This window comes from Tubulanus polymorphus, chromosome 7 (assembly GCF_964204645.1).
Source record: "Tubulanus polymorphus chromosome 7, tnTubPoly1.2, whole genome shotgun sequence".
NCBI classification, from domain to species: Eukaryota; Metazoa; Nemertea; class Palaeonemertea; order Tubulaniformes; family Tubulanidae; genus Tubulanus; species Tubulanus polymorphus.
In genome coordinates this window covers 2,424,655-2,535,388 of record NC_134031.1, presented here as the reverse complement: position 1 = coordinate 2,535,388, position 110,734 = coordinate 2,424,655, and the positions used below count along the sequence as shown (strand labels likewise).

At 38.2% G+C, this 110,734-nt stretch overlaps 6 protein-coding genes across 12 annotated transcripts; 3 read left to right on the top strand and 3 right to left on the bottom strand.

The window, feature by feature from the left end:
• Window positions 1–13,123: 13,123 nt before the first annotated feature.
• Window positions 13,124–18,416, bottom strand: LOC141908812 (uncharacterized). Of its 2 annotated transcripts, none has more exons than XM_074799025.1 (7): window positions 18,350–18,416; window positions 17,498–17,586; window positions 16,857–17,003; window positions 15,825–16,084; window positions 15,283–15,429; window positions 13,691–14,822; window positions 13,124–13,396 (listed from the first exon to the last, which is right to left on the bottom strand). In XM_074799025.1, the coding sequence occupies exons 2-7, from the start codon at window positions 17,514–17,516 to the stop codon at window positions 13,365–13,367; spliced, it is 1,737 nt and encodes a 578-aa protein (XP_074655126.1). In that variant the 5' UTR covers window positions 17,517–17,586; window positions 18,350–18,416; the 3' UTR covers window positions 13,124–13,364. The 2 variants fall into 2 exon arrangements, with proteins under 2 accessions (XP_074655126.1, XP_074655125.1); XM_074799024.1 differs by having other exon boundaries at window positions 17,498–17,591; window positions 18,350–18,409.
• Window positions 18,417–19,086: 670 nt separating this feature from the next.
• On the bottom strand, window positions 19,087–35,517 carry LOC141907981 (far upstream element-binding protein 1-like). 4 transcript variants are annotated; one of them, XM_074797727.1, is made up of 19 exons: window positions 35,385–35,517; window positions 34,745–34,832; window positions 34,394–34,435; window positions 32,616–32,664; window positions 32,283–32,309; window positions 30,828–31,033; window positions 30,209–30,338; window positions 29,480–29,654; window positions 29,017–29,115; window positions 27,834–27,878; window positions 27,699–27,749; window positions 27,471–27,573; window positions 26,969–27,081; window positions 26,625–26,838; window positions 26,130–26,287; window positions 25,553–25,644; window positions 25,213–25,445; window positions 24,229–24,491; window positions 19,087–23,976 (listed from the first exon to the last, which is right to left on the bottom strand). In XM_074797727.1, the coding sequence occupies exons 1-18, from the start codon at window positions 35,460–35,462 to the stop codon at window positions 24,238–24,240; spliced, it is 2,157 nt and encodes a 718-aa protein (XP_074653828.1). In that variant the 5' UTR covers window positions 35,463–35,517; the 3' UTR covers window positions 19,087–23,976; window positions 24,229–24,237. The 4 variants fall into 4 exon arrangements, with proteins under 4 accessions (XP_074653828.1, XP_074653827.1, XP_074653829.1 ...); XM_074797726.1 differs by having other exon boundaries at window positions 19,087–24,491; XM_074797728.1 differs by having other exon boundaries at window positions 19,087–24,479.
• Window positions 35,518–36,029: 512 nt separating this feature from the next.
• LOC141908258 (ecotropic viral integration site 5 ortholog-like) lies at window positions 36,030–52,782 on the top strand. Its single transcript, XM_074798215.1, has 18 exons — window positions 36,030–36,161; window positions 36,876–37,014; window positions 37,560–37,708; window positions 38,874–38,933; window positions 43,242–43,327; window positions 43,989–44,213; window positions 44,877–44,951; window positions 45,029–45,154; window positions 45,443–45,586; window positions 45,667–45,756; window positions 45,840–45,998; window positions 46,463–46,687; window positions 47,132–47,281; window positions 48,474–48,620; window positions 49,040–49,336; window positions 49,966–50,061; window positions 50,140–50,220; window positions 50,694–52,782. Exons 2-18 carry the CDS (start codon window positions 36,908–36,910, stop codon window positions 51,000–51,002), a joined length of 2,526 nt encoding a protein of 841 aa, XP_074654316.1. The 5' UTR covers window positions 36,030–36,161; window positions 36,876–36,907; the 3' UTR covers window positions 51,003–52,782.
• Window positions 52,783–53,113: 331 nt separating this feature from the next.
• Window positions 53,114–59,768, bottom strand: LOC141908207 (putative protein-lysine deacylase ABHD14B). Of its 3 annotated transcripts, none has more exons than XM_074798123.1 (5): window positions 59,653–59,768; window positions 57,482–57,751; window positions 56,992–57,154; window positions 56,322–56,557; window positions 53,114–53,941 (listed from the first exon to the last, which is right to left on the bottom strand). In XM_074798123.1, the coding sequence occupies exons 1-5, from the start codon at window positions 59,668–59,670 to the stop codon at window positions 53,741–53,743; spliced, it is 888 nt and encodes a 295-aa protein (XP_074654224.1). In that variant the 5' UTR covers window positions 59,671–59,768; the 3' UTR covers window positions 53,114–53,740. The 3 variants fall into 3 exon arrangements, with proteins under 3 accessions (XP_074654224.1, XP_074654222.1, XP_074654223.1); XM_074798121.1 differs by lacking the exon at window positions 59,653–59,768 and adding an exon at window positions 58,330–58,629; XM_074798122.1 differs by lacking the exon at window positions 59,653–59,768 and adding an exon at window positions 58,330–58,623 and having other exon boundaries at window positions 56,995–57,154.
• A 15,154-nt stretch (window positions 59,769–74,922) lies between these two features.
• On the top strand, window positions 74,923–84,374 carry LOC141908276 (uncharacterized). The gene is made up of 21 exons (XM_074798247.1): window positions 74,923–74,972; window positions 75,731–75,924; window positions 76,415–78,434; window positions 78,522–78,568; window positions 78,654–78,735; window positions 79,167–79,252; window positions 79,539–79,634; window positions 79,708–79,789; window positions 79,881–79,969; window positions 80,053–80,116; window positions 80,416–80,507; window positions 80,593–80,687; window positions 80,778–80,840; window positions 80,956–81,044; window positions 81,140–81,215; window positions 81,297–81,411; window positions 81,495–81,769; window positions 82,054–82,185; window positions 82,320–82,419; window positions 83,207–83,268; window positions 83,356–84,374. Exons 2-21 carry the CDS (start codon window positions 75,739–75,741, stop codon window positions 83,465–83,467), a joined length of 3,963 nt encoding a protein of 1,320 aa, XP_074654348.1. The 5' UTR covers window positions 74,923–74,972; window positions 75,731–75,738; the 3' UTR covers window positions 83,468–84,374.
• An 884-nt stretch (window positions 84,375–85,258) lies between these two features.
• Window positions 85,259–107,498, top strand: LOC141908671 (forkhead box protein J3-like). The gene is made up of 10 exons (XM_074798804.1): window positions 85,259–85,636; window positions 86,601–86,675; window positions 87,285–87,365; window positions 89,300–89,428; window positions 94,817–94,859; window positions 98,932–99,018; window positions 100,688–100,807; window positions 101,381–101,569; window positions 102,048–102,181; window positions 103,081–107,498. The coding sequence occupies exons 1-10, from the start codon at window positions 85,259–85,261 to the stop codon at window positions 103,207–103,209; spliced, it is 1,365 nt and encodes a 454-aa protein (XP_074654905.1). The 3' UTR covers window positions 103,210–107,498.
• Window positions 107,499–110,734: the final 3,236 nt, after the last annotated feature.

The following is a 110,734-nucleotide window of genomic DNA, read 5'->3' as shown; positions in this document are numbered from 1 at the left end:
AGACATTCTATATCGAAAAGTGCGGTACTATAGTACTGTCCGAGAGAAAATCCAGTATTGTGACGTTAAAACATCACCCGAATTCTAGTTTCTGCCCGGATACGAGGCGATGCTACTTCGAAATCGACTTCATACATAACGCCAACTATGTGACGGTCATATTCCGCTTATTACAATACGGGCGAAACGGAACAACCCTGTTTAACTACGAGCCGGGCAGTTACGGATTAGGAGTGGCATCAAATATTCCTCAATACGGATGGAAAACGTTTGACCTTTCACCATTGCTGATTGATCTGTATCCGATTATGGGCTCCGTAGTTACTAAACAAGCGCAGATAACGTTAAGATACGCGGTGAAATCATTTGATAAACCGAGAGGATTGATTCGACCTTCATCGCAATGTGGAGATGACGAATACTATAGATATAAAGACACGTGCTATAAATTATTCAAGGTTAGCCGGTGTTTAGACATATGTTTTTGCTGAATGTCCTTTACTTATCTCTATCAATGTTATTCATATTGTCTATGTTATTTCTGAAAATGTTTTCACTCAATGTCTCTATACTACAGTACGAAAAGGATACGTGGTTGAATGCGAGCAAACATTGCGAACAAGAGGGTGGTAGGTTACTAACGTTTAAAACTGAAGACGTCGAGAACGTTCTCAAATACTTGTTCTTGGTCGAATGGAGGGATGAACTCTACCCGAACTCCAAGACCGGAGACCAAGCAACTGCTATATTTGTAGGCATCGTTTATAACTTGAAGGTGAGGCTGGGTATCAATTCCATCGCATAAAGTATGAAATAACGGTTTTAGTATTCAAAAGTCCATGTTTGTCTGACGTTCGTTTCGTTTCTTATCGTGGACAGATTTTATCTAGTAGATAGAATCATTTCACACAAACTAATGAAATTAGATGATATTGCAAAGGAATGTCCTCCAGTACCATAAGAAACCGTTACAATTCTAGATGCTTCAAAATGAATATCGGGGTTTGTTGCTATATTACAAACTATCATTTTCAGCATAGAAGGCACGAATGGCTGGACGGAACTCCCGTGCTCGATCCGTCTTGGTTTAAAGACGAAAGAAACGCGTTCCTCACCACAGTCCAAATGAAGCATTTGATCAATCCCGGAATCATGCAACCATTCCAACAAGAATTATTTCATTGCACAGTGATGACACCAAACAATCCTCTTAGTGAATGGAACTCAATGGCTACAGCTTGCAGTGCGGAGTTCGATGCGCCAGGGCATGTGTGCGAGAAAAAAATCAGAACTGATATCGACGTCGAAGAACTGGCCAATCAGACGACATCAATCAATCAGACGACACTAAAACAGAGCAAAAATCAAACGGACAAAACTGAATTTGGTTTCGACGCCGACAGATTTGATATGACCGACTGTCCACAAAACTGGTTGCAGCTCAATGGAAAATGTATCCAGTTGTTGGCTTCTAGTCGGCTGCTTAAACGGGAATTGTCTTATGACCTTGCTACGAGGTACTGCAAAGGCGAGTATGAGAATTCAACCGCGGCAAACATTACCGAAAATGACATGGATTTCATCAATCAGTATCTGCAGATCTGGCGTCACAGGTCGGAATACGGAGCAATTTGGGTGAAAGCGGACGAGAACGAGACTGTGTGTAACTACATCGAGAAAAATGCCGAATCGTTGAGTTGGCAAGAATACCTCATGAAACCGTACAAATGGGTTCTACGTCAAACTTCTTGTAGTCAACAGCCGTATCTAGAATTACCCGGATTTCAGAATCCGGCCGTTAATTATCCTCGCGTGATAAACGTTCTCTGCGAAGTTCCACCGATATCGAATCGATACGTTTGTAACAACGTGACGCAATTCCGGTGTTTAGATGGCACGTGTATATCAATCGGACGAGTCTGCGACGGAAGCGTCGACTGTAACGGCGGTATAGATGAACTGAACTGCGGTATTTGCGATCAGTCGACGTTCACTTGCGATGACGGAAGAGGATGTATCCCTATATCTCTACACTGCGATCACGTACGTGATTGCGAAGATGGTTCGGATGAGGCGTACTGCACTTATCCGAAATGCAAAAGCGGAGAGTTCCATTGTCGATCTGGTGAATGTATTCAGATTGCGAAACGATGTGACTGGATCGAGCATTGTCGGGACGGCTCCGATGAGGATTGTACTGACAGCTGGACGGACGACATCTGTAAGGATCGGTTTCGGTGTTACAGTGGCAAATGCATCTTTCAGGAAAACGTTCAGGATCTGGTAGCTGACTGCGAGCACGGGGAAGACGATGACTCATTCTACGATATGGAAGACGAAGCAAAATTTGTTTATATGAAATCAAGGAGAATTGAAGTTCACGATAGCAGGAGGAAGCGCATAAGAACGAACTTCCGGCGCTATTGCGAGGCGAGAAATGACGTCAGGTGTGACCTTGAAACGAATCATAATTGTTTTGCCAGATACGACGCTTGCATTTACGAAAATCCCAACATGATCGGTCCCGTTTGTCGTCGAAACGAACACTTGAAGAACTGTCGCAATTTCACGTGTCCGCATATGTTCAAATGTCATTTGTCGTATTGTATTCACGAAAGAAGAGTTTGTGACGGTGTTTCCGATTGTCCGTCAGGTGAAGATGAACTAGAATGTCCCAGACGATCTTGTGCCGGCAGTTTTCGATGTAAGAACTCTTCGTTTTGTCTATCGCAGAAACACGTCTGCGATGGAAAAGTAGACTGCAAACAAAACGGCGACGACGAAAAGTATTGCTCAGTTGCCGATGGTCAAGTTGAAACGTGTCGTCAATTTGGACTGTTTGTCGATTGTTTGGGTAGAAATTTAACCGAACTACCGTCAAAAATGGTTAAAGATTTACGAAGTCTGGTATTCTCTTATAACAGATTATTGCTGACTAACGATACATTTTCAGAGTATTATTCATTGGCACGTCTCGATCTGTCTTACAACTATATTACTTCTCTTCCGACATCTGCGTTCTCTTCGATGGGGAGTCTTTACGAGCTCAACCTGGCGTTCAACTTTGTCTCGATTTTACCACGAAACGCTTTCAGGGGTCTGACGAATCTGCGCCGTCTTGAGCTTCGTGGAAACCGAATCACCACCATTGAACCCCTTGCTTTCATCGGTGCAGTTTCGCTAAAACGTCTCGACCTTTCTTATTTTGCCATTTCGGTTATCGAAGATTTTTCTTTTCGGGGACTTGTCGCCTTGCAAAAGTTAACTCTGAAGAAAAACCTGTTAAATAGAATCAATGGTTTGGCATTCTCTGATATGAATAGTTTGGTAGAATTAGACATTTCCCGGAACTTGCCGGTCGATGTCGATCCTAGAGCTTTTCAAATCGACTCGTTGTCCACACTGATTACGTCACATTTCAGTTATTGTTGTCTGCAGTCGTCGATACGCCGTTGTACGCCGAATATAGACGAATTCTCAACCTGCAGCGATCTGTTGACTGATGATTTCATTCAAAACGTAGTATGGCTAGTCGGGGTGATGTCACTAGTAGGCAATGTCGTCATACCGATTTGGAAGCTGTGTACCGAGCGAAATTTTGCCACGTCGATTCTTGTCTCGAATGTAGCTTTATCCGAATTACCGATGGCTATCTATATCGTATTGGTGGCTTTTACGAGCAAGACAACTTCGGGAGAGTATCACAAATGGGCTTTATGGTTGCTGAAGTCAGGTGTTTGTAAGACTGTTGGTATTCTTTGGTCGTTGAGTTGTCAAATTTCTCTCATTGCAATTCTATTCATGTCTGCTGAACGCGTCATTGAAATTCTATCATTTTTCAAATCATCCGTTTTTGAAAACAAGCACTTCTTTCGACTCTCTTTGATAGTTCCGTGGTTGTACGGGGCGATTATTTGCCTGATACCTGTATTGATTTTGCCCGATCTCGGGAAAGCTATGTACGAAACCAATGGCCTTTGCCTGTCGACTACTTTATTCGGGAATTTCGTGGCAGGTTGGGAGACGTTTCACGGAATCGAGATCGCCATCGATTTGATGTCGTTTATCGCTCTTTGTATCATGTCGCTAATCCTGGGTATGTACGCTAAACACGCCACTCTGACGAAAGAAACGATGACTACAGAACAGCTTATAGATATGAAGTATACACTGCGAATCAAGAGTATAATAGTGCTGAATGCCTTGAGTACGATGATCGTTATAATTATGAAATTAGGAAATGTGATGGAGCTCAATCTATCGCAATTCGTCGTTCATTGGATATGTCTTTTCGTCGTACCACTCAAGTCAGCCATGTGGCCGTATATATACGCGTATAGGTCATTCCGGCTTAAATACGCAGAGATTCGAGGAGTCACGAGAATTCAATCGGTCGACCCGACTGGGAAAGCCCCGAAACGTAGAACTACACTACAGGATAAACTCCCACCGTCTTAACTATTATAATATCTTACTATGGTTGGAGCAGAGTGAATGTTGTCATAGATTATGTTGTCTACTTCTATCAAATGGAAAGCATTCTCATTAACGGCCACGATTTATTGTATTTCTGTTGTTATCATTTCTGCAAAAGAATTAGAATTTCCAATTTCATCCTATAATCGTTACCGGCTTGTGTCGAATATAAACCGATTTTTGAAGATGTTTGATTGATATTCGATTCTTAAATCAAAGTAGGATTTCCTTCTGACAAGATGTATGATGTCTTCGCTAACGTTATAGTTTCGGTTTGGAAAATCTGCCAACAGCGACAATTGTTTGAGATCTGCAACACAATGAATGGAGCAATGTTTTAGCCAAACCTAACATACGCATGAGAACTTGTCAAACGGAAAACTGCGCGTTGATCGTATTGAATAACACTGTCATCTTTTAATCTATTGTTCTCTTGATTCGTCAGTTTTAACCTTTCTGAGAGCTTCATTAAAATCGTTTGTGTAAGTGTCGCGTACATCTGCTTGTTTGTCTAATCCGGTAGTAGATTTTTACCGCGCCCCACTCGGTACTCTGCGCATTGTATCCGGCGAATCCGGCGGATCCAGAGACACTCTCGACAACTTGTGATTCTGCAGATTGTGATTCTACGCGAAAACAAACTTTTTCAAAAACGACTTCCTCCTGGATTTTAAGGTAACGTAATTTACAAATAAATCAGAGTACAGAGCTGCTGAAATAGGAAATATTTATGAAGAAAGAAATGTTCTTTTTTCGCAGATGCTGCTGCTGTTTAGCATCTCACTGATTTCTCCACTGTTGTTCGGGGTATCAACGCACGAGCTATGCGACTATTCTAGACAGGTAAACCGATGAGCTGAGCTTGCTCCATTCTGAACATTGGTCAGACTTCGATAATGTGCCAAACGTATCGTAGCCGATTCGGGCCACTTGAAAAACTTCTCTACGGCCAAACACCAGCATATATACACTTTTTCACGTTTCATCGCGCGAGAAATCAAAACATTTTGTTCATGTCGAGAATTGTTTGTGTCGCGCGTTTGGCCGTACAAGAATTTTTTAGTATGGCCTAAATCGGCCACCATACAAACGCCGCGTGAAACAATTTTCTATTTATTTCTATTCGTTTAAGGTGATGAATTTTAGCGGTCTAATCCCTGTCAATGAGACGCGTTTCATAGAGGAGTGCGGTACTGTAGTGATATCGGAGAAGAAATCCAGCTCTTTGACGTTAATGCGCCACCCTAACTCTAGCTTCTGCCCCGATACGAGGCGATGCTACTTCGAAATCGACTTCATACATAACATCAACCAATTGATATTGAAGACATTCGCGCTATTGCAATACGGGACGAAAAACACCTCGTTATACATGCTTGAGTTGGGGGTTACAGGCACGCTCAGTAAAATGGCATCAAACATCCCTCAGTACGGAGTGAAAACATTCGATTTATCGCCTTTGCATATACAACTATCGCCGGAGAAGAATCCGCTCTTTCCTCTGTCAAAGACAACGTTGAGATACGCGGTTAAATCCTACGATAAACCGAAAGCATTAATTAGACCTTCATCGCTATGCGGAGACGATTACGATTATCATAGATACAAAAACACGTGCTACAAATTATTTAAGGTAAGTTCAATAACTGTGGAATAATTACATCTCTATCTTTAGAAAAGTATGAAAATGTACGGAACTTTCTTGAAAATCTAAGAGGCGACGCATCGACAAACTGTCGCCACCGCCGCATTCGAGCTCATGGAGGGGCTCTTAGATTATTTTGGTATTTTCTTAACAATATTTAACGAACGAATCGTTATTTGTAGCACGCAAATGACACGTGGTTGAATGCGAGCAAGCATTGCGAACAAGAGGGTGGTAGGTTACTAACGTTTAAAACTGAAGAAGTCGAGAACGTCCTCAAATACTTGTTCTTGGTCGAATGGAGGGATGAACTCTACCCGAACTCCAAGACCGGAGACCAAGCAACTGTTATATTTGTAGGCATCGTTTATAACCAGGAGGTAAGGTTTCGAAAATAAATGTTATAATTGAATGGTTGATATAAATAAGGTCTAACATTACGATATCTGCGAATTCCAGACCAAAAGACACGAATGGATAGACGGAACACCAGTGCTGGATCCGTCCTGGTCCGATTTTGACATCATCGGTTATATGATCTCAACACAACAAAAACTGAACGACCGAGTCGTTCAACCTTTCCAACAAGAATCATTTCATTGCGCAGTGATATCACCGTTAAATCCTCGGATGGCATGGAGGTCTTTCGCTACAGCGTGCAGTTCGCAGTTTGTTGCGCCAGCGCATGTGTGCGAGAAAAACATCAAACCGACCGCAACTAGAACTGACGCAGCTGAAGAACGGGTCAATCAGACGACATCAGCCAATCAGACGACATCAGCCAATCAGACGACATCAGCCAATCGGACGACGCAACGTGTAGAACGAATTAAAAATCAAGCGGACAAAACAGAATTTGGTTTCGATGCTGAAAGATTTGATATGATCGACTGTCCACAAAACTGGACGCAGTTCAATGGAAGATGTATCCAGTTATTGAGTTCGCGTAGATTGCTCACGCGGGAACTGTGGTATTCTCTTTCTACATGGTATTGTAGCACTGAGGCTGATAACGCGACAGTAGCGAACATTACCGAAAATGACATGGATTTCCTCAATCAGTATCTGCAGATCTGGCGTCACAGGTCGGAATACGGAGCAATTTGGGTGAAAGCGGACGAGAACGAGACTGTGTGTAACTACATCGAGAAAAATGCCGAATCGTTGAGTTGGCAAGAATACCTCATGAAACCGTACAAATGGGTTCTACGTCAAACTTCTTGCAGTCAACAGCCGTATCTAGAATTACCCGGATATTTAAAGCCGGCCGTTAATTATCCTCGCGTGATAAACGTTATCTGCGAAGTTCCACCGATATCGAATCGATACGTTTGTAACAACGTGACGCAATTCCGGTGTTTAGATGGCACGTGTATATCAATCGGACGAGTCTGCGACGGAAGCGTCGACTGTAACGGCGGTATAGATGAACTGAACTGCGGTATTTGCGATCAGTCGACGTTCACTTGCGATGACGGAAGAGGATGCATCCCTATATCTCTACACTGCGATCACGTACGTGATTGCGAAGATGGTTCGGATGAGGCGTACTGCACTTATCCGAAATGCGAAAGCGGAAAGTTCCATTGTCGATCTGGTGAATGTATTCAGATCGCGAAACGATGTGACTGGATCGAGCATTGTCGGGACGGCTCCGATGAGGATTGTACTGACAGTTGGACGGACGATATCTGTAAGGGCCGGTTTCAGTGTTTCACGGGAGAATGTATCTACAAGAGGAATTTCCTGGATCTGGTAGCCGACTGCGAGCACGGGGAAGACGAAGACATTATTCACAACGTTCTGGAACAGGAAAATGTCCGTTACAATCGTCTGAGAAGAATTGAATACAACGAGATAACTAAATTCCGTGTTAGAACGAACTTCCGGCGCTATTGCGAGGCGAGAAATGACGTCAGGTGTGACCTTGAAACGAATCATAATTGTTTTGCCAGATACGACGCTTGCATTTACGAAAATCCCAACATGATCGGTCCCGTTTGTCGTCGAAACGAACACTTGAAGAACTGTCGCAATTTCACGTGTCCGCACATGTTCAAATGTCATTTGTCGTATTGTATTCACGAAAGAAGAGTTTGTGACGGTGTTTCCGATTGTCCGTCAGGTGAAGATGAACTAGAATGTCCCAGACGATCTTGTGCCGGCAGTTTTCGATGTAAGAACTCTTCGTTTTGTCTATCGCAGAAACACGTCTGCGATGGAAAAGTAGACTGCAAACAAAACGGCGACGACGAAAAGTATTGCTCAGTTGCCGATGGTCAAGTTGAAACGTGTCGTCAATTTGGACTGTTTGTCGATTGTTTGGGTAGAAATTTAACCGAACTACCGTCAAAAATGGTTAAAGATTTACGAGGTCTGGTATTCTCTTATAACAGATTATTGCTGACTAACGATACATTTTCAGAGTATTATTCATTGGCACGTCTCGATCTGTCTTACAACCATATTAATTCTCTTCCGACATCTGCGTTCTCTACGATGGGGAGTCTTTACGAGCTCAACCTGGCGTTCAACTTTGTCTCGATTTTACCACGAAACGCTTTCAGGGGTCTGACGAATCTGCGCCGTCTTGAGCTTCGCGGAAACCGAATAACCACCATTGAACCCCTTGCTTTCATCGGTGCAGTTTCGCTAAAACGTCTCGACCTTTCTTATTTTGCCATTTCGGTTATCGAAGATTTTTCTTTTCGGGGACTTGTCGCCTTGCAAAAGTTAACCCTGAAGAAAAACCGGTTAAATAGAATCGATGGTTTGGCATTCTCTGATATGAATAGTTTGGTAGAATTAGATATTTCCCGGAACTTGCCGGTCGATGTCGATCCTAGAGCTTTTCAAATCGACTCGTTGTCCACACTGATTACGTCACATTTCAGTTATTGTTGTCTGCAGTCGTCGATACGTCGTTGTACGCCGAATATAGACGAATTCTCAACCTGCGGCGATCTGTTGACTGATGATTTTATTCAAAACGTAGTATGGCTAGTCGGGGTGATGTCACTAGTAGGCAATGTCGTCATACCGATTTGGAAGCTGTGTACCGAGCGAAATTTTGCCACGTCGATTCTTGTCTCGAATGTAGCTTTATCCGAATTACCGATGGCTATATATATCGTATTGGTGGCTTTTACGAGTAAGACAACTTCAGGAGAGTATCACAAATGGGCTTTATGGTTGCTGAAGTCAGGTGTTTGTAAGGCTGTTGGTATTCTTTGGTCGTTGAGTTATCAAATTTCTCTCGTTGCAATTCTATTCATGTCTGCTGAACGCGTCATTGAAATTCTATCATTTTTCAAATCATCCGTTTTTGAAAACAAGCACTTCTTTCGACTCTCTTTGATATTTCCCTGGTTGTACGGGATGATTATTTGCCTGATACCTGTATTGTTTTTGCCCGATCTCGGGAAAGCTATGTACGAAACCAATGGCCTTTGCCTGTCGACTACTTTATTCGGGAATTTCGTGGCAGGTTGGGAGACGTTTCACGGAATCGAGATCGCCATCGATTCGATGTCGTTTATCGCTCTTTGCATCATGTCGCTAATCCTGGGTATGTACGCTAAACACGCCACTCTGACGAAAGAAACGATGACTACAGAACAGCTTATAGATATGAAGTATACACTGCGAATCAAGAGTATAATAGTGCTGAATGCCTTGAGTACGATGATCGTTATAATTATGAAATTAGGAAATGTGATGGAGCTCAATTTATCGCAATTCGTCGTTCATTGGATATGTCTTTTCGTCGTACCACTCAAGTCAGCCATGTGGCCGTATATATACGCGTATAGGTCATTCCGGCTTAAATACGCAGAGATTCGAGGAGTCACGAGAATTCAATCTGTCGACCCGACTGGGAAAGCCCCGAAACGTAGACCTACACTACAGGATAAACTCCCACCGTCTTAACTTTTATAATCTTCTCCTGTTACTGGAGCTAAGTGAATGTTGTCATAGATTATGTTGTTAACTTCTTTAAAATGGATAGCATTTTAATTAACGGTCGATGTTTTCTTTTCTGCTGGCGTTTCTTTCTGAATTCGAGGAAAACTCCAAAACGTTGTCCTACACTATAAGATTAACTCCAACTCTCCCTCATCAGACGAATGGGGCATTTGACAATCAGTTACGACCAGTTTGACTGGTCACCGACGCAAAAGCTTAATGGTCGACACGAGACACCAAACATCCTACCTTTGTCACAAGGTAACATATTGGTATTAGTACGCTGAATTTGATTGCTGCATTTGACCCGACTCAAATCTTAGATATCTCTTGATGAGCTGTATTAGTAAATTCTTACATCGAAAATTATTGGGATAAAATCTGCCCTTGAAACTTCCTGGCTACGGGATTATTATCTATTTGATGTATCTCCACGTGGTGGATGAATGTTATTGGTTTACAAGCACAATAGTGATTTACAGGACCCAGGTCGTCGATGTTTGAAATATCTTTTTTGTTCTTATTATTTATATTTATCATTATTATTATCATCACGTATTTGTAATTATTCTTATCTGCTGTTGTAATGAATGAATAAAGAAGAATATCGATCGTTCGTTTCTATATTCTTATTTATCGAACTTGTGTCATATCTCAGATAGTTAGAAGGCCAAGGTCCAGAAGAAGGCATTTCTTGGATGAATCTCATCCTCGGGGTTGAGATTCTTTTGACGAAATACATCCCGGATTATTAGTAAAAGATACATATTCCGAGGGGATAAGAGTATCAAATTGCTGGTTTCAACTATGTTTTGACACAGGGAAGGCAGGGGTCAAAAATTCATCCGGCAAATACATCCTTCCTCGGTAGGGATTCGAACCTGATGGCATCGCTAGACTTCGTACCGTGGCAGTCTCGGTAACATCGATTCGAATCCCAGCCGAGGGAATGCGATAATCGGAGGTAATCGATCCCTGGCAAGCCATCTAAATATCGTCGTGTGATTAGAGGTCACTGGTTGTTTTTACTCATATGACGCAATTCACCGATCTTTCGATCGTCTGACGTTTTCGATTCCGAATTCTATCAAATGTTTCGCGTCTTCGGTGAAGAGGTCTCGTAATCGAGATTTAGAATTCTTCTTAGCCACAATATTCCTGCAAGATTGAATTCAATTTCCACTTCCAACACACTGAACAACACAGCATTGTGTACATTTTGATATTTTATTTCCATAGGAAAATTGACAACGGAAAGCGCTTCACACATCAACAACACAACAATAATATTGACATGAAAACTTTAAAGGGACCGAGAAAAAAACGAACGTCACAATTGGAGAGTACACTGAATGAACGGCTATTTAACCGTCGATTGTTCATTCAAACACTCGTTCATTCCATGTACTTTGCCAATTACTTCTACGAAAATAATCAAATCAACGATGAGGACTTTAACTTGAAAAAGAAGCATGAAATACTAAAAAAATTATACACTAATTTATATATATATCTATATATAATATTGATATGACGAAAGAGAATTTTCAACTGGTAAAATTGTCATTTATCAAACACTTTCTAATGCAGATATATCAACCTACAGCCAGGAGCCACCCGAAGAAACAATTCACATTCACCGCAAGTGTGATCACCCTACAGCCCGGAGCCACCCCAACAGACAATTCACATTCACCGCAAGTGTGATCAACCTACAGCCTGGAGCCACCCCTACAGACAATTCGCTGTTTCATTGAGTGGGGTCAACCTTCAGCCCGGAGCCACCCCTACAGACAATTCACCGTTTCATTGAGTGTGGTCAACCTTCAGCCCGGAGCCACCCGTACAGACAATTCACTGTTTCATTGAGTGTGGTCAACCTTCAGCCAGGAGCCATCCCTAAAGACAATTCACTGTGAAGTTTTGACAGTCATAACGAGGCATCAAATCACTCGAGGGGGCGCAGAGGGTCAGGGCTGCATCATATTTCATTTCAAAAATACCGAAATTGCAAAAAAATTGAAGATAATACAATAATAATAGTAATAATAATAACTAACATGGAATAATAGTAGCAAATAACTATGCTGAAAATATTGTGGTCTAAATACGAAATACAATACAATTGTCACAAAGCATTAGTCTACGTACATGTAAACATGATTTTTCTTGGTCGGTCGAATCAACTGGCTATTCAATTATTCATAGGTTTTTCAAGTACGGGATCATTCGTTTATTACGTACGCATAAAATTTGAATTTTTCAACCCCTCTTCCCCTCTGTACGCAGAATCGGCCATTTTTTCATATACATTTAGCATTACAGTATGCAATTGCACTGACCCCTCCCCCCTTCCCTAATGCGTATGTAATAAATGAATGATCCCTACCTGAAATCTGCAGTGACAGAGTTTCCACTCTATCAAAACGTTGCAGTGACAGAAGTTCCACTCCATTTAGAGGGCACTGATCTGTACAGAAGAACGTGCATAGTTAGGATCATTGGTACCAACGAAATTCATCCAGTTTATCAGAAATCACGACTCGACATCTATAATTACATATCATTATATATAGGTGGAGCTTAAAACCAATATCAGAATTACCTGGTAGATCAATTTGTAAATTTAGCTGATCCGAATGAAGCGACTTCTACTGTACAAATCCGCAGCGAAGGAGCTCACCTTCCAGTATGCAAATCAGCAGATATTGCATACATAAGGGGAAGGTATATGGAGGGAGCTTGCATAATGGCCCCTCAAAATGAAAACAGGAAAAACACTATACGCATCGGGACAGTGTAGCTATAACAGGTCGGTAAAACATTATTCGATGTTTCTTAATACAGAGTAATCAATAATAATAATAATAATAATCATAATAATAATAAGATAATTATAATAAGATGATAATCAGATAATAATGCTGATGATAATTATAATAATAATAACAATAATGATGATACATAAATTCAAATATAAAATACTGAGTATTGTAAAAGCCACGAGCTAACATCAGTTACAATGTATACATATCGATGCCGTGCTTTGAAACTCCCAGTTTTTTCATCAAATCGATCGTTCCCGGATTGTCGGGAATGACCGCGCCTCAACGGATCGCGACCAGGCGAGCAGAGTGCTTTCACTGTATTTTATGGCACATCAAGAACCAATGAATCGTTTATTAAAACTACAGCAGTTTGAACAGAATGAGAGAATTAGAATCATCACGAGTTTAGCGGGGTACGTATTCACCGATGTGAGTTCAATACAGACAGTTCAATGGAAATGCTGGAAACCATTGCCTCTCCCTGAAATGATAAAACGAGAATTTCACTAATGAATCGATGGCAAGCTTTGCTTCTTTTAGCGCCGTTCTAATAAGACAGGGTCGCTACAGATCAATCATTCCTAGGTATAATTAGTTTCCAAGTAGTTTTACAGGAGAAAATTTCAAATTTTGATGGAAGCGTCAGCATCACTTTCATATCCCAATTACTGTAGAATCGGTACTGTTTATCTGTCCTGAAGCATGAGGAATATGGAATAAAACCTGAGCGTGGAACTGAGCTCGTAAGTCACCTAGCCGCTGCTGTTTCACCTACCTCTTCCTCGTCCTCTAAAAGACAATCCACGTCCTCCCTGATAACTCTTCGCGACTCCGTTGCCTCCGGTAATGGCGCCGCGATGATTCTGAGGCTGTACGTTGTAATAACTGTCATTGTTGTAACTGTGGTAACCGAAATTAACAGCGCCCCCCGAGCCGTTTTCATTGTGACGCTGCAGCGGCGCTGTTTGTTGCTGATGATATTGATTGGTGACACGTGACGGAGCAGGCGCCCCGCTGCCGTACTCGTAACTATCCCAGAAATTTTTTGACGACGACGCGCCACCACCAGATGGCGGCATTTGTTTTTGATTACCGGGGTTGTAGTGGTAGCCGTTACTGCCACGACGCGGACTCACTGCGTTCATGCTGCCTCCTCGATGGTGTTGTAGATTGTTAGCGCCTCGCTGGGCGTTAACGCTACCGGTGGCGCCACCACCGATACGACCGACAGACGGTTCTTGCGTCTGCCACGGATTGTTCTGGTAAAACGCGGTCGATGACGACGAAGACGACGTAGAGGGCGCTGCCGAATCGCAGACGTACTCGTAATACTGGTCGTTGTAGTCGTAATACGCGTCGTTGTAACCGTAATTCGGACTGGACGCCGTAACCGCCGGCGTTTGATTGTAATACGTCGCTTTACCGTTAGAGCGCGGCACGCGTCCGTTACGCGGAGGTAACATCGGAGCGTTCTCCAACGCTGGACGCGAATTAATCTGATCGACGATCGCTTTCAGCTGCGGATTGTTGGCTAACCGCTCCGACACGGAGACGCAGTTATCGACACCGCCGGCGCCACCCGTCGGTATCGCGCCGACTCGTTTACGACGCGGTAGAATCGGCGCGCTGTTTATCGGGCGCGAGTTGATGGCGTCGACGATCGCCTTCAACTGCGGGTTATTCGCGAATCGATCGTTGCCTTTCAGACTCTCTGACGCGCTGTTGTTCGAACACTGCGACCCGGAGTCTTCAAGGTCGCTCGACGACATCTTCGCGCATTCTCGCGTGCGGTAAATTTCCGCTTCCAACATTTTGTCTTTCGTGTACGACAAAACAGCTACTGGTATACACTGACGTGGACGCATTACCGGAATACCACGGAGTGAGTCGAATTCATACAAATACACCTACGAAATATTGAACAAAATTATATATGTTAATAATAATAGTAACATTGAAATAATAATATTCTATTATCCCTCAAATTACATGGTTAAGCAAAGTTGAGATATTGAAAAAATGAACTCATTTCAACTGCTGGAACTGGGGCTTGTGATATAACTAACCAGTCAAAGAACTCACCCAGGAGTCAAAGACCTCACCCAGGAGCCAAAGACCTCGCCCAGGAGTCAGAGACCTCACTCAGGAACCAAAGACCTCGCCCAAGAGTCAGAGACCTCGCCCAGGAGTCAGAGACCTCGCCCAGAAGTCAGAGACCTCACCGAGGAGTCAGAGAACTCACCCAGGAATCAAAGTACTCACCCAGGAGTCAGAGTACTCACCCAGGAGTCAGAGTACTCACCCAGGAGTCAGAGTACTCACCCAGCCACATGAGATTGCTGAAGAGTATAACTGATATAAGCCTACCTGTGATTTTTCGAACTGCTGATGAATAGGTTCGATGGGAGTTGGTTCAATGACCGACTGGTGGGCGTCGAATCCTTGCGTCGGTTCGATTATTTCAGTAGCATATGACGCTTTCGGAACGCATTTCGTAACCTTCCCGAGAAAATACTGAAAAACAATTAATCAGCAGGTAAAAATTAATAAAGCATCTCTTGAATAAAATAGGAATAAAATCCAACATACTACACCGTTCCCACAGTTTTGTAATTCAAAGTATTTCATAGATGATTTTTAAACTTCCCCAACTAGTAACGGGGTATTCGCAAAACAGATAATACCATCATTCTACGGGCGATATCAACATTTTTGACTAGCGATATTCAAGAAATTTGCGTTCAGGTTTACAAACATATGACATCCATAAACTACACTGAACTACTTTCCCAAACATTTCCCGGATAATCAAGGAAAATCTATCGAATTCGCAAATATTTCCGTTTTTATCCGATTTCCCAGTGAGGAGGAACCACGACGATATTAACGCGCGAGTTTTGATAAATTACCTTGAATATAACGACGCGTACGTCATCTTCGCTCGGATTCTGGAAGTGATAATACTTCAAACAGACGTCGATGAATCTCGTCACGTAAGAGCCGCATTTACTGAACCCGAGCGTGTTGTATTTTACGTTGGAAATCATCAGTCCGTTCAGCAACATCTGTTTAATGATTTCGTCGTCCGACTCGGTGCAAAAACCGTATCTATTCGACAAATCACAATTTGAATTCGCCTGCGAAAATCCCAGCGTTTCGGCCTTCTTTTCTAGAATTAAAATGAGAAAACCTCATCCAGGGTCAATATCCACGATCAGTCGTTCCTAATGTCTATTTCAACTCGACTTGAGAGCACATCAGGTGCCTGCCTAGCTCAGTCTGTGTTGGTACTTACCTAATAAAAGTCGTATTAGGACCAGAAAGCACTGGAAGTTTGGTGTGTAGGCATGGTAACATATTGTTAAACTTTTCAATTTTCTCTTTTTATCCCCTTTCAATGAAGACTTTTTGGATATCCTTCAATAAGGTGAAGAATGGATTGAAAATCAATGTTTAAAGGTCCACTGCCAGTGCTTTCTGGTCCTAATAAGACTTCTATCAGGTATTTACCACCAAAACAGACTGAGCTAGGCAGGCACCTGATGTGCTCTTAAGTCAAGTTGAAATAGATATTAGGTATAGCAGACTACCTATATATATAAAGGCCACTGCAAACATTTTTGTTTCAGACAATGAACATCATCTGATTGGTTTCCATAGACAATTGGCTGTCCAATATCAATAGTAGACAAAAACCCACAATAAAAAGAAAAACTATCTGGTAGTTTAACGTTTCAACTCAATTCTATGAGCCATTTTCAAAAACTGTTTTGAAAATGGCTCATAGAATTGAGTTGAAACGTTAAACTACCAGATAGTTTTTCTTTTTATTTTGGGGTTTCGTCTAACATCATCTGAGTTTGCGTGGAAAATTCTGCCATTTTGCTTCCGACAGGCCGGGTAATTTAACATCACAACCGTTTCTGTATCTCAGTACAAACCTTCATATTCGCAGTCAAATTGAGCGTGTTGTACTATTTCAGCTTTAGTCAATATCCACGGACATTTATTCGCCTGTGAATCGAGTTGACTCGTGTTGATTATCTGCGATATCAAACCGTTCGAGATCGGAACTTCTTGAACCGAATCTGAAACGCAATACACAAACAATACAAGATTCATGGACACTGTTCTCCAAATGCTGGAATTTTAAACGGGCTGCATTCATTGTTAAGTGTGACATCGTGGCTGTGAAGTAGCAAGGCTTTCAATCCCCAAAAAATACAGAATTTTAAGCTTAATTTTGACTGGTATTGATTAATATCAGAATTTCAGAGTTAATGAGCAAAACCCACAGTTGATGATTAAACGGTTTATTCCGAGTGTTTTGACTAAACTTCATCATCGGAGAAACAAAAATAACATGATAAGATAACTTCTTCTTATCAGACAGAATTGAAACATTATTCTCCGAATGCCTCGGGTCTCGCGGTCAATTCGGTCGATGCAGTAACATGAATCCGTGGCAGTCAGAGCAGGATTCATGGTCTGTTATATGATGTTTGTGATTAACCATCATAAATCATAGTGAAAACTTAGAGGTTTTATGAGAATAGTTTCATTGTTATTATAAGATACTTACACATTGGTAGATCGGTCATTTTGTCTCTATGGTCAGCAGCAGGTATTAAAAAACAGTGCGAACAGCTGACGATATAATATAACCTCAACCTGTGCTGCAGTGAACAGAGGAGAAAAGAAAAAGATTAGAAATAAGATATCTGCCATTTAACATCTTACAGGGTAGATGATGTTAGAACCTATAACTGACTCGTTGCACAATTTTAATGGACTTAGAAAATTCTGAGAAATATCACAAATATCAGGATTCAAACACTTGACCTCCATACTAAGTGTAGCATTCTACAACTGGACCGGATTTTAGACCCACAACTTACTTACAGCTTACAGCTTTTAAAATATTAAATCTCTTTAACCCTCGCCCTTTTGCCCATCAGACCTAATTTGAAAATATTACAGTTGAAAAAGCTGCCCTTTTGTTTACGACTCGTTTACATAAGATTTAACATTTACCAACTTTGTCTCGTCTCAGTGGCTTGGTAAATAAGATGTTTGACTCACAACCGAGCGACGAGTTGTCGTGGGTTCGAATCCTACTAGTGAAATATACTCCTCATCCTAGATAATACTCGTGCAGGGGCTGCTTACATCAGAGGGCCAAACACAAAGCTAACATACACATTAGATGACATCCTAAGATACACAGGATAATGAGTAAGATCTTTTTTGATTTGAACACTCTGTGCCGATTGGCAAAAAGCGCCCCTGGGCCCTGGCAAGTGACTACTATCAGATATTTGCAATTTACTCATATCACCACTCTTTGCTACCGAATATCTCACTTGTGTATTATCAGTTGTAATAAGCTGATGCTGAAATATGCATAAATTGATATTAAGTCCCGTAAACTTACCGTCTAATGCCTGAAAATCGGCGAAATTTTTCGCAGTTTGTAGAAATACGGTTTGATTACAGCGGGTGCGTAACTCCTTAATCACGTAATGCTATTTACCGACGAAAACAGTTTTTAAGTAAAGTCAAACCCGCAAGCGTCGGGTACACGTCCTTTACGAATAACTATAGAGTCCAATATTCTAATGACCTCTAATCCTCAAAATTATCCTAGCATCAAATTTAAATTATTCTTTCTCGGTATCAATGCCGACCGGCTGCCACTATAACCAATTGGATTTCAGTCTAAGCAGTTTGTCCAGACAGGAATTCCATCACAAGCAAAACTCGCTCGCTTTATATCAGTTTGGCAAACGCGATGGTGACATATATGACAGCCTCTTGATATCTACGTTGTGTTATCCACCAATTATCAATCGCTGTGCGGAACACCTCCTGCACTGAGGCAAAGTAAATATCCTCAACGCGTACCAACATTACCTGCTGGTACATGTGCGCATCTTTTCACTGCTCAACGCATGGACAATTTCTTGTTCGGTTTGTAGGGACATTTATCATCGTATATTCATTTGGTATTGTAGACCCCTCTCATCTGGGGGTGTCATCTACTGGCTTCCTCTCGAGACTGATGCAATGTAAGATCGACATCAAAGGGAAAGAAGATTCTAACCACAGTCAGCAACACTCCCAGAATAACAAACAAACTCTTAACACGAAACATACACAATCAAGATGAAGTTTATTCTTTTTAATGACACCAAAAAATTAAGATACGTTTCAGATACAGTTGAACGAAAACAAACTATATACACACAGCAGTGTTAATACATATACCATACAATGCATTATTAATTATCAGTATTTAGTAGTTTCTTTTTCTATATTCAATTCCATCTTCAAAGCAATAAAAACACTTCTTCCGAGCAATATACGAAGACGCAATGAATAATTATCAACCGAAACGCGCAAATCATCAACTATTATTACCCGGTAAATAGAATCTGATCCGCGACAGCTGCCAGCTATTGTCTCCACTGTTCTGTTTAGTTAATTATTGCATTGTTTTTACATCTAACAAAACAACTATCCCTAGATTATGATTTCGATACTTAAAAAGAGAACCAACACGATTAAACAAGACGCCTATTTACAAAAGCCGGATTTTTTCCGCGCATGCGCGTTCGTATCTCCATCTATCCATCTAAGCGGCACCAGTTTTTTTTTCTTTTAGTTAACGACAAGGTATATTTTACTAATATTCAACCATTAAGCATTTCGCTGTACGGATAGATATAAGTTCTTAATGCATATATATATATATATTCACAAATGTTACGAAAAAGTCTGCTCTTTATTTCCTGCTTGGTACGTACACAAAAAAAAAAAAAATACTAGAAGAAAAATATTCCTCGCAATTCATGAAAGCCAGTCGAACACCTAACCCCCTGGTGGACAAATGCATTAAAACGTTTTTGTTGATCGTGTCAATCGATAAACATGTTCATAATAATAATAATAATCATAATAGAAATACAGTTGCAGAAATTGTGATATCATTTTTTAAAACGCGCGATTATCATCAGTTTACGAGTGAGCACAATAATCATTCATCATTATCATTAAAAAATATCGTTTTCATTTTCATCCGATTAATATTCAAGAGGCGACAAATTGAGAGAAAATTCGTCCGATTAAGACGAGTTAAACGTGTGTGATTAGGATCAATATACATGTACCATCAATATAGATGCCAAGTCAATAATATCATATATCATCATTCAATACAGGTAAGCAATATTTGCGGATCAATGATCAATTCATAGAATTGACTTACCACTCGGCCTTACCTCGACTTGTTTGTTCCCATATTTAAAGTATGCCTGTTTAGAAAACGACAAAACGTACATCATGGCAACACAAATAGAGGCAACGCAAGTATATATATATATATCATATCATATCATATCATATCATATTCAAATATATATCATCAATTATCGTATAGTGAACCTGGCAAGAATATGATCATCAACGTTATCATGCATATATGAAAAAACAATCCCTGTGGTTTTTATTTTTCATTTAATTTATGAACAACAAATACATCGTTATCGTTTACCGTTTGTGGTGGTGACATTTTACGAAAAAAATATTAGAAGCAAGCAACTGAGAAGCAAAGAGAAAGCTCGCCGGATTAAAAATTTCGTCGTCGACATTATTTCAATATTCGATAATCATTTTCAATTACCTTTTTTCGGTCGCCTATACGTTAAACAGTACAAAAACAGCGAGAACATTTTTCTCAATTTATCGTCATAGTTTTTGTCAAAGTGCGCGCAATATACCGATTTATAACAACAACTAACAAAAATACCATATCATATCATCATATTCAAGTTCGAATTCCGGTTACAAAAACAGTTTAAAAAAGACCCCAAGTTTGACTAGTTTTTTTTCCATTTCACATTTTGATCCGTTCATCAATAATTTGTCAGTTTGGCAGAAATGAAAAACGACAACAAATATCAAAATACTAAAATACACCGCCTGCCTAATGAGAAAATCTACATGGTAAAATATATACGTTGTTTATCCGAGGGATTGATGTCGAACGCCATCTTAAAAAACGCCTTCTTCAGATCAAGTCATCACCTCACGGATGAGCCAACGCTAGTAAGACCTGTTTTTCGAAAACGGCATAATCAAAACATATGGAAGAACAGAATCATACGCAGTCGAAACTTAGGAGAACAAACACCGTAAACCCCGACCGGTGCCAACGTTCTGCCGAAGTTACAAGATTTATACGGGACCATGGATCGATAGTAAATTTGCCAAATCTTCAAGTGGTTGTTGTTTAATGAAAAGAATATAGCGATAATGTGGATCGGGACTCAAACGCTAAACATCGCCACTTCATCGAGAGCTTTTGAAGCTCACCAATGATTGACACGGCCTGGGTTTATGGCTACACAAGTCAACGAGTACATTTGAAAAGTACAAGGCAGCATGATATCCTAGCTGCTGTAGGGAGGAGTAAGTAAACAATCGCATCATCATCATCAGTCAAAATGGGAGTTTTTGAAGAGAAGACAACGTCATTCATTTGATACAAACGAGAGCTGACAACCGCAGAGACGTCCTTCTCTGATACGCGAGATCAGAAATGAATTGATAATGTTTGGAAAAGGGATTGGATCTGAAGAGAGTGAGAGACCGAGGCTGTCAACCGGGTTGACAGCTCTGCTAGAGTCACACACACAAACGGACACAGATGCTAGAAGACAAATGAGGAATCTTCACCAGGTGAAACCGACAGGCTGTCCAGTAGCTGGGGAAGTTATAGGAATCCGACCATCCAAGCCACTACCGTAACCTAGCATTACAAGTCATAATCAAGAAGAGAAAAAACAAGTGGTGCGAATGGTAATAATAATAATGATGATAATAACAGAGCAAGAATAATATCGAGAGTTCAATGGGGGGTTCGGGAGGGTAAAATATATAATCATCTACACTTTGGAATGATATTAGAATCATCATGTATTTCAAGTCATGGAGCGAAGGACATATTATTCAAACAGAGCTTTTTCCAAGCTGAGAATGCGTGGACGAATATTAAACAGTTGGGCAAAAATGAATGAAATTCTTGATAGCATGTAATATATATACAGGTCAACAAACATACATCTATTATATATAGTATGAAGCGAAATGGTCATTCGTCAAAAGTTAGCGTTTTAAATATATCGATATATCATTAATATTAGCATGTGAGAGCGAGCATAATGTGAATAATAAATTCAACAGGTCACAGGTAATCATATCGCAAATACAGGTTTCAAATAGTAAGAAGGACATCATCAGCGTCAGATCGATTCGATATTCAAGTTCGTATTCAAAAGAGACAATGGTCGTACATACATGTATATATAATATATATCAGGTATACAAAAAAAAAAAATCATGGACAATTCAAATCAATTCAAGACAGTGTAAAAATATACATATATACGAGTGAAACAAATGGATTAGAAGAGGCAGTGTCATTTGTTTTGCTTTCAGAGAATGCCTCAAATGTGAAGTTGGAAGCAGAGTTCAACTAACCTATGACGTATAGGCCAGATACTTGCCCTCTTCATAAACACAAGACGACTGTTGTAGGTAGCTAGCAGCACAGGTCGCCATAGCACTGGTATGTCTGTGTAGGTCGACCCCTATCTACATACGGATAAGTGATAACCGCATTAGGACCAGCGGCCGCCGGGGATCTCATAACGGAGAGTGATGAAAATAGCATTTTATTCAACATCAATTATCAATGCAAGGGATATCATTTAAATAGGGAATATACTATCAAATTCTACCAGATATCACAGCAATATACATATATAAATAAAACATGGAGAATCATTATCATAATCATAGACATGTATGGATGTTATTTGAATAAACCTGGTCGATATGAGGGACACGGGGCGTGACGGGAAAAAATATATATATATATATTCATGAACGAAAACTACGATGAAAATGAACGAATACTGACTGAATGCAGGCATGGATTCACCACCAGGATGAAAATGATGACAACTGCTGGAAGGCAAGGCATTTTTTCAATCAATCATCATTGGGCGAAAAATAATTCGAACGAGAGCAAAAACTTCGCACGATATGCACAGGATCAATTCATAAATCATCAACGAAGAGAGAGTGAGAAAGAAAGAGAGAGAGAGAGACAATCATTAGACGTAAAACAGGCAGCTTTAAAAAAACAGGCGATGACGAATGATTTTATTTTTTTCATTTCCCCGAAAAAGTACAAAAAATACCTTTAAATTTTTAAATATCTTTGCGTCGAAAAAAAAAAACAAAAAAAAAACAGGAGAAAAACCCGCTATGAGACGCAGTTTTTTGTTTTCTTTTGGTCAACGAATATTGTCTACGAACGTACCAAGCAACCAATGATCATATTTTCATACGAACATATTTGATCTATTTCGAAACGAAAAATGGAAAATTGCGACTAACAACAAATGATACAGATCTGATATTCAAATATAGCAGTTACTTATAATAAAACCTTCTTTTTCCTTCGCCGAACAGCGACAATCTCCGCCGTAGTATTTCGATGATACACATTTTCAATGAGGTACCGGCGGTGCTCACCAGATGACGTGACATTTTCATTTTCATTTTCGATGAATTGAGAACGATTAATCAGTTCCCATTACCAGTATAGATTTCACAGATAATTGATATCAATCTAAACGAAATGTGAAGGAAATCGAAACGCGGGTATCCGAGTAACCACTAGCGACACCTGGTGAATCGGTATCTCATCGAAGCGCACTGAAATTGTCGTTGTTCAAGCCGCGCCCGGTGAACGAAATTTCACGGTTACTTTTTTTGCTAATATTCCCGTCGATAGTTCAAATAGTTCGATCGATTTTAACTGTGAATGAATGAATGGTTCTAGATGGCGGTCACCTCGACACGAGATAACACACGCATTGTATATATATATTTATATTCATATATATATATATATATAATAGAGAGAGAGATAGAGTACACACTACTACATATCGGCAACATGAATACAAGTGTCTTCATCAAATGCACAACCTGCGAAAAACAATAGAAAAGAAACATGTGTTTGGAGCGCGTCAGAGACTGAGGTGGTGTCGACCGTCATCAAGTGATGAGTGACGATACGCGAGCCTGAAAATCAAAACGCCCGTTTATATTAGACATTCATATCCCGAATACTCACCTTCCGCGGCGACCCTCTAGCCCTTAACCGCCCTGTCTAATAAACATCGTTTAAGATCACGTTACACGTATATATATATATATATACGTATTATAAATAAATACCTGTTTAACTCACGATCCCTGTTGCCATCCTTGGTTGTACTGTCCGTACTGTCCCGGCTGATTACCACCCCATTGATTCTGTCCGTAGAATTGGCCCTGGTTGCCCTGTCCGAACTGCCCTTGAGGATTCATCGGCGCTTGTCCGGTTTGTCGACTCGCAGCCTGGCGTAGGATCTCTTCCGCGTATTCGGGCATGTTATGCGATCTGTAATATTCGGCCCACTGTTGACTGTAATCTAGTTGTCCGGTCACTGCATTTACAGCTGTAAAAAGAACAGCATTCACATTCAAAGACGTTGACAGTTCGTTCGTTAGGGTGGCAACTTATACTTGACCTGCTTAGAATCCAAACAATTAGCACAGCAAGACATAGATGGAAACAGTTTGATGTTACATGCAATCTAGCAATCTCGACAAATTTCACTGACTTCTAACTTTTTTTTTTTTTACAAAACTCCTCGAATAATCCCTGACTTTTTTTAAAGAAAAGAAAATTCCTTGATTTCCAGGGAGCTGGCCATCCTCAAACTTTGCTTCCGTTTAATGCCAAAACACGTAAATCAGTCAATCATTATTAAAATGCTATCAAAATGATGCTATGGCAAGTAAGGACGTTTCCAGAAATATCTAGCATTCATATGAAATAATTGATACATGCTAAGATCTGCCATGGGCCTGGTCTGACATCATTGGTGGGACCTTATTTGGCAAGTGTCAAACAGGCAGACCCACTAATCATAAGTTTGCAGGGTTGGCCCAGGTCAAAATTGTATAATTGGGGGTTTAGAAGTTATAACTTGTAGAGAGGTCTACTATCAAACTCCAAACATCAGGGGTTTATTACTCCCCTTATTGGCGTTAGCGAATCCTCCCTTTAACTTGTTGTAGCACACGTAGAATGACTGACGAGTCGCGATGATTGAACACTGACTCGTCTTACGTCACTAATGCGCGAGGCCTAAACGAGTGCAGAATCTGACTGACCTGGAGCTGCTGGTGATGGCGACTGTCCCGGTTGAGAAGGCGCTTGTCCTGCCTGTCCTGGTTGCGGTTGTTGTCCGTAGTACTGATAGAAAGCGTTCCATCGTGCCGTGTTGTCGTCCTGGGCCTGTTTACTCGGGTCGCCGTTACTGCCCTGTTGCTGCCATTGTTGATAGACGTTATTCCAGCCCTGGGGCGTGTACTGCTGAGGGGTTCCGCCTGAATTCTGCGGTTGTCTGCAAAAAAAAATTCATGTTATCAATTTATGGCAGAACTAAATACTAAACCTAAATACGTCTCTGTTATGAAATAGTTTAAGCCCCGTCAAATGAAGATAACTTACCCGCCATAATTGTTGAATCCACCTCCTGATTGGCCTCCGTTATGAGGACCTCCCTGGCAATGGGTCATATGCGGACCCAGTCCTGGATGTGGCTACGGAAAGCAAACAACAATTTCATATGGTTAATAAAATATGTAAAACTATGAATGAATTGTGTGGCAAGTTTAAGACCGGTCTTAAGACTGAAGTCATAACTGTGCAGCTGAGCTAAGAAATCCTCATCCAGTGATCGACTCGGCTTTTCCACGATTCACCTAGTCTAAAATTTTAACTGAATTTTCCACGTGCATGTTTTAAAAGTTTTGTAGCGAGGTGCACTAATTAACCCGTCAACGGCGACTGACAAGGCCTAAAATTAATCTCGCGTTTCTATCCGCGCAAATTAGCAGCTTGTGAACTTCAACATCTCACGAGGAGACAATGAAACCAAGCAGAAACGATTACGCAGGAACAACATCCACATCGAAAAAACTTTGAGACATTTTTCTTGAATTCCTTTTTAAAAACATTTTCAGACATCGTGCAGCCCTCTGATATAATTCACATGTCCCATTCTAACCCCTGATTTATAACTCACCAGGCCGGCTTTTTCGCAGATAATTTCCACGGCGTGTTGAATTTGTTTCGGGGTTCCTCTTACGTTGAACACTTTTACGCTAGCGTCAGGCGGCGGTATTTTCTGTAGTTCGACGTGCGCATGCGAGGAGTTGTTGATAAAACGAATATTTTCACCGCCTAACGAAATAAACAGAAACAGCAATTAAATAAGTATGCAATCTGATCGGTACAGCATGTATTCATGGTTAATCTGCGCACTGGGTTTCGTGCCATGGCAGGATCCATACCAGCATGTACAAATACCAGTCAAGGGAGGATAAATGTGTGAGTCATTCGTTTAAACTTTTGAATCAATAATTGATCAAACAAATAAAGGAAATGGAATAATGCCTCCTTATTAATTGAAAGTACTTATGTGCGTCTAGCGGCAGAAATAAGCATTTTCAAGGCACATTAGACAATAAATTTGTCTCTATTAAGTAGTTTGACCTGAAGGCCTGAAAATGTCTCTTACCTTTTCCGATGACCAAACCGCATTTATCGAACGGAACCGAGAACGTCGTCTCCGTCAAACCTTCTCCGGATTCATCTCCCGAACCGCCGTATCCATTCGGACCGCCTCGCGACTGGCCTCCGTCCGAGAATCGACTGCCTCGTTCACCGCGTCCACCGCGATTACCCATCATATCGCCGTCACGATTACCGTACATCTCCGCTTGACGCTGTTTCTACAAGACAAATTTAACCGAGTTATCATAGTAACGTTTCATACAGACCAGTCATTTCCGGTGTAGAGTTTTAAAGGAGAAAATTTTAAATTTTTGAGTAAGCATTTGCATCACTTTCAAACGCACTAACCTGTTCGATGAGTTCATAGACAGCAGCGACAGCGCATTCTACAGCTTGACTAGAACCAGATATACAACACGTTCGTTCGTCATTCATGTGAGGGTCTTCACAGTAATAATCATCTAAATTACAAGAAACAATGCCATTAGTACAACATCTATCTCTACAGTTGTGACATCAGTTGACCAGTGATTAACTGACGATTCAAATATATATTACGATTCAATATAATAACCATCACTCGGAAAAGTGCTTGAAAAGGTTTCTTCGGTTATGATCTATTTTATGAAATTTCGACTATAACCTAGTACCGGGTAGTCATCTTCAGGAAAAGTTTATTCGAAGTTTATTTCTGAGATGACCATTAGGATGTAGAAGTCAATGTCAAATAATAAACCTTTTTCAATATTTTTGGGATTTGCTACACGACTGTATCAAAACTGCATCTATCTGATACTTTACTTGCTTTCAAACAGTTGGCCCCGAGTTTTAAGTTGAAATCATTAATTACCTTGCTTGAATTGAACCTTCGCTCCGGTCTCCTCTTGAATTTTCTTAATCATGTCACCTTTTTTACCGATAATGTGGCCGACGCAATTTTTTGGAACCGTGATCTGAAATTTTCGATTAAAATAATGTCTCAGGTGTACTCCCGCACAAATACGAAAAGAGCAATAATCAATCGGTAGCAACATTTGAAATATCGACAGATTTTTTATTTAAAAAACATATAACTTACATCTCGTTTATTGTTTCCCATACTGCCGTAACTACCAGCTTTATGCATATGCTGAAATGAACAGAATTTAAAATAAAAAGGTGCAATACTTTTTTTTAAACAAATCAACCGAAATTTCATTAACACACAAAATACCTCCTCTTTATCGGTGATAAGCTCCAACACGCGTTCTTTAGCTCTCTGTTAAAGCGAAAAACACGAACATACATTAGAAACATTTCACGCTATGGTCTTAACATCTGTACAGAGTTCTTATGGGTTTCCCAATTCCATTTTTTATTACTTTCATTCACCCAGATTATGAATCTTCTACACCCCTAAGTTACACATCGCCAACATAGAACAGGCAAACAAAGTGTTTTCATAAAGTTTGCTATATTATTTCGGGACATTCTCTGATTTTTTATCTACCGGTAAAAAGAAAATATAATTTCCGAATAGAAAACCGTAAGAACCCAGTTTATAACGCTATCAAGCATTGAGTGTAACGACGACGATTCAGCGGAAATTAAACGCATCGTTTAAACTCCGGAAGGATAATCATCAAATCGTTGATTTCATTTCGCACAATTTCTACACCGTAACATTCTATGGGTAGAAAACGAAGGCTCTAGATTGTGCGCGCGCCTATCAAAAATTTTTGAATGACTCCTCTAACTACTACAGGGTTCCTGGACAGATGATCAGTCATTCCTGGATATAAGGTCAAAGGAGTTTCCAAGGAGAAAATTTCAAATTTTGATGGAAGCGTCTGCATCATTTTCATATCCCAATTACTGTAGACTCCAATAACGGTACCGTTTATCAAGGCACACACACATTAATTCAGTGGTTTTGTTAGCAATTATTATCCTTTACACTACCTAAACTCTGTTACTAATTCAGTAATCACCTAATTGGGTTAAGAAATGATCCTAGTTCCAACTGTACCAATTAAGGCGTAGTTTACTGGACAACTACAAAACGTTTCTAATTGCCTATTTCTTAAAAAGCAAAGGAATTTTGAAGCGTTTCAGGCATTTTGCTCATATGAAGCGAGTAACAACCACCTTTGTAAGCATTTTCTATGGGAAGGAGTTTTCAAGGGATAATGGAGTCGTAGATTGTCTAAACATTTGTATATAGCGACTATGAAGCATTGTTGAGTGTAACGACAGTGGTTCAGTTGGAATCAAACGCGACGTTCAAACCCCGAACGATGAACCATCGAATCGTTGATTTTATTTCGCACAATTTCTACACCGTAACATTTCATGAGTAGAAAATGAAGGCTCTAGATTGTGCGCGCATCAAAACTGTTCCGACAGACGACTATTACCTCGCATTGAATCATATCTCCGGATATACGCAGAGGCTTCTCGCAATGAGTCTGCTGATTTGAATCTTGTATCATGACCATCTTAGCGCCGGTTTCCTCCTGAAACACACAATCACAAATACAAATACCACGTTATTTAACTAACTAAAATGCACATCAGGATTTATATCATCATCATAATCATATTATTCCAGAATTTGAGGACTTTTTGTATGGAGTAGTCGAAGAGAAAATATCAATATCGAAACATTTGACTCAAGATCCTATACTGATAGTATCCTGCCTTATCAAGTTTGGAATCCCAGTTTGCATTTGATTCTGATGGTGGTGAAATCGGAGATTTCTCGTATCCGGTCGGGATAGTTTCACTTCAATTATTACTATCCTTACAAACAATCTTGTATGGTCGGAATACGAGGATACTGGAAAAATTAAGCCCAGGTCGAGTCTGCCGGAAACTTACCTGAATTTGTTTGATGGTCTCTCCTCCTTTACCGATAACAAGTCCGACTTTGTTTCCGGGAACCTTCATCTCGAGGCAGTGGTCCTGCATACCTTGATTCCCACCGCCGCCGCCGCCGCCCATCATCGTGTTACACGCACCGTCAATTATTTCTTGTATCAACCGTTTGGCGCATCTGAAAATAAATTCACCACGCTGTTGATTCAAATCCATTTTTTTTATTTTTTTTTATTTTTTTTAACACCCTCAACGCGCTAAGCACCACGCAGGGCATTATAAGCGGGTTCGATGTTTCTTTTTCCCAATGAGGAGAGACCAGAGAAGAACCTTCAACCAAGAAACTCTGTAGCCACCAGGGTTTGAACCCATAAACCCTGGATTGACAAGACCAGTGACCGGCAGCTTAAACCACTCGGCCTCTCTCTTAAATCAATTTTCAGCGCTTTCGTATTGCCAAATACACTTATTCACAAAGGAATCAAAGGTCAAATCGATACATTAGAAATGAATACTCATTGAATTACTACTAACGCTGACTGATTTAATCATAGCAATTGTAGCTAAGCCTTAAAACCAATTTGTATTCAAGTAACAGTATGGCAGTTATAACTTAGCATCGGCTTTTAATATAGCATCATAAAAAAACTCATAACAAACAGCGTATCGTAAGTATGAGGTACAAATGATGCGAAAAGTTCAACCCTGCTATAGTGATTCAACTAAACTTACGCAATCGCTTGCGGGGTACCAGTAAGGGTCGACAGTCTGTTAGGTTCACCGCCACTATCGGCTGCGATCTGGATCTTACATCCGGATTTCGCTTGCAACGTACTGATCGTTTCACCACCTTTACCAATCACTGAAATAGGGAAATGGAACAATTTCAATGATAAGCACGATAGAACAAACACTGAACAGTGCTAATGTGGCTTTAATTCTACAAATTAGTAGCTTAAAATCCATCCAAAAAGACAAATCCGAGGAGCTGATTGTAGGGAATTTATTGAATGAAGGGTAACAACAGTCAATATATTAATGTTACTAAGCCTTAAAACCAATATGTATTCAGGGAACAGTATGGCAGTTATAACTTAGCATCGGCTTTTAATATAGCATCGTAAAAAAAACTCATAACAAACAACGTATCGTCAGTATGAGGTACAATTGATGCACCTATTTCTCTAAAGTGAATGAGTTTCAAAGGAGTTTCAGGTATTTAGTTTAAATTAAAGGGGATTCGAGCACCTTTAAGCGCATTTTCTGTTTTGAACGAGCACTTTAAGAATTAAGAGATACTGTATGATTGTCGATGATGAAGTGCGAATATCGTGAATGAGGCAATGCTTACCCAATCCTACCATGCGATCTGGAATCGCGTGTTCATCGGACATCATACCACCACCGCCTCCACCGACGGGAGCGGACATGCCGCCGAGTCCCGGTCGCTGTCCGAAAGACTGTTCGGGCATCGACGCGCTCGATACTCCGATCTTCTGATTGATCTGTTGCGCGACGGCTTGAGCCGCTTGAACGGCCTGTTCATTCGCTTGACTTCTACAATAACAATATACATTTCACGGTTCAATGAACGCCCCGCGCGCCGCATACAAATAATCCTTCCAAGAAATTTATTATATTCATAAGAAATTGGAGACGCTCTTCAATTTTGAGAAGATTTTCAAGGAATCAAGAAGTATTGAGCCTGATTGAGGACAGGTTTATCAGTTCATACAAAAGAACAAAGACCAAAATTCTACCACTCTGGGCCCAGTTTCACAAAAAGGATTAAGGCCTAAATTGATTTAAGATAAACTGAATTAATTGAGAAATTAAATCGATTTAAGAGTTAAACCTTTTTGTGAAACTGGGCCCTGAACTAGATAATTCTAAACCCATTAAGCCAGTAAGGTTTTAATTCTATCAGTCTCAAAAGATTGTATTCAGCACCATTAACTCAAAACTTAAAACATGCTCAAGTCCTGTTGACTCGATGTTCGATCATTGCACATTTTCGATTCAACAGACTACCAATAAGTCCGAATCGTTTAACTCTTAATATGACCTTATAATAGTGAGTCACACAGATACTAGAGGGTGGCTAGCGAACTAAAGTACATTAAGTCAAATTATGCTGAAATAAAACCCTCGAGCTTGGATAAATAAGTTTGTTACCATCAGTTTTCGTAAATATAGTTGTTAGTAATTTGCGAGGAATGAGCGAAAATATCATTTGAACGAAGACAATTTGTCTATGTAATTAAACTGTGAACACATTCCAGTTTTCACTGACAAGCGATTGTCATAAAACCCACAATCTCAGGAGAAACTGTAAGAGAGAGAGTTGGACGTTTCAACTCAAATGTCTTTGAAAATGGCTCATAGCATTTGAGTTGAAAAGTGAAAATGCACTCTATTTTTCTTTGATAGCGGGTTTCATCCATTAACTGTACAAACATATATTCACAGTTCATTTGTGACTCTTGTTTAAATATCTCACTGAGTAGACGACTAGTTCCAAAGTTGAGGGCGAGTTAAAAATACCGCCAGAGCATTTTCATTGGGTTGGAACTCACAGCGGAACTGGACCCTGGGACAAACCATCCACTTAAATCATAAACGCAGATTGCGTCGATTTTTCTTTCAAAACTTTCCGCACAATACGTTACAAATAGACATTCCTAGGACTCAGGATACAGACAACTTTTCATGGACAAATCAACAAATTTTCCGACTGAAATTTTCCGGCCAGTGAGTTGTGGTTAAGGGTTTCCAAAATCCATACGACAACGAAACAGTTTCTTACCTTTGATCAAAGTGGCCAATATTGAAGCTACAAGTACATAATCATGTAAGGTTTGTTTTAATATCATCGAATAACTCAACACCGTTCCACCCTTCATCCTACCCGAATACACCTAGATATAGTTCATAGCAGCCCACCTAGCTACTGAGTCAAAAACAGCTTACCAAATATCTTCAGATTTAAGGAAAAAATTTCATCTAAGACGTGGAACCTGTCCAATTAAAGACCCTTAGTTTACTGATCGATCGGATGAATTAAAGACGGTCGACTCGACAGGCTGCTATGAACCCAGAAAGCGTTAATAAAAAGAGATCTAATGAACGAAATACTAACCTCTGCTGTTGTTGCTGTTCTGCCATAGCTCGAAGCTGCGCGTTGATGGCTGAAATAGAAAAACAGCAAATATGAACAATATGGTATCGAACGAGATCGAACCTTCTATGCTGCCAATAGGGTGCAGTGTCCACGTTATCTAGTTATAATTCAGTTCCACATGCCACGTTTATTTGCGACTATATCAATGCCATCATTCAACTAATAGATGGCGTATGGCATCTCGTAGTCGCGCAACGTCCAAATAATCTCAAATAATCGTGGATGACTGATCAAAATTAAAACTACAAAAAAATATTCGATCAATCGAAACCCATACCCACAATCCTGAATCGGAACCTCGACAGTTATCAACACTTTATTTAAATATCATACACTGAGAACACAGATATTGTTATAACGTAGAGAGGACACTCGCAAAAAGAGACATTTTTACATGAAATGAAGAAGCCAAGCTTTTTACAGCTCTATATTATTAGGTTGTTATAATTTAGCCATTCATTCACTGCTAATGGTAAAAAGTTAGTAACTGGCACTACAAAATTATAGTTGATTAAAAATTTGTGTGGCGTAGACTCAGCCTTATTCCTTATTGGTGTCGAGACTACAATGATTACAGATTCTTCCCTGGGATAACAACGTCTTGACTTCTGATTATCATAATCGGAAGTCAAGAATTTATTATCCCAGAGAAGAATCTGTTTTTTCAAGGAAATCAGCAATATCATTGTTGAACGGCACCAGACCACGTAAGGATGAGTCCACTGTATGTACCTGTTGTCAGGGCAAAAATTACAGAAAACATTTCAGTCAAGTTCTTCTTCCTTAAATTCAAATCGTATGAATTGAAGTGCTTTTTGTGGAAAAAAAAAAACGAAAATATTTAATGATTGAAAGATACAGAGAGTGACGAGGTCAGAGATCTCAGGGCTATGAATTTAAGATGTTACTTCGACAAACAGTTATTTTCACCAAATCAAGTTATATTCTTTTTACTCGAGGACGACGAAAGTTATTCGAAAAAAGCAGATTTTTTTTAGAGTGGGAATAGTGATGAAACAAGCTTCAAAGTTTGTTTTAGGATATAAATATACGTCAACCACTCTCTAATAGTATATCTAATTAAATATGATATATATGTAATTTATGCATATGAGACGACTGTATAATGTTAGATGAGGATTAATAATTTATAGTGTTTTCGATGAGGTATGAATTTCACGTTTGCAAAATACGTTTTCTTTCTTAGCTCTCCCGAAAATATTGTCCGCTAATCTTTAAGTAAACTCATTATTAAACCATATTGTAACCCTTTCCGGTACCAGCTACATAGGTTCGTCCTTAAAAATGATTTGTGGGGTTAAAACGAAAATCCACTAGAACTTTCGTTTCTTTTTAAGACGGCTGCCTCTCATTTTTCTAACTGCCCCAGAATTTTTTTGTCTGGAACCAAATAATAGCTAACACTAGTCCCAAATCTGGTCTGGCTAAAAACATTGGCCCAATTTTGACTTAGGCCAAATTAATCGATCCCGGCCAATACTAGACAAGCGCAACATGAATCTTATTCTCTTAAGGTTGGTGCTGGTAATAAACGAATGTATTGGAATAGGAAAGGGTTAACAATTAGGATGTAAATGACATATATTATTAGATCTCTCATTCGTGTCATATTGCAGACTTAGTGACAATAAGTTAAGTTGATTGTGTGAACTGTCCTCCCTTAAAGCTCATGATTACGCAATATTTCAGGGATGAGCTGCTATTGATCTACTTACAAGCTTCACTAGCATGTCTCTTATGACCGTTATGGCCAGAAACTGTAACAAAAGTAAAAGTTGTTTTCGTTGACGTCCTCAGATTCAAACTTTTAAAAACAGGGAATGCTATCAGCTTATTTCTAACTTACTTTTCGTTTTAGTAGCAGTTTAATTGTTTAAATAGAGAATTCTTAGTATCGATGCAAATGAATAAATAGTTCGATCACGAATAGAAACACAATTCATTCTAAATATGTGTGTAATACGGTTGCAAGCCTAATCAAAACACAGCGGGTCAAACTCGTAATAGACAAAAACTGTTTCATCTATCGATCTCTCCAGCCGTCTACGGATCGCGGTGATACGTACCCATATCCTGTTCCATCGGGCGTTTAACTCCACCACCCCCGGCATCAGGGCTCTGAGACGGTTGATTCTGCTGTATTTTGGCAGCGATCTGAAATAGAAATGAATGTAGGGTAGAAAAAGATGCTTTCAACTTTGATCAAGTAATCTTTAGAGATTTGAAAAAAGAAACTCGAAATGAGTGTAAAGAGAATACATGGATGGTTTAATATCCTGACACAAAATCAAATAATTCAGTAAACTTGATAAAAACCCAGTAAAAATGACGAGCCCAATGATGCCATTAATGTAGACCGAACTATTCTGGCACCCATCCTAAAAGTTCTTTCCAACTGCTCAATGTTAGTCCCCCCGAGTTCGTCCAACAACATGGCCAGAAGTTTAGTAACCTCCGTCGGCGTCATCACTAACTGCAACAAAAGTTACTGACGCAAAAACAAGAAATTATTGTAAATGATGTCATTCTGATATTGCTGGACGAAGCAAGAATAGAATGGGAGGAGGTAGAATCAATCAAGCTTCCAGTTGGTTTCCCCAACAACGCACGAGGTCCGACCACAAACAAACAACGAAGAAAAATTGAAGAAACTTCTACCAAATAATTTACTAACTACGACAGATTTATTTGTTTAATTACGGATACCTGTTTAGCTCGAGCTACTGCATCAGCGAATGCTGCATTATCTATAGGAGCTGTCTGGTCTGGTCTTGCTGAAGCCATGTTTCTATCGGGTTAATTTTCTTCAAAAAACAACGTGGTGCAAGGAGAATGAAAATGCAAATGGCGTGTTTCGCGTTCAACTAACGCGTTCGCCGTCGGTAATTTCCGGCTTTGTTCGAGTTTGTTCGGGTTGCTTCGGCTTTGTCCGGCGGCACCAAGCGCCTGCCGAGGTCGAATCCCGCATTTTACGCACACGAAGCAACTGGGTTTTAGTTGTAATCTTTTTGCATGCTCTAACCTCAGTGTATATAAATATATAACTTTTGCTTTTCGAAAAAAAAATACTCAAAAAGATACTCCAAATTTGAAACTGAGTTCGAATCACAAAATGCATGAGAATGGTTCAGCAGTTTCGAATCCTGCACGACATAATTCTTATCAGGATTTTCAGATTTAATATTAGTTTTTAGCATAATTTCTACCGATGAATAATAGTTTCCTCGGTGGTTTCAGGCCTCTTAGAATCAGGCCCTAACAAAAATTTCCGAAGTGTGGTAGTGATCAATCGACTCCTTAGGTGGCGGTAGCTGACGGTACCTATGTGTGACTAATGTTTTGGGTTGTGTCAACTGGAGGAATTAATCGTGTTGAAAAATCGCTGTAATTGAGGCTCGGAACGTGTTGAAATGTTGATTGCTTGTTTTCTATAAGATATCGGCTATCCGGGGAGTTTTACAAACTAATAGCTAAAATCAGCAGGTAATTAGAAGATGCTATATATTTCATATTTTCTGATTGAATTTGAAGAAGTTCCTCTTCATCAGTTCATTGACTGACATTACAAAACCTTTTGACAATCTGGATGAATCTTAACTCGACACTGCCAATTACAAGTTTCCATGTTTGATGTCAGAAGTGACAGCATCTCAAACTATTAGACATAGTAGAGAACCTGCCGCAATGATTGAATCAACGTAAAAACACAAACAGAAACAGCCTTCTTCTTGGCCTGCTGTCAGTCACAAATGTAATTAGACTGATAACTCCTACAATTAAATCCATTCATTCATCAACCAGTACTAGAACTAGATATGACTATATATTATAGAATTAGTGAGTTCTATGGTGTAGGAATTTTTTTACGCTGAATGATATGGGCTATCATTTAAAGTACGCATCGGGTAAGGTCGAAAATGAGAATTTAAGCAAGATTTCATTTCGGTGCCCCTTGATGTATCTATTTTCATGAACAAAGCCGTGAGGCATTTGGGCTCAAATGACTAGACTGCTGAGGGTGGGGTCCACTCTACGCACGTTGACAATAATACACCACAGATGTCATTGCATTTTCCAGGAAAAATTACTGGAAATGACATCTGTGTTCTAGGAAAGCTTCCTAGAAATGTGACATCTGCGCCGCGAAGGTGTTGTCTAAATTTTTAATGTTAATGTGTTGATTACTTTTTATTTCAGACTCATCCGATGAATCGGTACCATTGACGAAAATGAGTTCATGCGAGCAGTCACCTTTAAGATTACCAGCCACTAGTGGTAAAGAACAAATATCAGATACAGAGATACAACTGTTGGCTAAACTCGAGGCAGCGAATAGGTAAAGCATTTCAATATCCACTTAGGCCTTATCCACCTTAGCTGTTTTGAGTCTTGAAGGCCCAGTTGTATAATCGCTATTTGAATCCAAAGTTCTTAATTATATCTTAATGCTTGTCTTAAGTTGTTAGGTGTATTTCATAGGAATCCCATAGAAACAAGATGTACTTAGGCTGGTTTTAAATCTAATCTTGACTGCAACTCGAAGAACTAGACCTTAAGCACATTTTGGTTCCAGAGCCTAACTACCGGTACTTGGTAATCAGTTCAGATGATTCTTTTGATTTGAGACGACATTTTAAATACTAAATGTACTTGGAATTGAATGCGAAGGACTGACTTTCTACTAGTGGCACCTTGTTGATCTTCCTTACTAGTGGAATTCCAGTGGATTCTAGTGGAATTTTTGATTGTGTAATAGTGTTGATCTTTCGTCACTGAAAGTCAACCTGTGGTCCGGTGATCATTCTTGCAATCCGAAAGAAGGCTTTTCAAAGCCTGTTGTTATTAACTAACGAGATGAATATCGGTATATTTCTATTGCAGGTTACTGGAAGCTGATGAGAAATCGTTGAAATCTTTAAGCGTTCAGTCGAATGCTTCGAGTCATTCTCGTAAAGATTCGTTGTCGAGTGTTTTGTCGAATAATTCAGTGAATAGTCACGTCAGTAACTTGACGTACGATGAAGACCCAGGTGAGTAAGAAATCTGATAACATAGCTTTTAGATGAACAGGGTTCTTTCTTTTTCTATTCTGCACCAAAAAACTAGGGTTGTACCAGAAGACACCACGCGTAGAAATAGGAAAATAGAGTAGAATCCTTGTTACCAATCAATAAGGCTATTAGAAATTGAAGAAAAAAGTCACAATTAACAAGTAAAAGAAATCGAGTCGATCCTCCATTAGCGTTAATTTGTGATTGTGACGTTTCGACTAGATTTTTTTGTCTAGAGTCTAAACATTGCTAACTTAACTCCAAATCTATTTATATTTTCCACTCAAATTTTCCAAATCTGTGGTACTTTGTTTGAATAACCTGATTATCACGGGAAAGTTGACTGTTTAATCGTAGGAATTTCTATTTTATTTGACACTATTCATGTAATTAACAGTAAATAGCATATATCCATATGGCGCGGTATTTATTTATGTTGGATATGTATTTGAGTGCAAACTATTCACAACCGATCATTCCTTCATTTAATGCAAATTTGAATGATTAATTATTAGATAAACACACACAACATGTATTACGTATAGCAGGCTATCAAGTATGATCTGATGGCTTCAACTCATCCTAGGTATACCACACCAACTGGAATTATGTTCCCACTTTTAAAGCTGTAACATATGTTATTCAATACGAACAGTTCATAGTTCGTTACTGCACAAAATTGTATGTAAGATCACCTAGAATTCATTCTGTTGAATTTTTAATCTGAAGCGAATCCAACCTTATCTGGTTTTAGACGACTCTTCGACTTCTGGAACTTTTTGAGAAATTGAAGAATAAATTTATAACTTTCAGAGAAATGGATCCACAATGTATATAGATATGCTAATAATGCACAATAGATGGCTTTTTTGAAATCCAAGATTTCTGCTATCTTTCGGTGTATTGTCATGGCCCCTGACCTGGGGTTGTACCAATAATTGCTTATTGAATATGAGGGCCTACCAGACCCGACCAATTTGCTTGTTCAGAACATCAAGGGTTAAAATAGGATTATATGTTTTTAATGACAAGGATACAGACAAGATTATTCAGAATTTTGTAAGTAAATGGAAAAAGTAAAGTGATAAGTTTTGCGATACCAATGCTGCTGCTGCTGCTCGTAACGAAAATGGCTATTTTTCAGTTCTGGAATCGGCTTTAGTGAAATTGAGTACTAATGTTATTCGCAAGCCGCGTTTGGAGGGTAGGAACAACGGTAGCATGTTCTATAAAAAAACTAAACACAATATACTTGAATCCGATGATCTTTTGACTAAACTATCTAATGAACTGTACACTCCTAATTACTGAGACAAATGACGGCATGAATTGTTTGATTGATATTGATGTCTTAGCATGTTGAGTCATCTCATGACATTATGAAAAAAATATAATCTTGTGTGGCTGGTTTTGTAGTCAAGACTTCTCTAGTTGCGATCTCATGGAGATGATTTGGCCCGGTTCAAACCGGTCCATACCTTGCTAGACTCGTATCAAATTTGGCCCATGCTTAATAAGAGAGTGCGTTCACACATGTATCACTGACTCATTACTAAAAAAATGCTATCAAAATGATGCTGTGGCAAGTGAGGTGAGTCACTTCCAGAACCAATAAGCATTCGTATGGGATGATTTTGCACGGGCCTGGGCCATAGTTTTCTGTCTAGCCCATTTGGAACCCGTGTGAACAGTTGGCCCCCGGGCCTACTCTGGCAGAGACCAAATTCGACCGGGGTCAAGAACGCTCGTGTGATCGCGACTTAATTTCGATTTTATAACAGGGTATGTTATAAAAGCCGTTATATAACCAGGTTGTCTCGCACCTTCCTACTAAAAAACAATCAAGTCAGTCGCTTGCCGTTTCAGACTGCTTGGAAGATTGTTTAAATGAACCGGAACCGAATTTCCAATTATGTACTTCGATTTAAAAAAGAAAATTCTGTAAATTAGACCGCCGAGCAAACAACTATATCTGTACTTCGATTTCCGATTTCAAAATCAAACCCCCTGTTTTGCTCCCGGCAGGTGTGGCGGGTCTGTAAGGGACACTCAATCAAAAAGTCTAACGAAATTTACAAACCAAATAAACAACAGGGACAATCCCTATTTTAAGATCAAAAAAACAATCAAAGATAATAACGTAGAACAGTCTGGTTAGTATTTGAGACAATTTTTGGTCATAGGTCTCGAATCATCCGCATCCGGGACCGCGTTCGATTTAGTGCGAAAACGATATGAATGAAAGCATGAAATGATTTCTATTATTTGCGCATGCAACGATAATGAAGAAGAACACGCATTAATAATCAATGCAATCAGTTTCTCATATTAGCTCGAAACGTAATTAGGCCTCCATTCGAGCACTTGTTCTTTCCATCCTAATCAATGACTGATTTGAACGTGAATTGATTGTCAGTTTCAGCGGGCAAGCGCTTTCATTTATTGATTGTTGTTTATAACCCTGAACTAGGAAGGTGCAGTAGCACTGTTTTCGGAAATAAGTGAAAATGATTTTTACTCTGTGTCGAGCATATCTTATGATAATAATGATATTTATTTCGTCATCAATTAAAAGGATACAAATAATTACAAAAGGAATAGATGGAATGTACAGAATTAGTGAACAAGATAAATCCCACAATAATTTCAGCCAAACGTGTAAAGTTCTCGAGGAAAAGGTTTATATTTTTGAGCAACGTTTCGGCTAAAGACTATTAGCCATCATCAGTACGCCTGAAAGGCAAAGACTAAATAGTCAAAGAGTTCGCAAAATATTGAAAAAGCAATTGGAAGTCAACTACGGTGGCGAATTGCTACCAGTTTACAATCAATTGTTCATCCTTCAAAGATTTGTCAAGTTTTCCGGTGAAGAACGACGTCTCTCGTGTAGAGGAGTGTCATTTCGCTTCGGTTCGGTCTCTATTTCATCGCGTGTAGATGAATGATTACTAATTAAAAAAACGTGGCTGATAACTTCGAACGTTTTTGAACACTTCAGCTGCACTCGCGTGCTCAGGATTTTATCAAAAACATCGATGGAATCGATTTGGTTTTCACTTCAGTCGCGGTTTAGAAAATATATCTATATATTCTAATGTAATGCATGTCATAACCATGTTAAACTACACAGACCTGACTATCATTTTACTACATATTTGAGAGTAGTCGCTACTCTATTTCTGCCAACTCTGTCGAAATACTCTTAAAATCAGAATAATTTTTAGTACATTTTCAATAATAAAACTACTTTTTTGGTGTCAAATTGTGGTGAAAATTACTACGAAGGTAGATACCCTTATGGTAATCAGGTCTGACTTCCTAACTGACTATCTATACTTTATAGGCATGTAATAATACAACACTTTTCTAAACAAAGTGAATTTTCATCATTTTGTTTCACCATACAGGGTCGTGTGTGCATAGCCGTAGTTGGACCTTCAAAATCATCCTAAGTAATCTTTATATTGCCATTTTCCCATACACGGCAGGCCGGATCCAGGAGCAAGATTGAGGGTCTTTCTAAAATATTCTAGGGAAAATGAATAAAAGCGACATTTTGGCAGTTCCAAATTAATAGGAGGAATACCCTTTCTGGAATTAACAATGAAATTGGGCCTTTACAATTTCCTTTGGACAAAATTTTCACATAAAGTACCTTTTGAATTAAAAAGGGTCCTCTATATTTTGAGTGTCTTACAGAAGTTCGTAAGACCCCTAGATCCGCGCCTGCCTTCATTTCAAATTACAGCCTATTTTCCCCCTATATCGGGTGCTAGCGATGATCAGCTTATTTGGGAAGCGGTATTTTCTAATTAAACGCTTTCCTCCTCTTTTAACTTTGATTCTCCATCACTGGTTTTGGGATTGAAATATATATTACATTATTACAGTCATTGAAATGCTGAAATATTACAGAGTAAGAATGGAATGTTTCGAAAAAAAGCCCTGAATTTCTCCATCGAGTAATTATAGTATAAAGAGCTCGACTCTAGCCTGGGGAATATTTTACATTCTCGATTGGTAGAATTCCGATGAATGTGGCGCCATTTACGCCCGAGCTTGATGCTAATTGATATAACATACACACACGGCGTGTTGAGAATGTTGCAACCCTGGAATTAAAAATGGATTTTCACTATAGATTCAGATAGTTTTGAATGCGATAATTGCTAGTGTTTGCTGCATGTTTAAACATGAATTTGGGCTGCTATGAGTAGACTGTGAAGTCACGCTCGTGTTATCATGCTTGAAAGAACTTTTGATTTCTGTTGAGAAACCAATTCCACAGTTTTGATTTAAATTTGATGCATTTTAAATGAACTGAGTTAACTCACCACTATAGAACTGGGTCCTGGGGCCAGTTGCGCAGTCATGACTTAAGTCCAAAAGTTGTCTTAAATCTTAAGACTGGTCTTAAGTTGTTAGATTGCCTATAGAACTAAGTTGGTCTTAGACTGGTCTTAAGTCTAGGCCATGACTATGCAACCGGCCCCTGAACCCAATTCACCAGTGCCAATTTGACTTAAAACATTTAAGATTACCTTAATTGGGTTAGCTGTTTGCTCACCACCGTGGAACTGGGAGGATCTGTGCAATATGTGATACCAAGGATGTATAAACAAGTTTATAAGTCCAAGGTATTAAAACCAACTATTAGCCATAGACAATGGAGCATGATGCACAATTGTATAAGACCTATGTAAATCATGTATCAATTTTGGCCAGTGATCTGAAGAATGAAAGCCTTCAGTTTTAAAGGCCATTTCAATCATCCCGATACAAATTGTGATATCAGTATCAGAATATAATGATATCGAGTTGATTAATTCAGTTGCTAGTCGTGTTCGCGTTTCTATGTACACAACTGTCTCCGCACTGCAATATTGAACTGATTTATATAGGTGTGTGCCGCACGGTTCCAGGTTCTACTGGATGCAACACCAATAATAGCATGGCAAATATCCATTAAAAAATTTCCATTTAAACTGCATGTATATAAACTAACTACGAATGAATGGGTTAAAATCAAAGGGTTAAAATGAAATGAAAATAAAGGGGTTAAAATTTGATTCCAGGATTAAAGCGTTGGAACGAAATCAAACCTCAATCAATCGCTTGCCACCGGTTCACGCTGGATGAAAGATGATTGTTTACATAAACCAGATCCGAAATTTCTTATTATGTATTTCGATTTGATAAAGAAAAAAATTTGTGTAAATTCGACCGGCCATCCAACTACGTCTGGTATCTTTACTTTGATTTGTGATTTTAAAATCAAACCCCCTTCTTAGTTCCCGGCTGGTGGGTGCGTGGTGGGTTCGAAAGGGACACAGCAAAAATTGGTATGACTTCAAATCAATCAATCAAATGAATAAACGAAACAATTTCCTTTTTCATGATTCGAAATGAAATTCTAATTTTTCTTCTTAGGATAGAATGTCATTTTCTCACGACCATTATTCAATGGTTTATAGGATACTTGAAAATAAAGGCTTTTATTTCTATATTGTAGCGAATGGAACTGAAGATTCATGGGTAATGTGGGGACGAATAATCAATGATTGGGATTCCTATAGTAAACGCAAATCATACGTTCGTGTAAGTAGAATTAATAACTAATCTACTGTTTGAGCTCCTGGGCCCAGTTCCATAGTCATGGCTTAGACTTAAGACTGTCTTAGTTCTATAGCCAATCTTACAACTTAAGACCAGTTTTGTATTTGAGACCGCTTTTGGACATAAGTCTGAATTATGGAACTGGCCCCTGGGGCTGAGTTTTACTGAAACCGCATGTAGCCGAAAGGTTCGTATAAATGCAATGAATAATCGATTTATTTCTTGTACCTGTGGGGCCCCGTTTCGTAGTCAAGCTTAAAGCTGCGATCAAACAACGTGATTTTGACCTGGCCAATGACATATCGGGCTCGGGCCTACTTATATTCTCACTTGTGCCAAGTGGCTCGTGCATGTTTGGCTTGGACAAAATTCACCCCAACCAGTAATGAGAATGTTAGAACAGGACCATGCCAAATCTTAGCTCGTGAATGCTAATGGGTCCAGTATGTGACTGACCTCATTTTAGCATCGAATGAGTGATTTATGTCTGAACACGCTACCTTATTAAGTACAGACTTAATTTGAACTTGGATCTGATCCGAGCTTGGAAGTTTGGGCCGGGCAAAAATCGTCTCCCCGCGATCACGGCTTAATTCTTTGACCCGACGACTGGAATTCTTAAACGTTGCGTTCTGTTGTGTAGGATCTGGTAAGGAAAGGAATACCGTATCATTTCCGAGGGTTAGTCTGGCAGCTGTTGTGTAACGCTCACAATCATTCGGCTAAAGACTGGTATCCGGAATTCATGAAGAAAACGTCGCCGTTCGAGAAAGTGATCCGTCGCGATATCGCGCGCACCTACCCCGAACACGACTTCTTCAAAGAGAAAGATGGACTCGGTCAGGAGAGTCTGTTTAACGTTATGAAGGTCAGTTCTGGAACCGGTAAATTAGAAACAATTAGTCCATACAATACGCGACTACTTCTATTTGAGATAGTTTCCACTCTTAAGAACTCAACTACTTCCTAAAATAGTACTCTCAAATAATTTCCAAATCTAAATAATTTCATTTAATTTTTAAGCGAACTACTATTTTCATCATCAGATTTCTCTCATTTTTTGTGAAAACTACTATTCATTATGATATCAGGTAGTCTGGTCTACGTCGGTTCACTGCAGGAGCTAGCGTAGTTTGTTCGGTGGAGAAATGCGTTGTATTTAGGTATCAGTTCTGAATATTTAAAGTACTGGTAGTCCTATGTACTGAGTCACTAGAGGGCTGTATTTGTAGATAATAATAATAATAATAATAATAATAATAATAATAATAATAATAACAATATGTGTCTTATATAGCGCTAAATCCAGCTAGGTTGCACAGAGCGCTTTACATTTTCGGTATTATTATCCCAGCCAAATTTTATACTCTAACATGTATCAGTCATCTCTCCCTGGGAAGAAGTAACACCGTGTTGCTAACAAGCGCTGATGAAACTAGATGAAATAAGCTACCTTGAAAAACGAATAAAAAGGATTTTAAGGAATAACTTGATGCTGCTTAACTTAACTTTGTTGTATTGTCTATTATAGGCTTATTCTCTATATGACAGAGAAGTTGGCTACTGTCAAGGAAGCGGTTTTATTGTCGGTTTGCTACTAATGCAGGTAAATACATCATTTCTTCATCTCCGTTTCAGGATCGGTTTTGGTATAAAACTCGATACGATTGTTTATTATTTCAGATGCCCGAGGAGGAAGCTTTCGCCTGTTTAGTTTGTATGATGCAAGATTATAAATTAAGAGATCTGTTTAAACCCGGTATGGCTGAGTTAGGTCTATGTATGTTCAAGCTAGAGTGTTTGATCCAGGTGAGACATATTCCGAAATAGAAATGCAGTAGACTTCCCCTAACTTGAATCGATCAGTGAATTTCTTTTGAGTCAGTCGATAAATGAAGTTAGATAATGGAATTTAATTCACATTCTGTTGCAATGGTTATTAGATTGGCGTTGTCATGTAAAAATGTGATAAAAGCCATTTGTAAGGGTCTGAAAAGAATGTGTTAATTCCTCCAAAGGTCATCAGTGTGAACCCTGTCTTTATGCCGCTGGGCTTAATCTAACCTGACCGCTAATGAATTGTTTTATTTTTTGTAGGAACAACTGCCCGATCTTTATTTGCATTTCCAGTCTCAGTGTTTTCACACATCAATGTACGCGTCATCCTGGTTCCTGACCCTGTTCACTACGGCTTTACCACTTAGCATTTCTTGCCGAATCATGGATTTATTCCTCTCCGAGGTTTGTAAAACTGAATTTCCCTTCGTTTAACATCCTGACAAGCGTCAAACTTGCTTCATCGCTAGTATTTCTCCATTTAGGGAATGGAAATTGTGTTCAAAGTTGCTCTTGCCATATTAGTTTCCAGTCAAGAAGATCTGCTCGCTTTAGACATGGAAGGCATGATTACAGTGAGTGAAACAGACTGAAAGGTCTGAACCCGGTTCCACAGTTTAACTGTAAGAGTTACAATGAAACTTGTCATATATTTCAGTATATACAAAAAGACATTCCTGCCAAATACGAAGGGAATCCCGAAAATCTAGTCCAACTCGCTCTGACAATCAAGTACAGCGTGAAAAAACTGAAGCGATTAGAAAAAGAGTATAACGAAATCAAAAGTCGAGAACACGAAGACCAAGTCGAACTAAGGGTAGGTCTCAAAGGCAACATGAGCTATTTTCCAAGGAGTGGATTTCATAGACCTGTATTCAACTTTAAGCAGGGGGTTAATTGAATTAGAATATGAATTAACCGGCAAGTTCACTATATAAGGTTGAAGTTGAAACCAGTCTGAAAGCCTCAAGGTGCCCAAGATCTATAGATCACCTTAAACTTTTGCCTGGGGTTAACTCAATCAGGGAGGTGGGCACCTCCCTGACTCTATTGACTCAATTACTCACTTGACAATGAATTGAGTTAACCACTGGGTCTAAGTTAAGCGTAACTATAAAACTAGCTACTGGGCTTAACATAAGTTTATCCAGGTTAATGAAGTAAAAACTGTCACATGCCCCCATGAGCTGTTCCACAGGTCTGTGTAAAAATTAGATACATTTACAGTGGGAATCATATAAATTTGTAATGATTTTTTTCGACCCTTCTCTTCATTTTCAGCGACTTCGAACTGAAAATCGTCTGCTGAAACAAAGAATCGAGAATTTAGAGAAAGAAACGGCTCAACTCGCCGATCGGTTAGTACAGGATCAGTTAGCGAGAGCGCAGCAGGCCGAAATGGTCATCTGTACGCAGAGAACGTTATCGCTGTCAAAAATGAAAGAAGAGGATATGATCAGTAGATTATCGGAGGCACAGGAAGTCATACAGCGGTTGCAACAAGAGGTTAGTTGATTGTCGAAGAGGGACCCATTATTATGAATTAAAACTTAGCGAGTAGTGAGCTGTTGCAAGTGATGCCTGTAGCAGCTAGAATATTATCAATTGTCGATTTTTTGGGGAGAAACCTAGGTTACAATTCACTGACTGATTATATAGACGGTCAATTTGTCTTACATTGATGTTGATCATAAACGATACACCCTCACCATCAAAACAGCCTTGCAAAATAAGATCGAGTAAGAACCAAGTAAAAAGCATTAATTATCATGTATCAACCACCAAGTCAAGGTCAGTTTCAGGACCTAGTTCTATATTTGCGAGTCGCACAAATCCGAGTTGTATTTTATTTCATATTTAGGAACCAGTTTGGGTTCCACAGTTCTTATTATACCAGAGATTAGATTTGACCTTGTCATGCCTGTTAACTTCTTGCCGTTTTACTCGTAGAAAAATAATTCGACGTCAGAGGAAGATCAAACTCACGCGGAGAAACTGATCAGACAGCTGAGTCGCGAGGTGGAGCATTATCGAATGAAAGACGCCGCGTCGACTTCAAACGTGAAAGAGCTGACGAATAAAATCAAACAATTAGAACAGGTACGTTGTAGCAATCTGTAGTAAGACATTTAGATGAGTGTTCAGGGGCAAGCGGTGCCGGCTAACGCTAATGCAGGATACCAGGACATTGGTTGGAACCCAGCCTGCAGTCTCCCTGGGCAAGAAACCTATTCCCATTGGCTATCTCTGCCTAGGGGTAATTGGGTAGCTGGTCAAATAGGAAACTACTAAGCGCTAGTAGCAGCTGAAATGCTACTTTTCCCAGGGAGAGATGAGTGATACAAAAATTCCCATAAGATTCAAACATGTTTTGTAGTCGAGCCTACACCTTTCAGCTTACACCTTTCAGTGCTGACTAATTAATACCCTATAGTGCTGAAGATAATTTGAAAATTTTAAAAAATTCCACCCTAGTATGTTGAATAACAGGAATACCACTATAGTGCGTCTACACCGCGGTGCAGTGTATTGTTAGTTACTAATGTCTATTTATTAATTGATGAGACCTGTTTTTCTGGGATATTTTGCTTACTTTTTGGGGTACATACCTCATTTATGTCTTAACAGAATGCCAAAAATCGCGGACAACAACTGAATATCCGATATATTTCCAGTTCTGTACCAATTAGATGGATTGGCAAAAAGACTCCTTAAGTCCAATTGAATGAGAGAGGAAATCCTCCATTTTGTCAAATTTCTTGGATTTGAACATTGTTACCATGCCTACGCCACCCTGATTTAGTTGTTGAGACCCCACAAGAAAAATAACTTCATTTCGTAGGCATGGTGACAATGTAAAAATTCAAGAAATTTCACAAAATGGAGGATTTTCTCTCTCATTCAATTGGACTTAAGGAGTCTTTTTGCCAATGCATCTAATTGGTACAGAACTGGAAATATATCGGATATTCAGTTGTTGTCCGCGATTTTTGGCATTCTGTTAAGACATAAATGAGGTATGTACCCCAAAAAGTAAGCAAAATATCCCAGAAAAACAGGTCTCATCCATTAATAAATAGACATTAGTATTTTACTGTTTGATAGGTGCTGCCATTTTTCAAGAGAGATAATTACTAATTACATCAATACACCGCAGTGCGGTGTACTAGCAAAATCTATAACTGATTTATTAGTAGACGCACTGAAAGGCTTAATATAAATTAGTCTTATGGTAATTTGTTGATATTTTCATTAGATTAGAACGGTCTGACAAATAACTTGTGTTTCACAGGAGAATGATCAACTACAACGCGAGCCGTGCGTAACAATAGTCAGTTTACAAGAGGAGCTGATAGCTGGTAAACTACGGGAGGCTGAGGCGACGTTATCAATGAAAGAAATGAGTAAAAAGTTGAAAGATTATGAAGAAGATTACCAGGTTCGTAAAACCATGGCTGATAGATGTTAAGATACCCGGATAACAGGAAAGCAGGGTTGTTATTGTGGTAACGATTGATAAAGCGTCTTCAGCAATCTGAAGATGACTATAGTCAAAACAATGAATAAACTACTAGCTTTAGGGGACATTTTTGGATTTTATTTTTTCGGTATTATTGCCATCTCCTCGCTTGCCAGGGGTCCGGTATCACTCCCCAAACTCACTTCCACCTACAGCTTAGGGGAACAGCTTTAGCGTAGTGGGTTCGAATCCCTTGACGGGTGAAGATGTATTATTGTGGGATTCTCTATAGATTGTTTTTGCGGGTCATGTAGTGTTATTGTGGTCCAAAACGTTGTGTCATTTAATTTCTGATTGTGACTCTTTATTAATCTTTTGCATTTTGTCTTTATTTTCAGCGATATATGGAGCTGGGTAAATCCGGCAGTAAGAGTAAGACGAACGCTCAACAGCTTCAAGATGAACTGATTCTGTCGCGTTTGCACGAGACGCAAGCCGCATCCGAATTGCGAGACATGAAGCAAAAAGTGATGGAACTCGAAACCCAGAATCAGATCTGCACGCATCAGATCCACCGGTTGGATACGGAGAACATGAAGTTGAAATCGCGATTGACCGAATGCGACGAACGCGAGCGAGAATATAAAAATCGAATGCAGGATAACGAACGTAAATTAGCAGATTTAGAATCGAAGGCAAGTTTCATTGTGTCTACCTCACTTGACAGAAGGCGATGGGAAAACCTGTTGAGTAACAGAAGGGGATGGGTAAAAATTATTGATTGACAGTAAAGGATAGGTAAAACCTGTTGAGTAACAGATGGGGATGGGTAAAAGCTGTTGATTGACAGTAAGGGATAGGTAAAACCTGTTGAGTAACAGAAGGGGATGGGTAAAAGCTATTGATTGACAGTAAGGGATAGATAAAACCTGTTGAGTAACAGAAGGGGATGGGTAAAATCTGTTGATTGACAGTAAAGGATAGGTAAAACCTGTTGAGTAACAGAAGGGGATGGGTAAAAGCTGTTGATTGACAGTAAAGGATAGGTAAAACCTGTTGAGTAACAGAGGGGGATGGGTAAAAGCTGTTGATTGATAGTAAGGGATAGGTAAAACCTGTTGAGTAACAGTAACTGGTCTTTAAAAATGGTTGAGTGACAGTTATATGGGGGTTTAAAATGTTGCTTGATTCACTTTAGGGATTAGTCGGGGAAGGGTCTTTTCCAAACTTTCTAGCTACAGTTCTATATTCTATTCCTTTAAATACATTGGTATGCCCCCTGTATTGTTCCCGCTGATATTTTCATTTCATTATCAAATTTCAGAGGAAAGAGGAAAGTATGATGGTTCGTATAAAAGATGCCGAACATACTCAGACTATAGCTGAAATGAGACAGAGGATCGCTGAGTTGGAGATAGAGGTGAGGAGCGTGCGATAACGTGCTCATCATCTCTTCGTGTAAAACCTTTCGTAAATGTTGCTGTTTTTCTTCTTCCAGACTCAAGAACTTGTAACTGCTGGACAGATACAACAGAAAGATAACGATTTAGAAAATCGAATTGCTGATTTACAAGATGAGGTAACAAAATCATGTAATGATGAATAAGGCCCTCAACAATCTGATGTTTCATTATATGAATGACTCAATTTCTTTACCGCAAAATGTTTCATTATTTATTTTCAACCTCAATCCTTTAAATATTCGCTGCCAGCTACAAATATACTCTTCCACTGTGAATATATTTGTAGCTGATTCTTACTGTTTACAGTAAGATATTCGCACTCAGACACACGGGAATGACACAGTGCCTGATTGGCTGGCAATGTGAACAAACTCGGCTTCATTCTCAATGCTCATTGGTCATTTCGACCAAAGGCTGACTACGTAACAGCACCAGTGCCAACCTACGAGTATATTCATGCTGGCAATTGGGGGCAGGGAGCTTGTTAAACTTCCATGGATGTTTTTAATGCATGTTTTTAAGCTTTTGTTAAAAACTGCTGCCTTTATTATATAAAACTGACTGTATTTCATTCTAATCTATTGTGCAGGTGTTGCAGCTCAAAATGAATCGCAGCTTAAGCGGAATCGGATATAAACTCGGCTCAGCAGCGGTTGTCGACTCCGACACGGACAGTAATATCTCCGATTTCGACGGTGGCGCCACCATATCAAACTTCGACAAATATCGTCTACACTCGGTCGACACGCACACCAACGATACGATTACCGACAATGATGAGGCTGACGAGGAAGACGACGATGATGATGACAGCGCGTTTAATAAGTCGAAGTCAGGAACGATATTAGAAGCGGCGCAACCGACAGTTGTGATAGAAAACCACGAAAATGGGTCGTAATTTCAGTAAATCTGATGAGCCGAGTGCAATAAACGAGTTCAAATATAACGAGAGTTGCGAGTGAGCTGGAAAAAACATGTTTTCACCGAGTAGAAAGAGAGTGGTAATACATGTTTTCAGTAAGTGAAAATACATGTTTTTGGAATTGTTTTTCAATGAGTAGATAAGAGATATATGTTTTCAGTGAGTGGAAATATGAAACATGTTTTTGGCTAGTGGGAAAGAAATACATGTTTTCAATGAGTGGAATAGAACATGTTTTCAGCTATGTAAAAGGAAACGACTATTTCTTATTAGAATGAATTCCCTCACTTTTAGTAGGTTATTTTTGAAGATAAATGTATGCTGCGTGCACCATCTCTGCATAGTTCGTTAGGTAGAATCTTCAAAAACTTGAATTGAAATTGTGCAGTTTGAAACGAGCTTTCTTTTTGGTGTAGACTCAACTCAAGAAAGAAAAAAATTCTCATTTTCTGAACGTTTAACGTGTATATCTGTATGTTCTGAAAGACTCAGAATTCTAAAACTATTACCAAAGTGACGTCGAATGGAGAAATGGAGACTGAATTTTATTCTTCGATGTTTTATAGAAAGCGAAAATGTGATATTTATAAATATATGATTTAGAGGTCACACTATTGTTTTAATTCGCTGAATTTGTCTTGTGCATATTTTATTTATATACGTGTATATAGTAGTTTTAAATACATGATCTCTCCCTCGCTCCCTCTCCTTCTCCTTCTCCCTCTTTCTTTCGTGCAATGTGTTAATATTCACACACTAGTTTTCAGTTATTTGTAAATACAACGTAGGAGTTAAAATGAGGTAACAAAAACTCATTGACTACAAAAACTATTGTACAAACAAGCAGTAATTAAGTATGAATGTACTTAGAAAATGTACATAAGATGTTCAATATTATTTTCTATGTTTAGACAGAGCACGTTGTTGAAGTGCAAAGATATTGAATTATAAAGTATTTGTTATGAATTATTTTTAGTTCTGCAATCATTGCTACTACGAGATATCTCGCGGCTGATTCTTGTCGAGTATACAGGGACTTATCACTAATTGAGATAAGCACATGTATAAGGATAGTTGTTTTGGTCATTGATTTTGGATCTATTTATCATCAATTATGACGAGTTCTTGCGCTTGAGTTCACCTTTCGACCGTTCTTTCACTGGCAATTGCATTAATTCAACATCATCGGTTGGCATAGTGAACTCTACTTCATTCTCAAAATGCTCATCGGTCAATTGAGAACAAAATGTCGTCTTGACTGTAAGTTTAAACTAAATGAGTATCTAAATGCTAAGCAAGCATTGAGCAACTATCCACTCACAAACAGACCCGACTATTATTTGCGAGCTCAACTACTCCCAAAATACTCAGAAAATGATAATTATTTCATTTTTCCAACTACTACTTTTTTGTCAAATTACTCTCGGTGTTGGTGAAAACTAATACAATTAGAGATAGCAGATAGTCTGGTCTGCACAAGGTAGATCTCCAAGGACATCTAAGAGAGTGGCCTAGTACTGAATACCTCCTACATTTCTTAACTAAATTTGTTAATTTCAAGTGAAAGGTTACATAATTGTTTTATGCAAAATTCTTGATACTCATTATCTGTACTCTAAAGATCTTATTGTCCCTGCTGCATTTTTTTCAATGAGATATCTTTGATTACAATCATTATCAAAATGTAGACGAATCTAGGAACAAATGATAAATTAATCCACTGGAATCTGTACTCATTTCATAGACCACCAAATTAGAGAATAAATATAATTCATTTAGATTTAATGAAATTTGTTTGTTTCTTACGTGTATTTTCTTCCAATAGCTGGTGGTATGGCATTCAGATTATTCCATCCAAGCATAGAACTCAAATCAAACTCCATTTCGATTTGAGTTCTATGATCCAAGGCACTTAACACCATTTTAATGCTCCATACATGACTTGCAGAAAATGGTAAGAGAAGTCATCAAATTCTAGATTAGACCAGTAAAATGCACCGATGGAATTAACGAAATAAACGAAACGTGTAGAATAGGATAAAACATTTATTGAAATATATAGAAAAAGAGATAATTTATAAATCCTCGTAAAATGTATGTAATCCATTCAGTTTTATATGTCATGGATTTGTCAATGATGTAAACATAATAACATAATGGTTAGTTTTATACGAACATAATTACATTATGTTTTAACGCAGTAGTTAACAATTCTATTAATATTCCAGTATCGTTTTTATACAATAGAAATACAACTACAGTGTAGTACCGATACTGACCTTACAAACATTTCGGCCCCTTAGGCAATTCGAACCCAGGAGCTCGTCACTTCTAATGGTGGCAGAACGTACTCGTTCCCAGATTCACAAAAATAAAGACGCCCCTTTTCCTCACACTTTCTCCGTCAGATGAAATGTACGCATTACTATTAATTACTAAAGATTACACGCTGGAAATAAGTTTTCCGATGCTACAATATTTTTTAACAGATGAAGAGAGCGTGAAACTCAACCTTTTTAAAAAAACCAAAAACGTCCCTTTTCCTCGGCAATTTCTGGAATGAGGATGTGCCCTATTGGTAAGTGAAGGGCTCGAGAATTTAACCCCAGCCCGTCCATACATTTTAAGCATAATGTACAAAGGAGTATAAATAGGGCATTTTAAACCCTACTCCCATCCGAAATCTTTAAAGTTAATTCTATGATAAAAGTATTTTACGTCGATAATTTCCGTTTCTCGATCGCGAACATGAAATTGAAAAGCAGTCGATGCCAGTCGTCGGGGACGTCAATGTAAGCCGCGTGGCCGGCCGATTTTATGACAAACGTCTCGTGTTGCGGCATCATTTGAAGGTTACCTTGACACTGTTCACCGAGGTCATGGTCGTTCTCACCTCGTATGATCATCGTCGGTACCTGAAATAATGAAAAAATAATCGTCAGAACAATCATCAAAATACCTGAATTCTTGATCCTTTTCCAACATGAAATATTTCAATGATAACCTAATATTTCAATGTCGCTTAAAAGCATTGAAATGCATACATGTACATCAGGGTGGCCACTTTTATTTGACTATTCTCCCTGACTATTCCCTGACACGCATGTTGTTTTCCCTGACTTGATCTGCTAAAAGAATACAATCAATTAGCAGTCAAATATGTACAGCATAGATGGAAACTGTTTAATTATACGCACAATCTAGAAATCTCAACGTATTACCCAGACTTTTCCCTGATTTTTAGCTCTTTCTTTTTACAAAATTCCCTGGCTTTTTCGAAAGGAAAGGAAATTCCCAGACTTTTTCCCTGATTTCATGGTAAGTGGCGACCCTGGTACACGCACTATTTATAAGCCACGCTCACACTATCACTAGTTAGTACGTTCTAATTTGGCCCAATCTAGAAGAGACCTTTTGCAGGTGTGAACGCTTGGTTCTTTTGAAATAGGAATGGACTAAGTTTAGAACGTTCTAAACATGTAATATGAAATTTAATGCAGATAAGAATGATGATGGTACGAAGTTTAAAGGTGTTTTCAAGGGGAAAATATTTTCTGGATGCCCACTACGTACAAAGCAGAGAAGTAAAAAGAAAATAAGATCATAAAGAAAAGGATGAATAACATTTCACTTGATGTGAAAAAAAAGAAAGATCATTACTAAAAACCACAAAACCACCTAGTCGGGGTAGGCTAACATTTACTACTTTGTCAAAAAGACAAAATCTAGCGCCATTTATATGGAGTAGTTTTGAGTTTGATAGTTGAGTTATTTGACCTGAGGATCGTTCCTGTTCACAAACTGGATTCAGTTTAGTAGTTCTCAGTAGTCAGTTAACTCTGAACTGTGGGACTGGGGAATCCTTGGTCTATAAAACAGGCCCCTGCCCGCGTTCTACGAAGGGTTTCTACAGAATCAAAACTTCCAAATTCAAATCCTTACTACAACAATACGAATCAGTTGATTTTATTCGCGTGTTTTTGAATAGTCGCTAGGAAACTACGAAGCAGACGATGCCATTCGTACGGTTTATTCAAATAACACGAATGTCGCGCGTTTTTCATGACGAAAACGCGACTGTTTCTCATATGTTTTAAGTTGCGTTGCGAAAGTTTGCCTAAATGTTTATCTCGTGATCCCCTCACTATCAGTGTAGGTACCTGTAATATGTTTTTAAACTATTCACAGTCTTGATGAATATCATTAACAGAAATCCACAATATCAATTCAAAACAACTGTTATTGTTTTTTCTTTAATTTTGAGTAAAATCCTTCTAGCCGATAACAAAAACAGATGTTTGAATTGATATCGTGGGTTTCTTTTAATTAAATGGTACCTTTAATAATCATTATCATCAAGCCGCGATCACACAAGCATTCTTGAACTGATCCAATTATGGCCCGACCAAAAACATCGGACCAGGCCTGTACCCAAATTTTAGTACAGGTCAAATTACTGCTAGTGAATGTTAACTGGTTCTGGAAGTGACTCGCCTCATTCTTGCCACAGCATCGTTTAGATAGCAGTTTAGTAACGAGAGAAAGTGGGCCACATTTGACTCGAGTAGAATATTTATGTGATCACGGCTATAGTCGACGTATCAAACAAAAATTGATGCGATATTAATAAAGAACGGTTTAAATTCAATAATAGTTAAACATCTGGCTCTAAGATACAGGTGTCTCCTCGATATTATTCTTTGTAAATGATGAGTCATTTTCTTTAATAAAACTTGTAATTGATGAGCAGTTTGTAGCTGGTGCCGTCTTCCTACTATAACAATACGTACAATAGCACAATAGACTCGTGTCTCATACAGTTCAGCTGAGACAACTTATAACATCATTCCATACATATCCATGGTACATCTATAGCGGTAACTGGTAAAGTACTACGAGATCAGTCTAGTATCTAGTTTCTGGTTGGTGTAACTGGTAAGATTGTCTTGGCATTCAGCTACAGGCTAACAAGGAGATATCTCATAGTGGCAACTAGCAAAGCACCAGTTATCTTTAACCAACTTATGAGCAACTGCCCCCCCGGCCAAAATTGGTCTCAGATTTTAATACAATGAACACTTAAATTTCTATAATAAAAACATATTCTATTGGCTATAGAATTAAAATGGACTTAAGAGCCTGGTTTTCAAAATCTAAACATCTTGAGGACTCGAGGCATATGGCTCTTGAACTTTGATATCTTGTCTAACTGAATCAGGTAATCACTGATTATTTAGTTGGATGAAAGTTCTACTCATCAAATTTTCGTTATTTCCTATTTCAACTTATACTTACCAATACTTTCTGATAGAAGAAATGTTTTTTGTATTCCGTTCCTACGATCGCTATAGGTACGAATCCACTCAGTTTTAAGTGTACATTCTCAGGACTCTTCAATATAAAAGGCATAGCGAACGATCCGGCCATCGATGGCGCCACCAATATTGGACGGGTTATACCCAGAGCCTCGATCAATTTCTCCACGTATGAGCCTTTATCGTATTTTCCGATGGCAGGGGAATTACCATAACCTGAAAATAGATATACATTTTTTTATGGATATGTGATATTATTTCCAGCAATGAGGACCCTGTGCAGTTGGTTATCTCACTAGATAGCGTGTATCAACAGGGCAGATTGATTTTAGCCCATATCAGAAATTAGATAAATTCTGTTCATGTATAGCACAAGTTTAATTCATTATTCGCTATTGAAAGAGAAATCGTGGTATTATTCTAAAACACGCTAGCAAACTACCTAGTGCTTCCTCGCTTGCCACAAGTGGAATCCTTGATTGCCACAGTCAAACGTAGAATCCTCATTGAAAGAGCAACTTGTCATATTTTGCAGCATTGTAAAGCAGTGCAATGCCGCATTGCTCCTTGCTACAAACAACAATGCGTATTATGGTCACACTAGGCCGATGTGCCATTGATATTTTGTCAGACATGATGAACTAACTTACTACCTGGAACATCGACGGCGAACACACGATGACCGAAAGTCGCTACCAGTTGAATCGTTCCGATTTTCTGCCAGTTTTCCGAAGAGAACGCGTTGCCGTGCAACAGTAATACCGCTGTTTTATCGCCTTGTTGTTCAGGTTCGCGTACGAACGTCTTCACATCCTGTAAAACATGAATCGTTGATCATTATCATCCAGTAAAATATGATTTTCAAGCTGGGCTGAAAAAAAAACAAACTATTACACCTAAAGGGGTATGAATCCTTTATGAACAGTCTTCTAAATGAAACAGGGGCTTAGATAGGCCTATATGGTATTTGAACATTTTTCTTCATATTTAAGGGTTTTACTTGACTCTCATAGAGAAAGACAGGGATTCATTCAGAATATTCAGTAAAAGAAACATGAATTAATTTCAAAGTCTCCAAACTCAAAACCACGGCAACACAAGGGCTGCGTCTGCTCCGGGTATTGAACTAGCAAAATTTACCTGTCCATCTAACTTGAAATCCACGGTTCGCGTGTGAATTTTAACATTTTTACTTTTCGCTATCATTTCCGCCGGCAGATCGATCATTTCGAAATCTTTCCACGACATCATCAACGGGTTTTTCCGGTGCCGCGCGACGATCGACGAATAGTTATAAATCAAGTAAACGATCAATGAACTCGAACATACGACGCACGCTAATGTGAATATCAGTCCTTTATGCCAACGCGCATTCCATACTCCACTAGTGGAATTGGTGCCGTTTTTACCCTGAAAAAATAAATAATTCTTAAAAACTTAAAGGTTCGTACAAATCAGGGAATTCACAACTCCACGATATTTCCCTGATTTCCCTGACCCCTTAACCAGAAATTCCCTGATTCCCTGATTCTATGAACATGAACTTAATTTTAACTTGCCCCTGAAAACCTACGTAATGCCTATTGAAATAAAAAAACCTGGATATAAGAACAAGTTTAGTTGGATATCCTAGCTCTCAGCTCAGTTCTCCTAATCGATGCATGATAGCAATAGCACAGGCTATATAGAATATGGAAATATAATGAACTTTGAAATTGGGTCAAAGTCTGATAGTTAACACTGAAAGCCTTATTCATATATCACATTTAACGACCTCATAAATCTAGGCTTCCTAAACTAAATATACAGTCTAACCGCTTAATCCGGATTGGCTTAATCCGTATTTTGGTCTAATTTGGACATTGCAGTCCAGATTTGTTCATTAATATGCGAGAAAATGACGTTTTATCCATATCTCCCGTAAACGGGATGAATTTTGTTGGTCCTAAATGATCCGAATTAAGCGGACTTCACTGCAGTTCTAAGACCTTTTCATCATCCGAATCATCATTTTTCTTATCCAACGCCTCATCTTTTTCCTTTTCATTGGCTTTAGAATGCGCAGCGGTATCCTTCGAATCCTCTTTTTCCACAACGCGTTTGCGAACACTGCCTCCTTGCTCGGCGGAGACCTCCGTCTTATCAACTTCTTCATTCATGTTCAAACGATTAATGTACAAGACTTTCTTTTCTCAGTATTTTAAATGCTTGGTGAGACATGTCTATTAAATACCGGCACGGGAAGACATCAATTTAATGTCGACATCTGTTGTTGATTTTCTCCAGTCACCAGACAACACGTGTCACCAGAGCCTTTCTATTAATAAAATTCTTCTCTCACTGACCTTTCACTGGCCTGCTGCTAAATAATCAATTTTCACAACACTTGCCAGCTCATCATCTCTACCCAATGATCAGCCAGTAATAATATCTAAATCATAGATTGTATTCCAAACATGATTTTCATGTAATATTTGATATATTTTCAAAATCATAAGTGATTTATTTTATCATACATTGAATTTTCTTGTTAGGCCTATATGAACTATATGATAAATTTATAAGAGCTATTTAGGGAAAAAATCTTATGGGTTACATACATCATCATCGCATGGATGGTCTACTAGAGAGGCTACCTGTAATTTTGTAATCTTTAGTAGGGAGGAGTTAGTCTAGTACCTAATGTCTATTTCAACCTGACTTGAGAGCATTCCGGGTGGCCTAGCTTGCTCATTTTTTATAGTACATACCTGATGAAGGTCTTATCAGGACCAGACAGGACAAGCAGTCGACCTAAATCATCATTTTTTAATCCATTTGAAACTGTATTGAAGGATATGCAAAAAGTCTTCACTGAAAGGGGTTAAATGAAGAGAAGTGACTCCATGATTTCAAAGTTTAACAATATGTCTCCATGCCTACCAATTGAAGTTTGGTACGAAGGCATGAAATGCTCTCAAGTCAGGTTGAAATGGACATTAGCCGTTGTTCCTGGTTGTACGGAACCGTAACAACGACTGGTATTCAGAATAGGGAGGAGTAAGTTGCATGATCAACATTAATTGCGACAGGGTGAGGTCGAGGAGAAAGCAAACTGGTTAAGATATTGCTGAGTAGAGCCTCAAACTGACGAATGCAGAGAACTGGTGTCTTGAGGAGTGCTTGAGAATGTAACCACTAAGTCGAGTCGCCAGTCGGGAGCGCGGGAGATTGGTATTTTTTATCCATCCTGGCTGCTGCTGCTGCTGCTGAAGACCACGAGCAGCTGATGAGTATATTTCATCATGGACTCTAGGTAAGAAAATACTGACCGAATTGACTTTCTTCATCGACAGATCATTCCCTGACACGAAAGATGTACGAGTTCAATTCACAAACAACCCGTCAACGATACACCATATAAAGTCTTCAAAATATCTAAATAAAGTATTGAATTGAATTTGAATTGATTACAATGTTTGATTGTGGAGGTAATTAATTCACGTGGCGCTTGGTTCGAATCCCAGTAAATGTATACATTCATGACATAAAGATATCCACTTTTTCAAAACATTAAGATGTTTTTCACTAATTTTCTAGACCTCTACACAGTGAATAATTTTTGGATTTAAACAGAAAAAACTTCCCGCCTTCGTCTACCTGGAAAATATATAAGATACGAGTTTATTTCCACTTTTGTTTTATAAGCTTATTTCTAAAAATCTCATAACCAAAAAATTCGCCCGCCCTCATGTCCGGCGCCGGCGAGGGAGGTTTGGATGAGAAACAAAGTATCAACTTTGAGGGGCCTAATTTACTCCTGGTCGAATCACGGCGGCGGCTAAATTCGGAGAGGGAAGCTGTTGGGAATCAAGTCATTTATTTCATGCAATCATGGCCTTTAAAGTTCCACGATATTGTATAGCTGGCGCGTATTCAACCCAGTGGAACCTTCTATAAGCTCTCATTGTAAATCTATTCAACAATAGAGACACAATTGCGGCTTTTCAGAGTTGTTGATATCATTTATACGCGCTATTGAATACGTCACCGGCTGACCACGGTGTACATAAGCATAGACCATTCACCTCGGCTAACTCACACTGTGAACATGCTACCGTGGATTCTCCTCCTGGCGATTTTCGCTGCGCTCCTGCTCCTGTTCCTGCTTCCTGAGGAACGACGTCTTTATGTTTTATGTGTTACTGTTCGTCTCTGTGCTGTCCTGTACTGTTCCGTGTTAATTAATGCGTTCTATTTTTCAGGGTTTAATCCGTTTTATTTTTCAGGGCCGATTTCTCTGTCGAATTTCAACGTTTGCTGGAACAAAACTAATGTCCGAAAGCGTCAGCTCTCCTTTGCCGGTAACGTGTCGAGGATGTCAGACAAAGAGTCGGTCAGGAAATTCTGCCCTCTACACGCCCTCATACGGAACACGAAAACCAGGATGACGAGGCCTCACTGCCCCCACCTATCTACAAAGTGTGCTGAGTGATGTCAATGACGGGCATATTTGCGGGATTGCGCGGGATACAAATGGAGCGGTTATACTGGATTGTCACGCTACTAGCATTCATTGTGTCCTTGTGACCGCCCGGATGAGGGATGATTCTACTGTCACGCTCTTTGTTTCTGGTATTCTGAGTCGGCTGAGGGATGATTCTACTGTCACGCTCTTTGATTTCTAGTTTGAGTGCTAGTTTTCATTGTGTCCTTGTGACAACCTCGGTCAGTGGATGAAGTCTCTCGTCGGCTTGTGAGTGCTAGTTTCATTGTGTCCTTGTGACAACCTCGGTCAGTGGATGAAGTCTCTTGTCACGCTTTTGGGTGCTAGTTGAGATCCTGAATCTCAACCCGGTCAAGCTGGTTGTACTGCGCTATTTGTGTTTCGTGCAATTTAACAGGTGTGTCAGTTACTGACGTCGCCCAGTACATCCTGCAGTTAGATGGGGAATGTGAGGCGTTGTCATCCTGGTTTTCGCGTTCTGTGTGAGGGCGTGTAGAGGGCAGTATATTCCTGGCTGGCTCTTTGTCTGGTGTTCTCGGCATGTGACCGGCGACGGAGAGCTGTAAAGACATTATTTTTGTTCCGTACCAGGTTTTCATTGCTCTTCTCTTTTTTTTTCATTTCAGGACTCCCAAGATGAAGAAGAAGATGCTGAAGGCGACTACAGAAGATGGCGAAAAAAGAACACTGAACGCGGCAATATTGAAAGTTAAGTTGATACATGTGAAAATTACGATGTATGACACAGAAAGGATTGTGTAACTACAGAATATCGTTCTTTTACTCATTTCAGGTTAATCCGGAAAGGCCCATCTAAAATCTACCCACTAGAAGTGCCCACAAAAGACTCCATGTTGAATGAACCAAACACCGAAAGTCTGCCGCAACCAAACCTGGCAGTCTCATCCTGCATGGCAACAGGAATGCATACATACATAAAGCTAAGTTGATATTTCTGGGGTAGAATGCATAGGCACTGGAGAGGATAGAGACACTGGTCAAGCTCACCATCTCCGCACTACTTTGTTGAAGCTCTATGGCCGGTATATTGTTAAAAGTAAATTGAAATATAGCTAGGGCAATGATTGCTTGAATATTTACAATATTGGACGAAATGATTGAGTGATGGACTGCAGGTCTTTTAGAAATTGTGATTAGGTCTCAGCACTTTGATAAATCTAGAATAAAGAAAGCTGTAATTAATTCAAGTCATTCCCCAGAGCCATACTCTGTGCCTTGTTTTAATCATCATATATATAGCTAGGAAAAATTGCTCATTAACCAATGGCTTAGATATCTACAATTAAGATGAATTTAATATTTCATGTAAGATCAAAAACTATTTATTGCTATGTATGAAATAATATATATGTGATACAGGTCCATTATAAATATCATTAAACTGACAATTTAGATATAGCTGATGTATGTATATTTGAGCATATCTTTATGATAAGTGAATCAGGCTCTTTGACTGATCAGTATTTATATCTCCAACTGCCGTACTTACGGCGACTGGTCATGCTCTTCAATATTGCCAAAATTTACCAAAACCTTACTGATTCAAATGATATCTAAAAGCCATACTGTGTGTCAAGTGACGCATAATAGATATAGTTTATTAATTGACAATTAGAATATAGCTTGAATTACTCATTAACGTATTACTTAGATATCTACAATTACCGGTAAGGTAAATTCAGTATGTTATATGAAATTATTTTTAATTCAGGTCCATGGACATTTAAAGCTGATGCATGCGTATCTGAGCACATTTATTTTTCTGTATCTAAAGTGAACCTATTGTGTCTTCATACAGCTGTATTAGTTCTGATACATATTGCCAAAATCATTTCACGCAGATTGACTTCCAATCGAAGGGTGATAAAACAAATCTGTGCACAAATACATTCGTGAATTTGGAAGGGGGAATATTTCAATTTCACTGTGTATGTCAGATCGAAAGCCTTATTTTGACGGGATATCCTAAACTTAGGTCTTATTCCTCTTGCTAATAGCTCTTTTTTACTAACCCCTCTCCTTCAATCTATATTCCAGCATCATGACTCGCACCGCACCAGGGAGGTCCAGTCATAACAAAGTCTTTCGGTCCTTATACACAGTGTACTGTAAAAGGGAAATAAAGATTATATAGCAATTTGGCTATGAGAATTTCTAATTTACCACTAAAAATGTGCTTTTATCTTAAGTTCTGATGAATTCAAATAGTGATGAATTCAACTGACAATTAAAATGCAGCTAGTATGATTACTAATTAACGGATTGCTTTAGATATCTAGAAGATTGATTAAAATCAATTCAATATAATTAATATAAGTGAAAATTATTCAAAAAATAGTGCAGTGGATGAGACGACTGTATCGTGCAATGTCGTCTGCGTCTAACTGGGCCACATATGTGTAGGATCTGTTGAATCAGTTAGGTTTTGGGGAATTCTGGATCAAACTAGGTATCGAAAGCTCTCATGCAAAATTAGCAGTTTGAAATAGTGATCAATCCAAATTTGTTCCGGATCAGAAATTCATCTCGTGTAGAAATTTCAAGCCCCGTATAAAATATTGTCCCAGATAATTTAAATCATAGAGGAGATTAGATGACTGATTAGGTATCTACGATGAAGATTAATTCAGTATCTTCATCTCAAAAGTGCTCAAAGCTAAACCATAGGGGTTGATAAGACAATTGTATAAATTAATATTGTGTGATTTTAAAAGAATACAGGAAGTGTAACTCTGGCTCTTGCGCGAAGGATTTATTGAATCTTTAAAAAGACTTTGCTGAATTCTGGATTTATCAAGGTGTGGGAATGATTCAAAGTTTCTTATGTCTAAATCTCGATGAATTGAAATAGGCAGAAAAAAGTTAACCTTGTAATATAGATATCCAAAATCTAGACGTATTCAAAAAGGCAGAAAAAAAAGTTAACCTTGTAATATAGATATCCAAAATCTCGATGTAATAAAATTAGGCCGAAAAAAGAAGTTAACATTGTAATATAGATCCAAAATCTAGATGTATTCAAATAGGCAGAAAAGAAAGTTATAAAGCAATATAGATATCCAAAATCTAGATGTAATAAATTAGGCAGAAAAAAAAGTTAACCTTGTAATATAGATATCCAAAATCTCGATGTATTGAAATAGGCAGAAAAAAAAATTAACCTTGTAATATAGATATCCAAAATCTCAAATGTATTCAAATGGGCAGAAAAAAAGGTAACCTTGTAATATAGATATACCAGATATCCAGATGTATAAACAATTAAGCAGGAGCAGCTGAGACAATGCGTATCTTATAAACACTTATTCAGGAGCAGCACAGACAATGTGTATCTTATAAACACTTATTCAGGAGCAGCACAGACAATGCACATCTTATAATCACTTATTCAGGAGCAGCAAGGCATGAAAAAAGTAAACCTCGTGATATAGCTATACAAAAAATCTCGATGTATAAATTAGGCAGAAAAAAAGTTAACCTTGTAATATAGATATCCAAAATCTCGATGTAATAAATTAGGCAGAAAAAAAAAATTAACCTTGTAATATAGATATCCAAAATCTAGATGTATTGAAATAGGCAGAAGAAAAGTTAACCTTGTAATATAGATATCCAAAATCTCGATGTAATAAATTAGGCAGAAAAAAAATTTAACCTTGTAATATAGATATCCAAAATCTAGATGTATTGAAATAGGCAGAAAAAAAAATTAACCTTGTAATATAGATATCCAAAATCTAGATGTATTGAAATAGGTAGAAAAAAAAATTAACCTTGTAATATAGATATCCATAATCTAGACGTATCCAAAAAGGCAGAAAAAAAAGTTAACCTTGTAATATAGATATCCAAAATCTCGATGTAATAAAATTAGGCCGAAAAAAGAAGTTAACATTGTAATATAGATCCAAAATCTAGATGTATTCAAATAGGCAGAAAGGAAAGTTATAAAGCAATATAGATATCCAAAATCTAGATGTAATAAATTAGGCAGAAAAAAAAGTTAACCTTGTAATATAGATATCCAAAATCTCGATGTATTGAAATAGGCAGAAAAAAAAATTAACCTTGTAATATAGATATCCAAAATCTCAAATGTATTCAAATGGGCAGAAAAAAAGGTAACCTTGTAATGTAGATATACCAGATATCCAGATGTATAAACAATTTAGCAGGAGCAGCTGAGACAATGCGTATCTTATAAACACTTATTCAGGAGCAGCACAGACAATGCACATCTTATAATCACTTATTCAGGAGCAGCAAGGCATGAAAAAAGTAAACCTCATGATATAGCTATCCAAAATCTCGATGTATAAATTAGGCAGAAAAAAAAGTTAACCTTGTAATATAGATATCCAAAATCTCAATGTATAAATTAGGCAGAAAAAAAGTAAACCTTGTAATATAGATATCCAAAATCTCGATGTAATAAATTTGGCAGAAAAAAAAAATTAACCTTGTAATATAGATATCCAAAATCTAGATGTATTGAAATAGGCAGAAAAAAAGTTAACCTTGTAATATAGATATCCAAAATCTAGATGTATTGAAATAGGCAGAAAAAAAAATTAACCTTGTAATATAGATATCCAAAATCTCGATGTATAAATTAGGCAGAAAAAAAGTTAACCTTGTAATATAGAAATCCAAAATCTCGATGTAATAAATTAGGCAGAAAAAAAATTAACCTTGTAATATAGATATCCAAAATCTAGATGTATTGAAATAGGCAGAAAAAAAAGTTAACCTTGTAATATAGATATCCAAAATCTCGATGTAATAAATTAGGCAGAAAAAAAAAATTAACCTTGTAATATAGATATCCAAAATCTAGATGTATTGAAATAGGCAGAAAAAAAAGTTAACCTTGTAATATAGATATCCAAAATCTCGATGTAATAAATTAGGCAGAAAAAAAAAATTAACCTTGTAATATAGATATCCAAAATCTAGATGTATTGAAATAGGCAGAAAAAAAGTTTACCTTGTAATATAGATATCCAAAATCTCGATGTATAAATTAGGCAGAAAAAAAGTTAACCTTGTAATATAGAAATCCAAAATCTCGATGTAATAAATTAGGCAGAAAAAAAAAATTAACCTTGTAATATAGATATCCAAAATCTAGATGTATTGAAATAGGCAGAAAAAAAGTTTACCTTGTAATATAGATATCCAAAATCTCGATGTAATAAATTAGGCAGAAAAAAAATTAACCTTGTAATATAGATATCCAAAATCTAGATGTATTGAAATAGGCAGAAAAAAAAATTTAACCTTGTAATATAGATATCCAAAATCTCGATGTATAAATTAGGCAGAAAAAAAGTTAACCTTGTAACATAGATATCCAAAATCTCGATGTAATAAATTAGGCAGAAAAAAAAAATTAACCTTGTAATATAGATATCCAAAATCTAGACGTATTGAAATAGGCAGAAAAAAAAATAAACCTTGTAATATAGATATCCAAAATCTCAATGTATTCAAATAGGCAGAAAAAAAGGTAACCTTGTAATATAGATATACCAGATGTCCAGATGTATAAACAATTAAGCAGGAGCAGCTGAGACAATGCGTATCTTATAAACACTTATTCAGGAGCAGCACAGACAATGCGTATCTTATAAACAATTTTTTTCAGGAGCAGCACAGACAATGCGTATCTTATAAACATTTATTAAGGAGCAGCACAGACAATGCATATCTTATAAACACTTATTCAGGAGCAGCACAGACAATGCACATCTTATAATCACTTATTCAGGAGCAGCAAGGCACGAAAAAAAGTAAACCTCGTGATATAGATATCCAAAATCTCGATGTATAAATAAGGCAGAAAAAAATTTAACCTTGTAATATAGATATCCAAAATCTCGATGTATAAATTAGGCAGAAAAAAAGTTAACCTTGTAATATAGATATCCAAAACCTAGATGTATTGAAATAGGCAGAAAAAAAAATTAACCTTGTAATATAGATATCCAAAATCTCGATGTAATAAATTAGGCAGAAAAAAAATTAACCTTGTAATATAGATATCCAAAATCTAGTTGTATTGAAACAGGCAGAAAAAAAATTAACCTTGTAATATAGATATCCAAAATCTCGATGTAATAAATTAGGCAGAAAAGAAAGTTAACCTTGTAATATAGATATCCAAAATGTAGATGTATTGAAATAGGTAGAAAAAAAAATTAACCTTGTAATATAGATATCCAAAATCTAGACGTATCCAAAAAGGCAGAAAAAAAAGTTAACCTTGTAATATAGATATCCAAAATCTCGATGTAATAAAATTAGGCCGAAAAAAGAAGTTAACATTGTAATATAGATCCAAAATCTAGATGTATTCAAATAGGCAGAAAGGAAAGTTATAAAGCAATATAGATATCCAAAATCTAGATGTAATAAATTAGGCAGAAAAAAAAGTTAACCTTGTAATATAGATATCCAAAATCTCGATGTATTGAAATAGGCAGAAAAAAAAATTAACCTCGTAATATAGATATCCAAAATCTCAAATGTATTCAAATGGGCAGAAAAAAAGGTAACCTTGTAATATAGATATACCAGATATCCAGATGTATAAACAATTAAGCAGGAGCAGCTGAGACAATGCGTATCTTATAAACACTTATTCAGGAGCAGCACAGACAATGTGTATCTTATAAACACTTATTCAGGAGCAGCACAGACAATGCACATCTTATAATCACTTATTCAGGAGCAGCAAGGCATGAAAAAAGTAAACCTCGTGATATAGCTATCCAAAATCTCGATGTATAAATTAGGCAGAAAAAAAGTTAACCTTGTAATATAGATATCCAAAATCTCAATGTATAAATTAGGCAGAAAAAAAGTAAACCTTGTAATATAGATATCCAAAATCTCGATGTAATAAATTAGGCAGAAAAAAAAATTAACCTTGTAATATAGATATCCAAAATCTAGATGTATTGAAATAGGCAGAAAAAAAGTTAACCTTGTAATATAGATATCCAAAATCTAGATGTATTGAAATAGGCAGAAAAAAAAATTAACCTTGTAATATAGATATCCAAAATCTCGATGTAATAAATTAGGCAGAAAAAAAAAATTAACCTTGTAATATAGATATCCAAAATCTAGATGTATTGAAATAGGCAGAAAAAAAATTAACCTTGTAATATAGATATCCAAAATCTAGATGTATTGAAATAGGCAGAAAAAAAAATTAACCTTGTAATATAGATATCCAAAATCTCGATGTATAAATTAGGCAGAAAAAAAGTTAACCTTGTAATATAGAAATCCAAAATCTCGATGTAATAAATTAGGCAGAAAAAAAATTAACCTTGTAATATAGATATCCAAAATCTAGATGTATTGAAATAGGCAGAAAAAAAAGTTAACCTTGTAATATAGATATCCAAAATCTCGATGTAATAAATTAGGCAGAAAAAAAAAATTAACCTTGTAATATAGATATCCAAAATCTAGATGTATTGAAATAGGCAGAAAAAAAGTTTACCTTGTAATATAGATATCCAAAATCTCGATGTAATAAATTAGGCAGAAAAAAAATTAACCTCGTAATAAATATAGATATCCAAAATCTAGATGTATTGAAATAGGCAGAAAAAAAAAATTTAACCTTGTAATATAGATATCCAAAATCTCGATGTATAAATTAGGCAGAAAAAAAGTTAACCTTGTAACATAGATATCCAAAATCTCGATGTAATAAATTAGGCAGAAAAAAAAATTAACCTTGTAATATAGATATCCAAAATCTAGACGTATTGAAATAGGCAGAAAAAAAAATAAACCTTGTAATATAGATATCCAAAATCTCAATGTATTCAAATAGGCAGAAAAAAAGGTAACCTTGTAATATAGATATACCAGATGTCCAGATGTATAAACAATTAAGCAGGAGCAGCTGAGACAATGCGTATCTTATAAACACTTATTCAGGAGCAGCACAGACAATGCGTATCTTATAAACAATTTTTTTCAGGAGCAGCACAGACAATGCGTATCTTATAAACATTTATTAAGGAGCAGCACAGACAATGCATATCTTATAAACACTTATTCAGGAGCAGCACAGACAATGCACATCTTATAATCACTTATTCAGGAGCAGCAAGGCACGAAAAAAAGTAAACCTCGTGATATAGATATCCAAAATCTCGATGTATAAATAAGGCAGAAAAAAATTTAACCTTGTAATATAGATATCCAAAATCTCGATGTATAAATTAGGCAGAAAAAAAGTTAACCTTGTAATATAGATATCCAAAACCTAGATGTATTGAAATAGGCAGAAAAAAAAATTAACCTTGTAATATAGATAACCAAAATCTCGATGTAATAAATTAGGCAGAAAAAAAATTAACCTTGTAATATAGATATCCAAAATCTAGATGTATTGAAACAGGCAGAAAAAAAATTAACCTTGTAATATAGATATCCAAAATCTCGATGTAATAAATTAGGCAGAAAAGAAAGTTAACCTTGTAATATAGATATCCAAAATCTCGATGTAATAAATTAGGCAGAAAAAAAATTAACCTTGTAATATAGATATCCAAAATCTAGATGTATTGAAATAGGCAGAAAGAAAAATTAACCTTGTAATATAGATATCCAAAATCTCGATGTAATAAATTAGGCAGGAAAAAAAGTTAACCTTGTAATATAGATATCCAAAATCTATATGTATTGGAATAGGCAGAAAAAAGAATTATCCTTGTATAAATATAGATATCCAAAATCCAGTTGTATTTAAATAGGCAGAAAAAAAAAAACTTTGTAATATAGATATCCAAAATCTAGACGTATTGAAATAGGCAGAAAAAAAGTTAACCTTGTAATATAGATTTCCAAAATCTCGATGTAATAAATTAGGTAGAAAAGAAAGTTAACCTTGTAATATAGATATCCAAAATCTCGATGTAATAAATTAGGTAGAAAAGAAATTTAACCTTGTAATATAGATATCCAAAATCTAGATGTATTCAAATAGGCAGAAAAAAAGTTAACCTTGTAATATAGATATCCAAAATCTATATGTATTGGAATAGGCAGAAAAAAGAATTATCCTTGTATAAATATAGATATCCAAAATCCAGTTGTATTTAAATAGGCAGAAAAAAAATAAACTTTGTTATATAGATATTCAAAATCTAGATGTATTCAAATAGGCAGAAAAAAGAATTATCCTTGTAATATAGATATCCAAAATCCAGATGTATTCAAATAGGCAAAAAAAAATTAACCTTGTTATATAGATCCCCAAAATCTAGATATATTGAAATAGGCAGAAAAAAAGTTAACCTTGTAATATAGATATCCAAAATCTCGATATTAAAATAGGCAGAGAAAAAAAGTTAACCCCAATCAGTCGCTTGCCGTTTAGACTGGTTGGAAGATTGTTTGAATGAACTGGAACCAAATTTCCAATTATTTGCTTGAGTTTAAAGAAAATGAATTCTGTAAACTCGACCGCCGATCACACAACTATATCTGTACTTCGATTTCCCATTTCAGTTTCGCTCCCAGCAGGTGTGGTAGGATTGTAAGGGACACCAACTCAAACGAGAGCTTGATGTCGACAAATCATCAGAAATCTGCCAATTAGAGAACAGCGCACAGAAGGGGCCGATTCGAAACTCAAAAACCAGGAGATCCTCGCCGATAATGAACCCAGCAATCATAGAAGGTACAACTTGAATTGAACTCATCAACTACCAAGGAAGAGTCCAACAAATTTAACTTATGAACCAACTAAGACAATCCTAGCCGATACTCAGCAATCTTGAAAGGTAAGTTGATTTACATGGAAATTATTATGATTAATGTTATATGAAATATTGTGTGAATACAGGATATTTTCAGCTGAATCACATGAGATAAAGCCCATACTAAGATCAACTAACCATCTAGAATCTACTGATTAGAACAGTCAGCAGAATGAATCCAACTTGAATTTAACTGCTGAAGTCCAGATGAGAAATTCAGCCAGCATCGGTTCATCGGTTCAATGATGGAGTTCTTCTACAATTGATGGAGCAGAGACATTGCGTGTCTTATTACAATTATTCAGGAGCAGCAGAGACAATGCGTATCTTATAAACCCTTATTCAGGAGCAGCAACAACAGTAGAATATGTGAAGTATTCATTTATTTTACGTATCACCTTTTTACAAATCAGTCTGATGTGTAACATGAGTTTACAAAATTCACTGTCTATTTGAAGGGGCGGAATAAACTAAAGAAATAGTTGATTAGTAGTTGAAATGTCGATTAATGAAAATTAGGTAATTTGGGCTCTGGGCCTGAGAAGGAACTATTCATATTTGAATATTTCAAAAAAATGGCATCCTCCTGATTCTTTATATTGATTAGGCAAACTGTTTAGATTTGTTAAACAGATGAGTCATTTAAGTCCTTAAAGTTCCTTCTTGGAGTCTCATAAAATTTGCGCTCCATTAATGCATGGTATTGATCAGTTCGACTTGTAGGTCGGTTGAAATACACCTAATTTGAGATATAATATTGATAGGATAGTTCAGATAATCTTCATACTTCAGTTAAACATAGCTTTGCATAATTTGTAATAATGACATAGTTCATAGGATGAATTACTCTCATAGTCTTTATTCGATTATTAATATTAGAAATAGTGATTCATTTATATTATCTGTGGGTGAAAATGATTTGCATAGCCTAAATGTTCAAAAGGGAGAGCGTAGTCAGTTAAACAGTTGCAACTTTTAAACGCAAAAATGGATGTTGGAACGTTATTAGTTTGAACTCCTGAACTCGCCCAGCAAGTTTATGGACTTTGAATATTGAAAATGACTCCTTGGCCGAAAAGTGAAGGGCCGGGCCTTTAGTACAATTAGTATAGACTGGCTACGCCCCCCGAATATCATCACGTAGTTTAGAAAAACATAGACTAGGCAGTGTTCTATGTACAAACAGGGAAGTGTAATGAGATTCAATACTCATTACACTTCCCTGGTACAAATAATAAGTATACCAAACTGTTGATGTATTTTTGATGACATTAATTTTTTTGAAGGCCCATAAAAGCGATTTGACTAATGAGTCTAATATATTGATTTTCACAGAGTTTTAGCATTGAGCTTCCATGTAGATAATCATAGCTTGGTATATGAAAACTTATATCTAAGTACATTGTATCCACAGAGGTATATATAAGAGAGGTATAGCTAGGAGTAAAATGATATAAAGGAATGATAATAATGACCTGCAATGATTTTGATCGTTTTAATTTTGTTTATAGCTGTTTTGACTTCTTTCATTGTCATCCATATCATAAGGTTGAGTGGCTTTCATACTAATCGTGGTGTTTTATAATAAACAATTATTTAGGTGCAGCGGTGATTTTGTAGCACTTTTTTTAAGTGAGCCCATAATTTCACTGATAAAAAATTCCTGATGATGTAAATTGTAATAAATAGTACAAAATACATAGAACATAATTTAAAAAAATACATTTAAAAAAAACAATTAATAAAAAAATACATAACAAAAAAAAACCAAATTAAATTATAAGTAATAAAAGTAAACAAAACCAACAAACAATTAGTATATACTCTATAGGCCTTCATCATCAGGCATTTTTTCTAATCAACTTAATCTAATTATTAAAGGTTCTTCTTTCATAGAACAACCTTCTCCGTGTTTCCCAACCTCTTGAGATCCTTTCTGTTGTTGTTTTAAGCATTCTATCGGCTCAGTAATAAACAAAACAAATAACCATAAACCTTAACTAAATCAAACACACTAAAAAATATCTGTTTTGATAGAATGCTTCAAATAACTGATGAAAGATCACGCGTCCATTTACCTATGTATCACACCCTGTCACTGCTGTAACTGTTAATTGTTTTAGGGCTAATATCTGGGAGATACATTTAACTCTTTTCTAGAAAGAATGTTAAACAGCTATAAACGTGATAAGTTATCGATAGTAAAATTATTGTCATGTTTTCCCTGCAATAACGTTGTATTAAATGAGCGAACTGATAATGTTTGAAAATCTCAGGCAAAGTTGGAAAAACTCTAGCTATCTTGTAAAACTCTTGTTATCTTGTAGAATAATTTAAATGAAAATGAAAATAAAGATTGACTAGCTAATCTCAAGCTTTCCAGAGTTGAATCTTTAGGTTTTATCTCTGGTTTTAATGCTTTTATGTTGAACTGTTTTTTCTTCAAATACAGTTCACCCATTAGTTAAGGAAGAACTGATAATTCCTAGAATACAATGCAAAGTTTGCAAAATTTCAGTTTTCTTGTAAAAATAATGTTAATGAAATGAAATTAGAGCTGGATTATTTGAGTGAATTTGTGGTTTTATGTCCAGCTTTAATGTTTATATGTTGGAAATATGTTTTGTAGTTTTTTGTATAAACGGAAATCTTTCTCTTACATTGTAATTTGCTGAATAGTTGATATGATAGAATGCTTCATATTTCATGAAATAGACAAGTGTCCTTATGCCTGGTGACATCATGAAATGTCAAATTAATAGTCAGACTGGTCCCCATTGTCGGTGTTTTATGGATCCAAGTTTACAATTCTTTGTGTAATTTCGTTATTTTCCTATTGATTCAAATTGTATGAATCCGTTGCAGTGGAAATTTTTTTGGGTGAATAAAAACCTTGAAATACCTTGCATGATATGTGATATTAAAAGCTAGTAATTTTATTTTTTGAATAATCTTAAGTCATTATTATAAGGCTAAAAATGATACCTTGTTTTTCTTGATCGGTCGGGTCATTTCATAAATCAATGAAATTTGTAATCAGTTTATATATTTCTGCCAGGGCTGTTATGGTTAGCTTGATCATGATTTTACAGTAATATCTTGGTAGATAGGTGGCCGGCCGGGTATAGATTTAAAAAGTAAAAATGTAAATCAGATTGATTCATTAAATCTAACGCTTTCCAGAGTATTTGGCCAGGTTTATCTCTGGTTTTAGTGCGGGGAGCCATGGACTGAGAGTCCATGGTTGTGGGCCATACGTTTCTGTTTTAGAGTCTATGGTTGGACCATGGATGTATAAACTCTAGTTTATAGTTTATACATCCATGGTTGGACTGTTATTGAAATACAGTCCACGTGTTTGAGGAGCTTACATTATAATTCCTCGAGCACAAACCTGGCATTTTGTATTGTTGTATGAGAATAAATATGATTGAAATTCTTTATTTGTTTAGCTACTCTGAACTTTGTTAGTTCACCACCAGTCAGTGTTTTTTGTTATCTTGCAATCCACCCCTTTTTCTCAACCCAATATTCCCACCAACATGGTGCGGAGACGAGGATGTCCGGAAAACATGATAATCGAAAATTGGCAATACAGCTTGCCACTTTAACCCGGACACACTGACACTTGTTGACCGGTTAGAAGCGGCGTTGAGCTGCCGAGGGAGTAATTACGAAATTAGCAATCTTTTTGATTGTCAATATAGCCATCTCACAGGGGTGGATCCAGGCCGTCATGCCCAACACGGTCTAAAATTTTAAATGCCCTTCGAAATTCCTCTGCAATATTTTTTGTGACGGCATATGTTACACCACCCGCCGCTAATATGATATTTCCACTGAAGATCGGTTTGATTTTTCAGAGCCGTCGGCTTTTTCAGTGGCGAGGCTTATTTTTGAAGGGGGGTCTTGGGCCCGCCCCTGAAAAATTTTGAAAATTCAATCGCCGGAGATGCGTTTTGGGGCCATTTCCATTCACAGAAGCATGAGAAGTCGTGAGCCAACCACCAGAGAACAACGATCTGCTACGCGGTACAGCGTGCTTTTGAAAAAAGCATTTATAAATTTTCAATCTTTGTTAAGCAAAAAAGTGGGGTGGCTTTTAATAATATTGCAAATCGCCAAATTCGTAATGATGATTAGCAAGTAGGAGGATTGGTTTCACAACAGAAATCAACGCGTGGGATTCGAACCTGATTCAACGGAAACTTGTATTTTCCATAGACTGGTTACCGGTCACAGGCAACCAGTCTAGTTTTTCCATTACACCTGCATTCAACATTATTTTTCTAACCCGCAAATTCAATTAAATTTAATTCTTTTAATTGAACTCGTAAGTGGGATCGCTTTACTTTACTGATATTCTCCGTAGTTTAAGTTACAATTTGAGGCCGCATGCGAGTGTCACTGATGATGATATTCCATTGATAAATCAAATTATCACAAATAGTAGACAAAAAGTCGATATTTTCAGTTTTTTGCATTTGGTTTCGTTTTTGTTTCGTGGTAATTTTCCCCTTTATTTTGCCAGGAGCCCACATAGGAAGTAGTATCCTCAAAATCTATTCTAATTGAGGTGGATATTGCACCAATACAGGAATATTCACTATTTGATCAATGTGTCTTTCTAAACCATGTTTTTGATGAAATTGCAAGATTGCCAAATATTAGAACCTGTCAAACATTGGCAATTGGCTGTTGCAATCAAAAATTGCCTCCAATGTGCCAAGTATGTGTGTTTAAACTGTGCTGTAAATCACAGCTTTTGAACAACCGATTTTCAAAAATAAACATCTACGCTGACCTTATGATATTCAGCGCGTGTTCAGTTTGAGTCTTACAGACAGTAAGAATGTTAACTTTGTGCAATCTAAATGTTACAGCGGAACTATGATACAACGATCGTTTGAATATAAAGAAAATAAATTCTTGTCTTAAAGGAGATAATTATTTCATACTGGATTTAACGAACGAATCAGTTATAAGTTTTCTAATCGTGTGAAGTATGTTGTAACGAGGTTTCACTGTACTCGCACTGTCTTTACTTCGCGTAACAAAAATAACGACATCGACTTTTTCTGATTTCGACAGGTAAAAGAATGAATGAGAAGGAAACCGATGAATCTATTACTGCTCCAACAACTAAGAGTAAATCTGAGGGCTTGACTCCAGAACTGAAACAATTAGGATGGATTGTGCTGCGCTCGAAAAGATATCCGGATAAAGAATATTTCTACAATCAGAAATCGAAGGTTTCGAGCTGGATTTACCCCGCATCCAAAAAGGTAGATAGCCTATAGATATGTTTACAGAGCTCTCCGTAAGATTTTAACGGTTCGTGTAAATTAGGCGAGGTTTACACTGCAGTTTCAAAACTAAAACTTTATATAGATTATCTATTAGGCCTATGTAGTAGTCGTTCCCTCTTCTAGAGGTAACTAGTGATCTTATGATGCAGCTTATTTACATAATTAGAACCTTGTTAGATTGATGAATTTCCGGGGTCATTTACTTACAAGTTGGTTTAAGTTAAAAGGTGAATTCATGCCATAGTGAGAACAGAAATTGTATTGTTAATTTCCATGAGATTTGTCAACCGGTCAAGTTTAACCAATTTTTGAGCAATTGGCCCCTGTTCATTATTCCATTATATTACCTGTCAGTAATTGTCTTACTTTGAATAAAAATTCTAAGTTTCCGAGTCATTATTTCTGAATTCGTTTTAATAACGTCCGCATTGTTGTACATTCAAAATGTTTGTTTCGATCATTTTAGGAAGAAGCGACCAAGAGAAAATCGGCGCTTTCCGATGGGAGTTCTACCGACGCATCGGATGTCAAGAAAATGTTCAAGGCGGAATCCGTAGTGACTGACCTGTTTCGAAATGTCAAACAGAAAAGCGTCAAAGAATCGATTTCTCCAAATGTACCCAGTAAACAGCCGACTCCGTCCGGTACGAGTACGACTCAGAGATTACGACGTCCGAAAGCCGAAACTATCAAGAGACTTTCCGGCGGAAATGGTCGCAAAGACGAAACGGAATTGTCGAATTCACCGAGCAAGACACGAAGATCGCCGATAAAAAGCGTTGTCGTCGTTCAGACGAGAAAGTCGTCTCCGAAAAAACCGAGCCAAAAAATACCTTCGAAATCCGTTAACGCGAAGAAACCGGAAGCGTTTACTAGCACGGTGCAATTAGCGGCTGTTTTAAAGAGAAAGGGTTTAGAAAAGCCTGCGATCGAGGCACGTGAAATAAGTAATGTTAAATCGGATCAGTTCAATCCCAGTGTTAGGTCTACTACGCGAGTAGGAATCGGAAGAGGTTCTAGAATTCCGCTTAAACCGTCCGAGTTCGGGATTCCGTTACCGACTGCGAGGAGAACCGCGATTGATTACCAAGAGAGGGCGAAAACTGCAGTGAAAACGGATCCAATTTTGACTTCTATATTCAGTAAGCCTCCTGGTAGAACTACCGCCGACCAGACGTCGAAAACGAGGGACTCCTCGCCGAGAAAGAAGAAACCACCGGACAGTCCGAACCTGAGACAACCGATCGCTCATAGTCGCCGTCCGTCGAAATATGACTTGAACGATGCAAAAAACTTGAGTTCTTGCATAGAGAAGCGTGCTCTTCGATCTGCCAGCTGCCCACGACTAGCGAAACCTCGTCCAAAAATGACGGGTAGCAAACTCGTAAAACCTCCGAAAACCGAAGAAAGATTACCCTTTAAAAGTGAGCGAGTCGAAAATTTCGGTAATAAGGCGGTGAATAAGTCGACGGGTGGCCGGGTAGCTCCCGCTATAAACCCTGTAGCCTCTATATCTCAGGATATTCGTAATTATAAAGACGCGAAATCTTTTTTGTCGGCGACGTCAAAAATGTCGATGAGTTCGACCGGTCGCGATGTTTCGAGCATTCCTCGCCCGATTGGGTCATCGACGAAACCATCCCCAACGGATTCCAATAAACCTGATATCATCGCACGGAATTTCAGTCAGTCAGTCGCTCAAAACACCGTAGCTGGGGTCGCGTCGAAGAAAAAGAAGAATAAAAAGAATAAGGATAAAAATGGTGCTGCCGATTCGAATGCCGCACCGCCTTGTTCACTACAAATATCTCCTAGACAGCCTAGTATACTGGGTTGTTTACTTCCAAGTCCACCCAGTTTACTTCCTAGTGCATCTAGTTTACTTCCTAGTCCACCTAGTGTACCTCCTAGACCACCTAGTGTACCTCCTAGACCACCTAGTGTACCCCCTAGACCACCTAGTCCCCCTTGTTTACCCAATTTGCCCCCTAGACCACCTAGTGTACCCTCTAGACCACCTAGTCCCCCTTGTTTACCCAATTTGCCCCCAAGACCACCTAGTGTACCCCTTAGACCACCTAGTCCCCCTTGTTTACCCAATGTACCCCCTAGACCACCTAGTGTACCCCTTAGACCACCTAGTGTACCTAGTCTATATAGAAATCTTGTTCAGGGCATTGTATTAGATCGAATCGAAAGTCTGAAAGCGGGATCCACTTTTGGAGAATGGTCGCAAGTTCCCGATTTAAATCAGTCACAAAATCGGCCACAGGTTCAGTTCAGTTTCTACAATGCACCACGACCGTCGTTAGATAATCGGTCATCGATGTCGTCCGGACATCCTAGTCAATTCGGAGGCAAACGACCGGTAGAATGTTATCAGGCTACGTTCGAAGGACTCCCTGGAAGTTACGGATTATCAGAAACGGAGTCGCAGCAACAGAGCATTGACGAGCCGTCACTGGTTGAAGTGGCGCAGGTCGCGTGTGAGTAATGAGACAATCTCAGTTCGTTTTACCGTAAATTGATTTTTTTTTTGGATTTTACCTAAATGAAATTTTTTATTTCCACAGCCGAGACTCGTGTTGAATCTGATATGGACGTTGAATTCAGCAAGGGGGTAATTGATAATATATACACAGTTTGTGGATTACGATATTTGTCGGTTTTCATATTTTATAATTTGGAAGTTTGTTTATTCGCAGGCTTTGATGATAGTGTTGGATACCAATACACTCATTGAGCATTTAATGTTTATCGACAACATCCAGAATGAAGTAATCCCCGGTAAGATACTCCACACTGTACTGTCCAGCAACATGGCTAATAAGATACTCATATCAGGGGAGGGTGCACCCTCAAAAAAGAAGTATCATATGATCAAAAGGGCACCCTGTAAAAAAAATTCCTTATCTGAAAATATAAACTCATTTTTGGAAATACCGAAACAAGCTTATGAATTTAAACTTTTTAGGTATCAGTTTAATATTTTTCATTTTCCCATAAAATGTTAGGGTAACTTCACACCCCTTGTTCCCTCTCTTTAGACCTGCATATAGGCACCTACCAATACTGTTTTTGTAGATAACTTGTTGGTTTACTAACAGCCACCATCATGTGGAATGAACCCATAGCACTTGTTGATGATCGTTCGTCAATAGCTGAAATGCTTACACAGATAAGAGAAGTGTTTTATTTGATTTAACGTTTTTTCGTAGGTTTAGGGAAACCAACACTTGTCATACCGTGGATCGTAATGCAAGAAATCGATACGATCAAAGACAATAAACGTCGTATGTCAACGGTAAGTCTCTGCTGTTCAGTCAGAAGACTCCTCTTAACATGAATGCTTTCTGCTGAATCATCATTTAACTGGAACACAAATTTTAGAATCATTGCAACAAAATGTGAATTGAATTCCATTGTCGAACTCGAATTACGCCTAACTCAAAGATTTCTGGTCCCAATTGATTCAATTTAGGAGGAGTCTATTGTACATATATTAGTATGTGTATATTTTACATTTACTTCTATCATACCCATTTTTGTGACTCTTTCGTTTAATTGTTTGCTCGCGTGTCTCTTTTCAGTTGATTATTCAGGAGAAAGCTAAAGCAAGCGTTCGTTACCTTCATAGATGTTTCATGCTGAAAAATACGCAATTTTTAGGCCAAACGATTAAAGAGGTAAGCAGCCGATATACCCTCTAATTACTAATCGGTAGATAAGTTTATTCTATCACTTACGTCATTCTTTCAGTCCCAAGAAGCTTTGAAGAAGTTTGACGCAGCTAATAACGATGACAAAATCATACAGTGTTGTATGCAATATCAGGATAAATGTACGTACGGTTAATCTTTTTAATTTGAATTTTCATTCAAAATACGTAAATAAGCAAGAGAAATGATCAATTTTATGATTCTCCGTTCTAGATCCTTCGTCGTATGTGGTCATATTCTCGGAGGATAAGAATCTCTGCCTGAAAGCTACGATCAATGGTCTAAAAGCTTTTACAAGAAAGGTACGCGTTAGATTAGATGACCTTATTTCTACTGTGAACGATAGAAGAAAAAACGGTTTAAAGAAATGTTTTGTGTTTTTAAGGATTTGATGACTGGATTGAAAGAATTGAGCACTAGCGCAGTCGACAAAGATGATTCATGCATTTGTAAGTATGGGGTTCAGTTGCGTGAAAAAATTTATGCTTAAATTGGAATTTTGTGTGTTCAATGAAACGTGAAGTTCAACATAAATAGAGATGATATGCAATATCAGTGTAAGGTGAATATACGACAGAAATCCCACAATAAATCAGCCAAAAATGAAAAGTTCTATTGCAAAAGAGTCTATATTTTGAGCAAAATATTTTCTCTCGTATTGAAGTCGGACAGAGTGTTTCATCTCGCTGGAAATGAATATTTTAGATACGTTGGCAGATATTGTACCTTCATTTCATTGTTCATTCAGCTTCAGATCTAGGAAATACCGGTTCTACATGTACTGCTGATACTACTGCCGAGCAGGTCATTGACGTCCAAAATACGAGGAAAGTGAACTTCGTAAGTAAAATATTCCCAAAGTAACCAAAGTTATTATAGAAATTCGGCGCCCATTTCGATGAATTCTTACTTTGTTTTTTGATAGAGACGTGGACTGGTATGTGACTTGCAGACCGTGCTTCGTGATTTTCTGGCAAGGGTCATTGAAATAGAAATGAAGAAAATCTATAAAGAACTGTGGTCAGTAGTACGAGGAACCATCCATTACTTCTTCATACACGGATTGAAGTGTAGTTTGTTGTTTCACTGGTTGAATCTTTTTCTATCCAGGCAAACAGTTATCATACGAAAACCACCATTGACATTTCACGATATTTTAGAGTGCCTTAACAAGTGAGTATCACGCAACCCAACTTGCTATAACTGCTACATCTTCTAAACTTTCTAGTTTACTATTCATAGACTCTTTATGAATGATGAAACTCGAAATTCATGATACTACTTTTAGGCATTGGATCGCTGTTTTTGGAAATTTATTCGGGCGGTCGCTAGAGGATTACGTCAAACAATTACAGCAGTATTTCAAAGTTGACAATGGTAAAGAATGAATTCCTCATATCCTAAAATGATCCACCCACCAAATGAGAATTAAATAGTACTATATTGTTCTTCTTTAAATTTACTGTTTGCAGCTGTGCTCAGTTTTGACGATTTTTCGAATGTTTTGAGCGCATCAAACAGTCTGATCGATCCTTTGAAAGGAAGCTGGTAAGGATTATTATGATTACGTCTACTGTTGTCATGGACAATCTCCCGCTCCTCTGACATTCTCAAAACGATATTTTTCAGTTATGCAGAACACGCTAAACGCGTCATCGGAAATTTGGATTTCTTGTCGGCGGCTTGTCAGAAATTAATCGGCGTCAACGTAGAAGAGCACGAGACATACGAATCATTTATGATGGTAAAAGACGATACAAACAAGAAAATTTCGGTTTAGATACAAAAAAACGATTCGATGAAAACCGATGATGTTTTCTTTTACAGAATCTGAGAAATGAAGTCTCCTCTCAGCAGACGCCTGGTGCCGTTATTTTGGACGATGAGGATGAAGTGATGGCTACGAAATTAACCGGTTGCAGTCCGCCATGCACACCACCGTGTATTACTCCACCCTTAGAGCACGAATCGAATCAACCGGCAGCAGCTGCAGCACCGGTGATGTGCGCAGTCGCTAAACTTCCTGAAGAACAGCGGCAATACTTAATCAACATCGGCAAACAAAAATTCCAAAACGTTTGGTCGACTCTGAGCACGATGGCGTAAGTGTAATAATTAAACCTCGGTATTGATAATGATAAATTTCATTTTTATAAAGCGTTATTTTCTGAATTATGATGACTCACTGCACTTAACAATATCAAACAGTGCATGAAGAACTCTTGAATACCGGTAAAAGCCTTTTTAGCTGGTAAAAGCGTTATGAAACGTCAAAGTTTTGAGATGTGATTTTAAAATGGCACCAGTTGGGCTGAGATAAATGGTAACTGGTAAAAGTTGATTTTTAGATGGTAAAGAATTTAACGATCCCTTTATGCTGTTTCAGGAAACAGGTTTGCCAGTTTATAGGTTTAAACACATCCATTTCGTCCACGGAAATCCCGACACACGAGCAAACTGTGATATTTACTTCCAAGTTATTACCAGCTGTCTCACAGCTGCGCACTTTATATGTCAAGTAAGTTTTAATTTAAGTTTAGGGCTTTTCAGCTGAGCTGCCAACTTTTCCCCATTTTTCCAGATGTACATCGAAAATCAGTTAAACTTTGTTTATACATCTAACCAATGGCTGCCTGTTTCTGTATATTTTAGTATGTTGAACCTGGCTGTTGAAGATTGTCTCAATCATAAACTCATATTCGATGAACTCGGCAATGCATTGAATTTGATCCTTCCTGCCCTCGATACAGAGGTAAATTTGCGATGAATAGATAATTGATCAATTTGCAGAGCTACTGGCAAAGTAGATCTTAGGAAGAGAGTTCAAGTATCCGAATAGCCATAGAAGCGATAACACTAAACCCTCATCAGGTGAAATACAAGTGAATCAAATGATTAAACTACAGGTTCATATACAACATAAGTTACAAAATTACAATTGCTAAATTCTAAGCTAATTACAAACCAAGTAATACTTTGATCATTTGATTCACTTGTATTTCACCCGATGAGGGGATATGATCCCGAAAACGGTCGTGTTAATAAACTGTATTTACTCATTAGAAAATGAGGTTTTTAGTGTTATCGCTTCTATGGCTATTCGGATACTGGCAAAGTAACAATGTAGATTCGGCTCAAAGTTGGATCCATCTAACTTACGTAGATCCATATTGGATCATTTCATTCCTACAATCCCAAGAAGGCTTGTTGCAGCCTTTAACAATGCTAGATGTTACACTAATGTTTTTCAATTCACTTATTCATTTATCAATCTCTCTGAACTACAGTTTGTTATTCCATACATTATCTTGAAAGTATGCATATACATGTATGTGAACTATTTCTGTCCTAATTCAAAGTTGAAGTACTCATCCCTGTTATGCACTAAATGATTTGTTATGGCTCACAGGAATTAAGATATCCACATCCGAACAACGAACCCCCTCCCCTTGGCTACAAAAGTCCAAAGACCTCGGACATCGTTTATGGACAGCCCCTGGTAACTGAAATATATGCTGACATCATGAATATGTTTTCAGAATTCTTGTCCCGACGTTGACGCCAATCATTTGTTAGTTCTTTATGCCGATGAAGAGAACAGGTATGGTTTGAATTCCGCGTTTCATTCTGGGCGATAAGGATTTGAGCATCTTTTTTTTGAGGGCATTAATTTTCTCTTTTATTTCAGACTGCTGCTGCGAAATGGTTTACTTCAACTCGACGCGATATTGACACAAATCGATCAGAGTTTACAACAAATATCGCCCGAAGAAAGGGAATTTATCGTAAAAAATACCTGATAATATCGGGGGCATTATATCTTTGCATTTTACATGCATTTGATGCTCATTACTGGTGCTTCCATTCATTGTATATCGATATATGCAGAAATCAACGAGAATCTCACAATTGATGATAAAAAAGTTTATCTATCCGACAGTTTTGAGATTTATCTAAATCCGATATTCAGAGAAACACTAACAGCGAGAAAAATAAACTTTTGATATAATCAATAGTAAGATCGTTCATTATCTTCGCCAGTTTATCCGTCGTATGCAGAATTCACTGCCGAAAATAAGTATTATGGAGTTTTTCATAAAGGTTGTGGAAAAGTGTTCAAAAATCGGTCACTTCTCTATATGTAATGCTGTGAAATTATGTACATGTTTTGTAATCCAGTTAGCTTTGTAGCTTTAAAGTCTAAGACAAAAAAACGAAATAGGATTTTTTTTCACACTCATATTGTAAGCTTATATTTTCCTAAATTGATTATTTAGAATTGTGCTGACTTTTTGATCTGTTCTCAATGTTTTGATTCTTTAGAAAATTTCGTTATTGAATTCGATAACCAAATTTGTATGTTCTAGTCGTCTTAGGCTACGGTTGCTGAGACATGATGAAAAACTTCTTTCTTTTATTAAATTTCGAAACTTGAACATTTTCTAGTCTTTGCTTGGCACCTTTAACTGACATGTTTTACCAATTTTTTTGCGGCTTTGATTAATAGCTTAGATAATATAATGATAATATGGGCACCGATATATATATACCATGGTATTCACTGTCATTTTGTTAGCTTATGTATATAGGCAGATTTCTATTGTTCATCTTTACTGTGATTGTTGGCATCAATTGTTATTTTTGAGTATTTTTATATTTTCCGTTGAAATGCACTATGAATAAGGTATGTTACACATATGGTTACGAAAAAACTTAATGATAGTTAATTCATAGTAATTATTTGTAGGTACGTTTTTCTTTTATTTGAATAATAAAACAAACATTTTTGATTATTCATTAGTTTTTGTGAATTGCTGAAATTTATGGATTTCGTCTATTGAAAATATCGCAATTCTTCTCCCTTTTTAGTTCACTTATTGATTCTAGAAGCAGAGTAATTTTATTCGAATGCAAACTATTGACTTTCTGGGATTCGAACTCAATTCATTTCGTAATTCGCGCGTATATTGTATGTTTACATTATTATAATTGCGTTGCCTAGCAATGGACGCGCGCACTTCGGTTTCATGCCAAATCATGAATCTTTACCAACGAAAATCAAACAGATCCGACTGACTTGAAAAATTAAAGTGACAACATTTAAACAATGCGGGGCCATTTCATTACGTGCGAGAAAAATCGCGATTTAGAAGTAACGATCTAACGCGTAGTAATATACTAAAGGGAGCATCTCAGCGTTCTAATAGTTCATTATAGTGACTATTTGGCATGTCCATGTTCTGATCTCAAATTCAGACCCAAATTCATCACATAAAAGAACTATTGGCAATTGTGGACATTAAAATAATGCATATGATTGTGCCGATGAATATCTAGACTTTGTTTTAATTCATTTCTTAGTCAACTAACGTTTTAACGTTGTTCCAGCCACTTTTTTCGGTTTCATGATTGGAATTTCACAAATCACTAATAATTGGTAATACGCCAATCCGATTATGAAAGAGAACGATTAGGTCACTATCTAAGTCTTGAATAGACTTATCTAGGCCAAACCGGCTGCCTGCGGACGCGATACGATAGATAGATTATTCCATTTTGAGACGCTCCCCTGAAGTGTGGAAAAAATCAAAATGGCGGAGTTGGAGAGCAGTTTGACAGCTATGGACTGGCTCCCTCGTTTGTCAGTTGGTGGGGCTATGGCTGGACCATCGGGCTCCAAACCGGGTCTAAACGGAGCCGATTTATCTAAAGGACCCGCTGGGATGGCGAGGAAATTAATGACTTCGCCGTTGGATCCGAATTCGACGCTGGATCAAATTCAAAACGACAACAACATTCACCATCAGCATCATCAACATCAGAAAGATGGTAAACCACCGTACTCGTACGCGAATCTAATCACATTCGCGATAAACAGTTCAAATAAAAAGAAAATGACGCTCAGTGAGATTTATCAGTGGATATGCGATAATTTTCCATACTATAGAGAAGCTGGTAACGGCTGGAAGGTAAGCGTTGGAGTGGTTGGATTAACTTTGCGTTAATAAGCAAAAACAGTTGCTTTTTATTTTAAAAGGACATCTTTTCAAAACGTCTCAAACATGTATTCCAACATATTCAATCAATCTCTACTGTGGACCAAGGTTTAGTCAGTAACTGGACTAAGATTTTTAGTAGTCAGTAACCGGACAGTTAGTTAAGCGACCGCATTATTGCAGTTTGGTTTAGTCAGTTAGGCTAACCAGGCCAGGCTGAAGTATTTCAGTAACCAGGCTGAAGTTTAGTCCGTAACTGGACTGCAGCGGGTTTAGTCATTAACTGGACTAGGATTTTTAGTAGTCAGTAACCGGACAGTTAGTTAAGCGACCGCATTATTGCAGTTTGGTTTAGTCAGTTAGGCTAACCAGGCTGAAGTATTTCAGTTACCAGGCTGAAGTTTAGTCCGTAACTGGACTGCAGCGGGTTTAGTCATTAACTGGACTAGGATTTTTAGTAGTCAGTAACCGGACAGTTAGTTAACAGGTTAAGCGACCGCATTATTGCAGTTTGGTTTAGTCAGTTAGGCTAACCAGGCTGAAGTATTTCAGTAACCAGGCTGAAGTTTAGTCCGTAACTGGACTGCAGGGGGTTTAGTCATTAACTGGACTAGGATTTTTAGTAGTCAGTAACCGGACAGTTAGTTAACAGGTTAAGCGACCGCATTATTGCAGTTTGGTTTAGTCAGGCTAACCAGACCAGGCTGAAGTATTTCAGTAACCAGGCTGAAGTTTAGTCCGTAACTGGACTGCAGCGGTTTAGTCATCAACTGGACATCACTTTAGTCAGTAACCATGCTGCTGTGGTTTAGTCAGTGACAGGACAGTCTGTTAATGGTCTTTTCAGTAACTGGACTACAGTTGTTTGGTCAGTTACTGAACTGTTAATAAGTTGTCATTAATCGGGTCAGGCTTTATCGTATTGTTTCTATTTCAGAATTCTATACGTCACAATCTTTCCTTAAATAAATGTTTCCTAAAAGTTCCACGTTCAAAGGATGATCCTGGAAAGGTACGTAGACTTCTGCTTTGATCACTGATAATTAATGCTTGAAATTTAAAAAACAATTCAAAAATATCTGAATAGTGTTTTAAGTGTAGGGGTGGATTCTGATGTTAGTTACATACTACAGTGGATGTGTATCAGGTGCCTTCTTTGATCGCTTTCAAAATTTTGTCCAGAGCGGCATCGTGCCATTCTACAGAAGTTCAGAGGAATAGAGAATAAAAATGGGATTTTCGATGCAATTTTTTGCCGGAAGAAGTGTCATGTTCCTTAAGGACTATTGTCGAAAGTTACCCCGCGATTTTCCTCTGGTAATATTGATCCAGGGTGGATTTAGGTGGTGGTCCCACGGGTCCGGGCCCCTGCCTTTCCAGTGAGGTGGCCCTTTTCATCAGGAGAGAGATGGGTTAAAACCTGCAAATTTGACACGGTCTCGAAAATTTGCATCTTCAAAAATATCTAACATCAAGGGTCAGACCCTGTTAGTGACATTAAACATGGCAGTTTTATCTGAAGAATGCCTTTTATTTTCTTCTGTCCCCGCCTTTATATATTTTCCTGCGATCTTTCTAGAAGTTTGACAATTCAGTGTGTTTCATTGTTTATGTTTCACAGGGTTCATATTGGGCGATCGATACGAATCCACCGGACGATCCACTTCCTCGAAACAAGAAACGCCGATTAAGCGAAACAAGGGTAAGCAAGCGTTCACCTTCTACAAACCACCGTTCTCCTAGACAATTAAAAAATTGAAACACCCGATTTACGTGGAGCCCTGAGGGTGCAGTTTCCTACCGGTGCTTTATCGTATTATATTACACTGAATACAAGTTTCAATCGGGGAAAAAAACAAACTTTTGAAATGACGACGAATTAAAAAGGAAATCGATGCAGCGACGTTTTTGGTAATGAAATCCGCGTGTAAGCAATCAATCGAATAGGCCTTAAACCTCAACATCAGCAGTAGCAGTAGCAGGTATATGTATAGAGGATGATTATTATAGCGAGTCCTCACGGCATCGTGTAGTGGTTGATATAGATTTATATATATATATATATATATATATATATATATATATATATATATATATATATATATATATATATATATATACCAGTGCTTTGCTTTGAACAACGACGACGTAAAAAAACGAACTGACATTATTTCACTTTCGATTCGGTATTGAGACTCGGTATTGATCGTTTTATGAAATTAAGTCGCGAGAAGATTTGACGATTTATCGACGATATCGACTTGACTCGGTTTCTGAGAGATGACTGTCGAAAAATGAGATCGTTTTGTCTCTCAAAGTCGGATTTTAACCCAGATTTGTGGAACTGGATCCAATTTCCGTCCACCCTCTATCCATTGAGCGTTACTCTGCGTATTTAGGCTATTGCAGCAAGGTTCGAGGTTTTTCTTATCAATATTTAGGGGAGGGTGGAGAAATTATTGCCACCATCAGGATTTCAAACACATGAACCCAGGATTGATGAGAGACCAATGAAAGACTGACTGGCTGCTACCACCAGGATTCAAACACGTGGATGTATGAACCCTGGATTGGTGAGAGACCAGTGAGAGACTTGAGACATGAGGCTCGAACCACTTGGCTACTGCACCTCTCACTACTGGGTTCTCAGTAGCATGTACTGAAAATGGGAAATAATGATTATAACACAATAGTGAATATTCCGCTGTTATGTGAAGAGTGTTTAATCTCTGTATTGCACTGATGTAACCTTCATAATTTACCTGCATATAAAAATCAGCATTCGTAAAGTACGTCTGGTGCAGGTTTTTTCATTTTTTGATTCGTGCACCCAATGGCTTCAAAAATCCCCAAAAAACCGAATCGGTGAACGTTATTTAGTATCCGTAATAAAAAAGCGCCAGTCATCGAGATATCTTGAAAAAGTAGATCAGGGAAATTGCAACCAGAGACGAGTGGTCTATCGGCCTGATTGATGGTAACCCACTTCAGCTGAGCGTCTGGTATAGAATTTTGTAAATTGAGAACATTTTATCCACAGGGAATCAGAAAGTTGGAAAAGTACACACGTATTCATATTGTCCTATAATCCACTTTATCCTAGTCTCTTTTCAATATGTTTAATCATAAGGGGATACAGTACAATTGACTGCTGTGTGGGGAATATTCTTTCCAAAAAGCTTCAGAATGTTCTTTAATACTGTCTGTTGAGGACCCGGTGTCACTGGGTTAGTTACGTTATCCAAGTTATCTAATAGGGTTCGTACTAGCCTTGTCAAGTTTTACGCGTGAAGCTTTGAAAAAGCTATGGAATTTTAGCAATGTGGTCTGAATAATTGTTGCGGCCTAGGTATTGTTTTCATAAACTTTCAATTCTGCCTCGGTCAGTGTTAAGCTCATACCTCATTCCGTAGCAATAATAGAAATTTAGATATTTGGCCACCGCTGCAAAACGTATTGAAAATCGAAAAAAACTGCAAATGGTTCGAACCCTGAGGACAACATTAATGCATTCCATTATGTCAAAACTCTACTGAATAAACAGTTTTAGTTGAATGCACGTGATCTGCACAGGTTTTCGCTATTTGATAAACCCCACGAAATGATTAATTTTCTTGTATATATATGATATTTCAGACGTCGCCGTATAGTCCTGAACCGGGTTATTCACCCGGTAGCGCGAGTTCGTGTAGTAATTTGAGCAGTTCTCCGACCCTCAACACGTTAAACATGACGTCATCGTCCTCGCAGTCAAACGAACACGTGGTAAGGTCGTTTTTCTTAAAAAAAATCTCAGAAAATTATGCCGTTAAAATGGGCAGGAGGCCGGTCTGAGGCTGTTTAGATTTTTAAGCCCATAAAATGGTTCTGCAGTCCAGTCTTGTAATGATTACGAAGAGACAGTGAAATTACGTGGATTCGTCGGGGTTCGAACCCGGGTCTCGTAACATACCAAAAAATTCAATTTTGAGAAATAGGCATTTAGATACATTAGAAGTTGTACATTAGACTACGCCTGATTACTGCATTTGGTAGAGGCAAGGATGAAAATTCGCTTAACCGCCAAATTGAGGGTTTACCGTGATAAACAGCTCCGTACGAGGAGTCTGCAGTAATTGGGATATGACAGTGATAGAAAATTCCTTGAAAACTCTATCTATGTCCGGGATTGACTGATCTGTAGGGACCCTGCCAGTAGACTAAAAGAACTAATCTTAAGTGCACTAGTGGATATAGAGTTTGATGTTTTATTTGTGTAACATTATGATATGAGACTAGGACTGCACCCAGGAACCCGGTGATGATCTAATGCTACAACTGTTCCACCTGTTGAAATGAATAATTTGCCTAGCTGAATTGTATAAGCCGCAGCCTGGAACTTCACCTCAATGGTGACAAATGACTCGTCTAAAAATCGGGAATTATTTCGGCTTTAAATCAATATTTGAATCGAGTCATGTCTCTTTTCTTCAATACACAAAGTTCACCACCACACCCTTTTTATGAAACGCGTTTGAAAATGCTTTCAGTGATTGAATGGATTGAATACGTGTCTAATGTCTGACGTGTTTGTAGTTCATAATTCCGAATACATCTCAGTTGAAGAAGTCCTGAACACTTGTAAAGACAGTGTGGATGATCGTAAATTTGACAAAGTTGGTGATAAAAATATTGAAAGTCTGAGGGGCGGGCAATCCAGATAATACCTGCACTGAAAGGGAGAGGGTCCACGCTACACTGAGAGGGAGGGGGTCCACGCTGCGCTGAGAGGGAGGGGTCCACGCTGCACTGAGAGGGAGGGGTCCACGCTGCGCTGAGAGGGAGGGGTCCACGCTGTGCTGAGAGGGAGGGGTCCACGCTGTGCTGAGAGGGAGGGGTCCACGCTGTGCTGAGAGGGAGGGGTCCACGCTGCACTGAGAGGGAGGGTCCACGTTGCACTGAGAGGGAGGAGTCCACGCTGCACTGAGAGGGAGGGTCCACGCTGTGCTGAGAGGGAGGGGTCCACGCTGCACTGAGAGGGAGGAGTCCACGCTGCACTGAGAGGGAGGAAGGGGTCCGGGCTGCGGATAAATCTCTAAGCAAAGATCAAGGGTTTTGTGTTTCCTACAAGTTTTACACGCATTTTTAATTGCTCATTTTTTTATTGCGATGAGAAAAATTAACACGAGGAACAAAGTACTTACTGTAATTGTTTGGCGTAATGCCAATTGTAAGTAAGAGACTTCCATGGATTTTATCGACTGGCTTATTAAGTGCTCTCCGTTGAAGAGAGTATGTAATATATAGTCTGAGCACCTCGGGGGTATATATATATATTCACTACACGACCGAATCTTCTGGAAGATGGCGGATCACTTTTCGTCGGCTTTCATCTGTGATTATTCATTTACGCGTAAAGCGTCGAATCTGCATTCGATTCATTTTGTGTTTGATTCATTGTCTCAGCGTGTATTGATATTATCACAAGTGATGAAAACAAAAGATTGGGGAATAACACAAATTAAACCAAACTGGCCCAGTTGTATCTGTGTAACCAACAGGGCCCAGTTATATCTATGTAACCAGCAGGGCCCAGTTATATCTGTGTAACCAGCAGGGCCCAGTTATATCTGTGTAACCAGCAGGGCCCAGTTATATCTGTGTAACCAGCAGGGCCCAGTTATATCTATGTAACCAGCAGGGCCCAGTTATATCTGTGTAACCAGCAGGGCCCAGTTATATCTGTGTAACCAGCAGGGCCCAGTTATATCTGTGTAACCAGCTGGGCCCAGTTATATCTGTGTAACCAGCAGGGCCCAGTTATATCTGTGTAACCAGCTGGGCCCAGTTATATCTGTGTAACCAGCTGGGCCCAGTTATATCTGTGTAACCAGCAGGGCCCAGTTATATCTATGTAACCAGCAGGGCCCAGTTATATCTGTGTAACCAGCAGGGCCCAGTTATATCTGTGTAACCAGCAGGGCCCAGTTATATCTATGTAACCAGCAGGGCCCAGTTATATCTGTGTAACCAGCAGGGCCCAGTTATATCTGTGTAACCAGCAGGGCCCAGTTATATCTGTGTAACCAGCTGGGCCCAGTTATATCTGTGTAACCAGCAGGGCCCAGTTATATCTGTGTAACCAGCAGGGCCCAGTTATATCTGTGTAACCAGTAGGGCCCTGTTATATATATGTAACCAGTAGGGCCCAGTTATATCTGTGTAACCAGTAGGGCCCAGTTGAATCTATGTAACCAGTAGGGCCCAGTTGAATCTATGTAACCAACAGGGCCCAGTTATATCTGTGTAACCAGCAGGGCCCAGTTATATCTGTGTAACCAGCAGGGCCCAGTTATATCTGTGTAACCAGCTGGGCCCAGTTATATCTGTGTAACCAGCAGGGCCCAGTTATATCTGTGTAACCAGCAGGGCCCAGTTATATCTGTGTAACCAGCAGGGCCCAGTTATATCTGTGTAACCAGCAGGGCCCAGTTATATCTATGTAACCAGCAGGGCCCAGTTATATCTGTGTAACCAGTAGGGCCCTGTTATATATATGTAACCAGTAGGGCCGGTTATATCTGTGTAACCAGTAGGGCCCTGTTATATATATGTAACCAGTAGGGCCGGTTATATCTGTGTAACCAGTAGGGCCCTGTTATATATATGTAACCAGTAGGGCCGGTTATATCTGTGTAACCAGTAGGGCCCAGTTGAATCTATGTAACCAACAGGGCCCAGTTATATCTGTGTTGTAACCAGCAGGGCCCAGTTGTATATGTGTAACCAGTAGAGCCCGGTTATATCTGTATAATCTACAGGGCCCGGTTATATCTGTATAATCTGCAGGGCCTAGTTGTATATGTACAGCCCGCAGGAACTGGTTGTCTATGTACGGCCTATGGGCTGATTGTCTCTTATGTGACCCGTGGGGCTAGTTCACCTACAGCCTGGAACCTCCCTCTCAGACATTGCCCATTGATTTAGTGTGAAGTGTGGATGATCAGTTTTTGAAACTATGCTGATAAATTGTCTAATGTCTGGTGTTTGATAATGTATTTTCAATTTAAATGTCTAAGGAGGGGTCCTGAATGCGTCGGAAGGTTAGATATATGTGGAGGGGGTTGGGTTATAGAACAGCCCTGTGACCCTCGATCAATGAAGACTATATTCTATGTTGTGAATGCATGTCGGTTTGTGTTGTGGTTATTTTTTCAGCATTCGTCGTTTATCGATAGTCAAATGGATGATTTAAGCGCGTCGTTTCGCAGCCTCTACAAATGCATGTTTGAACAACCCGCGTCGGGTCAGAGTGAGTAAAAAGCTGATTATTGCCCGACCATCCGTCCGTCCGTCCGTGCGTGCGTCCAGCTGCGTGATTCTAAAGCCTAGCGCACATCGACACTGCGATTGGAGACAACTAGTTGCAAGGCAGTTTTCGGCGCATGAGAGGAACTGGCTGGATACGATCAGTTGCTTGAACGTGTCGATGTGAGCGAGCTTACGATTGGTAAGCGTCGATCTATCTCCAGTTCCAGCCAGTTGCCCATGTTCTACTTTTGAGCGACTGGTTGTACTCAATCGCAGTCATATCCGTCGATGTGCGCGCTCTGGATCTCGACGATCGACACGCGCCATGCAGTTGTTGCTGCAACTGACCGGTCGTAACTAGATTTCGATGTGCGCGGGGTAATCGTTCGGTAGCAACTAGTTGTCTCCAATCGCAGTGTCGATGTGCGCTAGGCTTAACGTAGATTCCTTTCTCAGCTAGATCTATGACAATTCTGCTCCGGGGCCAGTTGCATAGTCTTGTTCTTTAGCTTATTGCCTAAGTCCAGTCTTATGATTTATGGATCTAGACCTAGGTTTGCGACTGCGCTACTTTGAGACCAGTTATACAGTGATAGCTTTAATTTAAGAACAGATTAGTTTTTTGAAGCCATTCGAACAACTGAAGATCGGACTTAAGATTTCAGGCCGCTTTTGATCGTAATTCGCGACTGTACAACCACGGGCCAGGCTACGCAGTTATGGCTTGGATTTTATAGACCAAGGGCCAGTTGCATAGTCATGGCTTAGACTTAAGACCAGTCTAAGACCAACTTAGTTCTATAACCAATCTAACCACTTAAGACCAGTCTAAGGATTTAAGACCACTTTTGGACTTAAGTCACGACTGCACAACTGGCCCCATGGTCTTAGTTTTATGGGTTAAATTAAGAGAAGTCTTTTGATTTAAGAGCAGAAGTCATGACTCGGCAACTGGGCCTTGAGTCGTAGATGCGGACGAGAGAAGAGTCTACGACGTGGTGGAGTTTAACCCCCCTCCTCGTCGTCGCCCCCGCAGCAGCTGCAGCTGCGTGCGTGTCTAACATCAGCACCGTTAAAACAATGAGTTACTGCCTACGATTCCCTCTCATCATCCGTCGTTCGTGAAATAATTGATCATTTTTCGGGCTACGTCGAAATAATTATCTTCTCAATCGATATAAAATGGGCCGTGATCATTTATTACGCAATACTCGCTCGGCCATTTTTATTCGCTCGCTCGGTTGACATTTTCTGCGATGAGAAAAACGATCGAGATCACGTTGAAATAGAATGATACGTCGTTTCTCCTAATCGGCCCGGTCACTTTTCGTAAACCGCAATCGAATTTGTAATCAGTTCATTTCTATAACTGCCGGGTCTTGTCACGGTTAGCTCGATCGTGATTCGTAATAAGTGATTGACAGGGTGAACTTTTAAGATCACCAGAAATGAGAAACAAGAATGATGATTATTAATTCATGAATTCGATTGTATTTCGTTGGTTAATTATACGACATGTTTACAGTTGATCACAGTTAAACGTCATCATTATTAAAACCCAATTAGAGTTACGAACGTGAAAGTCATTTTTGAATCACATGACGAACTCTCAAGGGATGATGAGCTGATTTAAGTGATTGAGTTTGGATGATTACGGGCAGTGGCTCGTTGAATTGACAATGCCACTTTCTGATGGTCGAAAGTAGCATTGCCGAGGTGCGTTTGATATTTTTTAACAATTTTTTAACCAAGGGCATATTGACAGCTTTTGCCACTTAACTCCTAAAAACGAATAGGTTTATTATATTTTTTCTTTTCTAACACGTGGTCTTCATTTTTTCGATTAACAATTGTCTTTTTTAGGAAGGCTATCTCGCGTCTTACTGTAATAATGTGTCTTCAGAGAGTGAGTATTCCCGTTCTATTATAAATACGGAGCTGCCATCTCTCTCCGGCCTGACGCCTCCTGGACCCGGTTCCACTATTGCATGAGTCAAATATGTGGATCATTTTGAATATCTTATTTTATATAGTTTTAACCCACATTCTGAGAACAATTCGAAGTTACTAGATATTACCAGAAAGGGTATTATCTCTTTGCCTGTGGGAGTACCCTTTTAATTGGTACCCTTGAAGGTGCCATTTTCAGGGGGCGCTTAAAATGTTTTTTACAATATCCAGCGCCTTTTCCTAAGGCAGATCTGTGGAACTGGGTCCAGAATTGGTTTTCTTTGATATGTAATATGATAAGAAATGCATGAGCGAGCAGTGTTTCCGAGGGCGTCTAAACCCCCCTCCATTTCCAGCATCTTTCGTATTATAGCTAGCTACTGAAGAGGTTGGCAGCCCTGTGGGAATGTTGAAAAAACAACTACGTAGACTCCATTCATTTTCGCCTTCGGAAAGAAAAGCCAGAAGAAAAAAAACGAGGATTCTTTTGAAGCGCTGCATGTCGTGCACCGAGCTTATACTAGTGAAACGCGCTTAATCCGGATTCAATCCGACGCAGCAGGCTACTGATGAACTTTTGATTTAATGTCGTTCCGCGAAACAGGGCCTCGACATCTTTTCAAATATGACGATGATTATTTCAATGCGAATGATAATCCGGATTTGAAGCCGGTTTTTACTGATAATGAATACTATACCCGCGATGACGATATTTCAGAGTTTATTTGATAACAATTCATTACTGTTTTTCTGAAGATGAATTACTGAACCCTTCAATTAGCGAACCCTTTCTGATGGTGAAACTTCCTATTATTCAAAAATCAGCTTTTGTTACGAGACGTTGAAAATCAGATTTTGAAGATAGAGATGGCAGTTTACTGCCCCGGATGACCAAGTATACATCTGGAGTGGAGGGGCTGCATTATGACAAAAATCGTTACTGAACAATTTGTATTCAGAAAATTTTGGCAAAAGGAATAAAAAATTTAGTCGCGGGACAAATACGCGTTAAGACCTTTATTGGACGTCATTAACTCAATAGGAATATTTGATAATAGAAAACTCACGAGATGAAATAAACTTTGAATATCATCATTAATTATCTACATCACTCGTAGAGAATACATCATCAGTTTAGTCGTCTGTTTTCACTGAGATCGTTTTTCATGCTATTTATGTATGCAACATTCAGATTTGATCTGATCTCCGTCGGTCTCTCCCCTCGTATGTCCCTCGCAATATCTCTTATCTCATCGACTTTTCGAACTGAATTTCTACGCGCTACACGGCGTCAGTCGGAAGTTTTTTTGCCGCTGATGATCGTCGGGGAGTTATTTAATCTGCGTTCGTATCAAAGCTCGGTACCACGTGCTGGTATCTCATCAATGCATTAACTCCGATTCTGGTTGAATGACCCACCTACTTCTATTACTGCTTAACACCGCATACTTTCAAGATAGAACTTTTTTTGTATACTTTCCTTTGTATATTTAGCTGTTCAGCAGCCGCGGCTGTCTATATCGAAAAAAAAAAACGATCGGAAAAAAGCTTTTCTAGAAAACGCTTCGTTTTGCCTTGCATGGCGTTTACAGGCACGCATCCAGGGGTCGTACGGGCAATCTTCGCATGTCTTAAGTTGCCCTTTTCTGAATGTCTTATGGAGTCTAATAAACTTGCATATTGGGTGGGATAAAGACAAGTTTTCTACTTGGAAATGCTGTAATATGCATCTTAGCCATCCACGAATTCTCAAAATGCATGGCCTCAATTACTATTATGCCTCCAAATATGCCTTTTCAATGGTTGAAAACAAGACGTTCAGACTAGGTCGTCGGATCCAGCCTTGTGTTGCATGTACCTGTATACTCAAGAGTCACAGATCAACAGATATCTATCTGATTGATATATTATCCATTGAAAATCGAAATCTAAAATAGTCGTCTGCGTCGATTCGGTATTGGTATCGGTATTGCAATGTTTATTTGTTTGCTGTTTTTTTTCTCGATGTAATTTGCACCGATTTTTTTTTTCACGCTGTCAATATTTTCTTGGGGTGAAAATGATATCATCGAATGAAACCATCGAGGGAAATGTCGATATTTAGATTGTGGCGTTTTTGGCCGCGATTCACAAGCGCTGAACTGATAATTGAATTGACAACAACTGAGTCTACACCAGTATAAGTCATTTCGTTTCTACAAGCTATCACGCAACTTATGACCAATCTGAGCTCATTTCAGTTGTATGACCATTCTTACAGATTAAGACCAGATATTTTAACTCATTTTGGTTTTATAGCCAATCTAACAATTTAAGGCCAGTCTAAACTCATTTTGATAGCCAATCTAACAATGTGAGACCAGTCTGAACTCATTTTGATAGCAAATCTAACAATTTGAGACCATTCTAAACTCATTTTGGTTTTATAGCCAATTTAACAATTTAAGACCAGTCTAAACTCATTTTGGTTTTATAGCCAATCAAACAATTTAAGACCAGTCTAAACTCATTTTGATTCTATATCCAATAAACAATGTAAGACCAGTTTTAAATCATGTCTATACGACTATGAAAAACCTGGTCTATGAAAACTAGGCTCAGTTCTGTGGAACCGGGACCTGAAATGTCCCTTCCAATCAGGACCTATTTTACGATTATTAGTCTACCGAACTCTCTCTGATATTTTCTGCCTATTCCGCATGCAGTCAATTTAGTTGATGTCATTCAATCAGTTATTAGCGCAATTACATCCCACATTGAATAGCTCTGTCATTCTAATGAGCCAGCTATGACAGCATTAGACATAATTGTCTTATCCTATAGAGGTTTTTTGATGATATCATAGTTATATATGTGAGTTAGTTAGACTAGACGGAGTTGCTTGCAGCATGTGTCGCTTTTTTGTCGTTCATTATGCTATTATTAAATACGTATTAGATTGCCCATCATAAGTTGGATGCGGTAATAACCGTTCGATTCGTCCGCGCATGTTTCTGACCTCGTTAGATTCATTTTCGGATAAATTTTCGCGCTCGAAAAAGCTTAAGCCGCGTTCGCGCCACGTCGTTTAGAACGGTCTGAAATTCAGAACTGAGCAAGTTTTCCATCCTCCCCCCGCAGGGATTCGAACCTGATGGCATCGAGATTGCCACGGCACGAAACCCTGCCATAATCGACCGTGTGCGCAGATACATGCGCAGTTCAGATGATGTGATTTTTAGCCAATCAGAAATCCCGTTGTATTTTAGCCCGGGTTTTCCCATTTATAGTTCTTCCTTGAAATTTGCCTCAACGATTATACAACAAGCAATCTGATTGGTGCCTCAGTTTTCGTTCGGAAAGCTGCGCATGTACCTGCGCACCCGGTCTACTAATGCAGGGGTTCGTGCCGTGGCTGAGTGTAGCGATGCCATCAGGTTCGAGTCCCTGCAGAGGGAGGATGCAAGTTTTCACGCTAGCTAAAAATCTAGACCTATTTATACCGACTGAAAAGTCTGATCATTTCTCTGTGGTGTAACGGAAATTTGCTTTAATCGCTTTGCGTTAAGCTGGACCAGTTGAGACACAGAATATCGGTCCGTTCCAGGTACGGACTAAATCAGAAAGGACTAACTAACGATAGTGTGAATACACGGCTTTAAACTTGAGCGATATCCCGGTCGATTGAATCATGAGATTCTGGTTTGAATATCTTTTCAATAGAGATGTGAAAGGTGAACTGAGTTAGATGTGAATTAGTCTGATCTGACTCGAGCTCATTCTATTGTATACCTAATCATCACTCCCCCACGTAGTAATTTGCTACTTATGTAAAATAATTGCCGCTATTACGTAATAAAAATGAATGTCAATTTTGGGCATTAAGTTCAAATGTACTCCCTACACGTATAGAACATGCAGATTTATCTGAATAATCCATAAGATCCCGTCTTCCGAATAAATATGACCCGTATCTGTTACCCTCTCGATTTTACGATCAACTTCGAAGAAACGTGATTAATTTTTTTCGCTTAAATGTAATATTTCAGGCCAGCAACATACGACGACAGTGACCGAAACGCCGTTGAAGTCAAACAGCAGTCTGAACACTCCTCAAGCATCCATCAATCTATCAGGTATTAGAACATGTCGATTTTCTGCGACCGGCTAATCTAACGATATAACAACGGGGTGGCGCCACTTACCGAGAAATCAGGGTAAAGTCGGGGATCTTCTTTTCTTTAAAAACGTCAGGGAATTTCGTAAAAATAACTAAAACATCGGGAAAAAGTCGGGAAAATTTGTTTAGCTAATCCAATCAGAGGAATCAATGTACATGTCCAGCAAAAGCTTACGTTGGCCCCTGACTTAGTAAACCTGGAAAACCCGGGGAATCTAGAGGAAAAAAATCAAAGCGAACTCGAGGAATTTTGACACGGTATTTTGGACACTCACTGAAAATGTTGTGTCTTTTGGTTTTAATCGTTGATAAATAAAATTCATTTTCAATCTTCTAAACTTTGTATACAGTGGGTTTTTTAAACATACCGGTATTATCAATCGCACATGTCATACAGCCCCGGCGTACTGAGAAATTTACCTCTGCGATACATATATATTTTTTTTTCTCAAAAATTCAATTCAGCACATTTATCATATATATATATATATATATATATATATATATGTACAACAAACATACGCTTGATCTATCGTCGATAACCGATGAATCATAATAATATCGACTGCTGATAAACAACCGACGCGAACCCGGCCGGCGTATCGATCTTAAGTAGTTATTTCGTCTACGTCGTGTACTAATGCGCGTACTTCATACCCCGCAAAAATTATCGGTTGATTCGAAAAATCTAATTCAACGCGCATCTCGTCGTATTCCTATTGAAGAGAGCGCGTGTAATTGTAAAATTCTCCGTGTACATATCGCGCGGCGCGGCATCGTTGAGACTGGAAGCGACTCGAGCGCTCGAGGCGCCGATGTTTTGAGGTGTGTCAATCTTACTCAAAATAGCTGATCGAAATTTCATGCATTTGTAGTCGCTTTGTACTTAACTTCTAATACGTATAGTTAGTATAAAAAACGATACCCTTGTCGTTATGATTATATAGAGTTCTGATATATAATTTCAGCCGGTTCCGAATGAATTTTCGTTTCATATCGATTTCGTCGTCGAATCCAGTTATGAAAATCGCGTAATTAGGAAATTTGAGCGGTTCGCGGCACGAGTATAAATAAACAAATATCAAATATCGCATTATCATCGAAACCTGCAAGTCGGGAATAAACCGAAAATCTGAGACAAGTCAGGGAAATTTCTTTTCGTTAAAAGGCTGGGAATTTTGTTAAAAAGAAACCTTAGAATTAGGGAAAAGTCGTGGAAATCAATCAGTTTCTGTCTATGTCTTGTGTATTTGACTGTGTTTATTTATTGGATTCTAAGCTTATTAAGTCAAGGAAAAGCAAAGTGTGCATGTCAGGGACTAGTCTAAAAACTTGATGTTTGGATTCAACACTGTTGCGCTATTAAACAGGGCGTCCACTGACCTGGAAAACCTGGAAAACAAAGGGAATCAATGATTCATGAAAAATGAACATTTAAAACCTAGAAATTTCTCCATCTGCCTCACAGATTTACTCGCGAGTTTTGTTTCATAACATGGAAAACTCTAGGAATTTGTAAATGGAGGGAAAGTGGCCACCCTGTTGAACGAATGCAGCCCTTAATGCCAGCAGAAGGCTGTCAAATATCCTCTGATTTCGAATATTTTTCTGTGTTATGCTTGCAGGTACGCAGAACTTCTCGAACAGCACGATAGACTGGCTTCAAAATCTGGACGCGTTGAAGGAGAGCGTCCGACTGGCCGGCAGCTACGACTTTCAAAACTTAGACATGACGCAATTTCAAGGTAAATATGATAGTAAGTTCCTTTCATCACCATCAGTAGCAATTATAGATTTAGTATAGTCTGCGTTTTTTCAAAATGAAAAAAAAGTGTGTGTCTTGATCTAGAAGTGAAACAAACTGCACAATTTTACCTTTGTTTTCATTGAGAAACTTTTTTCATTGTGAGAAAATTCATTCATTTTGTCTTCAATATCATTAGATCGGATTTAACTTTGCATAATAATGACAGAACAGTCGATGGTGGCAAGCGAAGAACAACCAGGGGGCAGTAGTGTGCATTAGGACAACGATGCCCGGATTTCTTCTAAGATTCAACTAAAATTTATCCGTAATTAATTTGAATTCATTGAATGACGGATAAAAGCCGTGCCAAATATGAATTTTATGGACAAATCTGAGTTTTATCTTGACCACGATGATTTGTCATCTTTTGATATGGAAGGCTAAAAATTCAGGATGAAAGTTTGTTGAAAATGAACTTGATTTTGAGATTATGTCACCCTATTGTTGTTATACATGTTATACAGTAGTGGGAACTGCACCTCATTAACCGTTTCTGTGTTTGTGTACGCAGGCCTTATGGACAGCATGCGACAAGGTGATTTGAACAATTGGTCGCTGAACCCGGAACAGTTCGCCGACCTCGCCTCGTCGTTAAACAACTTCTTCAATCAAGCCGGAATCATAAATCAGAGCCAAAATTCATCGCAAAGCAATAATCAGTTCATCAGCAATCACGAATCTTCATCGAGTACCATCTCAGGTGAGTACAACCGTTCGGCTTTCTGTTAATTAGTTTCTATTAAAAGGGTCAAGATTTCTCAAGAAGAAATTGCTATCTCAGGCTGGCCACTGACCTGGATAACACAGGGAATTTGACAAATTTTACCAACAGCCCGGAAAGCTCAGGGAATCCGTACCGAGCTATTATATGTGATTCACTGAAAAATTGATTATTTGTAACATTTGAAGCCTGGAAATTTCTCCGATTCATTCACTTTTGTAATCGCATGAAAACAAAATCAGGGAAAACTCGGGGGATTTGTGAATGTGCAGAAAGTGACCACCCTGCTGTCTTCCAATGTGGGAAGGTTAACTTAAATCTTTGGCCCAGGATGTCGGGTTGCATTAGACTAGAAAACTCACAACTGCGAAACTGGGTGCAGGTCATTATTTGGTAAGATCAACCTATATAACAGTCGTAAACAGTAAATCGTAATGTTATTGTGATTATCTTTCAGGTGCGTCATCTTACAGCCAGTCACTACAGCTAACGAGCTCCGGGAATCACCTGACTGTAATGAGTCCAGCTCCGTCCTCACTCAGTCCTCAAGTCTCCCCTCGTCATCAGCAGGTCAGCTTGACCAACTTAGATGTTAGTATTCTAACAGCCGCTAACCACTGGAAATAAACATGAACAAACTCGTCCTCTCTGCCTTAGTAGACTGGGTATACGTGATATACTTTGTCTCCACATGGGAGCTCTTCTCTGACCTAATAGAATCAGTTTTGATCATTTGTTATCGGAAGTTGTTTGTTCATGGTTGTTTCGAAGATCTAAAAATGATTTTGTTATCTATGGTAATATGAATCAACAGTTGATCAATTGGTTCTTTTCATACCAGGGTAAAAGAACCATTTTTGCGACAAAATTACAGGCAGACTAGGGCTGAACGTTTAAAACCCACCTTAAACAGCACTTGAGCCATTGCATCATCTAAAATTTAGCGCTTTCATACCTGAGCTCTGCCTTCGTTTAAATATGTTGATTCATATCTACCTCTGTAGATTTGTATAGAAGTAGCATTAAAAATTGAACCTCACACTTATAGATTTATAACTTGCGCTAGAAAGTCATCCTATTTCGTAATGATTTTTCTCGAAGAATTTTTCCTTATCTAATCACTAATGTTATCTTCGTAACTGATCTATTACTAATTGATTGATAACCTACTAGTCTTAACCGGATATTAAACAGGAAATCAGAATGCTTGAAGAATTTGAAGAATTTGAATGGTAAAGCCATTCCGATTGGTCTGAGAAACTTCATAGAAATGACCAATCAGAACTGAGAACGCTTTAATTGCGTATTTAAGTTATTTAGATAATTTCTACTGAAGAGTAAAAGCAATTCTGATAGGTCCATAAATGAAGAATTTTACTGAAATGACCAATCAGAACTAAGAACACATGAATTGATTCTTGGATAGATATTTTGATCATTTCTGTAATTTCGTATATTTTATATATATTCAAACGATCGACATTTTACAGGCTGTATCGACCGGAGGGGTTTATAGTCAAGGTCGCGTGGTGCACGTGCCGACGACCGTCTACACGTCGACGAGCAGTAGCCATGACGACATTGAAGAAGACGACTTCAATTGGGACAAACTGTTATGAACGAGCGGGCGTGAGCCGCACCGCGTGAAACAAAACTACGCACGATGAGAAAAGAACGAAATATAAATATATCATAAAACGTTTATGTATTGATCGATGTTCGCTTAAAAACGGTCACCAGATGGCTCTCACAACAGTGAATAACAGTCACCAGATGGCTCTCACACTCAGTGAAGCGCACCACGTTGTCACGCGCACTAAAAACTTAAACTGAAACATGTGGAATGTTTGTGCTGTATATGAACTCAATACTTTGTGGAATGAACGGCAATGAGCGGAACGTGTATTGAATGTTCTAGCGGTTTATCTCGGGACGCGCGGCTGTTGAAGGAGATAACTATGAGAGGTGTTTAGAGGTGTAGCCAGCCTTTACCGTCCGGTTGAGGTTGAAGTTACACTGCTTTGTTTTTCGGTGCTGCTGTCTTAAGAGTCGTGTGCGTGAGTGTGTGTCTTGTATCAAGATGTATGATGTGTCTACTGTTCGCGCTGCGCTCAGACATCGAGATATCCGTCGTTTGATGATGAAACATTAGTTGTCATTCCTTCTGAGATTTGGTTTTGTACGAGGATCGCACTCGCTGGACCCCTTTGTGACGAGGCGTATAGACTGTTAACAGGCAATATTTTTATGAAAATTTGATTCATAGAAGGAATTGGTTCCGCGTGACTTGAAGAAATGGCGTCGGTTAGCTCAAGTAGACATTCGCAAATGAAAGAATTCAAAAAGAAATTTCAGAATTCAATACTTCATTTTGTAGCCGAGAGATAGCTATGATATGATATACGATATGATATATGATTTATCTATAACAGAGTTTATACCGCGTACATACTGTACATGTAAGGTCTACAGGGTCCGCGCTCTCCGTACGGGAATGATTTTATTTTTTCTCTGTGGTGTGTAAAATACTGTAAAATTGTAGTGTATCATCATCATGTTATATGAAACTAATATAGGCGCAATTACTGTGTAAAATATTATTGTATATAGTCGACTATGTTATGTATATTACATGTATCATTTATAACATGTGCATGTGATGTGTTGAACGTAAATGTGACATGTTAAATGTACATTTGACATGTTGAATGTGCATTTGACGTGTTGAATGTGCATTTGACGTGTTGAATGTACATGTGACATGTTGAATGCACATGTGACATGTTGAATGTACATGTAAGTGTTGAACGTACTTGTTCTTTTATGAACTGAATGCATCGTCCATGACTCGATACTTGAATTGTTTCTCATTGAAGCATTACCGCTGCCTTCATTTCAATAGTTCCCGCTCGGCGCGCTTCTAAACTCTGCTGATCATCGCGATAGTGACATTTAGTCGCGCGGCACTCTAGAATCTTATCGCTGAGCGTTTCGATCTCTATATTCAACGACGGCAACGCAGTCTCGGGAGAGTGTCGTCTCATCGAGTTTCAGTAAACAATTAAACATACTGCAAGATCGAGCGAACTAATCGCGGGATTGATATTTCATATACATCCGTCCAGGTTACGTGCTTGTTTTTTCCGTACAGAGAATTGAAAACTTGAACGGTTGGGATGTTTTTTATTCGCAGTAAGCTATGATACGTTACTATGACATGTTTGCACTTTGGTCACTGCTGATACAATTTACTTACACTTACAGATGATATATGTACATGTTATGTTAGTTCACATTGCGGGGCCATTCACAAAGTATGTATACGCGTCTATTAGGTGAGATAAAACCCACGTCCCAAGTATTTTGAAATCGACAAAATTTTGCGTACAAATTTCACGAATGGCCTCTGGGCAGGGGCAAATCTAGGAATATCGGAAGGCGGCGTCTAACAGAAAAGTAAGGGCTTTCCTCGGAATGAAGTGCCTAAAGAATGTTTTGAAGATAAGCGTCTGGAAAGATGCAATTTCCGAGAGGATGAGTGTCGAATCTGGCGCAGGTTTCAACGATCATTGTTTCACAGATAGGGCAAACTCGTTGGGAAGGCAGTCCGCGAACCAACCCCTAGATCCGCCCCTGCTGGTTTTGTTTTATATTTACTGAAAGTTCCACGTAATCGATCACGCAAATATCGATATGACGCAACAAATGACGATTCGTACTCTCATTGTACGGTATTTTATTTTTCGAATCTAAACAGTAGACAAATTGTTATAGTTGCACACGCAATATATTGATGGATAGGAGTCACTCGCACTTTCAACATCGATTCTACGTGATTTATATTTTTCGAAAAAAAAAACACCTGAATGTAATATGATGTTATTATCGGTTTCGTCGTAAAATGTCGTTAAAATGAAAATGTTTCAAATTGTTAAATCCGCAAAATGATGTTTTTGACACGACGGCAATAATGATATACGAGTTTAGCGCATATTCCTTCGTTACTGCGCTAAAGGTAATTTCTCTTAAGGGTCGAACGATCTTCATAACTTTTTCAATCCGAATGACGACTTCAACCTTGGCAGATAGCTTGAATGACTTATCCTGCGTTTGCTCCGCTCGTGAACATTTTAACCTCAAAACTTGAGTTTATTCGGGAAGTCAGTATCCTACTAGGCTTAGTTAGAAGACTGCTACTAGTTGCGTCACCTTTCGGCACATACGTCCATAGTCTCTAGACCATTGCTTGAACATTTTAGCAATCAGTTTCGATACGCTGAGGTTTTTGGCACAAATTCCTCAGCACTTCGGTAGACTCCTCACTTTTATCTATTGGTTGACGTTATCCTTTTCCCAGTGACTTGAGTCCGAACTCTTATCGCTATTCCATCGACTTCCAGATGACATTTTTCCAGTCCCAACAAGTGAACCAACTGAAAAAACCGCGGAGTCTACTTTACGGAGTCTAGATTTTAGAATAGTTATAATGTAGCAGTCTAAACACGTTGAATAAGAATGCATAGATAGATGTAACTCGGCGACTACTATCTGTGAGTAGTTTCCAAAAAATACTCCCAAAATCAGAATTATATCTAGTTCATTTTCAATTAAACTTCTATTTTCTATTAAACTACTATGTAGATATAGAGATATGTTGGGTAATCTGGTCTGCATATGATTTTAGTCGTTACCTTATTGAGCATGAATTAAGATTTGATATCGATATAAACCAGTCTGTGACTGTTGCTTCTTCGATCATTCAGAAATTTATTTAACTTCTTTCTAATTTTTACATTTTATATATAATGATGATTTTATGCGCAGTTCGTGAATCTATCAACTTGGTATGAAGGTATGTCTATATGTGCAGGTATATATAGGCAGGGTTCGATTAAGCTGGATATAGTTTATTGAATACCTGTAGAACCGGGGGGTTAATTCAGATTAACTAAACTTAAAACTAAATCTGGACTTGGTTCCATGGTTGTTAGATTTAAATTAATGGTTGTAATTAAGCGTTGGTCTTAAATCGGGCCCTGGCGTGCCCTCGATTGGCTCCTGGTGTGCCCCTTCTATTCCCTTGACGCATAATCTGTAAACGTGATACGAGGTCGGAGGGCTTCTTTTTTAAAATCCCGATTCGCTTTTCTCAAAGGAAGTACCGGTAATCGAAAAAAATAAAAACGAGCATAATAATGAAACGTCCAATAGCAGCCGTAGCTCAATGAAATGAATTTAATTAGTTAATTAGTTCTCTGTGCGCAGGATGCACAAACCTATTGTTACACAATGAATGATAATAGCATAGAGTTGATTATTACATTATGTGCTGGGCATTTTTTATTTTTGCGACTCTTCTATTGCGAAAGTCTGGTTTACTTCTACATATTGATAGTATTATTATGATTATGATTATGATTATTATTATCATTGTTGTATCGTGTGTATTGATGTCATAATTTTCAGCAATTGATTTGAGCGAGGAAACTACCCTGGTTATAGATAGTTATACTATGTAAGAATACAAGCCTATTGCCGTGATCACCCAAGTGTTTTTGACCGAGACCAAATTAAGCCTGTGCGAGATACGGCCCAAGCCAGCCATTCGCACTGGTGCTGAAAAATTTGACTCTGGTCTGGCATGGGTCAGATCATCTCCAGGTGGTCGCGACCTATGTTGAAACTGGCTTCTTGTCGGGTCATTTCAGTCCGATAAAATCGGTTCGCATAAATACCGAATTGTATGCTACTAATAATTGTGGGACCAGTTCAATTTTGATGTCTATTGATGATAGTACATCGATCTTACGGATATTATGTGCATGTAGTATGTAGAATTAAGGTGTTTCAGCTTTTTTGACGATATAAGTATATTTTCATCATCCATTCACCTTTCTGTCACAGTAAATACTGATTATTATTATGTTATTGTTATATTATTATTATTATTATTATTATCATTATATATCCTATATTCGGTTTCTGGAAACCCTTTTGATAATGTTGTCGGCCGACGTACGGCCAACCGATGGCTGGTCCAAGAAACAAGTCTTAACCATAGCTAGATTCTAGAAGAATGTTTATAATATTATTGTTTTTTTGCTTTGATATTATTATGTCAGATGTTGGGTCGTTTTCGCCGTAATTTGGCTAGCGATTTTCTCTCAAGATTTTGAACAACAGATGTTAGGGATTGTTCGAATTTCCACGATCGCAATGATAGAACGTCAATAGATTAATATTACAGGTAACATTACTTTGCACACTGGGTAAATGTGCACTTAAAATGGCCGGTAACCCTTGACGTCGCGCTGGACATGGAAAACTATGATTTATTTTGTAATCAACTTTCTTTCTAACACTCAATGTATATGTGTGTATATATGTATATCTATATATGTACGCATTAAATACGTATGTTGATCCTGTAGTACTTGTGTATCTTAATATTTAGTTCGATATATTAAATAGCGATTATTATTATTATTATGATTATTCATATTTTCATTTATTTTCAAACTATATGTTTAGTTAAAGATTATATCTATACTCGTGTTATACTGGTTTAGTAGTAATTTATGTCAGACACGTTTATAACGATGAATTCCTGTGCTTTTTCCACTGATATTTCGTGCTTTAGATGATGTATTTTTCGTGCAAACTTGCTTAGCTTTGCATCTTTGTTCATGAATCTATTATGCGGGTTATCGATCTGCAGCCTGGTACTGGTAGCTTCAGTCATTCACCTAAGTCTTTACGATCTCTATAATTGAGTGTGCTGATAAAATGTTTTTCCCTGTTTGGTTAGATTTAGTTATCTCATCTCAGAGTCAAAACTGAAGTGTGGACGATCAGTTTTTGAAAGTTCACTGATGAAATCCATCTGTAACGCCAGGTGTTTGTTGTGCATTTTCTATTCAAATCTCTTGGGTGAAATCATGAACACATTTAAGGTTTGGATGGTGATTGCAAAAGTATGGATTGTCTGAGGGGTTGCAGTGTCCAGGCTGCAGGAACCTGTAATTAGACCGAAGATCCGCTGTATTTGTTCTCACCATTACGCGGTATTTTTTAACTGGATTCAAAACGCATTCTCCCGATTATTTTACGTCACAAATTTGTAGAAATGAACATCGAAAATAATTTCTAGCCTCCGTCCACCGTACGTACGGTCCATTGAGTGCTGCGCTAGCAGCCATCGTGAACGTTGTGTTCCTATGCAATCGGTTTTTATCCCGTGAATTTAAAACGACAAAAATGAAAAAACTGCTGTTGTTTTCGTGGGGCTGGTTCACCGTAAAAGTACAATATATTTTATTCAATCATTTTATTTCATTAACAATGAATAGATACAGTATAATGATAGCTGCCAGTGGAACCCGCTAAATTTGGATCATTTGACAAACGAAATTCATCCATTGACTTTTGGTAGCCATCCTTGTTGTTTTGAGAAAAGATAGATTTCAATCCGTTTTTAGCGCGGCATTTTTCACGATATAGCCAGTGTTATTTGAACGTCGATGCATAAAGAAATCAACGATAACTACATCGTCCGGTTCTATCAAGCTTATTTTTGTCAGATCGTTATAGTTGTTGTGCACATTGCATTTAGTATCTCTTCGCATTTATTATTCACGAAATGTTTCTACGTAGATAGCTAGCTATCCTCCTCCTAACTGTAGTTTTACACTGTATTATACGCAATTTTGCCAATCGACGCAGCTTTCCTGCTCATGAAGTTCTTCGGACGGTCGAGATTTAACTGAAATTATTTTCGTTTATGGAATGTTAGGTAGTTTCGTGCGGTGTAGTCGCCTGTCTCACGGTCTTCGTACAGCTTGCACCGGATAGACGGAAACGGTAAAACCAACTTGATCCGGATTATTTGGTGCATATGATTAGACTTTGAGGTAATTCCGATGCCATTTCAGACTTAGGAAATCGTATCTGGAAAATTTGCCTTAAAACTGATCTGGATTAAGAGGGTTTTGTACGTTTAGGTGTAAAGTGTAGTAATTTTGGTGTAAGGCGCACATACACGCATATGCGGCATATGCTGTTTTAATTAATCGTGCACTAAAAAGGCAAAATGCTATACTTGACGTGTGCATTTTCAGTTTTGATAATTTAAGTGCTGCTACTTGTATGTGCTGGCGCATAATTGATATAATCGTGTTGAAAATTTCCTCATTATTTAGATGATATTATAAGACGATTCGATTTACGGTTTGAATACCTGATGTATTTTTTTTTTGTATGTGTTCTACTAAAAAGAAAATGTGTTGAAATAAGTTAATATCTGAGAAAATTGTGGTTGTATATTTTGATACTTCTGAGAGGTAAAGATCAGCTTTTCTCATTACATTTTTAGGTTAGGGTGACGATAAATTCTTTTCTGATTTTCCATACTGTAGTTTCTTAACGTACGCTTTTACCGATATACTTTTAACGATCATGTAGGTGTAATTATTTTATGGGATCATCGTCTATTTCGTTTAACATTTGATAAACATCATTGATGAAGGCGGATCTTAAAATTCCGGTTACTTTGCGTACCCTTATATAAAATTCCACGCTAAGTATGAAAGAATTGAGTTTTCTTGAATAAGTAGCAGTTTATTCAACCTTTCAACTATGTCCAAATAGTCATCTTCAGGAATACTGATGTATATGACTATTAAGGTGTAAAGTCGAAATTTTTGATAAACCGCAATTTCAAAGGAAACTTTTTAAAACTTAATTCTTTCATTCCTTGTGTGAGATTTTATATTATCTTACCCAGACGGCTATCAATGGTTATTATTTTGTAAACCAGTAGATGCTTTGATAGAGATGATCCTGATACCAGGAGGCTGTGGCCTCAAAATGAAAAAAAAAACTGACTGGCAAATATTTTCATATCTTTTTGAGTTAGCAGTGCAGTGCCTAAACCTGTTCTGTTTATGCTGAACAGAACTTGATTGATTTACTGGAAATATATTTCATTCAATGAAGATAATGTCATTTTAATTGATTAGTTAATTAACAAACATTAGTGTACAACAACTGTAGATAAAGATCATGTGTACTATTACGATTTGTAGTTGAAAATGAATTGAATAATATGATGTGATGATGATCAATTTTATTTGGGAAACAAAAAAT

Bases quoted from the DNA above. Each gene is read 5' to 3' on its own strand.
- LOC141908812 (XM_074799025.1), bottom strand. The intron at 14,823-15,282 runs GTAGGCTTATAT...AATATTTCGTAG, and splicing joins AGCAGTTCGAAAAATCACAG to GTGTATTTGTATGAATTCGA. The intron at 13,397-13,690 runs GTAGGTGAAACA...TTATCATTTCAG, and splicing joins TTTTAGAGGACGAGGAAGAG to GGAGAGGCAATGGTTTCCAG.
- LOC141907981 (XM_074797726.1), bottom strand. From the start codon at position 35,462: ATGGCTTCAGCAAGACCAGACCAGACAGCTCCTATAGATAATGCAGCA. The intron at 27,574-27,698 runs GTAAGTTATATG...CGAAAATTTCAG, and splicing joins TGGGAAACAATAAACGAGAT to ATCACGGTTCCAAAAAATTG. The intron at 25,446-25,552 runs GTAAGTTATCTT...TTTTTTTTGCAG, and splicing joins GGATTCAACAATTATGGCGG to ACAACCGCAGAATTCAGGCG.
- LOC141908258 (XM_074798215.1), top strand. From the start codon at position 36,908: ATGAGTTCATGCGAGCAGTCACCTTTAAGATTACCAGCCACTAGTGGT. The intron at 45,155-45,442 runs GTGAGACATATT...TATTTTTTGTAG, and splicing joins AGCTAGAGTGTTTGATCCAG to GAACAACTGCCCGATCTTTA. The intron at 48,621-49,039 runs GTTCGTAAAACC...CTTTATTTTCAG, and splicing joins ATTATGAAGAAGATTACCAG to CGATATATGGAGCTGGGTAA.
- LOC141908207 (XM_074798121.1), bottom strand. From the start codon at position 58,500: ATGAATGAAGAAGTTGATAAGACGGAGGTCTCCGCCGAGCAAGGAGGC. The intron at 57,752-58,329 runs GTCTTAGAACTG...TTATTTTTTCAG, and splicing joins ATGATTCGGATGATGAAAAG to GGTAAAAACGGCACCAATTC. The intron at 57,155-57,481 runs GTAAATTTTGCT...CATGTTTTACAG, and splicing joins ATTTCAAGTTAGATGGACAG to GATGTGAAGACGTTCGTACG.
- LOC141908276 (XM_074798247.1), top strand. From the start codon at position 75,739: ATGAATGAGAAGGAAACCGATGAATCTATTACTGCTCCAACAACTAAG. The intron at 79,790-79,880 runs GTACGTACGGTT...TCTCCGTTCTAG, and splicing joins TATGCAATATCAGGATAAAT to ATCCTTCGTCGTATGTGGTC. The intron at 80,688-80,777 runs GTCAGTAGTACG...TTTTCTATCCAG, and splicing joins AAAATCTATAAAGAACTGTG to GCAAACAGTTATCATACGAA.
- LOC141908671 (XM_074798804.1), top strand. From the start codon at position 85,259: ATGGCGGAGTTGGAGAGCAGTTTGACAGCTATGGACTGGCTCCCTCGT. The intron at 86,676-87,284 runs GTACGTAGACTT...TATGTTTCACAG, and splicing joins CAAAGGATGATCCTGGAAAG to GGTTCATATTGGGCGATCGA. The intron at 99,019-100,687 runs GTATTAGAACAT...TTATGCTTGCAG, and splicing joins AGCATCCATCAATCTATCAG to GTACGCAGAACTTCTCGAAC.